This window comes from Salvia hispanica, chromosome 1, assembly GCF_029641045.1.
Source record: "Salvia hispanica isolate PSC_SH4W2 chromosome 1, Shi_PSC_v1, whole genome shotgun sequence".
Taxonomy (NCBI): Eukaryota; Viridiplantae; Streptophyta; class Magnoliopsida; order Lamiales; family Lamiaceae; genus Salvia; species Salvia hispanica.
Genome location: NC_142692.1, coordinates 69683794 through 69821269, shown reverse-complemented (window position 1 = coordinate 69821269; position 137476 = coordinate 69683794). Strand labels below are relative to the sequence as shown.

Below are 137476 nucleotides of genomic sequence, written 5' to 3'. Positions count from 1 at the left end.
ATTATCACGAGTAACGAGAAAGTTATGCCCTTTTTAATATCCTAAATAAATCCAAAGGCAGCAGCCTTTGGAAGTTTCTCAGAAAAACGACGGAGAGATAATCCTATTTCGAGAATGCCCACCTGTTACCCATGGAATAAGGTTTCCAAAGCCTCCTGTAGTGGTCAATTATCACGAGTAACGAGAAAGTTATGGCCTTTTAAATATTCTAAATAAATCCAAAGGCAGCTGCCTTTGGCAGTTTCTCGGAAAAACGACGGAAAGATAATCCAATTTCGCGAATGCTCAACTGTTACCCATGGAATAAGGTTTCCAAATCCTCCTGTAGTGGTCAATTATCACGAGTAATGAGAAAATTATGGCCTTTTTAATATTCTAAGTAAATCCAAAGGCAGCTACCTTTTGCAGTTTCTCGGAAAAACAACGGAGAGATAATTCAATTTCGAGAATGTCCAACTGTTACCCATGGAATACGGTTTCCAAAGCCTCCTGTAGTGGTCAATTATCACGAGTAACGAGAAAGTTATGGCCTTTTAAATATTCTAAATAAATCCAAAGGCAGCTGCCTTTGGCAGTTTCTTGGAAAAACGACGGAGAGATAATCTAATTTCGAGAATGCCCAACTGTTATCCATGGAATAAGGTTTCCAAAGCATCCTGTAGTGTTTAATTATCACGAGTAACGAGAAAGTTATGGCCGTTTTAATATTTTAAATAAATCCAAAGGCAGCTGCCTTTAGCAGTTTCTCGGAAAAACGACGGAGAGATAATCCAATTTCGCGAATGCCCAACTGTTACCCATACAATAAGGTTTCCAAAGCCTCCTATAGTGTTCAATTATCACGAGTAACGAGAAAGTTATGGCCTTTTTAATATTCTAAGTAAATCCAAAGGCAGCTGCCTTTGGCAGTTTCTCGGAAAAACGACAGAGATATAATCCAATTTCGAGAATGCCCAACTGTTACCCATGGAATAAGGTTTCCAAAGCCTCCTGTAGAGGTCATTTATCATGAGTAACGATAAAGGTATGGAATTTTGAATATTCTAAATAAATCCAAAGGCAGCTTCCTTTGGCAGTTTCTCGGAAAAACGACGGAGAGATAATCCAATTTCACAAATGCCCAACTGTTACCCATGGAATAAGGTATCCAAACCCTCGTGTAGTGTTCAATTATCACGAGTAACGAGAAAGTTATGGTCATTTTAATATTCTAAGAAAATCCAAAGGCAGCTGCCTTTGGCAGTTTCTCGGAAAAACGATGGAGAGATAATCCAATTTCGAAAATGCCCAACTGTTACCCATGGAATAAGGTTTCCAAAGCCTCCTGTAGTGGTCAATTATCACGAGTAACGAGAAAGTTATGGCCTTTTTAATATTCTAAATAAATCCAAAGGCAGCTGCCTTTGGCGGTTTCTATGAAAAACGACGGATAGATAATCTAATTTCGAGAATGCCCAACTGTTACCCATGGAATAAGGTTTCCAAAGCCTCCTGTAGAGGTCAATTATCACGAGTAACGAGAAAGTTATGGCCTTTTTAATATTCTAAATAAATCCAAAGGCAGCTGCCTTTGGCAGTTTCTCGGAAAAACGACGAAGAGATAATCCTATTTCGAGAATGCCCACCTGTTACCCATGGAATAAGGTTTCCAAAGCATCCTGTAGTGGTCAATTATCACGAGTAACGAGAAAGTTATGGCCTTTTTAATATTCTAAATAAATCCAAAGGCAGCTGCCTTTGGCGGTTTCTATGAAAAACGACGGATAGATAATCTAATTTCAAGAATGCCCAACTGTTACCCATGGAATAAGGTTTCCAAAGCCTCCTGTAGTGGTCAATTATCACGAGTAACGAGAAAGTTATGGCCTTTTTAATATTCTAAATAAATCCAAAGGCAGCTGCCTTTGGCAGTTTCTCGGAAAAACGACGAAGAGATAATCCAATTTCGAGAATGCCCAACTGTTACCCATGGAATAAGGTATCCAAACCCTCTTGTAGTAGTCAATTATCACGAGTAACGAGAAAGTTATGGAATTTTTAATATTCTAAATAAATCCAAAGGCAGCTACCTTTGGCAGTTTTGTCGAAAAAACAACGGAGAGATAATCCAATTTCGAGAATGCCCAACTGTTACACATGGAATAAGGTTTCCAAAGCCTCCTGTAGTGGTCAATTATCACGAGTAACGAGAAAGTTATGCCCTTTTTAATATCCTAAATAAATCCAAAGGCAGCAGCCTTTGGAAGTTTCTCAGAAAAACGACGGAGAGATAATCCTATTTCGAGAATGCCCACCTGTTACCCATGGAATAAGGTTTCCAAAGCCTCCTGTAGTGGTCAATTATCACGAGTAACGAGAAAGTTATGGCCTTTTAAATATTCTAAATAAATCCAAAGGCAGCTGCCTTTGGCAGTTTCTCGGAAAAACGACGGAAAGATAATCCAATTTCGCGAATGCTCAACTGTTACCCATGGAATAAGGTTTCCAAATCCTCCTGTAGTGGTCAATTATCACGAGTAATGAGAAAATTATGGCCTTTTTAATATTCTAAGTAAATCCAAAGGCAGCTACCTTTTGCAGTTTCTCGGAAAAACAACGGAGAGATAATTCAATTTCGAGAATGTCCAACTGTTACCCATGGAATACGGTTTCCAAAGCCTCCTGTAGTGGTCAATTATCACGAGTAACGAGAAAGTTATGGCCTTTTAAATATTCTAAATAAATCCAAAGGCAGCTGCCTTTGGCAGTTTCTTGGAAAAACGACGGAGAGATAATCTAATTTCGAGAATGCCCAACTGTTATCCATGGAATAAGGTTTCCAAAGCATCCTGTAGTGTTTAATTATCACGAGTAACGAGAAAGTTATGGCCGTTTTAATATTTTAAATAAATCCAAAGGCAGCTGCCTTTAGCAGTTTCTCGGAAAAACGACGGAGAGATAATCCAATTTCGCGAATGCCCAACTGTTACCCATACAATAAGGTTTCCAAAGCCTCCTATAGTGTTCAATTATCACGAGTAACGAGAAAGTTATGGCCTTTTTAATATTCTAAGTAAATCCAAAGGCAGCTGCCTTTGGCAGTTTCTCGGAAAAACGACAGAGATATAATCCAATTTCGAGAATGCCCAACTGTTACCCATGGAATAAGGTTTCCAAAGCCTCCTGTAGAGGTCATTTATCATGAGTAACGATAAAGGTATGGAATTTTGAATATTCTAAATAAATCCAAAGGCAGCTTCCTTTGGCAGTTTCTCGGAAAAACGACGGAGAGATAATCCAATTTCACAAATGCCCAACTGTTACCCATGGAATAAGGTATCCAAACCCTCGTGTAGTGTTCAATTATCACGAGTAACGAGAAAGTTATGGTCATTTTAATATTCTAAGAAAATCCAAAGGCAGCTGCCTTTGGCAGTTTCTCGGAAAAACGATGGAGAGATAATCCAATTTCGAAAATGCCCAACTGTTACCCATGGAATAAGGTATCCAAACCCTCCTGTAGTGTTCAATTATCACGAGTAACGAGAAAGTTATGGTCTTTTTAATATTCTAAGTAAATCCAAAGCCAGCTACCTCTGGCAGTTTCTCGAAAAAACAACGGATAGATAATCCAATTTCGAGAATGCCCAACTGTTACCCATGGAATAAGGTATCCAAACCCTCCTGTAGTGTTCAATTATCACGAGTAACGAGAAAGTTATGGTCTTTTTAATATTCTAAGTATATCCAAAGGCAGCTGCCTTTGGCAGTTTCTCGGAAAAACGATGGAGAGATAATCCAATTTCGAGAATGCCCAACTGTTACCCATGGAATAAGGTTTCCAAAGCCTCCTGTAGTGTTCAATTATCATGAGTAACGAGAAAGTTATGGTCTTTTTAATATTCTAAGTAAATCCAAAGGCAGCTACCTTTGGCAGTTTCTCAAAAAAACAACGGATAGATAATCCAATTTCGAGAATGCCCAACTGTTACCCATGGAATAAGGTATCCAAACCCTCCTATAGTAGTCAATTATCACGAGTAACGAGAAAGTTATGGAATTTTTAATATTCTAAATAAATCCAAAGGCAGCTACCTTTGGCAGTTTCTCGAAAAAACGACGGAGAGATAATCCAATTTCGCGAATGCCCAACTGTTACCCATGGAATAAGGTTTCCAAAGCCTCCTATAGTGGTAAATTATCACGAGTAACGAGAAAGTTATGCTATTTTTAATATTCTAAATAAATCCAAAGGCAGCTGCCTTTGGAAGTTTCTCGGAAAAACGACGGAGAGATAATCCTATTTCGAGAATGCCCACCTGTTACCCAATAAGGTTTGCAAAGCCTCCTGTAGTGGTCAATTATCACGAGTAACGAGAAAGTTATGGCCTTTTTAATATTCTAAATAAATCCAAAGGCAGCTGCCTTTGGCAGTTTCTCGGAAAAACAACGGAGAGATAATCTAATTTCGAGAATGCCCAACTGTTACCCATGGAATAAGGTATCTATACCCTCCTGTAGTAGTCAATTATCACGAGTAACGAGAAAGTTATGGCCTTTTTAATATTCTAAACAAATCCTAAGGCAGCTGCCTTGGGCAGTTTTCTCGGAAAAACGACGGAAAGATAATCCAATTTCGCGAATGCTCAACTGTTACCCATGGAATAAGGTTTCCAAATCCTCCTGTAGTGGTAAATTATCACGAGTAACGAGAAAGTTATGGCCTTTTTAATATTCTAAGTAAATCCAAAGGCAGCTGCCTTTGGCAGTTTCTCGGAAAAACAACGGAGAGATAATTCAATTTCGAGAATGTCCAACTGTTACCCATAGAATACGGATTGCAAAGCCTCCTGTACTGGTCAATTATCACGAGTAACGAGAAAGTTATGGCCTTTTAAATATTCTAAATAAATCCAAAGGCAGCTGCCTTTGGCAGTTTCTTGGAAAAACGGCGGAGAGATAATCTAATTTCGAGAATGCCCAACTGTTACCCATGGAATAAGGTTTCCAAAGCATCCTGTAGTGTTTAATTAACACGAGTAACGAGAAAGTTATGGCCGTTTTAATATTTTAAATAAATCCAAAGGCAGCTGCCTTTGGCAGTTTCTCGGAAAAACGACGGAGAGATAATCCAATTTTGCGAATGCCCAACTGTTACCCATACAATAAGGTTTCCAAAGCCTCCTGTAGTGTTCAATTATCACGAGTAACGAGAAAGTTATGGCCTTTTTAATATTCTAAGTAAATCCAAAGGCTGCCTTTGGCAGTTTCTCGGAAAAACGACGGAGAGATAATCCAATTTCAAGAATGCCCAACTGTTACCCATGGAATAAGGTTTCGAAAGCCTCCTGTAGTGGTCAATTATCAAGAGTAACGAGAAAGTTATGTCCTTTTTAATATTCTAAGTAAATCCAAAGGCAGCTGCCTTTGGCAGTTTCTCGGAAAAACGACAGAGATATAATCCAATTTCGAGAATGCCCAACTGTTACCCATGGAATAAGGTTTCCAAAGCCTCCTGTAGAGGTCATTTATCACGAGTAACGATAAAGGTATGGAATTTTGAATATTCTAAATAAATCCAAAGGCAGCTACCTTTGGCAGTTTCTCGGAAAAACGACGGAGAGATAATCCAATTTCACAAATGCCCAACTGTTACCCATGGAATAAGGTATCCAAACCCTCGTGTAGTGTTCAATTATCACGAGTAACGAGAAAGTTATGGTCATTTTAATATTCTAAGAAAATCCAAAGGCAGTTGCCTTTGGCAGTTTCTCGGAAAAACGATGGAGAGATAATCCAATTTCGAAAATGCCCAACTGTTACCCATGGAATAAGGTTTCCAAAGCCTCCTGTAGTGGTCAATTATCACGAGTAACGAGAAAGTTATGGCCTTTTTAATATTCTAAATAAATCCAAAGGCAGCTGCCTTTGGCGGTTTCTATGAAAAACGACGGATAGATAATCTAATTTCGAGAATGCCCAACTGTTACCCATGGAATAAGGTTTCCAAAGCCTCCTGTAGTGGTCAATTATCACGAGTAACGAGAAAGTTATGGCCTTTTTCATATTCTAAATAAATCCAAAGGCAGCTGCCTTTGGCAGTTTCTCGGAAAAACGACGAAGAGATAATCCAATTTCGAGAATGCCCAACTGTTACCCATGGAAAAAGGTATCCAAACCCTCTTGTAGTAGTCAATTATCACGAGTAACGAGAAAGTTATGGAATTTTTAATATTCTAAATAAATCCAAAGGCAGCTACCTTTGGCAGTTTTGTCGAAAAAACAACGGAGAGATAATCCAATTTCGAGAATGCCCAACTGTTACACATGGAATAAGGTTTCCAAAGCCTCCTGTAGTGGTCAATTATCACGAGTAACGAGAAAGTTATGCCCTTTTTAATATCCTAAATAAATCCAAAGGCAGCAGCCTTTGGAAGTTTCTCAGAAAAACGACGGAGAGATAATCCTATTTCGAGAATGCCCACCTGTTACCCATGGAATAAGGTTTCCAAAGCCTCCTGTAGTGGTCAATTATCACGAGTAACGAGAAAGTTATGGCCTTTTAAATATTCTAAATAAATCCAAAGGCAGCTGCCTTTGGCAGTTTCTCGGAAAAACGACGGAAAGATAATCCAATTTCGCGAATGCTCAACTGTTACCCATGGAATAAGGTTTCCAAATCCTCCTGTAGTGGTCAATTATCACGAGTAATGAGAAAATTATGGCCTTTTTAATATTCTAAGTAAATCCAAAGGCAGCTACCTTTTGCAGTTTCTCGGAAAAACAACGGAGAGATAATTCAATTTCGAGAATGTCCAACTGTTACCCATGGAATACGGTTTCCAAAGCCTCCTGTAGTGGTCAATTATCACGAGTAACGAGAAAGTTATGGCCTTTTAAATATTCTAAATAAATCCAAAGGCAGCTGCCTTTGGCAGTTTCTTGGAAAAACGACGGAGAGATAATCTAATTTCGAGAATGCCCAACTGTTATCCATGGAATAAGGTTTCCAAAGCATCCTGTAGTGTTTAATTATCACGAGTAACGAGAAAGTTATGGCCGTTTTAATATTTTAAATAAATCCAAAGGCAGCTGCCTTTAGCAGTTTCTCGGAAAAACGACGGAGAGATAATCCAATTTCGCGAATGCCCAACTGTTACCCATACAATAAGGTTTCCAAAGCCTCCTATAGTGTTCAATTATCACGAGTAACGAGAAAGTTATGGCCTTTTTAATATTCTAAGTAAATCCAAAGGCAGCTGCCTTTGGCAGTTTCTCGGAAAAACGACAGAGATATAATCCAATTTCGAGAATGCCCAACTGTTACCCATGGAATAAGGTTTCCAAAGCCTCCTGTAGAGGTCATTTATCATGAGTAACGATAAAGGTATGGAATTTTGAATATTCTAAATAAATCCAAAGGCAGCTTCCTTTGGCAGTTTCTCGGAAAAACGACGGAGAGATAATCCAATTTCACAAATGCCCAACTGTTACCCATGGAATAAGGTATCCAAACCCTCGTGTAGTGTTCAATTATCACGAGTAACGAGAATGTTATGGTCATTTTAATATTCTAAGAAAATCCAAAGGCAGCTGCCTTTGGCAGTTTCTCGGAAAAACGATGGAGAGATAATCCAATTTCGAAAATGCCCAACTGTTACCCATGGAATAAGGTTTCCAAAGCCTCCTGTAGTGGTCAATTATCACGAGTAACGAGAAAGTTATGGCCTTTTTAATATTCTAAATAAATCCAAAGGCAGCTGCCTTTGGCGGTTTCTATGAAAAACGACGGAGAGATAATCTAATTTCGAGAATGCCCAACTGTTACCCATGGAATAAGGTTTCCAAAGCCTCCTGTAGTGGTCAATTATCACAAGTAACGAGAAAGTTATGGCCTTTTTAATATTCTAAATAAATCCAAAGGCAGCTGCCTTTGGAAGTTTCTCAGAAAAACGACGGAGAGATAATCCTATTTCGAGAATGCCCACCTGTTACCCATGGAATAAGGTTTCCAAAGCCTCCTGTAGTGGTCAATTATCACGAGTAACGAGAAAGTTATGGCCTTTAAAATATTCTAAATAAATCCAAAGGCAGCTGCCTTTGGCAGTTTCTCGGAAAAACGACGGAAAGATAATCCAATTTCGCGAATTCTCAACTGTTACCCATGGAATAAGGTTTCCAAATCCTCCTGTAGTGGTCAATTATCACGAGTAACGAGAAAATTACGGCCTTTTTAATATTCTAAGTAAATCCAAAGGCAGCTGCCTTTGGCAGTTTCTCGGAAAAACAACGGAGAGATAATTCAATTTCGAGAATGTCCAACTGTTACCCATGGAATACGGTTTCCAAAGCCTGCTGTAGTGGTCAATTATCACGAGTAACGAGAAAGTTATGGCCTTTTAAATATTCTAAATAAATCCAAAGGCAGCTGCCTTTGGCAGTTTCTTGGAAAAACGGCGGAGAGATAATCTAATTTCGAGAATGCCCAACTGTTACCCATGGAATAAGGTTTCCAAAGCCTCCTGTAGAGGTCATTTATCACGAGTAACGATAAAGTTATGGAATTTTGAATATTCTAAATAAATCCAAAGGCAGCTACCTTTGGCAGTTTCTCGGAAAAACGACGGAGAGATAATCCAATTTCGCAAATGCCCAACTGTTACCCATGGAATAAGGTATCCAAACCCTCGTGTAGTGTTCAATTATCACGAGTAACGAGAAAGTTATGGTCTTTTTAATATTCTAAGTAAATCCAAAGGCAGCTGCCTTTGGCAGTTTCTCGGAAAAACGATGGAGAGATAATCCAATTTCGAAAATGCCCAACTGTTACCCATGGAATAAGGTTTCCAAAGCCTCCTGTAGTGGTCAATTATCACGAGTAACGAGAAAGTTATGGCCTTTTTAATATTCTAAATAAATCCAAAGGCAGCTGCCTTTGGCGGTTTCTCCGAAAAACGACGGAGAGATAATCTAATTTCGAGAATGCCCAACTGTTACCCGTGGAATAAGGTTTCCGAAGCCTCCTGTAGTGGTCAATTGTCACGAGTAACGAGAAAGTTATGGCCTTTTTAATATTCTAAATAAATCCAAAGGCAGCTGCCTTTGGCAGTTTCTCGGAAAAACGACGGAGAGATAATCCAATTTCGAGAATGCCCAACTGTTACCCATGGAAAAAGGTATCCAAACCCTCTTGTAGTAGTCAATTATCACGAGTAACGAGAAAGTTATGGAATTTTTAATATTCTAAATAAATCCAAAGGCAGCTACCTTTGGCAGTTTCTCGAAAAAACAACGGAGAGATAATCCAATTTCGAGAATGCCCAACTGTTACACATGGAATAAGGTTTCCAAAGCCTCCTGTAGTGGTCAATTATCACAAGTAACGAGAAAGTTATGCCCTTTTTAATATTCTAAATAAATCCAAAGGCAGCTGCCTTTGGAAGTTTCTCGGAAAAACGACGGAGAGATAATCCTATTTCGAGAATGCCCACCTGTTACCCAATAAGGTTTCCAAAGCCTCCTGTAGTGGTCAATTATCACGAGTAACGAGAAAGTTATGGCCTTTTTAATATTCTAAATAAATCCAAAGGCAGCTGCCTTTGGCAGTTTCTCGGAAAAACAACGGAGAGATAATCTAATTTCGAGAATGCCCAACTGTTACCCATGGAATAAGGTATCTATACCCTCCTGTAGTAGTCAATTATCACGAGTAACGAGAAAGTTATGGCCTTTTTAATATTCTAAACAAATCCTAAGGCAGCTGCCTTGGGCAGTTTTCTCGGAAAAACGATGGAAAGATAATCCAATTTCGCGAATGCTCAACTGTTACCCATGGAATAAGGTTTCCAAATCCTCCTGTAGTGGTCAATTATCACAAGTAACGAGAAAGTTATGGCCTTTTTAATATTCTAAGTAAATCCAAAGGCAGCTGCCTTTGGCAGTTTCTCGGAAAAACAACGGAGAGATAATTCAATTTCGAGAATGTCCAACTGTTACCCATAGAATACGGTTTGCAAAGCCTCCTGTACTGGTCAATTATCACGAGTAACGAGAAAGTTATGGCCTTTTAAATATTCTAAATAAATCCAAAGGCAGCTGCCTTTGGCAGTTTCTTGGAAAAACGGCGGAGAGATAATCTAATTTCGAGAATGCTCAACTGTTACCCATGGAATAAGGTTTCCAAAGCATCCTGTAGTGTTTAATTAACACGAGTAACGAGAAAGTTATGGCCGTTTTAATATTTTAAATAAATCCAAAGGCAGCTGCCTTTGGCAGTTTCTCGGAAAAACGACGGAGAGATAATCCAATTTTGCGAATGCCCAACTGTTACCCATACAATAAGGTTTCCAAAGCCTCCTGTAGTGTTCAATTATCACGAGTAACGAGAAAGTTATGGCCTTTTTAATATTCTTAGTAAATCCAAAGGCTGCCTTTGGCAGTTTCTCGGAAAAACGACGGAGAGATAATCCAATTTCAAGAATGCCCAACTGTTACCCATGGAATAAGGTTTCGAAAGCCTCCTGTAGTGGTCAATTATCAAGAGTAACGAGAAAGTTATGTCCTTTTTAATATTCTAAGTAAATCCAAAGGCAGCTGCCTTTGGCAGTTTCTCGGAAAAACGACAGAGATATAATCCAATTTCGAGAATACCCAACTGTTACCCATGGAATAAGGTTTCCAAAGCCTCCTGTAGAGGTCATTTATCACGAGTAACGATAAAGGTATGGAATTTTGAATATTCTAAATAAATCCAAAGGCAGCTACCTTTGGCAGTTTCTCGGAAAAACGACGGAGAGATAATCCAATTTCACAAATGCCCAACTGTTACCCATGGAATAAGGTATCCAAACCCTCGTGTAGTGTTCAATTATCACGAGTAACGAGAAAGTTATGGTCATTTTAATATTCTAAGAAAATCCAAAGGCAGCTGCCTTTGGCAGTTTCTCGGAAAAACGATGGAGAGATAATCCAATTTCGAAAATGCCCAACTGTTACCCATGGAATAAGGTTCCCAAAGCCTCCTGTAGTGGTCAATTATCACGAGTAACGAGAAAGTTATGGCCTTTTTAATATTCTAAATAAATCCAAAGGCAGCTGCCTTTGGCGGTTTCTATGAAAAACGACGGAGAGATAATCTAATTTCGAGAATGCCCAACTGTTACCCATGGAATAAGGTTTCCAAAGCCTCCTGTAGTGGTCAATTATCACGAGTAACGAGAAAGTTATGGCCTTTTTAATATTCTAAATAAATCCAAAGGCAGCTGCCTTTGGCAGTTTCTCGGAAAAACGACGAAGAGATAATCCAATTTCGAGAATGCCCAACTGTTACCCATGGAAAAAGGTATCCAAACCCTCTTGTAGTAGTCAATTATCACGAGTAACGAGAAAGTTATGGAATTTTTAATATTCTAAATAAATCCAAAGGCAGCTACCTTTGGCAGTTTTGTCGAAAAAACAACGGAGAGATAATCCAATTTCGAGAATGCCCAACTGTTACACATGGAATAAGGTTTCCAAAGCCTCCTGTAGTGGTCAATTATCACGAATAACGAGAAAGTTATGCCCTTTTTAATATCCTAAATAAATCCAAAGGCAGCTGCTGCCTTTGGAAGTTTCTCAGAAAAACGACGGAGAGATAATCCTATTTCGAGAATGCCCACCTGTTACCCATGGAATAAGGTTTCCAAAGCCTCCTGTAGTGGTCAATTATCACGAGTAACGAGAAAGTTATGGCCTTTTAAATATTCTAAATAAATCCAAAGGCAGCTGCCTTTGGCAGTTTCTCGGAAAAACGACGGAAAGATAATCCAATTTCGCGAATGCTCAACTGTTACCCATGGAATAAGGTTTCCAAATCCTCCTGTAGTGGTCAATTATCACGAGTAATGAGAAAATTATGGCCTTTTTAATATTCTAAGTAAATCCAAAGGCAGCTACCTTTGGCAGTTTCTCGGAAAAACAACGGAGAGATAATTCAATTTCGAGAATGTCCAACTGTTACCCATGGAATACGGTTTCCAAAGCCTCCTGTAGTGGTCAATTATCACGAGTAACGAGAAAGTTATGGCCTTTTAAATATTCTAAATAAATCCAAAGGCAGCTGCCTTTGGCAGTTTCTTGGAAAAACGGCGGAGAGATAATCTAATTTCGAGAATGCCCAACTGTTACCCATGGAATAAGGTTTCCAAAGCATCCTGTAGTGTTTAATTATCACGAGTAACGAGAAAGTTATGGCCGTTTTAATATTTTAAATAAATCCAAAGGCAGCTGCCTTTAGCAGTTTCTCGGAAAAACGACGGAGAGATAATCCAATTTCGCGAATGCCCAACTGTTACCCATACAATAAGGTTTCCAAAGCCTCCTATAGTGTTCAATTATCACGAGTAACGAGAAAGTTATGGCCTTTTTAATATTCTAAGTAAATCCAAAGGCAGCTGCCTTTGGCAGTTTCTCGGAAAAACGACAGAGATATAATCCAATTTCGAGAATGCCCAACTGTTACCCATGGAATAAGGTTTCCAAAGCCTCCTGTAGAGGTCATTTATCATGAGTAACGATAAAGGTATGGAATTTTGAATATTCTAAATAAATCCAAAGGCAGCTTCCTTTGGCAGTTTCTCGGAAAAACGACGGAGAGATAATCCAATTTCACAAATGCCCAACTGTTACCCATGGAATAAGGTATCCAAACCCTCGTGTAGTGTTCAATTATCACGAGTAACGAGAAAGTTATGGTCATTTTAATATTCTAAGAAAATCCAAAGGCAGCTGCCTTTGGCAGTTTCTCGGAAAAACGATGGAGAGATAATCCAATTTCGAAAATGCCCAACTGTTACCCATGGAATAAGGTTTCCAAAGCCTCCTGTAGTGGTCAATTATCACGAGTAACGAGAAAGTTATGACCTTTTTAATATTTTAAATAAATCCAAAGGCAGCTGCCTTTGGCGGTTTCTATGAAAAACGACGGAGAGATAATCTAATTTCGAGAATGCCCAACTGTTACCCATGGAATAAGGTTTCCAAAGCCTCCTGTAGTGGTCAATTATCACGAGTAACGAGAAAGTTATGGCCTTTTTAATATTCTAAATAAATCCAAAGGCAGCTGCCTTTGGCAGTTTCTCAGAAAAACGACGGAGAGATAATCCAATTTCGAGAATGCCCTACTGTTACACATGGAATAAGGTTTCCAAAGCCTCCTGTAGTGGTCAATTATCACGAGTAACGAGAAAGTTATGCCCTTTTTAATATTCTAAATAAATCCAAAGGCAGCAGCCTTTGGAAGTTTCTCAGAAAAACGACGGAGAGATAATCCTATTTCGAGAATGCCCAACTGTTACCCATGGAATAAGGTATCCAAAGCCTCCTGTAGTGGTTAATTATCACGAGTAACGAGAAAGTTATGGCCTTTTAAATATTCTAAATAAATCCAAAGGCAGCTGCCTTTGGCAGTTTCTCGGAAAAACGACGGAAAGATAATCCAATTTCGCGAATGCTCAACTGTTACCCATGGAATAAGGTTTCCAAATCCTCCTGTAGTGGTCAATTATCACGAGTAACGAGAAAATTATGGCCTTTTTAATATTCTAAGTAAATCCAAAGGCAGCTGCCTTTGGCAGTTTCTCGGAAAAACAACGGAGAGATAATTCAATTTCGAGAATGTCCAACTGTTACCCATGGAATACGGTTTCCAAAGCCTCCTGTAGTGGTCAATTATCACGAGTAACGAGAAAGTTATGGCCTTTTAAATATTCTAAATAAATCCAAAGGCAGCTGCCTTTGGCAGTTTCTTGGAAAAACGGCGGAGAGATAATCTAATTTCGAGAATGCCCAACTGTTACCCATGGAATATGGTTTCCTAAGCATCCTGTAGTGTTTAATTATCACGAGTAACGAGAAAGTTATGGCCGTTTTAATATTTTAAATAAATCCAAAGGCAGCTGCATTTAGCAGTTTCTCGGAAAAACGACGGAGAGATAATCCAATTTCGCGAATGCCCAACTGTTACCCATACAATAAGGTTTCCAAAGCCTCCTGTAGTGTTCAATTATCACGAGTAACGAGAAAGTTATGGCCTTTTTAATATTCTAAGTAAATCCAAAGGCTGCCTTTGGCAGTTTCTCGGAAAAACGACGGAGAGATAATCCAATTTCAAGAATGCCCAACTGTTACCCATGGAATAAGGTTTCGAAAGCCTCCTGTAGTGGTCAATTATCAAGAGTAACGAGAAAGTTATGGCCTTTTTAATATTCTAAGTAAATCCAAAGGCAGCTGCCTTTGGCAGTTTCTCGGAAAAACGACAGAGATATAATCCAATTTCGAGAATGCCCAACTGTTACCCATGGAATAAGGTTTCCAAAGCCTCCTGTAGAGGTCATTTATCACGAGTAACGATAAAGTTATGGAATTTTGAATATTCTAAATAAATCCAAAGGCAGCTACCTTTGGCAGTTTCTCGGAAAAACGACGGAGAGATAATCCAATTTCGCAAATGCCCAACTGTTACCCATGGAATAAGGTATCCAAACCCTCGTGTAGTGTTCAATTATCACGAGTAACGAGAAAGTTATGGTCTTTTTAATATTCTAAGTAAATCCAAAGGCAGCTGCCTTTGGCAGTTTCTCGGAAAAACGATGGAGAGATAATCCAATTTCGAAAATGCCCAACTGTTACCCATGGAATAAGGTTTCCGAAGCCTCCTGTAGTGGTGAATTATCACGAGTAACGAGAAAGTTATGGCCTTTTTAATATTCTAAATAAATCCAAAGGCAGCCTTTGGCGGTTTCTCCTAAAAACGACGGAGAGATAATCTAATTTCGAGAATGCCCAACTGTTACCCGTGGAATAAGGTTTTCGAAGCCTCCTGTAGTGGTCAATTATCACGAGTAACGAGAAAGTTATGGCCTTTTTAATATTCTAAATAAATCCAAAGGCAGCTGCCTTTGGCAGTTTCTCGGAAAAACGACGGAGAGATAATCCAATTTCGAGAATGCCCAACTGTTACCCATGGAAAAAGGTATCCAAACCCTCTTGTAGTAGTCAATTATCACGAGTAACGAGAAAGTTATGGATTTTTTAATATTCTAAATAAATCCAAAGGCAGCTACCTTTGGCAGTTTCTCGAAAAAACAACGGAGAGATAATCCAATTTCGAGAATGCCCAACTGTTACACATGGAATAAGGTTTCCAAAGCCTCCTGTAGTGGTCAATTATCACGAGTAACGAGAAAGTTATGCCCTTTTTAATATTCTAAATAAATCCAAAGGCAGCTGCCTTTGGAAGTTTCTCGGAAAAACGACGGAGAGATAATCCTATTTCGAGAATGCCCACTTGTTACCCATGGAATAAGGTTTCCAAAGCCTCCTGTAGTGGTCAATTATCACGAGTAACGAGAAAGTTATGGCCTTTTAAATATTCTAAATAAATCCAAAGGCAGCTGCCTTGGGCAGTTTCTCGGAAAAACGACGGAAAGATAATCCAATTTCGCGAATGCTCAACTGTTACCCATGGAATAAGGTTTCCAAATCCTCCTGTAGTGGTCAATTATCACGAGTAACGAGAAAATTATGGCCTTTTTAATATTCTAAGTAAATCCAAAGGCAGCTGCCTTTGGCAGTTTCTCGGAAAAACAACGGAGAGATAATTCAATTTCGAGAATGTCCAACTGTTACCCATGGAATACGGTTTCCAAAGCCTCCTGTAGTGGTCAATTATCACGAGTAACGAGAAAGTTATGGCCTTTTTAATATTCTAAATAAATCCAAAGGCAGCTGCCTTTGGCAGTTTCTCGGAAAAACGACGGAGAGATAATCCAATTTCGAGAATGCCCAACTGTTACCCATGGAAAAAGGTATCCAAACCCTCTTGTAGTAGTCAATTATCACGAGTAACGAGAAAGTTATGGAATATTTAATATTCTAAATAAATCCAAAGGCAGCTACCTTTGGCAGTTTCTCGAAAAAACAACGGAGAGATAATCCAATTTCGAGAATGCCCAACTGTTACACATGGAATAAGGTTTCCAAAGCCTCCTGTAGTGGTCAATTATCACGAGTAACGAGAAAGTTATGCCCTTTTTAATATTCTAAATAAATCCAAAGGCAGCTGCCTTTGGAAGTTTCTCGGAAAAACGACGGAGAGATAATCCTATTTCGAGAATGCCCACTTGTTACCCATGGAATAAGGTTTCCAAAGCCTCCTGTAGTGGTCAATTATCACGAGTAACGAGAAAGTTATGGCCTTTTAAATATTCTAAATAAATCCAAAGGCAGCTGCCTTGGGCAGTTTCTCGGAAAAACGACGGAAAGATAATCCAATTTCGCGAATGCTCAACTGTTACCCATGGAATAAGGTTTCCAAATCCTCCTGTAGTGGTCAATTATCACGAGTAACGAGAAAATTATGGCCTTTTTAATATTCTAAGTAAATCCAAAGGCAGCTGCCTTTGGCAGTTTCTCGGAAAAACAACGGAGAGATAATTCAATTTCGAGAATGTCCAACTGTTACCCATGGAATACGGTTTCCAAAGCCTCCTGTAGTGGTCAATTATCACGAGTAACGAGAAAGTTATGGCCTTTTTAATATTCTAAATAAATCCAAAGGCAGCTGCCTTTGGCAGTTTCTTGGAAAAACGACGGAGAGATAATCCAATTTCGAGAATGCCCAACTGTTACCCATGGAAAAAGGTATCCAAACCCTCTTGTAGTAGTCAATTATCACGAGTAACGAGAAAGTTATGGAATTTTTAATATTCTAAATAAATCCAAAGGCAGCTACCTTTGGCAGTTTCTCGAAAAAACAACGGAGAGATAATCCAATTTCGAGAATGCCCAACTGTTACACATGGAATAAGGTTTCCAAAGCCTCCTGTAGTGGTCAATTATCACGAGTAACGAGAAAGTTATGGCCTTTCAAATATTCTAAATAAATCCAAAGGCAGCTGCCTTTGGCAGTTTCTCGGAAAAACGACGGAGAGATAATCCAATTTCAAGAATGCCCAACTGTTACCCATGGAATAAGGTTTCGAAAGCCTCCTGTAGTGGTCAATTATCAAGGGTAACGAGAAAGTTATGGCCTTTTTAATATTCTAAGTAAATCCAAAGGCAGCTGCCTTTGGCAGTTTCTCGGAAAAACGACAGAGATATAATCCAATTTCGAGAATGCCCAACTGTTACTCAAGGAATAAGGTATCTAAACCGTCGTGTAGTGTTCAATTATCACGAGTAACGAGAAAGTTATGGTCTTTTTAATATTCTAAGTAAATCCAAAGGCAGCTGCCTTTGGCAGTTTCTCGGAAAAACGATGGAGAGATAATCCAATTTCGAAAATGCCCAACTGTTACCCATGGAATAAGGTTTCCAAAGCCTCCTGTAGTGGTCAATTATCACGAGTAACGAGAAAGTTATGGCCTTTTTAATATTCTAAATAAATCCAAAGGCAGCTGCCTTTGGCGGTTTCTCCGAAAAACGACGGAGAGATAATCTAATTTCGAGAATGCCTAACTGTTACCCATGGAATAAGGTTTCCAAAGCCTCTTGTAGTGGTCAATTATCACGAGTAACGAGAAAGTTATGGCCTTTTTAATATTCTAAATAAATCCAAAGGCAGCTGCCTTTGGCAGTTTCTCGGAAAAACGACGGAGAGATAATCCAATTTCGAGAATGCCCAACTGTTACCCATGGAATAAGGTTTCCAAAGCCTCCTGTAGAGGTCATTTATCACGACTAACGATAAAGTTATGGAATTTTTAATATTCTAAATAAATCCAAAGGCAGCTACCTTCGGCAGTTTCTCGGAAAAACGACGGAGAGATAATCCAATTTCGCAAATGCCCAACTGTTACCCATGGAATAAGGTATCCAAACCCTCCTGTAGTGTTCAATTATCACGAGTAACAAGAAAGTTATGGTCTTTTTAATATTCTAAGTAAATCCAAAGGCAGCTGCCTTTGGCAGTTTCTCGGAAAAACGATGGAGAGATAATCCAATTTCGAAAATGCCCAACTGTTACCCATGGAATAAGGTTTCCAATGCCTCCTGTAGTGGTCAATTATCAACGAGTAACGAGAAAGTTATGGCCTTTTTAATATTCTAAATAAATCCAAAGGCAGCTGCCTTTGGCGGTTTCTCCGAAAAACGACGCAGAGATAATCTAATTTCGAGAATGCCCAACTGTTACCCATGGAATAAGGTTTCCAAAGCCTCCTGTAGTGGTCAATTATCACGAGTAACGAGAAAGTTATGGCCTTTTTAATATTCTAAATAAATCCAAAGGCAGCTGCCTTTGGCAGTTTCTCGGAAAAACGACGGAGAGATAATCCAATTTCGAGAATGCCCAACTGTTACCCATGGAAAAAGGTATCCAAACCCTCTTGTAGTAGTCAATTATCACGAGTAACGAGAAAGTTATGGAATTTTTAATATTCTAAATAAATCCAAAGGCAGCTACCTTTGGCAGTTTCTCGAAAAAACGACGGAGAGATAATCCAATTTCGAGAATGCCCAACTGTTACACATGGAATAAGGTTTCCAAAGCCTCCTGTAGTGGTCAATTATCACGAGTAACGAGAAAGTTATGCTCTTTTTAATATTCTAAATAAATCCAAAGGCAGCTGCCTTTGGAAGTTTCTCGGAAAAACGACGGAGAGATAATCCTATTTCGAGAATGCCCACTTGTTACCCATGGAATAAGGTTTCCAAAGCCTCCTGTAGTGGTCAATTATCACGAGTAACGAGAAAGTTATGGCCTTTTAAATATTCTAAATAAATCCAAAGGCAGCTGCCTTGGGCAGTATCTCGGAAAAACGACGGAAAGATAATCCAATTTCGCGAATGCTCAACTGTTACCCATGGAATAAGGTTTCCAAATCCTCCTGTAGTGGTCAATTATCACGAGTAACGAGAAAATTATGGCCTTTTTAATATTCTAAGTAAATCCAAAGGCAGCTGCCTTTGGCAGTTTCTCGGAAAAACAACGGAGAGATAATTCAATTTCGAGAATGTCCAACTGTTACCCATGGAATACGGTTTCCAAAGCCTCCTGTAGTGGTCAATTATCACGAGTAACGAGAAAGTTATGGCCTTTCAAATATTCTAAATAAATCCAAAGGCAGCTGCCTTTGGCAGTTTCTTGGAAAAACGGCGGAGAGATAATCTAATTTCGAGAATGCCCAACTGTTACCCATGGAATAAGGTTTCCAAAGCATCCTGTAGTGTTTAATTATCACGAGTAACGAGAAAGTTATGGCCGTTTTAATATTTTAAATAAATCCAAAGGCAACTGCCTTTAGCAGTTTCTCGGAAAAACGACGGAGAGATAATCCAATTTCGCGAATGCCCAACTGTTACCCATACAATAAGGTTTCTAAAGCCTCCTGTAGTGTTCAATTATCACGAGTAACGAGAAAGTTATGGCCTTTTTAATATTTTAAGTAAATCCAAAGGCTGCCTTTGGCAGTTTCTCGGAAAAACGACGGAGAGATAATCCAATTTCAAGAATGCCCAACTGTTACCCATGGAATAAGGTTTCGAAAGCCTCCTGTAGTGGTCAATTATCAAGGGTAACGACAAAGTTATGGCCTTTTTAATATTCTAAGTAAATCCAAAGGCAGCTGCCTTTGGCAGTTTCTCGGAAAAACGACAGAGATATAATCCAATTTCGAGAATGCCCAACTGTTACTCAAGGAATAAGGTATCTAAACCGTCGTGTAGTGTTCAATTATCACGAGTAACGAGAAAGTTATGGTCTTTTTAATATTCTAAGTAAATCCAAAGGCAGCTGCCTTTGGCAGTTTCTCGGAAAAACGATGGAGAGATAATCCAATTTCGAAAATGCCCAACTGTTACCCATGGAATAAGGTTTCCAAAGCCTCCTGTAGTGGTCAATTATCACGAGTAACGAGAAAGTTATGGCCTTTTTAATATTCTAAATAAATCCAAAGGCTGCTGCCTTTGGCGGTTTCTCCGAAAAACGACGGAGAGATAATCTAATTTCGAGAATGCCCAACTGTTACCCATGGAATAAGGTTTCCAAAGCCTCCTGTAGTGGTCAATTATCACGAGTAACGAGAAAGTTATGGCCTTTTTAATATTCTAAATAAATCCAAAGGCAGCTGCCTTTGGCAGTTTCTCGGAAAAACGACGGAGAGATAATCCAATTTCGAGAATGCCCAACTGTTACCCATGGAATAAGGTTTCCAAAGCCTCCTGTAGAGGTCATTTATCACGACTAACGATAAAGTTATGGAATTTTTAATATTCTAAATAAATCCAAAGGCAGCTACCTTCGGCAGTTTCTCGGAAAAACGACGGAGAGATAATCCAATTTCGCAAATGCCCAACTGTTACCCATGGAATAAGGTATCCAAACCCTCCTGTAGTGTTCAATTATCACGAGTAACAAGAAAGTTATGGTCTTTTTAATATTCTAAGTAAATCCAAAGGCAGCTGCCTTTGGCAGTTTCTCGGAAAAACGATGGAGAGATAATCCAATTTCGAAAATGCCCAACTGTTACCCATGGAATAAGGTTTCCAAAGCCTCCTGTAGTGGTCAATTATCACGATTAACGAGAAAGTTATGGCCTTTTTAATATTCTAAATAAATCTAAAGGCAGCTGCCTTTGGCGGTTTCTCGGAAAAACGACGGAGAGATAATCCAATTTCGAGAATGCCCAACTGTTACCCATGGAATAAGGTTTCCAAAGCCTCCTGTAGAGGTCATTTATCACGACTAACGATAAAGTTATGGAATTTTTAATATTCTAAATAAATCCAAAGGCAGCTACCTTCGGCAGTTTCTCGGAAAAACGACGGAGAGATAATCCAATTTCGCGAATGCCCAACTGTTACCCATACAATAAGGTTTCTAAAGCCTCCTGTAGTGTTCAATTATCACGAGTAACGAGAAAGTTATGGCCTTTTTAATATTCTAAATAAATCTAAAGGCAGCTGCCTTTGGCAGTTTCTCGAAAAAACGACGGAGAGATAATCCAATTTCGCAAATGCCCAACTGTTACTCAAGGAATAAGGTATCTAAACCGTCGTGTAGTGTTCAATTATCACGAGTAACGAGAAAGTTATGGTCTTTTTAATAATATTCTAAGTAAATCCAAAGGCTGCTGCCTTTGGCGGTTTCTCCGAAAAACGACGGAGAGATAATCTAATTTCGAGAATACCCAACTGTTACCCATGGAATAAGGTTTCCAAAGCCTCCTGTAGTGGTCAATTATCACGAGTAACGAGAAAGTTATGGCCTTTTTAATATTCTAAATAAATCCAAAGGCAGCTGCCTTTGGCAGTTTCTCGGAAAAACGACGGAGAGATAATCCAATTTCGAGAATGCCCAACTGTTACCCATGGAATAAGGTTTCCAAAGCCTCCTGTAGAGGTCATTTATCACGACTAACGATAAAGTTATGGAATTTTTAATATTCTAAATAAATCCAAAGGCAGCTACCTTCGGCAGTTTCTCGGAAAAACGACGGAGAGATAATCCAATTTCGCAAATGCCCAACTGTTACCCATGGAATAAGGTATCCAAACCCTCCTGTAGTGTTCAATTATCACAAGTAACAAGAAAGTTATGGTCTTTTTAATATTCTAAGTAAATCCAAAGGCAGCTGCCTTTGGCAGTTTCTCGGAAAAACGATGGAGAGATAATCCAATTTCGAAAATGCCCAACTGTTACCCATGGAATAAGGTTTCCAAAGCCTCCTGTAGTGGTCAATTATCACGAGTAACGAGAAAGTTATGGCCTTTTTAATATTCTAAATAAATCTAAAGGCAGCTGCCTTTGGCGGTTTCTCCGAAAAACGACGGAGAGATAATCTAATTTCGAGAATGCCCAACTGTTACCCATGGAATAAGGTTTCCAAAGCCTCCTGTAGTGGTCAATTATCACGAGTAACGAGAAAGTTATGGCCTTTTTAATATTCTAAATAAATCCAAAGGCAGCTGCCTTTGGCAGTTTCTCGAAAAAACGACGGAGAGATAATCCAATTTCGCAAATGCCCAACTGTTACTCATGGAATAAGGTATCTAAACCGTCGTGTAGTGTTCAATTATCACGAGTAACGAGAAAGTTATGGTCTTTTTAATAATATTCTAAGTAAATCCAAAGGCTGCTGACTTTGGCGGTTTCTCCGAAAAACGACGAAGAGATAATCTAATTTCGAGAATGCCCAACTGTTACCCATAGAATAAGGTTTCCAAAGCCTCCTGTAGTGGTCAATTATCACGAGTAACGAGAAAGTTATGGCCTTTTTAATATTCTAAATAAATCCAAAGGCAGCTGCCTTTGGCAGTTTCTCGGAAAAACGACGGAGAGATAATCCAATTTCGAGAATGCCCAACTGTTACCCATGGAATAAGGTTTCCAAAGCCTCCTGTAGAGGTCATTTATCACGACTAACGACAAAGTTATGGAATTTTTAATATTCTAAATAAATCCAAAGGCAGCTACCTTCGGCAGTTTCTCGGAAAAACGACGGAGAGATAATCCAATTTCGCAAATGCCCAACTGTTACCCATGGAATAAGGTATCCAAACCCTCCTGTAGTGTTCAATTATCACGAGTAACAAGAAAGTTATGGTCTTTTTAATATTCTAAGTAAATCCAAAGGCAGCTGCCTTTGGCAGTTTCTCGGAAAAACGATGGAGAGATAATCCAATTTCGAAAATGCCCAACTGTTACCCATGGAATAAGGTTTCCAAAGCCTCCTGTAGTGGTCAATTATCACGAGTAACGAGAAAGTTATGGCCTTTTTAATATTCTAAATAAATCTAAAGGCAGCTGCCTTTGGCGGTTTCTCCGAAAAACGACGGAGAGATAATCTAATTTCGAGAATGCCCAACTGTTACTCAAGGAATAAGGTATCTAAACCGTCGTGTAGTGTTCAATTATCACGAGTAACGAGAAAGTTATGGTCTTTTTAATAATATTCTAAGTAAATCCAAAGGCTGCTGCCTTTGGCGGTTTCTCCGAAAAACGACGGAGAGATAATCTAATTTCGAGAATACCCAACTGTTACCCATGGAATAAGGTTTCCAAAGCCTCCTGTAGTGGTCAATTATCACGAGTAACGAGAAAGTTATGGCCTTTTTAATATTCTAAATAAATCCAAAGGCAGCTGCCTTTGGCAGTTTCTCGGAAAAACGACGGAGAGATAATCCAATTTCGAGAATGCCCAACTGTTACCCATGGAATAAGGTTTCCAAAGCCTCCTGTAGAGGTCATTTATCACGACTAACGATAAAGTTATGGAATTTTTAATATTCTAAATAAATCCAAAGGCAGCTACCTTCGGCAGTTTCTCGGAAAAACGACGGAGAGATAATCCAATTTCGCAAATGCCCAACTGTTACCCATGGAATAAGGTATCCAAACCCTCCTGTAGTGTTCAATTATCACGAGTAACAAGAAAGTTATGGTCTTTTTAATATTCTAAGTAAATCCAAAGGCAGCTGCCTTTGGCAGTTTCTCGGAAAAACGATGGAGAGATAATCCAATTTCGAAAATGCCCAACTGTTACCCATGGAATAAGGTTTCCAAAGCCTCCTGTAGTGGTCAATTATCACGAGTAACGAGAAAGTTATGGCCTTTTTAATATTCTAAATAAATCTAAAGGCAGCTGCCTTTGGCGGTTTCTCCGAAAAACGACGGAGAGATAATCTAATTTCGAGAATGCCCAACTGTTACCCATGGAATAAGGTTTCCAAAGCCTCCTGTAGTGGTCAATTATCACGAGTAACGAGAAAGTTATGGCCTTTTTAATATTCTAAATAAATCCAAAGGCAGCTGCCTTTGGCAGTTTCTCGAAAAAACGACGGAGAGATAATCCAATTTCGCAAATGCCCAACTGTTACTCATGGAATAAGGTATCTAAACCGTCGTGTAGTGTTCAATTATCACGAGTAACGAGAAAGTTATGGTCTTTTTAATAATATTCTAAGTAAATCCAAAGGCTGCTGACTTTGGCGGTTTCTCCGAAAAACGACGAAGAGATAATCTAATTTCGAGAATGCCCAACTGTTACCCATAGAATAAGGTTTCCAAAGCCTCCTGTAGTGGTCAATTATCACGAGTAACGAGAAAGTTATGGCCTTTTTAATATTCTAAATAAATCCAAAGGCAGCTGCCTTTGGCAGTTTCTCGGAAAAACGACGGAGAGATAATCCAATTTCGAGAATGCCCAACTGTTACCCATGGAATAAGGTTTCCAAAGCCTCCTGTAGAGGTCATTTATCACGACTAACGACAAAGTTATGGAATTTTTAATATTCTAAATAAATCCAAAGGCAGCTACCTTCGGCAGTTTCTCGGAAAAACGACGGAGAGATAATCCAATTTCGCAAATGCCCAACTGTTACCCATGGAATAAGGTATCCAAACCCTCCTGTAGTGTTCAATTATCACGAGTAACAAGAAAGTTATGGTCTTTTTAATATTCTAAGTAAATCCAAAGGCAGCTGCCTTTGGCAGTTTCTCGGAAAAACGATGGAGAGATAATCCAATTTCGAAAATGCCCAACTGTTACCCATGGAATAAGGTTTCCAAAGCCTCCTGTAGTGGTCAATTATCACGAGTAACGAGAAAGTTATGGCCTTTTTAATATTCTAAATAAATCTAAAGGCAGCTGCCTTTGGCGGTTTCTCCGAAAAACGACGGAGAGATAATCTAATTTCGAGAATGCCCAACTGTTACCCATGGAATAAGGTTTCCAAAGCCTCCTGTAGTGGTCAATTATCACGAGTAACGAGAAAGTTATGGCCTTTTTAATATTCTAAATAAATCCAAAGGCAGCTGCCTTTGGCAGTTTCTCGGAAAAACGACGGAGAGATAATCCAATTTCGAGAATGCCCAACTGTTACCCATGGAAAAAGGTATCCAAACCCTCTTGTAGTAGTCAATTATCACGAGTAACGAGAAAGTTATGGAATTTTTAATATTCTAAATAAATCCAAAGGCAGCTACCTTTGGCAGTTTCTCGAAAAAACGACGGAGAGATAATCCAATTTCGCAAATGCCCAACTGTTACTCAAGGAATAAGGTATCTAAACCGTCGTGTAGTGTTCAATTATCACGAGTAACGAGAAAGTTATGGTCTTTTTAATAATATTCTAAGTAAATCCAAAGGCAGCTGCCTTTGGCAGTTTCTCGGAAAAACGACGGAGAGATAATCCAATTTCAAGAATGCCCAACTGTTACCCATGGAATAAGGTTTCGAAAGCCTCCTGTAGTGGTCAATTATCAAGGGTAACGAGAAAGTTATGGCCTTTTTAATATTCTAAGTAAATCCAAAGGCAGCTGCCTTTGGCAGTTTCTCGGAAAAACGACAGAGATATAATCCAATTTCGAGAATGCCCAACTGTTACTCAAGGAATAAGGTATCTAAACCGTCGTGTAGTGTTCAATTATCACGAGTAACGAGAAAGTTATGGTCTTTTTAATAATATTCTAAGTAAATCCAAAGGCAGCTGCCTTTGGCAGTTTCTCGGAAAAACGATGGAGAGATAATCCAATTTCGAAAATGCCCAACTGTTACCCATGGAATAAGGTTTCCAAAGCCTCCTGTAGTGGTCAATTATCACGAGTAACGAGAAAGTTATGGCCTTTTTAATATTCTAAATAAATCCAAAGGCAGCTGCCTTTGGCGGTTTCTCCGAAAAACGACGGAGAGATAATCTAATTTCGAGAATGCCCAACTGTTACCCATGGAATAAGGTTTCCAAAGCCTCCTGTAGTGGTCAATTATCACGAGTAACGAGAAAGTTATGGCCTTTTTAATATTCTAAATAAATCCAAAGGCAGCTGCCTTTGGCAGTTTCTCGGAAAAACGACGGAGAGATAATCCAATTTCGAGAATGCCCAACTGTTACCCATGGAATAAGGTTTCCAAAGCCTCCTGTAGAGGTCATTTATCACGACTAACGATAAAGTTATGGAATTTTTAATATTCTAAATAAATCCAAAGGCAGCTACCTTCGGCAGTTTCTCGGAAAAACGACGGAGAGATAATCCAATTTCGCAAATGCCCAACTGTTACCCATGGAATAAGGTATCCAAACCCTCCTGTAGTGTTCAATTATCACGAGTAACGAGAAAGTTATGGTCTTTTTAATATTCTAAGTAAATCCAAAGGCAGCTGCCTTTGGCAGTTTCTCGGAATAACGATGGAGAGATAATCCAATTTCGAAAATGCCCAACTGTTACCCATGGAATAAGGTTTCCAAAGCCTCCTGTAGTGGTCAATTATCACGAGTAACGAGAAAGTTATGGCCTTTTTAATATTCTAAATAAATCCAAATGCAGCTGCCTTTGGCGGTTTCTCCGAAAAACGACGGAGAGATAATCTAATTTCGAGAATGCCCAACTGTTACCCATGGAATAAGGTTTCCAAAGCCTCCTGTAGTGGTCAATTATCACGAGTAACGAGAAAGTTATGGCCTTTTTAATATTCTAAATAAATCCAAAGGCAGCTGCCTTTGGCAGTTTCTCGGAAAAACGACGGAGAGATAATCCAATTTCGAGAATGCCCAACTGTTACCCATGGAAAAAGGTATCCAAACCCTCTTGTAGTAGTCAATTATCACGAGTAACGAGAAAGTTATGGAATTTTTAATATTCTAAATAAATCCAAAGGCAGCTACCTTTGGCAGTTTCTCGAAAAAACAACGGAGAGATAATTCAATTTCTAGAATGCCCAACTGTTACACATGGAATAAGGTTTCCAAAGCCTCCTGTAGTGGTCAATTATCACGAGTAACGAGAAAGTTATGGCCTTTTTAATAATCTAAATAAATCCAAAGGCAGCCTTTGGCAGTTTCTCGGAAAAACGACAGAGATATAATCCAATTTCGAGAATGCCCAACTGTTACCCATGGAATAAGGTTTCCAAAGCCTCCAGTAGAGTTCATTTATCACGAGTAACGATAAAGTTATGGCCATTTTAATATTCTAAATAAATCCATAGGCAGCTGCCTTTAGCAGTTTATCGGAAAAACGACGGAGAGATAATCCAATTTCGAGAATGCCCAACTGTTACCCATGGAATAAGGTATCCAAACCCTCCTGTAGTGTTCAATTATCACGAGTAACAAGAAAGTTATGGCCTTTTTAATATTCTAAATAAATCCATAGGCAGCTGCCTTTAGCAGTTTCTCGGAAGAACGACGGAGAGATAATCCAATTTCGAGAATACCCAACTGTTACCCATGGAATAAGGTATCCAAACCCTCCTATAGTAGTCAATTATCACGAGTAACGAGAAAGTTATGGAATTTTGAATATTCTAAATAATTCCAAAGGCAGCTACCTTTGGCAGTTTCTCGAAAAAACGACGGAGAGATAATCCAATTTCGCGAATGCCCAACTGTTACCCATGGAATAAGGTTTCCAAAGCCTACTGTAGTGGTCAATTATCACGAGTAACGAGAAAGTTATTGCCTTTTTAATATTCTTAGTAAATCCAAAGGCAAGTGCCTTTGGCAGTTTTTCGGAAAAACGAAGGAGAGATAATCCAATTTCGAGAATGGCCAACTGTTACCCATGGAATAAGGTTTCGAAAGCCTCCTGTAGTGGTCAATTATCACGAGTAACGAGAAAGTTATAGCATTTTTAATATTCTAAGTAAATCCAAAGGCAGCTGTCTTTGGCAGTTTCTTGGAAAAACGACAGAGAGATAATCCAATTTCGAGAATGCCCACCTGTTACCCATGGAATAAGGTTTCCAAAGTCTCCTGTAGAGGTCATTTATCACGAGTAACGATAAAGTTATGGCCATTTTAATATTCTAAATAAATCCAAAGGCAGATGCCTTTGGCTCAGAAAAACGACAGAGAGATAATCCAATTTCGAGAATGCCCAACTGTTACCCATGGAATAAGGTTTCCAAAGCCTCCTGTAGTGGTCAATTATCACGAGTAACGAGAAAGTTATGGTATTTTTAATATTCTAAATAAATCCAAAGGCAGCTGCATTTAGCAGTTTCTCGGAAAAACGACGGAGAGATAATCTAATTTCGAGAACCCCTTTTTGTCCCTCAGCTTGAATGTGGAAAATCATTATATAGTTACTTCCGGTTCATGAATGAATGGCTTCTTCTTCTTGTTGTTTTTTTGTTTACCTTATCTAATTCGTGAGAAAACATACTGCTCTGAATATCTATCTTGATTGTTAACATTTGATTTAACCGACGTAGATTCTTGATTCATTTAACAATATGCCTGCTCTTACAAACTTGATTTCATACAGCTAAACCAAACAACAATAGCTAATATAGAGGAGAAAGTACATTAGAAGACTAGAGCAAGATCAGAAGTTGGCAAGTTGCTGTATGCTGAAGGGATAGGCAAAGTTACTGCTCCCATTGAAAGCCTTATGTCCAAACAAGACGTTAACGGATTCTGTCGGGTGGAATGCATCCCAGAATATGTACTTGCTCCTATCCGGGCATGGTGTCTGGAAAGGAAGACAGGTGATCTGCCCACTGTTCTTCCCAATCCCACAGCAACCTTCGTTTAGAACACTAAATCCTGCAATATTAGAATGTATGAAAATGACTTAAACCCCTTTGACTAAATGATGAGAAGTCAGACAAGATGAGATGAGACAGATTTAGAGACCATATGATCCTGCATTGGAGATGAGATCTTGAAACATATTCCCAATGTCGATGTAAGTAAAAACAGATCCTGGTTTTGTAGTAATAAGATTGTTGACCATGGTCTTTGTGTTCAAGTTGAAGGGCTGAACAAGCTGGTTTACTTCATCTGAGCAGACTCCATTACTGCTCTGTGCCAAAATGCTTGGAATGCATCCCATTAGCCCAATCCCTCCTATCACAAATTTCCTAGCTCCAAGATTGTACAGATTCTGCATTCAGCATCACCATCATTAGAAGAAGAATACCATAATATTATTGATTGAATGTGTTTAAATGGTCCCTTTCTTACAGTGAGCTGCTGAGAGTATTGCTGCACCAAGAGATCTGCAAACTGCTGAGGATTGTAGTGATCCTTGGTATCGTAATTAGGCATGAGGTAGTTGTTGAGGTAGTCATTACTACCCATTCCAACAAAGAAGATGGACTTAGCCAGATCCTTGCTCACATCTTGTGCACCACTACTGCTTTTAATCTGTTCAAGACTGCTCTCAAAGTTCTTGATTTGCTGGTTGAATGGAATACGGCTCACCTGTTAAACGAAACAAACAGAGAAACTGACAATAAAGCCACTTTGTAGACACCAAAATAATATTGGAAACCATCAGCCAAATTTTAGGCCTCTTTTTTTGAACCATTAGTCAAACATGTGACAGAGAGAGATTTGCATAAATATATCGACTTACAAAATTCCTGCCTGTATCATCAAGAATGCCAGCAGCAGCAGATGCATAATTGACTCCATATCTAATTTGATCACCAGAAGCTTGAGAGTAAGGAGGGATCAAGGGCAATCCCAGCAACTCAGCTGCATGCATATGAATTATGATATGCCCATATCAGAAATATAAGTATCACCATTTTCCTCATAAAAAAAAAAAAGAAAAGAAAAGAAGCAGTACATACCTATTGTATCAACCATGGTATAGCCATTGGAGAATCTTCCAGTGGGGCCGCCATTGAAATCAATGCCATAAGGAAAATAGTTAGCTTTTGCAAAAGATGGCAAATCATTGTTGTTGCCATTGTCAATCAAGGAGTCACCAAAGATGAACAAGGCTGGAACCATTGCTCTACTAGTTTCACCATCTTGACCCATTGCAATGTTTGCACCAAACACCAAGAAAAACAGACAAACCTCACAAAACCTTGAAGCCTTGCAAGCCATGGTGATGTCTTTCTGCTGCATGATGTGTGTGTGTATGTGTGTGGTGGGGGGGGGGGTTAAAGAAGGTGGCGGTGGTTAGGGAGGAGTAAATGAGTTCACCTGTATGGTGTCTCAGTGGAGTAATTAGATTCAATAATATCAGATGCATGCTTAGTTTTTTTCACCACTTGTTTTGGTTTTTACCTCTTTAATGGATTCACTCGGTTTATTCGTAATTTTTGCTTTCGTTTTCATTGATTCTACAATGTAAATATCTATTTTATTTTACAACCGTGTAAGTTTTTGCTTGAAAAGGTTAGCACATATTAGATTTAAATAAACTACATGTCTGATAATTGATGCCCTGGAAAGCAAAGACTTCACAAACTAGATTTCATTAATTTGAAATATCTATCAAAAGATTACGATTCAAATGAGTATAATGACATATGCATGCAGAAACGCAAGTGTTAATTACTAGTTGGGAGGTGCAGGCAAGAAAGGAAAGATAGAGAGAGTGATAGGGTGGCTATGGCGGCATCATTTATTCAAGCATTGTCTGGGACAGTTGAGAAGATGGTTACAAAGCATTTATAACACTATAACATTAACATGGCAGGGAGTTTGACTTCGGTATAAGAATAATATAACATTGATAAACCTAATAGTGGAATGAGATTCTAATTTTATAGGGAGTACTAATTAACTGGAAGTAGAAGATGAAGATCATGCCATTTTGACAAAACATAATTGTGTAGAATCAAGGGTATGTTTGATAGAAATCTATTGATCAACAAGATTTAGCAAGGCTACGTAGATAGCTAACAAAAAATCATGTCTCATTTACATATTTTTGCAGAATCAAAGTCAAGAATAATCTAGAATTTAGATAGACAAAATTTTGGGAAACATAGGTGTCCAAACAGTATCTTCACTTGAAGCACTTGGCATCCAAGAGTGCTTCGCCTTGAAAAGGCTCAGCATCTTCAATTTTCTGATTGACAAGTTCCTTCTGAGCTGCATCGGTGATAACTTTTGTCTCTACATAAAAGAGAGTTTTAATCAATCATTATTGCAAGTATCATTCATACGAGTTGAAAGCCGGCTCAATAGGTTGTCTTCATATAATAACTTCAAGATAAAAACTATTTGTATTTGTTTTTGTATGAAATACGTATATCTACGGACTACAAAAGCATTTTATATTATCAGCATTTTTACAGGAAAAAAAAAACAAATTAAAGAAATTGTAGACGCTTTGTACTTTTTGTACAAGTGTGATTTGTGAAGATGGAATTTTTAGAGTTTTCAAGACCAATACTACAAAATAAAAACGACAAATGAAATGGACAAGAAATAAAATAGAGACAAAAAATCTGATATTCGTCGAGGCTGGTTTTAAATTTTAGGCATTTTCATAATCTAAGCCAAATCCTTAAATTTGAATGGAATCAATCTCAACGTGAATTAATTATCACAATCGTATAATATTTATTCAATCTTATAAATCTTGTCCATAAATCGAATAGGATCGTTAAAATTATTTTGGTAAAGAAACGTATGTTTCGAGAATTAATTGGTCAAATGTATTTATTTATGCATTCTGACTACTTTAAAATGCTTCCCTTTTCTGTATAAGATTACATGTTTAAAATGTAGAAAATAATTTAAAACATTCTTCAATATTCTTTTAAATTGCAGGCGATAGTGAACTGCTTTAAAATCTAAATAATAGCACAAGAAAAACTAAGGCAAAGTAGTTAAGAAAAAAACAAAAACTGATGAGTAGAATCAAAAGCTTCAACTTCTTCATCATTTTCTTCGTTTCACTAGCTCGACTGGATTCAGGTATGTCTCTCTCTCATTTTTGGTATATAGAAATTATTTTATTACTATTTTGTTTATGAAATTGTCTAAGTAATTTCTGTACATTTCGTTCGCCTTAATTATTCATGTATTGAAATAGAATATTTTGATACAAATTAAGAGATATTAGTACAATGTTTGTATTCATAGGTATGGCAAACAGTTTTTCATCTGATGATACGAGTGATGAAGTGGATGTTGCGGCTAGAAAGTCGAAGATAAGCTCGATCATTGTTGTGAGCCTCATACTGTTTCTTGTCCTCTTAGTTATTCTTTTAAGTGTTTTCCTATACAAGAGGTGGCAGCAAAAGAAAAAAGAGAATCATCATGCTCGTTTAATGAAGTTGTTTGGACCAGACGAAGAACTTGATGAGGAGCTGTCTGGGAATAATATTGTCTAGCTCGATTGAATTTTAGTTTAGTTTTGTTGAGTTTAAATGCATGTATTCATTTACGTCGTACAATATGTATTTTTCCGAACATATACATGGTGTAGTTTTGTCAAGGTGGAAATCTATTAGGACCATATTAATTTGTTCATGTACTCATTTGATATAGGTACATAGCAAAATACAATTTGTGCCATATGATTGATTTTCTGAATACATTTTCGAGATATTTATAGTATTATTATAAAATAGACTTGTTCAGATTGTATTCACATATTATTATAAGGTCATGTTAGATCGCTAACTATCTTAAATACTCCTTCTGTCCCACAATAAAAGTCACATTTTGTCATTTTTGTCCGTCCCACAATAAGAGTCACATTTCACTTTTATTAAAAATAGATACACATCCCACTAATTCACTTCACTCGCATTCCTTTCAATTTTTTTCAACTTTAAAGTATAAATATCAACTATCCTTCTTGATTAGATAACCCTGTAACGGATTTGTTGATAGACAAACTATCATTCAGTTCTAATTTGCACATAAATTAAAAAATTGTTTTGAAATGGTTTTTTTTTAATTGGGAGAATTTAGAAAAGGGAAAAGAGAAAGCGAAGTAGATTAGATATTAAGGTACATATATACTCTCCTCTAACTAAATTGTACTAGTATTTTGCTACGGAATTTGGGCGATCTCAATCAAAATTGTATGCAAAGATTGAGGCTTTGAGAAGAAAGGGCAATGGTCACTGCCTTTAATCTTGAAGACTCCTTGAGGTGGATTTTCTCTTACCAGCTTTTCTTGAATGTCGGCCGAGAGTGCGTGATCGTCCAATGTTTGGATATAGAAACGACGGCCGGTTTCGTATTTGTAAGATAATGATAATGCCTCCATCATTGGACCAAGAGGGACCAGTCTCATGGAAACCATAGCTAGCGCTACATCCTACATTGCATTGCATCACACGTCTTAGCTTACCAAGATTCTAACTTTTTTTTATGGGTAAATGAACATAAATTTAAAGGTCACGTCATAGAGGACTCGAACCCAAGACCTTTGGCCTCATGCATTAACCTCAGTACCGCTTGGTCAACTCACACACACTTCCAAGATTCTAAGTTAATACTACTTACATCTTATATCAACATATGAGAGTGAGAGAGAGAGATAGAGAGAGAGAAAGACGTGGATCAAAGCAAAGAGAAGAAATAGAGTAATATGCAGTGTCTCAAGTCTTAACTCAACAAGATTCTCTATCTTTATGCAACTTATATGAAAATGTGTGTGACTGTGTGTGAGGGAGAGAGAGAAAATGGATAGGTAGAGCAATATATGAAGACAATAATGATTCTTGGTTATCAAACAAATGTGAAGAGGCTCTCTATATTTCAAACAAAGGTTAAATTGAGTAGCTAATCCGGCATAAATTACATAGTACCTTGGGAGGAGATTGGTTGAAATATAGTCCACGCAGATGCTGCTTATCGAACATGAATGCCGTTGGGGGCTTGTCTGTACCGTTTCCATAAACAAGAGACTTTGAGTCAGGTGAAAACAATTCTCCTGAACCAAGCTGCAAGAAAACCGTTTATTTAGAGCCATCAACAAATCAGAGAATTCTGCATAGCATTCTTGAACTGTAGTTAGTGCAAGAACTCACCTCTTCAGCAAAAGGATCGAAGGGTTTCTGCCCATTAGACACCATTGTAGCACACACATACACGGCCTTGGAGATTTTCTCGGGGAGAATCTCTAATGCATACGAAATGCAAGCACCTCCACTACTATGACCAATCAGTATCACCTGCGTACAGATGCGCCTGTCAAATGCACAAATGGCATATATTTCTTTAGCTCAGGTGTTTCTTTACCTTTTCACCATCAGGTAACTTCTGCAGGTAATCAATCAAAGGTTTTGAGTAGTCTGCCAGAGTGGTGACCGTGTTTGTGTCCGTTTGATCAATGCCAGACCCCATCAGATCCAAGGAAACTGGAAGCAATCCAGATTCCTCTAGTAGAGAAATGCTTTTGTACCAACACCAAGCTCCAAATCCTTCTCCGTGTACTAGAACAAATTTCTTTGTCTTCATGTTATCCAAAGATTCGGGGGATAACTGTACAATGAGTGAAATTGATCTAACATCAAGCAATTCGGCAAGTAATTGAAACGACTGAACATCAATTCTCCCTAGCTCGTAAGATATGATCCTTTGTGGATGGAAGGCATTGCTCTTGGCTTATTGAATGAAACAGTTTGGAGGTTACAACAATATCAATTATGTGCCAATATATTACTAGAGAATTTCCAATTCCAAAATCAATATCTTTTCAAAGAAAGTTTCATCGCTATATCTCTTGCAAGAAATATGCATATCAAGCACCATTAGAATACTTCAAACTCAATGACCTCATAATTCATTACAAAATAGAGCCACCTTTTCATAGTTCCTTGAGGCTAAACTTTCGCAATCCAAATTAAGATTTTTCATAACAGCAAGTGAGCAAACAGATTAAGCGAAACAACCAATATATGTGTGACTACTCATTGCTACATCTTCTCTCCCAACAAACATACATGTATAAGTTACAATTAGAATAATTCGAAGCATGCTAAAAGATTTTAAAACTCCTTAGTAAGAAGAGCCACCTTTTCACTTTCTTGAAAAAGCTCCTTTGTTTCTCCCTTTTTCCACCTCTATAATCACCATAACTAATGAAATGATGATAATGCTCAAACTTTCCTGCCCTTCAAGATCTCAACACAGAGCAGAAAAGGGATTCCCAACCCATCACCCCCAGTCCCCCAACCCGCCAAGATCCTAGTAATTTCTTCTCAATCTCTAAAAAAGGCTAACAGATAGTATAACTAAAGCTACAGAAATTAAACAAAAGAATTAAAAAGGGCATAAAGCAAAAACCAAAAATTTCACCTCTTTGTTGTTGGAGCTAATAGTATTAGAAAGAGGGTCTGATAAATTTGCGGTGGCGCGGCGGCGAGAGCTAGTGGATCCGATGCGGCGGGACAAGGAGCCATTGTCAAATCTCTGAGAGAGCTGATGCTGCTGTATCGCCATAGCTAGAGCTTGTCTATGCAGCATTTCTTCCTCTATTGCACTCTTTCTCTTCGACATCGACCCCCTTTTGCTCCTTGATCCAATCCTCGGGTTCCCATCTTTCTTGGTCATACAGATTAACTTATTCCCCATTCTTGCTCCGAAAAGTTTAATAAAGACGCGATTTTTATCGAAGCCCAGATGCCTTAAAGAGAGAAAGGGGTGGCATTTGAAGCAAAAAACCAAGATGAATGCAGATCAACTGCAAGTGTAAGCAAGCTTTTGATGTCACTCTTTTCCAACCTTTCTTGTTTTCACACCAGTCTCTCTCTTTCCCTGTGAGTTTGGGATTTTGCAGCATCTTTTTTCAGCAGATTAGGTAACTAATTCACTCCACCGCATAAATTGGGAAATTGGTGGTTGGATCCAGAATGAATATTTGATGAAATGAGCATTTAGTCAAAAGAGTTACTATCTTGTTATTGTTTTGTCAGCCTGAATATGATCTACTAGCTAAAAGGAGTAAACTTTGATAATAATTTGACAAAAAATCAAAACAAACATAAAACAAAGTAAACTGCAAGTTCAAGAGTTAAGGTTATAATTGCAAATTCAACTCCGTCTTCATTCTCCTGAAGATTTTTATTTACAGCTTCCGATGTGGAGTATGACTTTGGGGGAAGGAGGTGGTATTTTTTTTTATTATATTTTTTGTTTTTTCACATATAACACCCGAAATATCTTACGAATATAAGAAATGTCTAATCTATCATTAAAAAGCAAACAATAAATGCCTTGTGGTGTCATTTCTAGAGCGTGGAGTCTTCTACCAAACCATAAGCAAAACTAGTATATCACCCGTGCTATGCACGGGATATAACATTTTCAAATAATAGAGATAAATGTTAAGGTAAGTAGATTAAAATATAAAATCAAGAGAAATGTACTTCTATCAACTTGTATACGGTTTTAATTTTTTATATAAGTGGAATAAAATCAAATAAACAAATGACAAAGTGGAGATGTGCGACTAAGAATTAAAGAGCATATGTTAATCATAATAAGTTATACACATAAAAGATGCAACTAAGGATCAAAGAGGAAAACTTCATATAGTTTGAATAAACAAATTGTTCATACAATTTGAATAAGATATACACATAAAGAGGAAAACATCATATAATTTAAATAAATAAATAGTTCAACAATTTTATGTGTCACATGTGAATATCAAAATTTTGTCATCAAAATAAACAATTTTAAAAAATGCATTTCATTGAATCATAACATACTTAGTAAAATATTTTTAACGCAATTAAATAATATGACATTTCATCTAAAGTATTTCTTCTGTATATATGATATTCATTTTTAATTATTATCCACACGGCACAATATCTTATGCCTCGATGCGTATATATATATAACAGTATTATGATTATAAAGATTGAGTGTTATTGAATTAAACAAAAAAAATGGTTTAAGAATACTCCCTCTGTGCGAGCCAAGATGACACATTTCTATTTTTGGTAATTTTTTCTCTCCAGTTAATATACTCTACCACTTTTTCTATCTCTATCCCTTCATACACCCACTCTTTCTTTCTTCATTTATACATACACCCACTCTTTCCAAAAATATTCTCCTTCCGTCCCAGATGGATTACGTAAAATTTTCCATAAACTATAAAATTGATAATAGAAATCACAAATTTAGGCGTTATTTTTTTTTCTCATGACGGGCCAGAAGGTGGATCCAGATGGATTATGTTACATTTTTAATTGTAGTTGTTGTTACTTCTCTTCACGTGGCATATGATGTGTAAAATCACATGGTTAAAATTAAAACATTTAAGAAACAAAATCATATATTAGTCGATTTAAAGTGCGATTTGTTAGTCAAATTCTTAAATTTATCGAAAAATCTAGGAAGGAAATAACATTGTAAGATGTTAAATTTTTGGTGTGCAGAAGACGCAAACTGTTCACGTAGATCGTATTTTGCCGGAATATTTTAAAAGTGGATCGGGGTGGAAAAAAATAATCTCCGCCAAAGTTTATGCTTTTCACACCACTTTTATAGTTTATAAGAAATGGAGTAGCCGATTTTTGAAAAAATTAATAATTTTAAGGACCAAAATCATCTTAAATATATGAATGCAAATAATTAAGGCTAAACGTGATAATTTATACATTAAATAAACAGAAAATTATATACTATCAAACCTTAATGCATCTCTTTCCTTCAGACTAAAAGTGATAAAATTTTTTTCCATATATTCATTATTCTAAAGATATGAAAAGGCTAAAATAACCAGGCAGTACTTATTCCGTTAAATAAAATAAAATTTAATAAAATGTCAACTAATTTATCTTTATTTCAAAATATTTACTTTTAAAATGTTTTTAGTAATAACTAAAACTTGCCGTATTTCAATTATATTTTTCATAGGTCCAATTAGTATTAAATGATTATATATGTCAGATTAGTATTCATAATGACTAGTGAGTAGTATTAAATTAAATTTACATTTTATAATTAATGTAATTATGTTACTCCAATTATTGAAATGTAATCTAAATAAGAACTATCTTCACTTTTTATTATATCAAACCCATAAGAAAACATTAGTCCAAATATATATGTACAAGTCATTTTTATATTTATTTTAACCTAGCCTTAAATAAGGAGAGAGAGGCTCTCCCTTTTCTCCTGCACCGCCAATTGTCGGCATGCAACTCCGGCGCCTCCTTCTTATCTCCAGCGTCTGTCTCCCTCTCTCATTCGATCCGGATCTCTCTCCTTCTCCTTGGTTCAGCCGCCGTCGTAGTTTTCCCTTTTCATCAACTCTGTCCGTATCTACCGACGCCACCACTGCCATCCGCTGAACCCACATGGCGCCATTGCCGTCCATGCCTACTTGTTGATGGTAAGATCCTTTCTATTTTATATGAGCTTAAATTTCGTCAAAACTTACAATTTTTTAAACAAACAAAATTCAGTTTTTCATCATGTATGCGCAATCAAAATTTTAATTAGCTGTAATGATCGCTAGTAATAAAAATTAGTAGTAGCAATAATATAATTAGCTGTAACGACAACTATTTTAATCAAATGAAATCAATAATAGAGCCCTCAAAGTGTTTTCTTAAAATTAAAAAGAAATTATTAAGCCAAAATAAATGTTGTTAAATTATTGCAAATCTTGACTTTGACTCTATCAATGCCTCTACTTTCGCCCCACACCAGAAATTCCGCCTACATGCGATACTAAATGCTGCATCATTCAGATAAATCTTTTAAATAAGAATAACATATCTCTATCTTCACTTCAAATGAGTCTCAAATGCTCAATATGTGACCCTGCGAAATATGGAATTAAGTAAGTAAATCTGACAAAATAAATCTTAATTTCAAAATTAAATACAAAAAACATTATACTGTAGAACATTAAACATAGTACATCCAACTTCTTATTATTTATTGATTGGCGGAATAGGAAGTTAAGAAATTTTCTCTCCCATCGACAAAGATGTGAGAATTGGTATTTATAGAGGATTGCAGAGTGATTTTGACTCCATTTCTCATATTTGAGTTCAAATCTCATCACTATTTCAAATTTATCCGACTTTCAAAATGACAAAATTTGCATAATTTGATTGCAACACGTATTTTAACATGTATTAACTCATTAACTACTGGTTTATTTCCATTTCCTAATATTTTAAAATTCTGCATTGATTTACTCAATGTTCTATATACTAACTCACGTGGTATTATCCAAGTTTCACCATAAATCATTGGTACATAGTATATAACCATGTATTTATAAGTATGTACAGTACAAATTTCAGAAGCATAGGGCCTTTTCAAAAGCTGACCTGCATTTGCGCACCTTTTTGGAGTATATCATTCACTTAAGTCACTCAACCTCCAATCTATGGACTACTTTGTTTCAAGTTTTAGAGTAGTAATATACCCTCAAAACAATGACTAAAAAAATTTCATCAATCTTTGTGCCGAAAATACCCAGCTTAAAAATTGTTGATTAATACCCCATATAAAAAGATTTTCTACAATAGCCAACTTAAAAATTGTTGATTAACAGTATATAATTTTTTTAACAATGTTTCCTTCGTATTTTAAACAAATACAATATCCTAAACTATGCAATGGTATTCAAAGATAAAATATTGTAAATAGTAAATGTTGTCTGTAAACTGAAAATAAACTCAATTTTTTTTAGCAAATTGATTAATTTATTTGCATCGTCAAAAAGCATTTTTTACACCAGTAACACTTTCACGTTGTTTATGCTTATTATTTAATCGACAATGTTATTTTATTTAATGGAGTAATTTATAGTTTATCTCGTCTCATAACATTCTCAAATGTTAAAGTAATCTAAATTAGAATTTTTGGATTACTTTATTACACAAATGTTTATTTATTACTCCATGGAATAAATATGTTTACCGTAATACCGTTTGATTAATAGTTGAAGCAATAAATTCAGCGTTTTAACTACTGGGCCAATATAATTTGTAGCAGCTTGTGTCAGAAAGTTTTTTTAGTGGCTATATTTAGTGGGAGAAAGCTAGCTTTTGAGCCTAGAACACATTTTTTATGCAGAATGGCGGTGGAGAATCCTCTACATGCACAATGAATGCTACATATATGTTCCATAGTGTATACAATATGGTCTACTTACATTTTATGAAGTTTGGCGGTAAAAATGGGCCCACAAAAACTGTGGCTTTATATATGTATAGATATGACAAATAATCAGCAGTAATCTCTGTGCACATGATGGATGACCACTGAATTAAAAGAACGTACATTTTGCACAATGACTCGACAACTAATAGAGACATCATAACATCCCAACATCATTGATACTCTCCACCTCTAACTTTCTAAAACTCAAATCCTTTGCCAGCTGTAGACCATATAAGATGCACCAAAGTGTTGCATTTAGAAGTGGAATACTTCCCAACATTAACAACAAATTCATATCTCCAAACACCTATAACATCACGAAATAATGCTCCACCAAAAGTCCGTCCTGAACCTCCTTCTTGAGAAGCATCCGTGTTGAGATTTAAAGTATCTCTCGACGGTGGCCGCCAACTAACTAAGATAGGCGATCGAGAAATACGTAGAGCTCTATCGTCGACTATCCGAGCCTCCACCACCCATTTGGCAATATTATTAATAGAATACAATATACCAAAATCTGTAAATGACATGATGATTTGGATTTTCTAAACAGAAGTCAAAATTGACATATGCATGGAAATCTTAATAGTGCTTCACAACAATTTCTTCCTCATAAAACTAAGAAACAAAAGGACATATCTTTTTCTTTTGCTCACTCGTAATATTTTTACTAGGGAAGTATGTATTTAAGTGGAGTTGGGTACTAGTTTATGAGTAAAGCAAACTTCTTCAAATTTATATATTCTTATCCTTGAAGAGTAGGCATATAGCATATAAAGAAAAATGCAACACATTCATGCCCTTTTAAGTCAAGACATATCCTTCCCTCCACAAACCATTGCACTTTACAAACTCAATCCGTACTTATATATTAATCCCACAATCTCTTATACAAATCAAGTCATTTTATCCACCAAAAAAACAAACAAAAACATCCTTAAAAAGCCATGACCAAGTTACTGACGTTCCTTTCCTTTCTTGTTTTGCTTCTTGTTCCCCTTTCAATTGTTGGCCAAGATATTTCCGATACACTTGAGATTTTCGCCAAGCTCCATGACATGGACATGGGAGATGAAGAAGGACAAGACGACTCGTTGGAGGTCATAGATCTCCCATCTTGGCATAGTCACCATAGCAACAAAAATCTTATAAATGTGGAGGGATTTGGTGCTGTTGGAGATGGTGCAGCTGACAATACTCAGGTCTTATATATATACAATCAAGTTTTAAGACAAAATATGGCTTCAAGTTCTTGATCGGTCTCATGTTGTTTCTTTCCATATTAGGCCTTCACTGATGCATGGAAACAAGCTTGTTCCACTCCAAAATCAGTTTTCTTGGTCCCTGAAGGGCGTCGCTACTTGGTGAATGCAACAAGATTCAGAGGGCCTTGTGTAGACAAGATTGTGATCCAGGTATAGTCTTTGTCTTGGATCAAAACCTGGTATTGGGAAGGTTCTTCTTTCAATGACTCGTGATTGCAGATCGATGGGACCATCGTTGCACCAGATGATCCAAATAGCTGGGATCCCAATAATCCAAGAACTTGGCTGGTTTTCAACAATCTAACCAAGGTTTATTTCCAAGGGAAAGGTGTCATAGATGGCTCAGGCACTAAATGGTGGGCAGCTTCTTGCAAGAAGAACAAGTCCAATGTAAAAAAAATTCCATCTTGATTCAAACAATCATGTCCTAATCCCAACCAACTTAATCACTTTGATCTGCTAACCAACATTGATTTCTTGTTCTTATTTTTTCTGACTCTATTATCTGTCCTCAGCCTTGCAAGAGTGCACCAACGGTGAGGCTAACTCGCCCACTAAGCTCGCCTACTATGTATGATCATAGAATCGAATAATGACGTGGAATGTCTCAATTTTCAGGCCCTCACAATAGACTCAAGCTCAGCTGTGAGAGTGAAGGGAATCACAGTTCAGAATGGGCAGCAGATGAATTTTGTCATCGGGCGTTCGGACTCTGTTCGTATCATAGATGTCAAAGTATCTGCCCCAGAGGACAGCCCCAATACAGATGGGATACATATCACTGAATCAACAAATGTAGTTCTTCAAAACTGCAAAATTGGGACAGGTTCTTGGATTTCCTCACTTTTTCAACAAATTTACTTCTCCCATGAATCTTGAATTGTGTGTTTACTTCAAACATGTGTGGATTATAGGAGATGATTGCATATCAATTGTCAATGCTAGCTCCAACATCAAGATGAAGAACATCTTTTGTGGACCTGGCCATGGAATTAGGTAATATACTCTCCAAAATAGTTTAAACCCATTTTTCAATGGACTAGCTTACTAGAAACTGCACTTCACCAGCATTGGAAGCCTTGGCAAGGACAACACCACCGGTATTGTTGAGAGCGTTGTCGTGGACAAGGCCTTCCTCCGAGGCACGACCAATGGCCTCAGAATCAAGACTTGGCAGGTAACTTATAATACTTCCTTTGACAATTGCAGATCAGTTTAGTAAGAGAGTAAGACACTTTTCCCTTGAGCATCAAGTTGGGGAGAAATGGAGAACCATTATCAATCCTTCCTTACTGAAAAGACCTTATAATAATACTTTTTGCTATCCAAAGTGGCTATATATGCACTATTGCTGTTGCAGGGAGGCTCCGGCTATGTGCGTGCAGTGCGCTACCAAGACGTCAGAATGGAAGACGTTACCAACCCGATCATCATAGACCAATTCTACTGTGACTCGCCAAAGAGTTGCCAAAACCAGGTACACTTTCACCACTAGAACTGTCAATCCATCGGGCTTTTAAGTAACAATGTATTGCCCCGATCTTTTGATACCTCTAACCAACACGTGCACACACACTATACGACCTAACAACCTCATTTCTTGTGTCATCAGACGTCAGCAGTCAACATAACCCAAATAATATATCGAAATATAACCGGGACATCAAGAAGCCAAAAGGCCATGAAGTTTGCTTGCAGTGACACAATCCCTTGCACTCACATCATCCTCAACAACATCAACTTGCAGAGAAGCGACGGCACTGTCGAGACCTACTGCAATTCCGCAGCCGGAATTGGGTATGGCTACATAAATCCCTCAGCAGAATGCCTCTCCTCTTCAGATAAGGATGCTAATATAGTTCAGCCTAATACACAACACACAGTTCATACAGAGCTTTGAATCAAATCAAATACATCTTAATTATTTTTTATACTATGTAGAACAATATAGTATGAGCAAAGGTTTGGAATGTGCCATGATTCTTGGATTGTATAATGAAAATATAGTGTGATACATCTTAGAATAGATAGTATGAAGCATATTTTGTAAGATCATCAAAGATTGTATACATGTAATGTTACAATGCATTACATTGTACTCCATTTTCATGACTCTACATTCTGCAATACAAGTGCAAATTCCTCAATTTTTCTACTTAAGAAAAAATCAGTAGGATTTAGAACAATCCACTTGAACCAATTAAAATTTCAAGTCGGACAAAATGGAAATAGCCAACTTGAGTCTTGACCACAAAATCTTGGACAAAAAGATATTACGAGTTGGATATTTCTTGATGCACTATTGTTTGTTACTCCCTCCGTTCCAAGGAAGATGACCTTTTCTTGATTGCACGGGATTTTGTGCAACTTTATTTTGTGTGCTAAGTGGAGAGAATAATGTAAGAGAGAGCGATAAAGTAGCGATTAAAAGTGTTTCAATTTTTAATAATGGATTGGTATGCCATGACCATTGAATATTTTCTCATTGATTGGGACAAACCAAAAAGAAAAGTGGATCATTTCGGTGGGACAGAGGACTTATTAGTGGGAGTTAGATACAAATGGGTTTGTAGGTTTTTGAGTAGATGATGTGCGTTGTTAGTGAGGAATATATTGTAAAGGAAATTATCCTTATGAGACAGATTGTATTTTCACTCGTGGAGATTCTTCTAGAGATAATTAAGACAAAATATGACTAGAGATAATTAAGACAAAATAAGGATCACTATTAAACAGCCAACTAAACATCAGCAAACTAACAACTCCACTAGCATTGTTCAGGAAATTCCCTCAAAATGTCAATTCAACACGAAACTCTATCACAATCGAAAATATAACAAAACGACTGAAAATGAGCTGCCTCAGAAATATACAGAAACCCTCAAATTAGATAGAGGGAAAATATCGTTAACATTCACGGAAAATAAGGAGGCCGGAGACGGCGCCGGCGAGCGAGGAGTAAACGAAAGGACGGAAGCCTAAATCGAGGAAGGCATCCCATTTCGCAGGTGTCTCCGCTTTCCTTTCGTCCGCCATTTCATATTATCGATCAGAAAATTCCCCGTAAGTAATTCTCAACGTCTAATCTATATTATGGTTCGGCCCAGTGTCAGCCCATAATAATGGTCTAACTATATCTTTAAAATAAAGCCCAATAAGTTTTACTATATTAATTTCCCTTTTTACTGCAAAATTAATAATTTAAATAGATAAATAGATGCTACAGTGGTCCAATTCCATTAACATATCATTATTATACTACCATCATTAGGCCACCATTTTTCTACACCAAACTGACATTTGACCAAACGCTATGACCTTACTTTAACCTTTTGTTTTCAAAATAATTATTTCATCTATATAATCATGATTATTGCTTAAATAAATGAATAAAGATAGCTATAATGGCATTGTGAAATATTGAAGTCTAATGATTATCTTTAACTAAGTGAGTTGTCCTATCTTTTACTTAGTGTAAGTCTATGACATGTATATATTTTTCAGTTGCAATATTAATCTGCAAATTTAATGAATACCATATAAAAATGGTGTAAAATGCAAAAATGTCAGTTCATTTTATTGTCTTATTCCAAACAAGATCACATGTATTTTTCCCGCACCTATTTTTTTAGTTCTTGTTCTTTAAATTTAATGTTTATATTTATTGTACCTAATTTATGTACTCCCTCTGTCTCACTCAAAGATGGTCATATTCTTGAATGACACATGATTTTAGAATAAAGTAGAAAGGAAGAAGATAGTTGAATATTTTAATGAGAAGAGATAATGTTATTTTCTAAAATTGGAAAATGGTCATTTTGATTGGGACAAACAATAAAGGAAAAGTTGCTACAGAAGGAGTAATTATTTTTAAAAATTTAATGTTACATTTATGAGATCAACTGGTTTTTAAAATACTCTTTGTCTAAACCCTAGTACATTTTTTAATATTGTGATAAATATTACTTCATATGTTCCCGAAAAGTATGAACTATTTTCTTATTAGTCCGTCTCTAAATAGTATAGACTTTCTAATTTTGAAATAGTAGTTAAATTACACATTACCCATACAGATCATTTTATTTACAACTTATATCACTACACTACACTACACTACTAATGATGTGTAGCCCATTCTCCACTAACACTATTCACACTATCATTTATCTCCCTCTTACTTTACCAATTATACATTAAAACTCGAGATGAATCAAATATCTCTTTTCTTTTTCATTTTTCGTCTGCTTGCCATTAAATATTTCATTTCACTTTCATTTTTACTGTATTCAGTACGTGGTTCCACTAACTCATTTTACTCATATATTAGTATAAAATCAATATATAAAAATAGACTATCAATTCCACTAACTTTATCTACCTTTATTTGCATATTTTATTTTATAAAATTAAATAATTTCTTAAAGTTGTAAAATATGAGATATTTGTTGTTTTAAATAATGTAATGATTGTTAAACGTCTCATCTCCTTCTCTTGCCGGCTTCTGTCAGTATATTCAAACAAGAGTGATGATAGTGCGCTACTTTTGGCTTAGTCCCATCAATTCCAATCCACTACAAAAAAAAAAGTGCATAAATCCACGGCTTAATCACCTCAGGTCAAAAAGTGCAAATCGCAGAGAGCCACTCTTTCACCTCACATATCGCCATGGCAGAAAGCGAACCTCCACCGCCTCCCGCCGCCCACTACCCGCCGGAGCACTCAGAAAAGCCACCACCATTGGAAGACCCATCAGCTTCGTCGGCGGCGGAAGACAATAAAGGAGAAATCTTGAAAGAAACGGTTACTATAATTCAAAAAGAATCCCCTTCTACTCTGTCTCAACCGCTGTCAGCTGCTTTAGCATTGCCCCAAGACTCCTACTCAACGGAAAAGGGGAAAGTCCCAGAATCTCTCGTTTCTTTCAAGGAAGAAAGCAACAAAATTTCGGATCTTTCTCACGATGAGCGGAGAGCCCTCGACGAGTTCAAGCTTCTAGTTCAAGAATCTCTTAAAAGTCGAGTCTTTTTGGAGGGTTTGGTTTCAGACAGCGAGAAATCAAGTGAGGAGGTATCAATATGGGGTGTGCCGTTGCTGAAAGATGAGAGGAGTGATGTTGTTCTGCTTAAATTTCTGCGAGCTCGTGATTTTGATGTGAGGGATGCTTATGTTATGTTGAGCAACACAATCAAATGGAGAAGGGACTTTAGAGTTGATCAGCTCTTGAAGGAGGATTTGGGGGATGATCTTGAGAAAGTTGTTTATATGCACGGCCATGATAAGGAGGGGCACCCGGTTTGTTACAATGTTTATGGTGAGTTTCAGAATGAAGAACTTTACATGAAGATTTTTGCAGATGAGGAGAAGAGGTGGAGGTTTTTGAGATGGAGGATTCAGTTTCTTGAAGCAAGTATTAGGAAGCTGGATTTTAGTCCTGGTGGGATCAACACTATCTTTCAAGTTAGTGATCTCAAGAACTCGCCTGGCCTCGGGAAGAATGAGCTTCGGATTGCTACTAAACAGGCCTTGCAGATTCTTCAAGATAACTATCCCGAGTTTGTAGCAAAGCAGGTAGATTTTGGTTGTTGATTTATAGGTTATTGATGCATCTTTTTGGATAATTTGAGATATTGTGTGATATGCATGATTTGTGTAAACTAGTGCTGAAATGTCATTGCTTGAACAAGGATAAATCTTATGGTTATCTCCTTTAAGAAATCTTAGATCATTATGTAAATAGATATAGTGTTGGAGGAGATGTATCGATATCTATGTTTTTTTTATCATTGTATAGATACTTAGAAAAGTGACTAATTGTGATGGTAGTTTTTCCATGGTTGTAGGTTTTCATCAATGTTCCTTGGTGGTATCTTGCTTTCTACAGAATGATCAGTCCCTTCTTGACTCAGAGGACTAAGAGCAAATTCATATTTGCTGGCCCGACGAGGACTGCTCCTACTCTTTTCAAGTTTGTAAAAAGATTATTCACTATTGAGATAAAACGGTTGTGTTTGATAATGTTTTAATGATGAGGTTCTGCTGAAACAGGTACATTTTACCAGAGCAAGTGCCAACTCAATACGGTGGGCTTAGCGTGGATCTCTGTGAATGCAACCCGGAATTCTCCATGGACGATCCAGTCACTGAGATCACTGTGAAACCGGCAACCAAGCAAATCGTGGAGATTATTGTGCATGAGGTCTGCTTGCTGTTGTGTTCATCATATCAGAGATAACCTGGCATTGTTGAGTTTATGACACAAAGATAATCATATATTGGGATTTATTTGATTTTGCAGAAATGCAGCCTTGTGTGGGAGATTCGTGTGGTGGGATGGGAAGTGAGTTACAGTGCTGAATTTGTACCACAGCGTGGCTACACGGTGCTGATACAGAAGAGCACGAAGATGGCTGCAAACGATGTGCCAGTTGTGCACGACAGTTTCAGTGTTTCTGAGCTTGGCAAGATATTGCTTACCATTGACAACCCAACTTCCAAGAAGAAGCTGCTGCTGTATCGATTCAAAGTTGCTCCCTACGCCCACCAATCTTGAAGAAAGGAGCAAATTCATGCTTGGATTCACTCTTTCTTGATGCATTTTTATCATATTCAAATTGCTTCCCCGTTTTGTTCTTTGATACAATGCTGGAAATTTGGTTTTCATTTTGGCGATTGCGTGCGCGGTTGAGGAGGAGGAGACATAGATTTCATATCACTCCTATAAAAAGGTAAAAAATTCAAATATGGAATGTTTTTTATTTGTTTCATGTTATATGTGAAACATGTATTCTTGACGCTGTTATACATAGATTTGTGCGTCTTTTTTATTGCTGGTTAGGTAGTCATGTCTCTTTATCACCATTTTATGAATTGCAAATTGCAATCAATAAAATTATTGTAATACTACGTAAAATAGACAACTAATCTCAGAGTTTTAATTTGTGCAAATACTGTTTATATGAGTAAATTTATAGATATAGAATTTCGCTAAATAAATTAATGGCCTACATTGTACTTAAAGGAAACAAGTTGTGGACGTCTTGGGCTTTTTGGGCCACTCACACATCCAAGCCCACTGGGTTGTCGACTGATAGCCGACGGAGGCGGTGGGCCGGTGGCACCATAAGAAATGTGTTTGTTCAGTTAACCGGTTTTGATCATTAGAGCATCCGCAATGGCAAATAGGCCAGCCATAGGCCAGCCATTCTCTCCCCTGCCACGTCAGCAACACCAAAAAAACCACCTGCCACGTCAGATTTAGGCCAGCCAAAGGCCAGCCGCAATAAAAATAATTCAAAATATACTACATTTGCGGAATTAAAATTACGATTAAAATACGGAATTAAATTTACGACACATATACGGGAAAATTCATTAATTGCATTTAAAAAAGTTACATAGATAAAAAAAAAATTACATGCATAATAAAGAAAAAAAACTATCGCCGTGCAATCCTCCGTGCCCACAACTCTTCAATTATATCCTTTTGGAGTTAAATATGAGCTTCCACTTGGCGCATGTTGGCAAATTCCTTGAGTCGGCCGGCTTCATCGAGAGGTACCCCCTGTCGTACACTAGGGGTGGCCGTTCCGTGGCTTGGACCGGCTTCATCGTCACTGACCCAACTAGTCAGTTGTACGCCTTCGTCTTCGACGATCATGTTGTGAAGGATAATGCAGGCGTACATTATCTGGGAAACGCATCCGACATCCCACAAACGCGTTGGACCCTTAATTGCCGCCCATCGAGACTGGAGCACAGCAAATGCGCGCTCCACGTATTTGCGCGCCGACTCCTGTCGTTGCGCAAAGTATGCCTTCTTTTCATCACTTGTTTGTCTGATCGTCTTCACAAAGACCGGCCACCGAGGGTATATACCATCCGCCAAGTAGTAGCCCATATCATGCCGGTTGCCGTTGGCCACAAATGAGACGGCTGGACCGACGCCCTGACACTTCTCGTTGAAGAGGGGAGACGAGTTCAGGACGTTGAGGTCGTTGTTCGACCCGGCTACCCCAAAATACGCATGCCAGATCCACAACCGGTAATCAGCTACGGCCTCGAGGATTAACGTGGGGTTCTTTGACTTGTAGCCGGTCGTGTAGGCCCCCTTCCAGGCAGTCGGACAGTTCTTCCACTCCCAGTGCATACAATCTATGCTGCCTAACATCCCGGGGAACCCATGCTTCTCCCCGTGCATCTGCATCAGATTCTGACAATCTTCGGGAGTAGGGCTTCGAAGGTACTGCCCACCGAAAATGTCTATCACGCCGTCACAGAACTCCTTCAGACATTTCAGGGCTGACGACTCACCGATGTGGAGGTACTCATCCCACATGTCTGCCGCGCCTCCGTAGGCCAACTGCCTGATTGCCGCCATGCACTTTTGGATAGGGGTGTGGCCGGGTCTGCCAGCCGCATCGTGCCGGAAGCGGAAACACAGATAGTGACGCTCCAATGCCCCAACGATGCGCATAAACAACTCCCTGCGCATTCTAAAACGCCGCCGGAACATGTTGGCGGGAAACCGCGGGTACTCTGCAAAGTAGTCCTCGTACAGCCGCTGATGTGCAGCTACGTGATCCCGCGGAATCACTGCTCGGTGGTGGACAACTCGTGGAGGGCGAGGTATCGCCTGCTGGTGGACCTGCTGTTCCACCATACGCATGTACCGCTCCATCCCGCGGTTCATGTAGGCCTCCATAGCCTCGTTCATCCTCCGTTCGTACTCCTCAGGATCCCCACCACTACCACTACCGCTACCACCAGCGTCACTCATCGCTCAATGATGCTCTTGAACAGAAAGTTAGACAGAGAGAAAACTCGTTAAAACAAGTGGTGCAAATGAAAATGGAATGAAAATCGCGTTTATATATGATTTAAAAAAAAAAAAAAAACGAAAAATCGGCGCTCGTCGGTCGCTGGCCGATCGGGCCTCCACAATGGCGGCTAGCCGATCGGCCAGCGCTTCAGCCAGCGACGAGCGATCGGCCAGCCCACGCCGATCCTCTGTGGTAAGTTTACCCGTCTTTAGACTCAGCATAAATGAGAAAATGGACAAAAATAACACGATTTACTCGAATTTCAGGTGCCGTTGGATACCTGGGCTCCAACTTGTTTGTGAGGAGAATTTACAGGAATATCAAATGTGACTAATTCTAGATTATACAGAATTTGTTATTGATAAGTTAAAAGGCGAATGGGGAGAGATAATGGAATGGACAAGCTCTGCAGCATCCTTTTTGTAGTGATGAAATGAATTGATTTGGGATTTTGGACTGTTGATTACTAAACTCCATTTTGGTTTCTCCCATTACATCAAAATCTTTGTAGCTTGTAAAAATCTTGCCTCTAGGCATTTGTAACGTCTCTCTATTTTCATGCTATGTAGACATTTCACTCTGTCAAAATTAGTTATTTAGTGTTTGTAGGGATTTGGATACAAGAATCATTCACCATTATATAATCAAGAAGTTGCAAACTTGACAATTCCCCTCTTTCTTCATTTATTACAAGAACTGTGCAGCAGATTTGGATATAAAACGATTGAACTGCAACAAACTGTACGAAATCAAACTTGAGGCAATGCCCTAAACTCGGCAACATAAATCACCTGATATCTTGCTACGGTTCAAGCTCAATTCAGCTAAGATCGTAACTCGCACAATCACTACACCACCAGCACCACAACCAACACAATTCACAGTAAAACACAGTAATGCAACGTGATAAACACCGAGAGTAAATTAATAATCAGATCTCAAGAACAATGCGAAGAATTGAAATAACAAGGAATGAAAATGATCACGAGAAAGATAAATGCTATAGATCTCGGATCCTTAGCCCAATGCTCAATCACACAACTAACATGTTGAAGGAGAGAGTGGTCCCCCTTTAAATACTTCCCACACCTGTTGCTCTCACTCCAATTCCCTCCTCCTCCCTTCACATAACTTTTGTACTCCCTCTTCATGCATCGGTCCAGACGATACACATGGCTTCTTATTTCCATCTGCCATGATCCTTATTATTCTAAATACTCTACGCCACGTTGCATGAGTCATGTATGGTTGTGTGCATGAAAAATACTCCCCTCTTAAAGTTTCTTGTCCTCAAGGAACCAAGGAAACCTTGCTTTATTTTCATCGGAATTCTCCCAAGAAGCTTCCTCCAGTGACCAACCTTCCTATTGATTCAGCCATTGTGTGATCGCTTGATTGTGTCTTTTCACCATCTTACGCTCAAGTATGGCGGCACGTCATCACTGATGTGGGAGACCGAAGGTATATCAGATATCGGCCTTGTAGGAAGAGCATAAGGCCGTAGTAACGAAACATGGAACACATTATGGATGGTGGCCGACGCAGGGAGATTCCACCTATAAGCCACTTTCCCAATCTTATCTAGAATCTGATATGGCCCATAGAATTTTGGTTCGATCTTGTGGTGAGTTCCTCTGTTTGATTTTGTTAGTAGAACCACACCTAATCCCCAATTTCATAGTTCATGTCCACTCGATGTTTATTGGCTTGCTTCTGCATCCTATCAGCAGCCTTTTGTAGGTTCTTTTTTAGCAAAAGAATCATATCTTCTTTGTTCCTCAAGGTAATATCGACAGCCTCTACACTTGAATCTCTGGGTAAATAGGGCATGTTAATAGGTAGAGCATACCCATATAAAGCTTCGAACGATGTCATTTTAATACTCGAGTGATAGGTCGTATTGTACCAATATTCAACAAGTCTCAACCATTGATGCCATGAATGGGGTTTCTCTCTAACCGTACATCTCATGTTAATAGGTAGAGCATACCCAACCTCTGTAAGTCATGAATGCTCGTTCTCCTTCTTCGCTAAGAGCATGGCCATAAAGCCAAGGGCATAATGCAAGGTAAAGCAAGTAGCCTATCATGCAGAACGAGACTGCGGGAATGCTATGTAGTTCGGTAGATATCCAGAGAAGGCCGTTTAAGAAGCTTTTGTTGGTTCTGAAATTTATGTATGTATAGTGCCTTCTCGAAAAGAAAAGGAGCGCTCTTGGAATTAGAAGAACTGAAAGGGCAAAAGAGTAAATAGCCCAGAGTATCGGATGGTATAACGAGTCCCATTGACAACCCAACACAAAGAACTATGCCCAGCCCCATTTGAACTGAGAAGGGACACCAGTTACTGAGAAAGGCCTAAGTTCAGTGGTTGTCGTCCTACCCTTGAAATCAGTTACCTCTATTTGAAGCACGTATCTGTCGGGAGAAGGGTCCTCGAATGCTTGAACATGCCATGGGGCAAGATAAAGGTCACCACGGGATCCAGCAAGTGGTTTCATTGGCGTATCCAATACCACAATAAGACTTCCGGAGCTAGTGTCGTATACCTTAGCTTCAACTGATATAATTGGAGAAGAAGAAAACACCAGAGCTCTGATGTGTCCATAGGCAGATGGGTCACATTTATAGTTTGACGATGAAGAGAAACGTGAGTCCAGAGGATACGTTGGCAATATGATAGTTTTCTTGACTCCTGATGTGAAGTTGACATCAACAAATGAGATATGACCTCTATCAATAGCTAAAACTCGCATGGCTCGACTCCTCCTCCAGTCACCCATTTCCCATTCCCAGAATCCATCACTTCTTGCATCTGTATCGCGACAACTAGAGGCATTCTCTGAATCTAATCGATGGCCATTTAACTGGAGTAACTGTTTGGAATGTTGACCACGGCCACTTGAGTGATGATGCCGCTTTAGATTCTTTCCAAATTTTATGTGCAAATGCCCACATATGTAGGCAGCTAAAGAGCGATCTATGAATACATCCTTCAAGGTCTTTCCAGTCTTCGAGGCAGCGGAAAATGAAAGGGTGAAATGACCAAATGATACCTTGGTGACCGATTGAGCAGAACGAGAATCCCATTGTAAGAGTTCAGAATTTATTTCTGCCAACAGCTCATCTGTAGGGTGACCAAACAGGTTGGTGGGGCCTCTTAATCCAGAATCCATCGTGCTGTCAAACCCAACGAAGAGAACTTTCCTTTTGCTGGTCTGCACAGAGGCATCAATTACACTCAAGGATGATAACATTTTGAAAGAAATTATGCAATTTGCTTTAACACTCATCCAAAAGAGAATAATCTACATTTTGATCACATTTCCTACACAAAATAAATAAAAACCAACCAACCTGAATGGTGACGCTGTGGACCTTCCCGCTTCTTCGTTGCTGCGAATTGATGCTGTATCTCGAGAAAAAATCAAGGGATCCGCCAGTGGCAGGAACACCGAAGTTATCATGGTTCCCTCGAATATCATAAAAGGCTTTATGGTCAAGTCCACTTCTGTCGATAACATCCTGCATCACTTTATGGTACTCAATCCATTCCTCTTCATCTTGTTTCATTGTCAACAAATCCTTGCTTTTACCATCTGTTGAAGGCAAAAAAGTAAAACTATCCATTCAAACTGAACCATCAGCTATCAAAGGTATACAGCTTGGAATGAACATGTTTAGACACCAACAAGTTCCTTTAATCATACAAGTCCAAAATGTACGTGCATTTCATGGTTTCCTACACGCACATCTTATAACTATCAATGCGTTCATATACATAAAATCACCCTCTTATATTCCCCTAAGGGAAGGGCGCGGCGCATAGATATATTTTCCCAAAGGTGCTACTTTGAGTAATATGATAGATTGATAAAACAAATGATGAGTATTTGAAGGATAATTAGATGTCCACACAAGTTCAAAATTAATCAACCTATCAAAGTTAATGGTAGATATTCCATCCATACTATCACTCAAAATAACGCTCTCAAAGGGTTGGTTGATCATATGGACCGATTTAGCATAGTTCATTAAACCAAACTGCACATGAAACCCTTAAACAATCACACCTCCAAAAGCCCACCCATCCAAATAAAACAAGAAACCAAATCCAGAAACCATCACAACAACAAGTTAACAACATGAGAAAATTGTAAGATCTTTATCACGTAACAACTTCCCAAAATTGCACATTTCGAGAATCATCAATTCCAAAACCGCAATAAACAATCCCAAAAAGGTTACTAATGGCGATGACCCTTTCAAATCACCCAGAGACAGCTCTATCTACATCAAATGATTCACTCAACTCATCTCACCCAAACTCATTCCAAAACATCTTCTTCTCAAAACATAAAATCCTCAAACATCCACACCTCCAAAAATCCACCCATAAAAACAAACTGAGCTAAAATAAAAGCAAGAAACCGAATCACAATAACAACATGGGGAAAAGGTAAGATCTTTATCACATAACAACATCCCATAATTGCACATTTTAAGACCCATTAATTCAAAACCACAATAAACAATCCCAAAAAGGTTACTAATGGTGATAGTCATTTCAAATCCCCAAACACAGCTCTATCTACAATAAATGATGCTCTCTCAGGCATATTCCAAAATATCTACAATAAATAAAGCTCAACACATGAAATCCTCAAACCGACTGAGCTGAAACAAAACAAGAAACCAAATCCCAAAAACCATCACAATAACAACCACATGACAACCACATGAGTAAAAAGGTAAGATCTTTATCACATAACAACATCTCATAATTGCACATTTTGAGACCCATTAATTCAAAACCACAGTAAACAATCCCAAAAAGGTTACTAATGGTGATTGCCGTTCCAAATCACCCAAAGTCAGCTCTATCTACAATAAATGATGCTCTCTCAAACATATTCCAAAACATCTACAATAAATGAAGCTCAACACATGAAATCCTCAAACCGACTGAGCTGAAACAAAACAAGAAACCAAATCCCAAAACAAGTAAAAAGGTAAGATCTTTATCACATAACAACATCCCATAATTGCACATTTTGAGACCCATTAATTCAAAACCACAATAAACGATCCCAAAAAGGTTACTAATGGTGATTGTCATTTCAAATCCCCAAACACAATAAATGATGCTCTCTCAAACATATTCCAAAACATCTACAATAAATGAAGTTCAACACATGAAATCCTCAAACCGACTGAGCTGAAACAAAACAAGAAACCAAATCCCAAAAACCATCACAATAACAACCACATGAGAAAAAATGTGAGATCTTTATCACGTAACAACATCTCAAAATTGCACATTACGAGACCCATCAATTCAAACAGCCCCAAAACGAAAAAAAAGGACAAAAATTGAGGAAAAATCAAAGAGTGGAGAAGGTACCAGTGAGATCCCCAGTGAGGAGGACGAGAGAAGGCTTGATGAAGGAGAGGGCGGGCCCCACGAAATCGATGAAATCCTGGGCCCGGTGGGGGTGGTGCACGCTGAAGTGGAGATCCGACAACTGCACCACCCACACCAGATCATCCGGAGACCCCTCCGCGTCTATCACTCGCCGCTTGGCTCCGTCCCCTGAGGCGATCGCCGATGGAATTGCGAAGAAGAGAAGCAGCAATACGGCGATGATCACAGTCGCATTGGCCATTTCTTTTCCTTCCTTCTCCCTCTTGCTCTTCTTGCAAATTTTGGGAAATTTTTGGGTTAATTAACTAATTGGTTTCATGATCATTCTTCTCTCTAAAAATTAGAGTAAGAGTAACTACTAATATGAGAATTTGTAATGTTATCTATTGTTATTATATTTTTTGAGTCATATTTTCACCAGCCCGGATCACCTAATGCTTTTCCTACACCATCTCCTAATCTACACCTCACAAACATAAAACTAATACTCCCTCCGTTCCAAGATAAGTGGCCACAAACTTTTTGGCACGAGATTTAAAGAAATGAGATTTGGTTAGTAAGTTGGAAAGTGAATAAAGTAAGAGAGTTAATAAAGTAGAGAAAAAAAGTAAGAGAAAGAGTACCAAAAAAGGAAATGAATCACTTATCTTGGGACATCCCAAAAAAGAATATGAGTCTCTTATCTTGGGACGGAGGGAGTACTTTAAAAGTAGGACCCACATCCCACCAACTTTTTCATGCGCCATTCATGTTAAGAACTTGAGACTTCGTAAACAACTATGCTTCTTTTGAAAGGAGATCATCTTATAAATGTTCCTATGCTCCTGTACCTTTCTATTATCTTCAATAAATGATCTCAAAAAGAAGCAAATTCAAACATCCAGGTCCGTCATTAATTGATGTTCTGATATACCCTGTGCCACAAAGTAAAGTATAATTTAGATATCCAGAATCATATATCTTTAAGGTATAGGAGGGGACTCTTTCAACATATGGTTCCATTAATGGCCCTTAGAATCCACCAGCCCCTCACCCAGTGCCCAATTGCCGCAAACAAAATACATAGAAACTTTTAGGAAGTGAGTGGATAAAACCTTGCCAGCACAAAACACAAAAGGGATGGCCACAGGCGACAGCTCTCATTCTATCTCGTGGATAATTTTCAAAGCAGATCCCACAAGTTAGCTGCAGAAAGACAGAAATCAATTGGAGACGTATGCTCATAAGAAGAAACTCAAATGATACTTAGTACCGTAGTTTTTTCACTATTTTTGCATTTCAAATAAGCATTTCAAATCAATTAGAATCCAGCCCCTCACCCAGTGCCCAATTGCAGCAAACAAAATAGCATAGAAACTTAAAATTGTCGGGGCGGAAGCATTTTGACTTCAATATATGACTTCTCAAAAATAGAACTGCCTTGTCCACCTGATTTCTACTGATTAATGAGCTCAAAAATTTGTTATACACAAAGGGACTAACTGTTTCATCTTTCTGCTTACACAGCTCACCTCTCGTCATCCTCTGTAATTTATATTTATGTAATTGCAGTTGCAAAAGTGTCCACTTTTAATAATTTTCGTATTGATAAAAAAAATGACGACCAAGTGACAAGTGTAGTTTAATAAGTAGAGTTAACCATATAAATGGTAATAGCATCAAATATGTGATTATTTTTTCCTTCTTTTTATTTCTCTTTTTCTTCTTTAGTTTCTTCTTCTTTCTTTTTTCTTCTTTCTTTATAGTATTTATCATTCTTTCTTTTTTCTTTCTTCTCCTTAGTCTATGTTTCTTCTTCCTTCTTTTTTATTTTCTCTTCTTTTTCTTCTTTCTTTTTAGTGTTTTATACATACATCTAATTGCATTCATAATATAAATAAAAAATAAAATACCTAATTAAATTAATTATTTAAAGTAAATTGCATATTTTTTTAAAAATTATTTTATACTCATTTTAAGGTTGAAACACCTAACTAAAAATATTCAACTTTTTATATCATTATGAATACAATTCACTATTAAATTTTTATTAAGACTATATTGATTAGTTACTAATTTAATGTAAAAATAATAATAATAATAATAATAATAATAATAATAATAATTATTATTATTATTATAATTATAATAATAATTATTATTATTACTACATAATATTATGTGATTCATAATTTATATAATTATACTGCAATTATTATTAATTACTATCAATTTTTAGTATTATAATAATAATATAATAATTAAATATAATAATATTAATATTAATTAATAATAATAGTACAAGGAGTAAGGAGAATGAGAGAAGATATTATAATATCACTTTTGGTACTAATTTTATGTATGCCCAAAATACCCTCGATGACATAAATGAGAAAATATATTTGTTTAAAGGGCATTTTGGGAAGAAAAATGTATCAAGTACAAAAAATGTGATTTATAGGTAAAAAAACGATATAAAATAAACACCAGATATCATTTACGTGTGAAAGTGAAAGATCAGATATCATTTATGTAATTCACTCTAATAAGTAAAACAATTTCCTTTTAATGCATGGAGAATTCGAATCATCTCATATATGTATTTGCTAATATGTGAGTTGTAAAATTTACAATAAAAGAAAATCTCAAGTGGATGCATAGGGTGTGTGGGGAATGTGATCAAATGAAAACTCTAAATATTGTATAAACTTAAAACTATGATCTGGATCATTGAAAAATATTAACAGATCACAAAAAAACATCAACAGGAAAATGTCAATAGAATTTCAACGGTAGTCAATGATTGGTGTTGTGTTGATATTGTGTTGAAATTAAAATCTTGAAATTTTACACTGTATTAATATTGTATTGAAACTGTATTGAGGAGTTTAGAGGCTGTATAATATATAAATTTGCATTTTATGGAACCATGAACATTGCTTGTGAATAATGATTTTTCAATACTACTAAGCAATGTAGACTTTGGTTTACACTTAGTTTCTGGGCTATTTAATTTATTAATTGTGGGCCTTTACATATCGGCCCATAAGATCTTCTCTATCGCCTACACTATTGTAGCCTCATCATGAAAACGACATAAATATGTTTTACTAGTAAATTTAAATACATTAGTTCCATAAAGAAAGTAATTCAGATAATTCTAGATTTTGTGAAGGGAATACTACTCTGACATATAGTATTACGCATTATAATTGAGTTCTTTTTTTTTTTTTAACCAAACAGTGTAATTTCACCTAATGTATGGACAAATAGAGTGACAAATAAAGAAACAAATTTAATTGAATGCAGTAGTTGTGGGTTGACTATGTAAAAATAAAACTTTGAAATACGAAACTCTGGATTTGTTTTATATGGAAAGGTACATTGGATATTATATTACTCCCTGATTTCGTTCAAAATATATTACGTCGAATAATTACAAAACATCAACAAATAAAATTAACTACACACCTAATTTTACACGAATATTATTTATCATCAAAGGTTCTAATGTCTAGTTATTATATCCAAAAGCTTCAAACCTTAAATCTCCATGCCAATTAATTCGTGTGCTACTCATACTTATTTTTTCAAAATTTAAATCTTTTTAGTAAAGAAGTTAGGTCAACATCAAATTTAAATAGTGACAGACCTACTTTTTTATATAGTATAAATATAATTCAGAAACATAGTACTACTCCTGTGTTTAAATTTAATGTCTGATCCTGTAGAAAATAAAATGAATGCAATATTTGTTTTAAAAATAAATAAAATTACTACTCATAATAATAGCGAGTACGACAAATTTGCTTACTGTCGTCGCCCATTTCTTCCATCTTCATCTCTCTCTCTACGCTTCGGTCATCTGTATTCTACGAAGGCGCAATTTGAAATATACTGTAGGATTAGGAGTTTGAGTTTTCAATCGGGGACAAAATTGATTCAATTGCGTGAAAAGCGGCGGGCGGTTTGAATTTCATGTTGATGGCGTCGTCGAAGGTGATCGCGTCCAGGTCACCGCCCAATTCGGATCTTCCGCGTGACTCCCCAACCTCCTCCATAAATATCCACTCCGATCAACCACCTAGGGGTTTCGCCTCCATGAATATCGACGAAATCTTCCGCAACATCTACCCCGATTCCGCCTCCTTCGACAGCGCCGGCGACGGAGGAGCGATGAATGGCAAGACGGTGGAGGAGGTGTGGAGGGACATGGTCACCGGCGGAGGCGACGCTCCGATGACGCTGGAGGCTTTCCTGACCAAGGCGGGGGCCGTGAACGAGGAGGACGTTGGGGTTCCGGCGCCGGGGTGCGTGCAGAGTGTGATCGGTGTGGAGTTTGGGAGCGGGAGGGGGAAGAGGAGGGCGGCGGCGGAGGAAGTGCCGCTGGATAAGGCGACGCAGCAAAAACAGAGACGGATGATTAAAAATAGGGAGTCTGCTGCTAGGTCCAGAGAGCGGAAGCAGGTTTAGCTCTCTCTTTCTCTGTCTCATCATTTTTTTATTGTTTTTTGCTTTTCCCCAATTTTTAACCTACGTAATTCTATCACTGCTTTTCATTTTTTTAATGCATAAAGCTTCGTTGTTGCTTGATTCAAGGCTTATACCGTGGAGATGGAAGCTCAGGTGACAAGCCTAGAGGAGGAACATGAAATGCTCTTGAGACAAGAGGTGCCTCTTTCTCATCGCATATTCTGAACCTTTTTTTCCTTTTCTAATTGATTTTCTGATGTGGAGGAAGGCTCTCATAAAACTCTAATTTGCAGGCTGAAATGAACAGGAAGAGATACAAGCAGGTATGTATTTGAGAATTTGTTGACATTTAAGCTCATTTTACACAATTTTGACATGAAAAGTGCTTGTATGCACCTTTTATAGTACTTTTTTAACTTTGTTTAAGCAATTGGTTCTTTTGCCATGTGCATATGAAGTAACACATGTATTTTGAGTGTCTTTAGTTTCTAAGGTAGTCAAGGTAAATCTAAATCAAAAGTAACACTAGCTTGGCAAGGTAAACCATGTGCATATGTTGTGAATGTTTTGGTTGTTGCTGTTGATGATGGGAAATTTGGGTTGAACCTGGTAACAGGGAATGTAATCAGCTGCCATTGACTATAACTTGCTCATACTTTATCTGGAAAGACATTTGCTTGTGTTTGATGAAATCAACTTCGAATGGTCTGGGTCTCTGAGAAGAGTGGGAGAACTGACATTCGTGAATCTATTTGTTCTAACAGACTCTGTTGATCATCTGATGTAGTTAGTTAATTGATCTAATACAAATGTGATCTCAAGATGTATACATGTTATGTGATCAAAATTAAATTTTCAAGGGTATCAAACTGTATTGGAAACTTGTAAGTAAGGTTGGTTGATATGAAACAGAGAGGTGAGCTGTGTAAGCAGAAAGATGAAACAGTTAGTCCCTTTGTGTATAACAAATTTTTGAGCTCATTAATCAGTAGAAATCAGGTGGACAAGGCAGTTCTATTTTTGAGAAGTCATATATTGAAGTCAAAATGCTTCCGCCCCGACAATTTTAAGTTTCTATGCTATTTTGTTTGCTGCAATTGGGCACTGGGTGAGGGGCTGGATTCTAATTGATTTGAAATGCTTATTTGAAATGCAAAAATAGTGAAAAAACTACGGTACTAAGTATCATTTGAGTTTCTTCTTATGAGCATACGTCTCCAATTGATTTCTGTCTTTCTGCAGCTAACTTGTGGGATCTGCTTTGAAAATTATCCACGAGATAGAATGAGAGCTGTCGCCTGTGGCCATCCCTTTTGTGTTTTGTGCTGGCAAGGTTTTATCCACTCACTTCCTAAAAGTTTCTATGTATTTTGTTTGCTGCAATTGGGCACTGGGTGAGGGGCTGGTGGATTCTAAGGGCCATTAATGGACCCATATGTTGAAAGAGTCCCCTCCTATACCTTAAAGATATATGATTCTGGATATCCAAATTATACTTTACTTTGTGGCACAGGGTATATCAGAACATCAATTAATGACGGACCTGGATGTTTGAATTTGCGGTGTCCTGATCCATCTTGTGGTGCAGCTGTTAGCCATGATATGGTGAATGAGTTGGCTTCTAAAGATGATGAAAAGAAATATATTCGCTTCTTTTTGAGATCATTTATTGAAGATAATAGAAAGGTACAGGAGCATAGGAACATTTATAAGATGATCTCCTTTCAAAAGAAGCATAGTTGTTTACGAAGTCTCAAGTTCTTAACATGAATGGCACATGAAAAAGTTGGTGGGATGTGGGTCCTACTTTTAAAGTACTCCCTCCGTCCCAAGATAAGAGACTCATATTCTTTTTTGGGATGTCCCAAGATAAGTGATTCATTTCCTTTTTTGGTACTCTTTCTCTTACTTTTTTTCTCTACTTTATTAACTCTCTTACTTTATTCACTTTCCAACTTACTAACCAAATCTCATTTCTTTAAATCTCGTGCCAAAAAGTTTGTGGCCACTTATCTTGGAACGGAGGGAGTATTAGTTTTATGTTTGTGAGGTGTAGATTAGGAGATGGTGTAGGAAAAGCATTAGGTGATCCGGGCTGGTGAAAATATGACTCAAAAAATATAATAACAATAGATAACATTACAAATTCTCATATTAGTAGTTACTCTTACTCTAATTTTTAGAGAGAAGAATGATCATGAAACCAATTAGTTAATTAACCCAAAAATTTCCCAAAATTTGCAAGAAGAGCAAGAGGGAGAAGGAAGGAAAAGAAATGGCCAATGCGACTGTGATCATCGCCGTATTGCTGCTTCTCTTCTTCGCAATTCCATCGGCGATCGCCTCAGGGGACGGAGCCAAGCGGCGACTGATAGACGCGGAGGGGTCTCCGGATGATCTGGTGTGGGTGGTGCAGCTGTCGGATCTCCACTTCAGCGTGCACCACCCCCACCGGGCCCAGGATTTCATCGATTTCGTGGGGCCCGCCCTCTCCTTCATCAAGCCTTCTCTCGTCCTCCTCACTGGGGATCTCACTGGTACCTTCTCCACTCTTTGATTTTTCCTCAATTTTTGTCCTTTTTTTTCGTTTTGGGGCTGTTTGAATTGATGGGTCTCGTAATGTGCAATTTTGAGATGTTGTTACGTGATAAAGATCTCACATTTTTTCTCATGTGGTTGTTATTGTGATGGTTTTTGGGATTTGGTTTCTTGTTTTGTTTCAGCTCAGTCGGTTTGAGGATTTCATGTGTTGAACTTCATTTATTGTAGATGTTTTGGAATATGTTTGAGAGAGCATCATTTATTGTGTTTGGGGATTTGAAATGACAATCACCATTAGTAACCTTTTTGGGATCGTTTATTGTGGTTTTGAATTAATGGGTCTCAAAATGTGCAATTATGGGATGTTGTTATGTGATAAAGATCTTACCTTTTTACTTGTTTTGGGATTTGGTTTCTTGTTTTGTTTCAGCTCAGTCGGTTTGAGGATTTCATGTGTTGAGCTTCATTTATTGTAGATGTTTTGGAATATGTTTGAGAGAGCATCATTTATTGTAGATAGAGCTGACTTTGGGTGATTTGGAACGGCAATCACCATTAGTAACCTTTTTGGGATTGTTTACTGTGGTTTTGAATTAATGGGTCTCAAAATGTGCAATTATGAGATGTTGTTATGTGATAAAGATCTTACCTTTTTACTCATGTGGTTGTCATGTGGTTGTTATTGTGATGGTTTTTGGGATTTGGTTTCTTGTTTTGTTTCAGCTCAGTCGGTTTGAGGATTTCATGTGTTGAGCTTTATTTATTGTAGATGTTTTGGAATATGCCTGAGAGAGCATCATTTATTGTAGATAGAGCTGTGTTTGGGGATTTGAAATGACTATCACCATTAGTAACCTTTTTGGGATTGTTTATTGTGGTTTTGAATTAATGGGTCTTAAAATGTGCAATTATGGGATGTTGTTATGTGATAAAGATCTTACCTTTTCCCCATGTTGTTATTGTGATTCGGTTTCTTGCTTTTATTTTAGCTCAGTTTGTTTTTATGGGTGGATTTTTGGAGGTGTGGATGTTTGAGGATTTTATGTTTTGAGAAGAAGATGTTTTGGAATGAGTTTGGGTGAGATGAGTTGAGTGAATCATTTGATGTAGATAGAGCTGTCTCTGGGTGATTTGAAAGGGTCATCGCCATTAGTAACCTTTTTGGGATTGTTTATTGCGGTTTTGGAATTGATGATTCTCGAAATGTGCAATTTTGGGAAGTTGTTACGTGATAAAGATCTTACAATTTTCTCATGTTGTTAACTTGTTGTTGTGATGGTTTCTGGATTTGGTTTCTTGTTTTATTTGGATGGGTGGGCTTTTGGAGGTGTGATTGTTTAAGGGTTTCATGTGCAGTTTGGTTTAATGAACTATGCTAAATCGGTCCATATGATCAACCAACCCTTTGAGAGCGTTATTTTGAGTGATAGTATGGATGGAATATCTACCATTAACTTTGATAGGTTGATTAATTTTGAACTTGTGTGGACATCTAATTATCCTTCAAATACTCATCATTTGTTTTATCAATCTATCATATTACTCAAAGTAGCACCTTTGGGAAAATATATCTATGCGCCGCGCCCTTCCCTTAGGGGAATATAAGAGGGTGATTTTATGTATATGAACGCATTGATAGTTATAAGATGTGCGTGTAGGAAACCATGAAATGCACGTACATTTTGGACTTGTATGATTAAAGGAACTTGTTGGTGTCTAAACATGTTCATTCCAAGCTGTATACCTTTGATAGCTGATGGTTTAGTTTGAATGGATAGTTTTACTTTTTTGCCTTCAACAGATGGTAAAAGCAAGGATTTGTTGACAATGAAACAAGATGAAGAGGAATGGATTGAGTACCATAAAGTGATGCAGGATGTTATCGACAGAAGTGGACTTGACCATAAAGCCTTTTATGATATTCGAGGGAACCATGATAACTTCGGTGTTCCTGCCACTGGCGGATCCCTTGATTTTTTCTCGAGATACAGCATCAATTCGCAGCAACGAAGAAGCGGGAAGGTCCACAGCGTCACCATTCAGGTTGGTTGGTTTTTATTTATTTTGTGTAGGAAATGTGATCAAAATGTAGATTATTCTCTTTTGGATGAGTGTTAAAGCAAATTGCATAATTTCTTTCAAAATGTTATCATCCTTGAGTGTAATTGATGCCTCTGTGCAGACCAGCAAAAGGAAAGTTCTCTTCGTTGGGTTTGACAGCACGATGGATTCTGGATTAAGAGGCCCCACCAACCTGTTTGGTCACCCTACAGATGAGCTGTTGGCAGAAATAAATTCTGAACTCTTACAATGGGATTCTCGTTCTGCTCAATCGGTCACCAAGGTATCATTTGGTCATTTCACCCTTTCATTTTCCGCTGCCTCGAAGACTGGAAAGACCTTGAAGGATGTATTCATAGATCGCTCTTTAGCTGTCTACATATGTGGGCATTTGCACATAAAATTTGGAAAGAATCTAAAGCGGCATCATCACTCAAGTGGCCGTGGTCAACATTCCAAACAGTTACTCCAGTTAAATGGCCATCGATTAGATTCAGAGAATGCCTCTAGTTGTCGCGATACAGATGCAAGAAGTGATGGATTCTGGGAATGGGAAATGGGTGACTGGAGGAGGAGTCGAGCCATGCGAGTTTTAGCTATTGATAGAGGTCATATCTCATTTGTTGATGTCAACTTCACATCAGGAGTCAAGAAAACTATCATATTGCCAACGTATCCTCTGGACTCACGTTTCTCTTCATCGTCAAACTATAAATGTGACCCATCTGCCTATGGACACATCAGAGCTCTGGTGTTTTCTTCTTCTCCAATTATATCAGTTGAAGCTAAGGTATACGACACTAGCTCCGGAAGTCTTATTGTGGTATTGGATACGCCAATGAAACCACTTGCTGGATCCCGTGGTGACCTTTATCTTGCCCCATGGCATGTTCAAGCATTCGAGGACCCTTCTCCCGACAGATACGTGCTTCAAATAGAGGTAACTGATTTCAAGGGTAGGACGACAACCACTGAACTTAGGCCTTTCTCAGTAACTGGTGTCCCTTCCCAGTTCAAATGGGGCTGGGCAGAGTTCTTTGTGTTGGGTTGTCAATGGGACTCGTTATACCATCCGATACTCTGGGCTATTTACTCTTTTGCCCTTTCAGTTCTTCTAATTCCAAGAGCGCTCCTTTTCTTTTCGAGAAGGCACTATACATACATAAATTTCAGAACCAACAAAAGCTTCTTAAACGGCATTCTCTGGATATCTACCGAACTATATAGCATTCCCGCAGTCTCGTTCTGCATGATAGGCTACTTGCTTTACCTTGCATTATGCCCTTGGCTTTATGGCCATGCTCTTAGCGAAGAAGGAGAACGAGCATTCATGACTTACAGAGGTTGGGTTGTGTCAAGATTCAGTTTTCTAGAAAAGATGGATTTTCTTGGATCTCCCGATGTGATGGTGGTGGTTCTTCCACATCTCGTTTTTGTAGTTTTGCCAGCATTAGTGACGATCACGGTGTTGGCTGCTGAAAGTAGTGTACATCGCGATTATCTTCTCTCTCTTTCGAGTAAAAAGAAGGATGGCTCAGACAGTCGAAACAAAAAATATGCACCACAAAATAATAGTGGCAAGAAGTCATCAGAACCCAAGAGGAGTTGGATTAGGCGACTATTCCTTGTGATCTGTTTGGTTATATTTTGGAAGCATTTCAAGGTACGCTATGTTTGTTAGCATATGCTCCGATCTTTCCTTTACATGCTCAATCTTTTATCGAGATAGCTAAATTGCTCGTTTCCTGTTTCATGATACTTGCATTATCGAGCTTTTTCCTAAAAAATTGCGTTGCTGATTTGTGATGTACTTTATCACCATTCCTGTTTGATTGAACCTTATGTTCTACTACTTGCTAGCATATGCTCCGTTCTTGTCACTTTTCGAGATAGCTATAGTGCTCGTTTCCTGTTTTGTGATAACTGCATTAATTGAACTTTTTCCTGCAAAATTGCCCTTGCTGATTTGTGATTAACCTTATCGAGTTACGTTGTTTTGATATCTGTATGTTTTTTTTTTGTATGGCGAATTATGTTACTTATACAACGTTGCAGAACTGCGAAGCTCTGGTGAAAGCATACGAGATGAACCCGGTCATCCATTTCCCACTCTACAGCTTTACAGTTCCTCTGCTGCTCGTGTATAGCATCTGGAGAACCGGGAGAAACATGAACACGACGTCCACATAGTCGCCCTTCGTCGTCCCTCAGAGTTGCAGTGCAATTGCTCTTGTGGATAGAATGCAGCTGTTCAAGGAAGGAGATGGCATTTTAGAGTTACTTAGTTATTATAAGAGGAATTTTTACAGTGGTTGTTTCCCTTTTGGAAAATGGTAAATTTAGTGATTCTTCACCATAATGCAATCAATTTTTGATTTAGTTGGACTATAAATTTTTGATCAGTTAGAAGATGTTTGTGTTAATTATAACTATTTATAATGATATTTAGTTAAAATTCATTTATCATGACAGGATGGTAAATGAATCAATCTAATTCATTTAGTTAAAATGTCTACGTGGACAATTTTATTTAATATACATAGGTTAGCTTTTTATTAGTTTAATAGTAATAAATAAATAAATTGAAAATATCCTAGTTTTTTAAATAAGCTTTAAAATTTTCAAAATATGTTTAATTTTTATTTTAATTATATAAATTTTAAATTAGTCTTCAATTATGACTTTAAACATGGATAGTATCTCAAGATTATGATAATTTACATGTTTTACATTCGACTAATTTTTTCATTATGCATTGGATTAACTCTATGTTAATTTTATTGTCAATAGTCCGATTAACATGATGGACTAGATCAAAATCTGAACGTTTAGGGTTAAAATTAAATTGAATATGTATAATGCAATAAAATCACAACTCAATCAGCTCACTCGAATACGATTTGGCCGAAGTCCACTAAGGCGACCTGATTGACATCCCTACCGACGATTAGGGATGTCAATCGGGCCAGCCCACCGGGTTTCGGGCTGGCCCTACTCGCGTTATGGGTCAATCGGGGGCGGACTAATCGGGTTGTGAATTCTTTCGAGTTATAAAAGTTCAACCCTAAACCTAAAGCTCGGGTTTCGGGCTAGCCCAGCGGGCTAATCGTGTTGCTACCGATAATATTAACAAGCGATCAATCCAACAAATGATGATGAAAATTAGTTATATTCATAAAATGTAAAATATTTAATTATGATAAATTTGAGATACATACTCAAACTCAATCATAAACATGATCAAATACAAATATTTGAGATATATCGTGAAATTTTAATGCATATTTTAGAAATTTAAATAATTTTTTTAAGTGAAATTGAAGTTTTTTATTTACTTATCAATTATTATATTAATAAATATATTCAATATATAATTGTATATTTAATATAATATTAAAAGTTATTTTTTTAGTTATCTATATTATAAAATTAATCAACGAAGTGTCGAAAAAAAATAGAATAATAAAATTTTATCGGGTTTTCGGGTCTGATCCTAACGGGCCGCGGGTTAATCGGGTGCGGGCTAATCGAGTTTTAATTTTATTGGGCTAGAAATTTCAAGCCCTAACCCTATAAATTTGGCGGGTTATTCGTGTCAACTCACGGATTGCGCCGTTGCGGGCTACATTGACATCCCTACGACGATCACTTAACATGCCCCGGCCCCCACCAACTTCCACTTTCCCTTTTTTAGAAAACCAAATTCTAAATTGGAAACAATCCCAAATCGAGTAAATACATAATATTAGTCGCCAAACAGGACTTTGGGGCATAGAAGGATGTCCGTCAGCGTTAGATTGTACCTCACGCACACATGATCGTACCATCCCCTTTCCTCTTCAATTGCACAAAAAAGCAAGGAATCTCCACCACCATTCACCATCCAATTTCCATCTCCATCTCCATCTCCATCTCCATCTCCATCTCCATCTCTCTCTCACAGACACAGACAAAACACCCCTTCTCTACAAATAAATACAGACAAATTGAGCTAATTTTGGCCGATTGTCATTGTAAATTTGCGCGTATTGATACAATTTATAAGGGGGAAACCACAATATAGGAATGAATTCTGATGACGAGATGGCAGCGGCGATGATGGAAGATTCCTGCGACGACGAGGACTTCTACAACGGCGACGGAGATGGAGACGAAGATTCCGACCCGGACAGCGCCGTCGTTAGCTACGACGGCTTGATGGACCACGACTCGGACGATTTCGATGATCTATCCTCCTCTCAACCGATATACTATCATAGGTCACAGGTTATTTTCAACTTTTCCCTTAATTAGCTCAATTTTATTCTAAATCGGATAGTTGTTTCCCGAAAAAATTTCATGATTGAGGTAGGTCGTTATGCAATTGAATCTGCTGCTAGGCTGGGTTTAGGCAAAAATTCTATTTTTTTCCAGTTCGATTTGGGAATGGTGGGTTTTAGGGGTATATATTTTCTCCCAATTTCTGTTCTTTTTAACATTTGAATGATATTAGTAATGCGCAGCAGGGTTGTTGATTTCAGTAATTGGAGAGAATCTTCCTTTGTGGATTTGTGGTTGATGTTTAGGGTTAAGCTAATGGAATGTTCGATTTGTCTGGTGACTATTAGGGGCGTTGCAAGTTTGCTTTGTTGTTGTTTTGTCTTATGTTCTTGTTCTTATGGATCAAATTCGAGCTGCTAGTTTTGCTATTGTTTTGGTCAAAGTCGTTCGTTTGCAGTCCCAATGATGTGCCCCTATAGAATTGTAGTAACTCACAAAGCTTGTTAGTGTTTTGTATATGTTCTGCATTCGAATTTGTGCTATTCAAGTTAATACTAATGGATTTAAATGGTTTTCACTCTTTTTTTTTCCTGAATTTCATCATTTTAAATGAAGATGATATACGGCAACGCCAAGAAGAAAGTATCACCCTGATTTCCACCGTCCTCTTGATATCAAGGGTTGGTGCTAGCATTTTGCTCCGCCATTATAACTGGTAATTTGTTTCTGAATAGCTGTTTTTCCTGGCTATATATACCATCTTCAGTGTGTCATTTCAAAGGCTAATAATGCACAAATCAACATGGCTCAATGGTTCATGGCCTTTTACTTTAAGTTGCTCCTTTTATGCTTAGAAATATTGGCTGTTTCGTGGAAGCTTTCTATGTTGTTTACTCTTGCTGAACTAATGGATGAGCTTAAAGATTATTTATGAAGATTGCTTTTTTACCATCTGAGAGATTTCTTTATACTTCTTGACTCACAGGAGTGTTAGTAAAGTGAATGATGAATGGTTTGCAGATGAAGAAAAGGTCCGCAAAACTGTTGGTTTGTTGGAGAGTGGCACTCCCTTTCCTGATGATCAAGAGGTGACCATAGATATGAAAGTCTATTAAATTTTCTTTGAAATGCAAAAATAGTGAAAAAACTACGGTACTAAGTATCATTTGAGTTTCTTCTTATGAGCATACGTCTCCAATTGATTTCTGTCTTTCTGCAGCTAACTTGTGGGATCTGCTTTGAAAATTATCCACGAGATAGAATGAGAGCTGTCGCCTGTGGCCATCCCTTTTGTGTTTTGTGCTGGCAAGGTTTTATCCACTCACTTCCTAAAAGTTTCTATGCTATTTTGTTTGCTGCAATTGGGCACTGGGTGAGGGGCTGGTGGATTCTAAGGGCCATTAATGGGACCCATATGTTGAAAGAGTCCCCTCCTATACCTTAAAGATATATGATTCTGGATATCTAAATTATACTTTACTTTGTGGCACAGGGTATATCAGAACATCAATTAATGACGGACCTGGATGTTTGAATTTGCGGTGTCCTGATCCATCTTGTGGTGCAGCTGTTGGCCATGATATGGTGAATGAGTTGGCTTCTAAAGATGATGAAAAGAAATATATTCGCTACTTTTTGAGATCATTTATTGAAGATAATAGAAAGGTACAGGAGCATAGGAACATTTATAAGATGATCTCCTTTCAAAAGAAGCATAGTTGTTTACGAAGTCTCAAGTTCTTAACATGAATGGCACATGAAAAAGTTGGTGGGATGTGGGTCCTACTTTTAAAGTATTCCCTCCGTCCCAAGATAAGAAACTCATATTCCTTTTTGGATGTCCCAAGATAAGTGATTCATTTCCTTTTTTGGTACTCCTTCTCTTACTTTTTTTCTCTACTTTATTAACTCTCTTACTTTATTCACTTTCCACTTCACTAACAAAATCTCATTTCCTTAAATCTCGTGCTGAAAAGTCTGTGGCCACTTATCTTGGAACGGAGGGAGTATTAGTTTTATTTTATAATAAAATGTGAGTAGGAATGAGTTAGTGGAATATGAAGTCCACTATCAAAAATGGTAAATGTGAAGTGTGTCAAATTTTGAGGGACGGACCGAAATAGTAAACTGGATCAAAATTTGGGAGACAAGGGTGTAATATACTACTCCCTCCGTCTCACATTTGGAGTGACAATTAGTTATGGCACGGGTTTTAAGGAATTGGTGGAGTGTGTAATTAATGAAATGAGAGGTGGAGTGCGTAATAAATGAAGTTAGATAATGGAGTGAGATGATGGAGTGTGTGATAAATGAAATGAGTTTGTTACAGATGGGTCCCTCTTTGACTTTTTGGTTTTTTATTTTTGTTTTGATTTATTTTAGTATAGATAATGGCATTTTGGTGTAATTTGAGTGAATAATGGGGTAAAATGTTATGTGCAAATATGGTAAATTCTAAATGTTACTCCAAATGTAGGACGAACTTTTATGGCAAAATGTCACTCCAAATCTGGGACGGAGGGAGTATAAAAGTAGGACCCACGTGCCACTAAAAGTAGGACCCACCTAACAGTTTTGTGAGTTAAAGAAGACAGAGTAAAGTAAGAGAGAGGAAAAAGTAGAGATAAAGTTATTTCTATTTTAAGAAACGTTTCATTTTTAATAGTACAACCCAAAAAGGAAAACGTTTCATTTCTAATGGGACAGGGGAAGTATATTTTCTCATTTATGTCATCGAGGATATTTTAGCATACATAAAATTAGTACCAAAAGTTATATTATAATATCTTCTCTCATTCTCCTCACTCTTTATACTATTATTATTAATCAATATTAATATTATTATTTTAATGTTATAAATTAATAATTAATTTATTTTTAATATCATTAATATACTTAAATATAATTAAAGTTATAATTATATTTAATTATATTATTATTATAATACTAAAAACTGGTAGTAGTTAATAATAATTGTAGTATAATTATATAAATTATGAATCACATAATATTACGTAGTAGTAATAATAATAATAATAATAATAATAATAATAATAATAAATTAGTAACTAATCAATATAGCATTAATAAAAATTTAACATTGTGAATTGTATTTATAATGATATAAAAAGTTGAATATTTTTAGTTAGGTGTTTCAACCTTAAAATGAGTATAAAATAACTTTAAAAAAATATGCAATTGATTTAATTACTTTAAATAATTGATTTAATTAGGTATTTTGTTTATTTTGAATGCAATTAGATGTATGTATAAAATATTAAAAAGAAAGAAGAAAAAGAAGAGAAAATAAAAAAGAAGGAAGAAGAAACATAAACTAAGGAGAAAAAAGAAAAAAGAAAGAAAGATAAATACTACTATAAAGAAAGAAGAAAATGAATAAAAAAGAAGAAACTAAAGAAGAAAAAGAGAAATAAAAAATGATGAAAAAATAATCACATATTTGGTACTATTTAATTGAAATTTCCAAGAATGTCCTCCATGGAAAAAAATCACATGCTTGGTATCAAGGGTTATTTTTGTCACAGGGTACAAAAACAATATAAAATAAAAATCAGGTATAATTTATGCAGAGACGAAGCTGGAAATTTTATACTGGGGGGCCTGAGTTTTTGGTTTCCTGCAGCATGGGCAATGGAGAGTTGCAAGATATATAAATGAATAATGAGAGAAAATATATTAATGAATGCGTACTAGAAACTATATATAGATATGTTAGTCATGCTTAGAAAATAAGGTGCAAGTAAATAAGAAAATAAGACTAAAAATCAGATATTACGTAAATAAGTAGAAGTCCAAGTAAACCTCTTAAACATAAGAGTGTAACAATTTAAACAAAGACTCAAATTTAATTTCATATAGAAATCAAAATTGGAAGAATCTAATTAATTGCAAAGATTGCTAACGTTGTAATGATCCTAAAAATTATGTATTCAATTGCAAAGGACCCAAAAGACACAATGGAGTTACAATTATAAAATAAATCATTTTTTTTGCAATGTTTTGTGAAAGAAGAAAGTTGCATTACAGTACATGTTTTATTAAGTTCCTTTAATAAATACTTATTTCACAATACATTCATCTTACTTAATATATTCTTTTATTAAATTATAAAACTATTGGACATAAAACAAGGAATAGAAAAAATCAAAGAAGTGGCAGACAATAGAAGATAATCAAATAAATGGTGGACACATAACAATTGTACATAAAAACAATGAATACAAATGGCTTGCTGGCAGCAGGAATAGAACTTGAGTCAATATGACTAATGCCTTGGGGCCAAGCCATATGCACTACTCGAATACATCATAAATAAGTAGGATATAAATGGTAATAACTACATATGTTGGGGGGCCCAGTGGCCCCCCAAGCCCCATAGTGGCTTCGTCCCTGTATTTATGTTCGAAAGTGAAAGATCAGATATTATCTATGTAGTTCACTCTACTTATTAAACTACACTTGGACGTCATTTTTTTTATCAATACGAAAATTATTAAAAGTGAACACTTTTGCAACTGCAATTACATAAATATGAATTAGAGAGGATTGATGATAGATACAGGGAAATGATAATTATGAATATGAAAGCATGCCATTGCCAATTACTACTATAAAAGATAAAACTAACTTAGTAATAAAAATAGCAAAAAAATAACTAACTTAGTAAAAAATAGCGATTTCATAAATTTTCAGATCAATAATAATTTTAAGAGTAAATACCAAAATTGGTCCTGAACATTTGACCATTTTACGATTTTGGTCTTAAACTTTATCTTTTAGATTTTTCGGTCTTGTACATTTCAAATCGGATCACAATTGATCCTAAACTAATCTTACCCAAATTATGAAAGAGGAGAAAATTACTCACATAATAGAACGTCTATCTCTATTATTTTATCCAAATTTTCTCCTCTTTCATAATTTACCTACTCTTTCTTCATATCTCTCTGATTTTATCTATTTTTTCTCCTTTATCTTTTACTTTACCAATTTGTCATTAAAATTTGGGTAAGATTATTTTTTATGGACGGAGGAAGTATATGTCTACATGTTTAGTCATTGAGGATTCTATTTGAAAGATATGGATTTATTTATTGAAGAATAAATACGATGCAAAGCCTCGTAGAAATTGAAAGAGCAGCTATAAGTCGAAGTGTTCATAATCCAATAATGAAAGAAAGTGTGAACTCTGAGTTCAAAGAGTTGTATGATAGGAATGAGATTCACTAGAGAAAATCATGAGAGGAACTCATTGACAAAAATGGAGTTGCATAACAAATGAACAAACGTTGAAATAACGAGTGAGATGCATGATCCTGAACTAGTTTCATGTTGGTTCAACCTTGCGTAAATCATACAAATTATTTCATTAGCATTTCATTTTTATACATTCCATCTCCAATTTTTTGATGCCATCAACCTTTTTTATTTTTATCTATGTGGCATCTAACTCATCAGCTGAATGACAAAAGAATTAGGGATTTACTACAGTTGATCAATGAACTGTGGGTGAGAAATATTAGTGATTTTTCCTTGGCACGTTGAAGATGGCATGTCAAAAATGATCATGTGAAAAATGGCATGTCAAAAATGATCTCAAAAAATACACATTTACACAGCCTTAGAATTTCCAAAAGCCTCAATATTTCTACGCAGGAGATGGTCGGTGAGGGTCGTAGGCTCGTGGCCTTGTTGTAGTAATTGAGAGATGATCTTAACTGCTGCTCTTGGTACGGCCCTATGGCATTATTTGCTTCGAATTCTCCACAATTCACCTGGAGCAATTTCTCCGGGATCTAGTACACCAAACCTAGCCAGTCTGATATATGGGACTCTTTCTTCATTGCACCTCAACAAACTTCTGGCAACAATTGCAAGAAAAATCAGTATTTGGTCGCGTTAGTAGGAAATAAGAATATGGTACATGATTGTGCAGTCCGTCTGAGGTATAGCATGATCCCTGTGGTATAACCCTTTTATTTGTTTGAGAATGTGACAACGTTTATGAATCGATAACACAACACTAAGCAAATATAGTGAATTCACCATATAAGCTTGGTGCAAATGACCTACAGTTATAGACACAGTGCAAGTGACTTATACGTGCAGTGCAAACATTCTCACCATCACTTATAGGTGCAGGGCAAGCATCTCAAGTTCTAACAAATAAGAGATTATTTTTAATCCATCCCTACACACACATACATGTATATTCAAGCCCAGGTCAAAATCATCTCCATAACTACAGATTCACCAATTCTCCGCAGATCAACAACAACAACCACAGATCAACTCATATTCCCCAGATCAAGTACACAAAGCATTAGTTTTTTGTTTTAGAGTTTTCATATGTTTTAAGTTTTTGCTTTTGTTTTTCAAAACCCCGTAGGAGAATTTTGTGTTCTAAAAATATTTTCTTGAATCCATGTCATGAGCTTAACATGAAGAACTTAGAAACACGCATGCTTAGGGACATACTTTAGACCGAGTTGTCAATGATATTACATTCCATCTATGTTTAAGTATGGCTTGAAGTTTTGATTTGATGGTTTGATGAAAAGGTGTAACTGACTTTTTCTGCATGCACAATATGGAATATCAAGCTTCCTGGGTCCAGAGAATCCACTAGATCACAAGGTCTAGGAACTCGCGGAACGCTGAAAGATCTCGGTCGTTGGACACACAGTTTATCACTTCAAAACCCTCAATCCGCGTATACTATGAATTAGTATAGGGAAGCAGGGATCGATCCCACGAGGACAGATGTGAAATCATGCATTTAAAGAGGCTTTTGGGTGGTTTGGCTGCTGCCACGCAAATTTGGGTTGAGGAATTTATACTAGACAGGGGAAAAGAAATTTAACTATCTCTAGATCTAGGAACAGGAAAACATCCACGTAACATAGATTGACATTATATCATCACTATCTTCAAACCAACTTCTTAGATCTAGTAATATCACTACCTAATCTAGCTAGGCAGACTCGATGCATGCAGTGGGGACCATTTTTCCAAAATAGAAGTGTACGACCAAAAAGCTGCAAAATAACCAATTCTAAGCCTAACCACCTACAAAACGCAGAGCATCATCGGAATTTAACTGAAACATGATGAAAACAGAAAAATGTTTTGTAACTCAACAACGACCAACAGATCGGACGTCAGAAAACACCGATAAACCAAAGAAAACTCAGATCTCTATCTCCTAGATGATGTAAAACAAAAATGAAAGTAGAAGCTCAAAATCCATGCATAATTCAATTCCCCTGTTCAGATCCACACTTCGGATGTTAAATCCACTCCGGATCCAAGCATCCGAGACAAACTCCGGTCAAAATCATCTCCATAACTACAGATTCACCAATTCTCCGCAGATCAACAACAACAACCACAGATCAACTCATATTCCCCAAATCAAGTACACAAAGCATTCAACAAAATGAATAACAATCAAACCTCCGGAACAAACTCCTCAAAACACCGAATCAACATAAATCAACACATAATCAACATCATCATAACATGAAATAAAATTCATAGATAAACAGCAAGTAGCAAAACGAACAAATCGACTTCGAACGGCGAAGTTCGACAGAATCCAAAAACATAAACGCTGAAAAAGTAAATGATTGTATCTTCGTCCTCCTTGAGGACGGTGTTGCACAGATTTTCCTGAATATGAGACCCCTATTCTACCCAGAAATCCCATTTCCCAAGTGTGTGTGTGTGAGTTGAGAGCTATCGTCTATCTCCTCGTGTGTGTTACATGCTCCTTCTTATATAGGCGTGAAAGTGGGTCCAGCAGAGGCTTTTTGTGTTGAATTGTCTTCTTTGCCCTCAGCTTCAGACTCCCTTCGTCTAGCCATTTTCTTTCTCGATTCTGCTCACTTTTCGCCTTTTTCCTTCGCTAGTCCACTTCCTTCAATTTTTCCTGGACCTGGCAAATATTCTTCACACACCTGGCTTAAACAATGTGTTAGACCCAGTAAATAGTGAATTTTCATCTTATAACCGGTGCATGAAATTAGCCTTATCAAGGTGCATAATTAGTGAATTACTTATTCGCCTTGAATCATGCTTTATACCTTGTAAGGATTTGAGCTTTAAATTCTTTCTTGTGTGATTTATCTGTATTCATGTATATGTTTCTAGAACTTGCTCCTAGTCTTGCCTAAGTTTACATAGTGTTTAAGTTGATAAGGGAAGATGTTAGGCCATTTTTTCTAGCCTACTTTTATACCCAAATTTTCGACCCTCTCAAAATTTTTAAATTTTTTCATTTGGAGCCAATTTTGAGCCTTTAAGCCTATTCTTTGGAAGCCAAATAAATGGGGACAATTCCTTGGGTTAGTATAATTTTTATTATCTTTTGTAAAGGAATTGGAGAGATAAGGAGGAAAGTATGAAAAGTAGTATGTTTAATGTAAAGAAAGTGCAAGTTGTGAAATTGAGAAAAATTCCAAATATGTGTTTAATCTTAGAAAGGATGCATAAGAAAAAGAAAGAAAGGTTGAATAAAAAAAGAAAAAAAAAGTGTGAAAGGTTGTGAAAAGAAAAGAAAATAAATGGACTGGAAAGTGAGTTGAAGGAGAAAATTAAAGTGTTAAAATTGTCTTGGGGTTTAGAAAAGTGGAGTCAATTTTACTCTACTTGGGATATTTTATTTTGAGTCACTTTTTAGTCAAATAGTCTTCACCTACAAAAGAGCCTACATTACAACAAAAAATAAAGACCTTTCGGACTTTTGATGGTTAATCACATTTAGTAGAGGAGGGATTAGATTTTGAGCAAGCCTGTGGTAAACTTTGCATGATGCATGATTTGAGTGCTTATATACACAATATCCTTATACACTTTGAGAGTGAGAGAACACTTCCCATCTTTGGAAGTTTGCCACATGTGAGTGCTTGGTTTCAAGGTGTTCCACGAGTTAGTAATGAAAGTGCACTAATAAGCCTTGCTTGATTTGATTACGTTAATACATGTTTAATCTGTTCTTTCATCTTTTGAGGCAATTATGACATCTGGTTCTTGTGCATTCCGTACGTCTACTTTTGTGTCTTTATTGTTTTCTTCGAGGACAAACAAAAATGTAAGTTTGGGAGAGTTGATACACTCAGATTTTGCAGTGTTTTAAGGCCATTATTTGGTCCGTTTTCGATGTTAAAGTCACTCTACACGTCTATTATTAGTATATTTCATCTATTTTGGTATTTTGACTTGTTTTGTGAAAAATGTGCATAATTGAGCCGAAAAAGGGAGTCAAAACGCAAAGTCTGGAATTTTGGAGTTCAGACAGCGACCGGCGACCGCCGCGAAGTTGTACGGGGACTGTCGGCGCCTGGCGGCCAAAGATATGCAGCGGCCCGCCTCAGAAATTACACTTGGAAGAGAGTCTCGCCCGGCGACCGTCGGAAGACATGCGGCGGACCGCCGCCGAAGGTACAGAGACTCTGGACTCCAGCGTGGCGACTGCCGGCCAAGGTGCAGCGGCCCGCCGGAGAAAGGCGGCGAATCCGATTAGCCCTAGATCTGCTCCAAGATTTACCATATTTTGAAGATCTTCTCCTTCTACAATGAGGATTGGTTTTCCCCTATAAATAGGACCTCAAGCTTCATCAAACATAGAGCTTCTTTTTGCAACATAAATTCTGTAAGATAAAAAACTAGAGTACTTCAATTGCACAAGGAGTTGAAGAAGGGTTTCAAGAACATCAAGAACGACAAGGATTCAATCTATGTGTTTAGCTTATTTCACTATGTGTAACTAAACTCATAGGATTCTAGGGATGTGTTAGTAATGACTTTGGTTATACAATTCCAGTTTTCTATTTAATATCCGTTTTGTTTTTACTTTGTTTCTTCCCTAAGTAATCTTGATGCTGCATGATTGAGTGACACAATATTGTATGATTTAATATAACTTGCTTCATAACTGTGAGAGAGTTCTAGCGAGTTAGATCCACTTAGTAGACGCTACAGTTAGCTTCATTAAAACGACACTGTTAATTGAGAGTGAGGACTTTTCAAGGGTCTTAGAAGCTTTTTGTAGTTACGTGTTAGGATTTACAACCCTAATCTTGTAATCAACGTTTGCATCGCATGAGCATAAGCTAGGCGACTCATCCTATCAAAATAATAACTGTGTTAGGGTATTGTAGTTTGGAATTTGTATAACCATAACTGTGAACACACATCCCTGAAATTCCCTTATCTCTATCGTTTATCTCCGTGTTTTAATTGCAATCAGTTGTTATTTGCTTTCTATTTGTTTTCTGTTTTCAAAAGTTTTCAAATTCTCTTGTTTCTCCAAGTAGTAATTGACTCTTAGTAGAAGATAGACAGTCTGTGTTTGCCTTCCCCGTGTTCGATATCCAGTACTGTCCTTTAGCTATACTATATATACTCTGTATACTTGCAGGTTTATTTAGTGCTAAAAAATAGTGCATCAGTAATCTCTCTCCAGTGTGTATCAATTTTGAAAATGTTACTAGTGTACCACCATTATCCTCTTTTAACCCCCTTCTAGAATCTACATCAACCCAATCACCTCGAAAAAGAACAGCCTTATACTTTCCATCGAAATCTAGCTCCAAAATTTCAGTAAGTGCACCATAATACTTTTTTCCTAAGGCGTCAACAACAACAAAAAAATTTCAGCAAGTGTCCTTAGCAATTCCACTTATTAATTCAAAAATAACATCTGCATCTAGTATATGAAGTTTGAACCACCTTGTCAGTGCAACTTGGATAGGGAAACTCAACTCAGGTGTCATACTAGACCATCCAAGACTACTCTTAATCCGCTACTCAACTCAGGTCATTTCAGCAGACAGTGAGGAACGAGGGGAGAAATAAATCAGAATTTGAGTGTATTGAGTCCAAAATGAAACCTGACAAATAGAGAGAAAACTATAATAAAAAAAAATACTCAAATTCTGGATAACTTAGGAGCCAATCTTAAACATTGATCAAACCAAGCATAAGCGGCAGTCGAATAGATTACAGATCGAGCTTGAATTCCAAATAAAATTCTTAATGTATGTTTATCAATCCAGGAGAAGACAATTCAAGTATTTCTGTTTGGTTTTGCAGTCATGATTATAGATGTAAAATTGAGAATTACATGATTTTAAAATGCACAGCTCTTCAACTAAACATGCACTTGATTGAAAATAAAAGGAAGAAAACCAAATAGCAAACAAGCAATGCACAATTCATACGGTTTGCAATTTCTAGCTCCGACTGTAATATAAATATCCTAAATTGTGAATCCCTAGACCTCTAAACTCAATCAACATGGAGAAACAATGAGTGAAGAAATCAAACCTCAGTGAATTGAGATTCTCCGATGAGACCGGTGAAACAATGATGAAGAAATTGAACCGCAGTGAGTCGATTGGATTTCTTCGAATGGAGATATTCCGATGAGACCGGCGACAAGGGAAAGACGATCTCCGCGGCAGGGAATCGGAGCGGCGAGCTGTAGAAGAGAGAGAGGCGGAGATTTTAATTGTACTTTTTTTTTTCAATAAAGATATAGTTAAAAATGTTTCAATTAAGATACGTACTCCAATGTATCTACTTAATTACTTGGAGACATATTTACTAATGCGTCCCTAACTTAGAGCTCAATTTAAGTACGCTTATTTAGCTCTTTAATCTTGGCTATTTAAAATAAATCCCAACGCAATTAAATGTATCCTTAATTTTATGTCCTTATATAATACATTTGTTGTAGTAACTGGTTCCCCTTCTAACTTTATAATCAGGAGTGACAGGATAAGTAAGCTGCAAGAACTTGTCCCTAATATGGATAAGCCTTTAACTTCATATACCCTTCTATTCTGATTGGTCATAACGTAAAAAGGGAAACATACGATATGCTGCAGAAATGAGTCATGACTTTCCATCAGTTCCTGCCCAGATATTTCCTCCCTTTTGTATGTACTCAGCTAGTTAATAACAACAAATATTTATTTGACATCAGGTTTGAAATAAGCAAAACTAATTGTGGCATGGATAGGACTTTGATGCTATGCTAGTAGCCATACATATTTTGATGCGGGGACTTATGAACTTAATTGATGCAGTCTTTTGATTTTCCTAACGAACACTGCAGACATGTTAGAAGCCAGGTTGTTTATTTTCCCATTCTACTACCTTGGTTTTGTGTTTTTTGTTTGGAGATTATCTGGAAAATTTTCCCTAGGCCACATTCTTTGTCCGTTGTCCCTCTAGCTAGTGGATATCAGCATGGAGAAGATCTGTATGGTTGAAAACTTCTCCATGTGTATATTTCCTAAGCACGCTTGCTGTTTAGAAATTGATTTCTTCTTCAGCTATTTTCGTCTTCCTTGGTGTCAATTCATCCATTTCAGAATACTATTATTCTGTCTGTGGCAGGATCTAATGGAGCATCAAAAGAAATGCAGACGCTCAACAAATGATTGGACATTGTAGAGTAAAAATACAATGTTATGGTATGAGTTCCAAAAACTCCACCTTGTGTAACTGTTGCTTTATCTAGTTTAATTAATGGCAAGGATTACAGTTATTATTATTAATATTTATTAAACTATGGCCGATTACGTTTTCTATAAACTGTGGCCTAAATAATAAAGTTGATAGCAATGGACAGAAAGTATCAAAATACTTAATAAAGTTGAGTGATATAGAATTATCTTTTTGATTATACAAAAATAATAATTTAACTGAACAATTATAAACCTATGTTTATAACTTAATCAGATAAAAACTTTGAATCATTTGCATATTTAGAAGTCTGTAAATGAATGGGCTTTGGAGCAATTATGAATGGGCTCATTATTTTCTTATTAGAGCCCAACTACAAAATGGTATTAGGCCCAATGATGTCACCTTCTTTAGTTATGTGGCTCTTATCTGAACACCGCGCTTCAATTCATCAATTGCTCTACAAATTGTTGAACAATAAATTTCTGTCCGTTTTCGATCGCATTTGGTTCAGACTATAGGAGTTTCAAGAGCATTTTTCGAGGTAACAAAATGGTACTATTTCCGATTTAGATTTCCCAAGTTTGTATGCAAATTCCCCTTTTTTCTGAATAATTGAGAAAGTGGTTGAGTTTCTCATCATATGATCTCGTCGTTAACTGTATGATTGCGCTGTTGTTTCACTTTGTTTATGATGGAAGCTCGCTTCGAATTTTAAATGGTTGGTTGCTAAGGCTGCATTCAGCTTAAGTCATAGAAAGTCCCCAATCCAGTAACGATTTCACGTGTTTCTGAATTGACTCGTGAGGAATACTCAATATTTACATCTATTTATTGTTCGAATTGTGTGTCTGTGTGTATTTTGTGGTTGTTGCTGATTTAGATTTGGTTAATGGAGCAGATGGGTGCTGTCAATTCGGAATTAGAAGACCTATTTCATGATAAAAAGCGAGTCAGGAATCCCCTTGTACCCATTGGAAAATCTCTAATCTTGTAGAATTCCGGTTTTTTTTTTTTTTTTTCCTTTTTATGGTTGAATTCCCACTGTGTTTTGACCTCTGATATACATTTGTTGGGCTCAGTCCAATGGTTGAATTATTCTTTTTGATGGAATTATGTGATCATTATGTTTCCGTACTAACTAATGTCTGGGGGTAAGTGTTTTGGAATAGTGGTGAGTCGAGCTGTTTCACTAGTTACTTGGAATCAGTTTGTAGCTCGTAGAATAGCTCATGTTGAATTTGAGGTTCATCTCTATCTCTATCACAATCGCCTTGGCTTGTTAGTCTCACTTGTGAACCAGTTGAGCTGTTGTAACTTGATTTGGAATCAATCATAAAATTTACGCATCAAGAATTTGATTGACCTGAATCGACCTCAAACTTAGGATCACCTGTTATGTTATTTTCTAAGATTGGAGGGGGTGGGGACAACATACCAAAACTGACGATTGTGAAATAGGACAAGTTGGGTGTCTGAGAAAAAAACTCAGTTTTGCAGTTCCGTCCTCTTGAAATGGGTTAGTCTTGGGTTGTTTAGACGTGGGGGAGGTCAACTAGCTAGATATATCTGCACAAGGTATGAAACTCAAAAATTTTATCTTGTTGAGCCCATATCCTCTATCTTCAAACAAGTATGGTTTACACTTCACCAACATGCTTATGTGAGATCAATTTCAATGGCTTTCCCAAATTTTATATCGTTTTTCAACATTATGGATTGCTTTTATGTTTCAATGTTCTCACATGTTTGCGCGTCTCAGGTGCTTTCATGACGGCAGGGGTGCTGACGGCCGGTTTGATCAGTTTCAGGCAGGGAAACTCTCGTTTAGGTCAGAAGTTAATGAGGGCTCGCGTAGTTGTACAAGGTGCTACAGTTGCACTCATGGTTGGCACAGCTTATTACTATGGTGAAAATTTTTGAGGATCCTATGCTGGTGCTGCCTCCTCTCGAGCTTCATCTCCATGCCTTTTCTCCATTTCTTCATGAATAACATCTTCTCTTTAGCTTGCTTTCCCAAATTCGATTGATGTTTTTAGAAAAAGAGCGTGATTCATAGCGTCGTTGTGCTTTGTGAAACAAATAGAAACTGTATAAATACTAGTTTAGAATCGGGCTCTAGTTTTATTGTTTCTTGCAAGTGTTGATGGATGAATAGAATATAATTTCTTGAAACTGGTTCTCGGAGTTTTAACCCATCAAAAGCAAAGCAACACAATATTTGACATACATTGTCATTAAAAAGGAAAATAAAAAAGTTACACGCCTACCAAAATTAAAGTTTCAACATAGAGCACAACACAGTTAAGTTCTTGCTCTCATCAATGGCCCCTTCCCCTGCTGCTCCTCCCACGGCCGCCACCACCCCCACCACGAGATCCACGACCTGAGCCATTGGGTAACTTCAATGATTGCACATCCCTCCTCTTTTCAGGACGTGCCTCCTCAATATCGTCATACTCTTTGTAATTCGCTGAGCTTCTGGCCTTGAAAGAGATTTCCCGCGATCCCCCTTGCCCGTATTTGACCACATCCATTTGAACCTCACTGTGGTTTGGTCCGACCTGCCTTTTCACCCATTGGAAGGGATTCCTCATCTGCAAGGGACTCGTGATTCCAGAATGCTTGTGCATGCCGGTTGTCCTTCACTTCATAAAATCTGCACAGCAAGAAATGAAATTGAAACAAAAAATGGGGGATAAAACCATTTGTCCACTTATACATGCAAAGTGGAACATTCTAATATACTTCTCATTAGTCATTGATTGATATGTAAGTCTACACAGTATTATTTGGATAACATGGATCGATGTATACCCAAATATAACCAAATTATTGAACACGACTTTGATGATAGTAGTACATAAACTTTCATCTTTGATTCTTTATGATAGTAGTTTAATTTCACGCGATGAGACTTAAATTTTTCGTAGTGGAAAATATAGATATGGGCTGCAGCTGTTATGAGGCGCCAAGCCACTATATATATCGAATTAATACAAAGAAATCAGAGTTGTTTTTAATGAAATGCAATTTCAGGTGTTAATTATGGTATTTCTTTGTCATGATTTACGATCATTAATTTGTTGATATTTAGCTTATCTAATAATGTTTCACTTATATAGTTTTAACTATGTCTATAACTTCCAGTAGTCCTATTTAACAGTTTGTATAAATTTCAGCATCCATTATTTATTTAATATTTTTAAATGTAAGTTTTAATACAGAATAAACCCAATTGAATAAAATTTGAAACATTATGCAGATTATATTTCACAGCATATAAAATTTACTGAGGCAGACAAGCAAATTTTCAATTATTTATAATAAGGATGCCACAACAACCCCTATAGTCCAAACTCCAAACAAATGAAACAACAGACACCACCATTTTTGAAATGAAATCCCATTAAACTAATTAAATAGGGAGAAAAATGGTTTTTTGGAAAGTAGTTTTTATTATATTTTCCTTGAAACAATCCATTGAAAAATTCTTATTTTCGACTAATTCCACTAAATTCGACAACCCCACAGGCCACATACACTCATATAAAGAGATTATTATGTATTTATTGCACTAGGAAAGTCCAAATGGTATTGAGAGTTGACATTGCTATAATTACCCATGAAGTACAATAAAATAGGAAAGACACGACATATATTCACTCACACAGAATAGAATAGGAAAGGACAAAAAAGAAGCATAAGAGATAAAACAGAAACAAATATTAATTTCCTCTTTTACCAGAACTATTATCTAGTACTACTACTATACCTCTTTCATCCCGCATGTTCATGTCTTCTTGCTCATAACCAACCATTTTCTTCCTCCATTCCTCTTGTCTTTTTTCTCTACCTGATTTTCAAAATGGCGAAGCTGGTGGTGGAGGTTCTCGACGCCAGCAACCTCATGGCCAAAGACGGCCACGGCAGCGCCTCCCCCTTTGTGGAAGTGGAATTCGAGGGGCAGCGCCAAAGAACTTCAACTAAGCACAAAGATCTCAACCCTTACTGGGATGAGAAGCTCGTTTTCAACATCAAGAATCCCGGAGATCTCGACAACAAGGCCATAGACGTCCTTGTCTACAATGATAACAATAGTTTTCTTGGAAAAGTCAGAATCTCCGGCAGGTTTGTGGCTCAATCTGAGCAGGAATCCATGGGGCAGAGGTACCCTCTTGATAAAAGAGGCCCCTTTTCCCACGTCAAGGGCGATATCGCCTTGAAGATATACGCCGGTGATGGGTTTGAGGAGAGTGCTCCGCCCCCGTTGAAGGAGATCAAAACTGATGGTGAGTTATTCTACAAGGAGAGCCATGACAAGATCAAGAAGAAGAAAAGCAAGGAAAAGGAGGTGCGAACCTTCCACTCCATTGGCACCGTGATGCAAATGCAGTTCCCGGGGCAGAAACCAGAATACGGCGTGGTGGAGACTACAAGAATGGGGTATTGGGCCAAAGAAAAAACCGCCAGTACCTATGATTTGGTGGAGCAGATGAATTTCCTATACATCAGTGTAGCGAAGGCAAAGGATCTACCTGTCATGGACATCTCCGGCAGTCTTGATCCATATGTACAAGTGAAGGTAGGTAACTATAAAGGTGTCACGAAGCATCTAGACAAGAATCAAAATCCGGTTTGGAATGCAGTCTTCGCATTCTCAAAGGAGAGACTGCAGAGCAATCTCATTGAAGTTACCGTCAAAGATAAGGACACTGGCAAGGATGATTTCGCGGGGAAGGTTGCATTTGATGTTGCGGAAGTGCCTCAACGCGTGCCACCGGATAGCCCTTTGGCTCCGCAGTGGTACAAATTGGCAAACAAGAATGGCGAGAAGCGCCCTGATCATGGAGAGATCATGCTTGCAGTGTGGATGGGGACACAGGCTGATGAAGCCTTCCCGGAGGCGTGGCACTCTGATGCTCATAGCTTGAGCCAGCAGAGTCTAGCTAGCACAAGATCCAAGGTGTATTTCTCACCGAGGCTGTACTACCTCAGAGTGCACGTCATTGCAGCTCAAGATCTCGTTCCATCGGATAGAGGGCGAATACCTGACCCGTATGTCAAGGTGCAGCACGGCCATCAAATCCGTGCCTCTAGGCCTTCACCGATGAAGCATATCAACCCGGAGTGGAATGAGGAGCTTTTGTTTGTTACATCTGAGCCGTTTGATGAGTATATTTTCATTAGTGTGGAGGATAAGGTTGGGCCGGGGAAGGATGAGAATATTGGGATGGTCCTGATACCAGTTAGGGAAGTTCCACACAGAATCGAGACTTCCAAGCTGCCTGAGCCACGCTGGTTAGCTCTGCAGAAGCCATCTAAGGCAGAGGAGGGCGGGGAGAAGAAGAAGGAGGTGAAGTTCGCCAGCAGAATCCTTGTTCGGATCTGCATTGATGCAGCATACCATGTTCTTGATGAGTCCACGCATTTCAGCAGTGATCTTCAGCCATCATCTAAGCATCTGAGGAAACCTAGTATTGGGATTCTTGAAGTTGGAATCTTGAGTGCTCGCAACCTGCTGCCGATGAAGGGGAAAGATAATAGACTGACAGATCCCTACTGTGTAGCCAAGTATGGGAACAAATGGGTTCGTACCAGAACACTTGTTGACACGCTTCATCCTCGTTGGAACGAGCAGTACACATGGGAAGTTCATGATCCTTGCAGTGTAATAACCATTGGTGTCTTTGACAATTGCCACATCAATGGGAAGGATGATGCAAGGGATCAGAGGATCGGGAAGGTGAGGATCAGGCTCTCAACGTTAGAGACAGACAAAATTTACACGCTTTCTTACCCGTTGCTCGTGCTAGCTCCCTCAGGATTGAGGAAGCACGGGGAGCTCCACTTAGCACTGCGATTCACCTGCACAGCTTGGATGAACATGATTACTCAATACGGCAGACCATTGCTGCCAAAGATGCACTATGTTCAACCAATCTCCGTGAGACACTTAGATTGGCTGCGCCACCAGGCTATGCAGATAGTGGCTGCACGACTGATCCGGGCCGAACCACCTCTTAGGAGGGAGGTGGTCGAGTATATGCTGGATGTGGATTATCACATGTTCAGTTTGAGGAGGAGCAAGGCCAACTTCTTCCGCATAATGTCACTCCTTTCTGGGATTTCACATGCCTGCAGGTGGTTTAATGGCATCTGTTATTGGAAGAATCCATTGACAACCATCCTCGTGCATGTGTTGATTCTGATACTAATCTGCTACCCGGAGCTTATCCTCCCAACGATCTTCCTCTACCTGTTTGTCATCGGGTTGTTGAACTACAGGCTGAGGTCAAGGATTCCGCCACACATGGATGCTCGTCTCTCTCAGGCCGAGAACACCCATCCAGATGAGCTGGATGAGGAGTTCGACACATTCCCAACATCCCGGCCATCTGACCTAGTGAGGATGAGATATGACAGGTTAAGAAGCATAGCAGGCAGAGTGCAGTCCGTGATTGGAGACCTGGCCACACAAGGGGAGAGGGCACTGTCGATACTGGGGTGGAGAGATCCAAGGGCAACAGCCATCGTCATCATCTTCTCTTTAATCTGGGCTGTGTTTCTGTATGTCACTCCATTTCAAGTTGTAGCAGTGCTCGTTGGCCTTTACATTCTTCGACACCCGCGGTTTCGGAGCAAGCTGCCATCGGTTCCTGTCAATTTCTTCAAAAGACTAACAGCAAGGTCAGACTCTCTAATATGAGATAAAGCTCAAGATCAGGATCAAGCATTCAAATTAAAGCAGAGAATTTATTGAGTGAATAAGTTCCAATAAAGCCTTCTACATCAGCTGCGGCAAAAGCCAAGTTTAGTAACTCACCTTACTAGAGCAGTATTTGTTCAATTATCTCCAATTTGTGTATTCTGTAACAATTTTCCCATATATTGTTATTCAACATATTATATAAGGAAATTGAGAAAGGTGCAAGCATCAAGACTGGCTCCATTTACTCAAATCAGCACATCATTAACAAAATTTGCAATTCAAATCTGCCAAATCTCCCAATCAGAAAATAGTTACAACCACTGAGTTTCTAGAACCAGTATCTCATATCTCTATACCCTAGATACAACATTACAAAAACTATAGAATATAATCCCAAATGGACCATCTCGCATTCTTGGCTTTTCATCTGATTACAATGCCTCATTCTCACTATTTCGTGGAGAAATATTCTTTCGCTTTCTCAGTGACCATTCATCTGATTACAATGCCTCATTCTCACTATTTCGTGGAGAAATATTCTTTCGCTTTCTCAGTGACCATCCGATGAGGTCTTGGCTTCTTGCCTCGCCTAGCTCTTTCTCATCTGGTGTGAATGGAACGGTTTTGACATCATCGGTATGTCCACAATCCGATAGATTAATGGCATGTCTTACTAACAAACTGCAATAATCTATAATTCTCCATCATCTTGCATAGATATTAGAAATGAGCCACTCACCCCTTAAAAGGGCTCATAAGGGGGAGGGTTATCCACACTTATATAGAGAAGGTAGGATCATCACCAAGCCGATGTGGGACAAGATATTAGAATTTTAACACGCCCTCTCACGTGTGGGCCGGAATGACACATCGGACTTGCCGATGTGGGACAAGATATTAGAATTTTAACACGCCCTCTCACGTGTGGGCCGGAATGACACATCGGACTTCCATCACGTGGGTAGGCAAGAGAAGAGATAAAGAGATTAGAATTTTAACACGCCCTCTCACGTGTGGGCCGGAATGACACATCGGACTTCCATCACGTGGATAGGCAAGAGAAGAGATAAAGAGATAAACCATCATCGACTTGGGCCCTGCTCTGATACCATATTAGAAATGAACCACTCACCCCTTAAAAGGCCTCATAAGGGAGAGGGTTACCACACTTATATAGAGAAGCTAGGATCATCACCAAGCCGATGTGGGACAAGATATTAGAATTTTAACGCATAGAGTTGAATTTAAAGTCATGGTGAGTAAAGCCTCTATTTTCTAAGCATTTCACCAAACTGAAAATCCCATCCTTATTTGTTCATTTCTTTTACCTCAAATTTGTTGATTATTTGATTTTAGGTGCGCTATTATCACATTTTATTTGTCTTCACTACTGTGAGTTGGCGTCGGAAGAAATGCGGTACAAGTTTTAGCTGGATTTATGTAGTTGGGTTTGGAAGTTGGAACCAAATATTATTTGGTCATATCACAAGTTGGGCCTCAGTACAATTATTATTGGGCTAGACCTTTATAAGCTGGGCTTTGACACATTTGTTATGTAAAAACAATCGTACAGTACTTGTACATATTTTAATACTCCCTCCGTCGACCAATAACAAACCAAATTTGACCGGACATGAATTTTACTCCCTCCATCCCAGATAATTTGGGACACTTTGACCCGGCACGGGTTTTAAGAAATCTAATAGAAAATGAGTTGAAAAAGTTGATGGGATATGGGTCCTACTTTTAAAGTATTAGTTTTATAATAAAATGTGAGTAGGAATGAGTTAGTGGAATATAAGGGTCAACTACCAAAAGTGGTAAAAGTGAAATGGGACAAATTATGTGGGACGGCCCGAAATGGAATACTGGGTCAAATTATCTGGGACGGAGGGAGTAAAAGATATAGTAAAAAGTGAATGAAATAAAATTAGTGTAATATGTGATCCATTACCAAATGTAGTAAAAAAAAAACAAATGAAATATTTATTGGGACAGAGGGAGTAGTAATTTGTAATGAAGTCGTTTTCCTGTGTGTACGGGTACAAGTAAAAGGTAGGATATGAGGCACCAACGATGGTGGAGCAATGGAGACAAGGCAAGCATAGAGCTGGCAAATGGTGCTAGTTGGGTTGTTGTCGAGTCAATACAATATCAACCCAACTTAATAAGGTCAAACTCTGACCCAACTTGGAATCATCGGGTTCTTCTTGGGTCCCAACCTATTAACTTAGTGCATGTTCTTATCGGATTTTCGTGTCAAGTTGAAAGTTGTTTGTCCTACTGTTAACTTTAGTACATTGTGATACAATTTAGTTTGACACGATACGATAATGACCTAAACATAATATTACATGATAAAATTACACTAAATCTAATATTACACAATTAAAATATGTTATAACATGATTAAAACTTTACCACGATTTTCATCTAAATAATAAAATTAAACTATAATATTTTTTATATAATAAAAGGAATAATTTTATTTCTTAACTGGTAGCTCAAATCTAACATAAATCCAGTCCAAAAGCATCAAATTGTCAAGCTTAACTCAAATCTATTAACTTCATGCGTATTTGTGTCCAGATTTTATGATGTGTCAAAAATATTAGCCCTAAGCGATGGTACTCCGAACATGAGTATTTGACTATTTGTCTATAATTATATTGTTTCAATTTCTACTATCAAATATTGATTGCACTGGATAATAATCTCCGTCCCATAAAAATAGGGCTTTGAAAATATCTCGAATTTTAATACGAAATTAATAAAGTAAAAGAGATGAAAAAATATAAAGTTATTGAGTGTAGAGAACGAGACTCATCTTATAAGAGAAAAAAGATTTGCCAAAAATAAAAATGAACTATTTTTATGGGATGAACCAAAAAAAAAGAGAATACTACAATTTTTGCAGGCGGAGAGAGTATTTATTTTGGACCATATTATAAGCACAAGAGTATACACTCTTTCAAATTTTGGAAACTCTTTTATTTCTAATTAGGTGATACTCATTTTTCACTAACAATATTTTTAATTATTTTTTCTTTTTACCACTCTCTTACTTTACTAATTATACATTAAAACTCGTGTTCAATCAAGACTGCATTAGGGGTGGCGAAACGGGTTACCCGCGGGTACCCGCACTCGACAAGTCGGGTACATGTACCCAATTTTAACCAAATTTGTTGTCCCAATACCCGCCCCGCGACATAACGGGATTACCCGATACCCGTCGGGTATCGGGTATCTCGTACCCAATCCAAAATCCTAATAAAAAATTTGAAAACCATAATAACCGTCAATGTTCTCTAATATACTTTATTATTATAGATGGTAAACGTTGAATAGATTGAGAATAAAAGTGAGGGGACACTCTATAGCTAGTTCAGGTGAGTTTTCCATTGTATTTTCGTTGGAATATAAAAATGTTCTAAAAGAGTACTCCCGATGTTCCGCCTTAATTGAGGCATTTCATTCTCTTCACTCATTTTGGAAATATAATAATACAAATACTCTTCTATACATTATTATCTCTCTTACTTTATTTTTTCTCCATTCAAATTTATTTTTAATTTTTCAAAATGAGTGCGTATATGGCTATTATTATTTAACTATTTACTTTTTTTTCTTCATTTTAACTACTTGGAACACCTCTATTAATATGGAACAGAGGGAGCATTAAAAGATGGAATATGGCTAATACTAATAATAACAGGTATTATCGGAACTAACAGGTACACCCGCGCGGGTGGTGGGTATATCTGCTACCCGCAAAACTCTAAAACACACTACTCGATCCCGGCTCGTTTTTCGTTATTGTCGGGTAGCAGGTCGAGATGAAAATTACCCATTATCCTCTTCCCATTTTGCCACCCCTAGAACTATTATAGGACGGGGGAAGTACAAATTTATTCAAACTTTACATAACTAGTTGACCCTAGCAATTTATTGATTCTACTTTAATTTTCGTGCAATTGTATTACATTCATATGATTTCACTTTAGTTTCGTGCAATTCTATTATATTCATATGATTTCACTTTAATTTTAATGCAATTGTATTATATTCATATAATTCATATATATATGAATTTCCCTACTACCGTCTATACACCTACAAATAAATACAGAATTAAACGAAAAAGTAACTTGGGTATCGAAATTAAGCAAGTTGATTCACAAATAAATCTTCATTGGTCCACAATATTTATTAAGGCAGAGGAAAAAGTCAATGTGACGAATTCCATATTTAAATAGTACCCATATATAACTCATAAGTCATATTAGTAGTAATTTTGATAGTAAAAGGAAAAAGGTCAAGAACACCCCAAACACACACACAAAAACACAGACACATGTATGTATACGTAGACACATGTATGTATACGTGGCAAATAATATTGATTTTTTATTAACAATTTTTAAATATAGAAAAAGAGGTTAGGCTTAAAAAAAAAAAAAAAAAAAAGCAATACATCGTTAAAGCGTACCTACTTTTCTTTTTCACCAACTTGGTTGAGTTGAATTGAAATGCATCCATCTGTTTGTTAAAATGGCTTCATACTAATGGTAATCTCATATCTTTAAATATCCCCATCCTCTCTTCTTCATCTTCAAGTCTCATCATCACCCCACACCCCACACCCTACTCCCAATATATATACATCAAGAATCCATCAAGAACCTATAATTTTTTCCTTTGTTGAGTTCAATCATGGGGCGGTCGCCTTGCTGTGAGAAAGCTCACACCAACAAAGGTGCTTGGACTAAGGATGAAGATCAACGCCTCATCAATTACATACGAGCTCACGGCGAGGGGAATTGGCGCTCTCTCCCTAAATCTGCAGGTATGTTAAGTTTTATTAGTACCAGTATGAGAAAAAATAGGAGATTGAATTTGTTAATTTTGTAGGATTGCTGAGGTGCGGAAAGAGCTGCAGGTTGAGATGGATTAATTACCTGAGGCCTGATTTGAAAAGGGGGAATTTCAGTGAAGAAGAAGATGAGATCATTATCAAACTCCATAGTTTGTTGGGAAATAGGTGGGCTGTTTTTGGATTTTTTTTTAATCATCGATTTTTGTAGGTTAAAAAAAATGAATTGTTGAATTTGTGGTGCAGATGGTCTCTTATAGCAGGGAGATTGCCGGGAAGAACAGATAACGAGATCAAAAATTATTGGAACACGCACATCAAACGCAAGCTTATTAGCAGCGGCGTGGATCCGCAAACGCACCGCCCTAGAAGTTCAGGTCCTCCGTCCAAGGACAACTCGTCGTCGGCGCACGACAGTACCACGACGGAGGAGGAGAGCTGTGTGGATTTGGAGCTGTCGATTGGGCTGCCTTCGCACTCGCACTCGTCTAAGTATATGAAGAGTGCTTCTTCCTCCTCAGCTGAGTCTAAGTCGATCCACGACTTCTTGTGGCCTTTGGGTTTTTAGAAGGGTATTGGATTATATTTAATGATTGTTTATTGTAGAGTTTTTTTTTTAATGTAATTTAGATATTAATTAAGGTTTTATTACACAATTCAAGTTAAGCATTATTCTAGCCCTGAATTATGTTCAGGTTAATAGTATTTAATTAAATAAACAAGTAATCAATTCATTTTGTTTTCTACCTATATCATTTGACATTTATTTATTGAATAAAAGGCACATGGGAAGATGTGGGACATCATATTTAAGGCCATAATAAAAGTGCAACTTTATTATCCATTTCATATTCTATGTAGGGCACATTAAATTATTATTTTGAGATGTATAAATTGTCAAAAAACTAAATTTTCATATCATCGATATGATGTGGGCACTACTCCGAGTGTGACACACAGCACATTATAGGATAATGAAATTAGTTCAATCCATATTATGATTATTTTGAAGAAAGTTAAATTTCAATCCAGCCTAACACTTATTTTCCATAAGACCAATTAAAGGTTTACAATATCATATGCGTATTTATTCGCATTTTTCATTTTGATGATTATTGGTATACTATAATTTATAGCTATCATTTTCTCATGAATTCTTATCCTTAAAAGGAATATCTCACCCCATAACTTTTACTATTCCCTTAACCGAAACGTCGAAATTAAAATTTTGACGAATATCCGTAAAATAAAACAATAATTTTTAACTTTTACTATTTTAACGAACAGATAATTTAAATATTTTTATATTAAGAACTTAAAATGAGATTAATCTGAAATAAAATAGACCAATAATTAATCTCAATACACGTGAGTTTGAAAATTTTAATCTATAACCATGCATTTGTAATATAATGAATAATATTACTAATATTATCATTGGGTTAATTGGCATTCATTTATTGCTAGCAAATAAAAAAGACATGCGGGCTGACGTCTCTTTTGAAATGGCAATTAGTCAAAATAATGTTAATACCAAATTAAGTACAGTAGCTAAGTAACTAATTATTCCAAGTAAAAAATAGTAAGATTAATCAAAGGGATATGCTATTTTTTCTGTTTAAGTACAGGTGTACGAATGATAATAATTTATCTACCTAAACCATATGATTTGGTTAATCACATGGCTTATGTTTGTAATTATTGCATAGTCGGTTGTACTACTACATAAAAATATAGTACTAACTATAGTATATATTTGATACAAATGTTGTTGTCATGTGAGGCGAATAATTGAAACGAAACGAATCAATACTCTACAAAATAAAATTCTAATACTAAATTATTAACGTTTACTTCTTGTTGATAAATTTATTAATAGTTACCCATTTGAATAAGAAAGACTAATCAGTGAAAGAAGAACTAGCGGAGAGAACACAAACCCAAAAGCCACCAAAAAAGATTTCTCAAGAGCGAGGCATGAATCAAAAAGCAAGGTCAAGCACAAGTTCGTCTATGCTTATCTTTCGGTCGCTTTCTTAAACTCTTCATTGGCTTCCCAGCACACGTTAGAGGCTCTTGTTCTTTTGTTGATTCTTGGGTTCTATCCAAGCACTAACTTCATTCCACTCATCATTCATTCGTTTGATGAGAAGGGGAATTCGGGGCACCAACCTCGAGTCCAAGTGCTAAGTCTCCAGAGTCCAGAATAAGCGTTTCTTCTCACGCTCCCAGTTGGGGTTGAAACTCTTGAAAAGTGATTTTATTTCTTATGTCCCAAACGATCCACGTAATCACGCAATCACATAGAACACCGTTGTCCAAAACTTCTTATCTAATTTCTAGAATGGTGACCCTTTCCATGCTTCGAAGCATACAACTGGTTCTCTGTGGAGATCAATATCCCATCGCTTGCAACAGTGATACTACAAGCTACTCGACACCTTGCAACTAAACATAACATGCTCCATTGTTTTTGTCTCCATCTTGCAATGAACACACCGATCATCACCAATTCCACTCACACCAATTCTTGAAAGTCTATCGTCCTTGGTATCGATCATGAGTGGTACGGAAATAAATTGAGTAATATGTTCCTTCTCCAAGAAAAAAGTATTTCTAGTATTAAGTCTACCCTGTAGAATAACCCACAAAACAAGTTGTGCTCGGGATGAGGCAAGATTTCTCCAGGCAAGAAGTCCTTGATTGTGTTGAGAGCTCTCACTACAAAGTCGATGGTTTACCTACAAAATAAAATTAGAGACAGAAAAATATGAAGATTTGTCAAGTGACCAGATCCTCACATCCCTCATGTTTTTTCTCAGAACAGTGTGATTCGCGGCTAGTAGCATATCCTCAAGTACATCATCTTCCCATGCAAAGAGTTTCATTCTCCTAGACAATCTCTAATTCCACTCCCCATTGATCCGGGTCCCATTTCTTGGATGTAGTGTCCTTTTTGGGAGGACAAGGTAAAGACTCTAAAGAGTCTTGGAAGACACTCATCCCCAACCCAACACTCCATCCAGAATCTCGTTTGGGCTCGATTTCCCACTCTGTGGATCCCTTTCCTCATCATCTCTTGAGTTTCATTGTTAAGCCCTTTGGTACTTGTGATTTGTCCTAAAATGCTTCCTTGGATGTTTTCCTTCATTTTCAAAACTTATGTCTTATTATGATTAGATTTAACTATCTTCTTCCATAGTGGTTTCTGTTCATCGGCAAATCTCCATCACCATTTGAATAACAAAGCAACATTTCTAATTGATAAATCTCCGACCCCCAAGCCTCTATGCTCAACTGGTTATTGAATGACATCCCACGCAAAGATGTTTCCCCCCTTCTTTCCCTCCTTCTTGCCCCAAAAGAATCGTCTCTGCATTTGTATGATGTGTCCTGCTACTTTCATAAGCATCTGATAGAGGCTCAGGTAGTACATAGGAAGATTGATTAGAACCGATTTAATCAAGACCAATCAACCTACCTTCGATAGACACCTTGCTTTCCACAATGGTATTTTGGATGCAGTTGCTGAAATCTCACCTTTTGCATACCCAAGGATCCAATATCTTGTTTTATTAAAGGATGAAAAGATGAAACAAAATTGGGATGTAGAGAAAAAACTACTTATATGGAGGCTTGGTTGAATTATGGATTAAAGGATGGTATCCAAATTTTCCTTACTCGTCCGAGTAAATATGCAAAGACTTACCTAAAGCTAAAAGATGGTTGGGACACAAATGAAGTATACCTCATGAGTGTGGCTATACAACTTTGTCGAGGATGGTTGGTCCTTTGTTAGTGGTCTTATGGTTGTCGAGTGGTCTTCTTGGGCTTGCTTTTATGAGGTGGTGGTAGGTTGTGCATGGTTTGTCGATTTTGTAGTGTTTCTTTGTTTTTGGGGAGGCTTTGTTATTGTTCAAGCTTTTATATTCTTTTGCACACCATTTTTGAATGTTTGAGCCTTTCTTTTTATCAAAAAAAAAAAAAACATTTTGCTACAAAATGTTACACCAATTACTATTTTGTACTCCTCATTTTAGGTAAAAGCTAACGGCGTTTAAATATACATCACAAAATGTATTATGCATAGTGAAATTTTTTATAGAGTAAAGGCCAAATTTGGTCCTGGTCATTTTACGTTTTTTGTCCTAAACATTATCTTTTGGATTTTCTGGTCCTAAACATATGAAATTTGATCATTTTGGTCCTCCGTCAACATTTCCGTTAAAAACTAACGGTCAACGGGTTTAATCCCAATTTTGACCAAATTAAACTTTTAATTTTGATTTTTTACTCCCTAATTAGTTCCCTAATTATTTTTATCTCACACACGCAGTGAGAGCTTCAACGGCAGCTATGCGATTCTCCAAAGACGAAAAAAAGCTCAGCATGGCAGCGGCGGCGCTCGCGATTCTGAGATGGATCAGGACACTTTTTTCCCTCATCACGATGCTGCTCTCTCTTCTAATCTTCTCCGCTCCGATCCTCCTAATCGTCGCCGACGCGCTCCTCCCCTCCGCCTTCCTCTCCGCCGCCATCCCAATTACGACTTCCGCGACTCTCTAATTGACACCCCCCTCGTCTCAATCGTGCGCTCCGCCATCATCCTATGTAAGATTTCTCCGAAATTAGAGCTCCGATTATCCGATCTAGTTTTTAATTCGTCGAATTGCGAGGTGATGTGACGAAATTGGGGGAAATTTCAGGTGTTTACAGCTTCTGCGACGGGCCGGGGCTCCCATTTTTATTGGGTTTTTCAATTTTGGGATTCTTTCGATTTTAGAATTTGTGAATGGATGGAGAATTTGAAGTGATAAACATACCATCATACAAATCTGAAAGCATAAAATATATACTAAAAAATCATTACATAAATATATAAAATCAAATTTTGAAATCAACAAATTTCTAAAAATATATTGCTTAGTAAATTTGGCAAAAATTTCTCAATAAAATAAAATTACCAACTGATTGGAATCAATAAAATAGTTTATACTACTAATTAAGAATTAATCTGCATCGATCTTCTCTTCTATTCCAATATGCATTCATCTTACTTATAATCTCTCCCAACCTTTTTTATCTGCTTGCCTCCTTTTCCGTTCATCATCTCCAGCACTTTCATCACCCTATGCCGATGTCATCTTCTCCATCATGTCGGATTGCCTCCAGCTATATTAGAACTTCAAACAGAAAATAACAAAACTCGCCTTTTATAACTCTACCATTTTGTCATGGAACACACACCAATGACAATTAATTTGTCATCGGGCTTGGCCATCTCATAAACGCGTACATATCTCACTTTGATGACCGATGGAGTATTGTTAGGCTATAAAATTCAATAAGGAAAGTGATATTCATACGGAAAACAATGTTTTGTTGGAGAAAATCCAACAATGGAAAGGGAAAAGCCAATGAAAAAGTGAGTAAGAAGGTAGCAAATTAGACATATTTATAGAGGGTTTAGGCTAATGAACTTATTTGGATTCACTAATAATTAGTTACGTTACAAAGTCTTGATAAGAATTAAGTTAGATTAAATAAATTTTCATGAATGGAATTATTGTGTAACACTTTATACATTGATACATACTATAATTTATACAATAATTATAATAAATTCACTTAATTTAAATTAGTGCCTAAAATCATACAACCTTCCATTACTACGGCAAAGTTAGTCAAACTATGACTCTAAGTTCATAACTTTGCATTTAATTGATAAGAAATTAATTATAAAACTATACAAATTCAAATTATTTCATATATATTTAAATTGGTCCATAATTTATAAATATTTTAAAGTAAAGATAAAACTTATAAATATTTTAAAAGGCGCCCTGTATGCATGTATAGATATATAGATATAGATTGCATGTGACAAAATGGAGTACTATTTGAGATGTAGTATAACAAATAGAATAATCCTAACATTTAAATGATTTAACAAAAAAACGACTGTACCCAACCCTAAACCCTCAACCTCAATTTCTCTTCTCCGCCAAAACCATTTCAACAGCCAAACCCAAAGCACTCTCACAACACTCATAACACAACACCTTCAACATTCAATAAGAGATATACATACATAGCTCGTCGTATCCACAATTTGGATTCAGTTTGAGATGCACCAGAGTGATGCAGAAGCTTTTACGCAGAACGCCCGCTGCTGCCCCAATTTCATTCGGCAATAACAACACTCCTCTCTCTCTACCCGTCTCCGCCTCCAGCTTTATCTCTCTACGGTTCACCGGCGCCTCCAGGAAAATGTCGTGTCTCGGCCAGCCGACAAATCCGTTTTCGTCCGCAGCGGTGCGTGGCCTCAAATTGACGAAATTGCGCCCCTGCAGCTGCGCCATCGACAACAGCAGCGCCAATGCGGCGCCGCTGAGGGCGTGGGTGGTATTGAAGGAGAGCACTAGGCATGGTGGATTGGGAGGCGGGTCCCACAGGGCGGCGTGGTTCGCAACCCTAGCCGGGAATCCGAGTACGGGCGGCGAATTCGCGGTTTCAGAGGAGAAGCGCTTGCAAAGGAGGAAGAATGGGGGCAGCGGCGCGGTGGTTCCGGGGAGCCCGGATTTGCTCACTATTCCCGGAGTCGGTCCAAGGAATTCGAGGAAGCTCGTGGAAAAAGGGTTTGAGGGTGTAGCTCAGCTCAAACAGCTATATAAAGATAAGGTATATTTCTGTTTTTGGCTTAAATTCAGGTCACTATTCAATTCAAGTTTTATTTTGGTTGGTTCACTCCATTATAGCAAAATGTGTTTTGAAGCCATTAAAGCTGTGTCACTTTGTTGTTTTCATTGTGCGTTTTGAGTATGGCAAAATATTTGAATAGCTGAATTATAAGTTGAGCTTTTGTAACATGCTCTTGTTATGGTGCAGTTTTTCGGTAAATCTAGTGAGAAGATGGTGGAGTTCTTACAGAGTTCGGTTGGGATCATACACAAGAACCATGCTGAGAGCATAACTATATTTATCAAGGAGAGTGTGGATGAAGAGCTCAAGGAAAGTATTAAGCCTAGTCAAAAGAATCGGATCACTTTATGTGTTGAAGGAAATATCAGTGTGGGAAAGACTACATTCTTGCAGAGAATAGCTAATGAAACCCTTGAGCTTAGAGATCTTGTGGAGATTGTTCCTGAACCAGTTGACAAGTGGCAGAATGTTGGTCCGGACCACTTCAACATATTAGATGCCTTTTATGCTGAACCAGAGAGATATGCGTATACATTCCAGAACTACGTGTTTGTTACAAGAGTTATGCAAGAGAGAGAATCATGTGGCGGTATGAAGCCCCTGAGGCTTATGGAACGGAGCGTCTTCAGTGACAGAATGGTAAACGACTAAGTTCCTCTCTTTTTGAGCATGATGACAATATGTGATCTCTATCTCCTGAGCTTTTTCAGAAATGTTGTGTTTGATCAAGCTTTTATTACAACAGAATGACGAAGAAGAAGACTGGCAACCTATTAAACAATCCATATTCTTATGCGAAAACCAAGATATTTGTCTAATGTGTGAACTTAATATTGAGAAACCTTTTTGGTTGTTCACTAATATTGAATCAGCTTTGCTTATCTTCTTGATCGATTTTCTTAATTTAGGTCTTTGTGAGAGCTGTTCATGAGGCAAAGTGGATGAATGAGATGGAAATTAGCATTTACGATTCATGGTTTGATCCTGTCGTTTCAAGTTTGCCCGGACTCATACCTGATGGATTCATCTACCTAAGAGCAAGTCCTGATACTTGCCACAAGCGCATGATGCTGCGTAAGAGAGCAGAGGAAGGCGGAGTCTCTCTGGACTACCTGAGGGATTTGCATGAGAAGCATGAAAGCTGGCTTTTCCCCTTTGAGAGTGGCAACCACGGAGTTCTATCAGTCAGTCAACTTCCCAAGGACGATGATTGGTCTTTACATCCCCACATCAAAGACCGCGTCTTTTATTTGCACGGTGATCATATGCATTCGAGCATCCAAAAGGTACCACCCATCATTGCACTTGCAAAATTATTCCAGGCTATTCTTTTCGTCATTTTTTCCCATCTCTGTGTTTTGCCTTTTGTTATGGAGCAGGTTCCTGCCTTGGTTCTCGACTGTGAACCAGACATCGATTTCAGCAGAGATGTAGAAGCTAAGCAAGAGTATGTTAAGTTTGGACTTCTCCCATTTCTAGACAGTTTTTATTGCTGATCTCATTTAAACACTACATGGTTTTTATCTATCTCAATAAGATTCTAGTATAATAGATTAATCTAATCTAAAGCAAGCTCTGATGCATTTCTTTATCTGATCACGTTTGAGTTATACCTCAAAATTTATTTACATTATTTTTCATCTGAAAGATATGCTCGCCAAGTTGCTGAGTTCTTCGAGTTTGTCAAGAAAAAGAAAGAAGTTTCCGATTCAGTCATAGGACAAGACACACGAACGAGCAACCAACCTTCGGTGCTGTTGCCCCACAATGGAAATCTCTGGATGCCGGGACAGCAGCCTTTCCCAGGCTCAGCTGTTGATTTTAGGAAAGCTATGTCGTTCATGCCTAAGTAGAAAGTGACTGTTTTAGTTTTATCCTCATGTAAAAAGAATAGATGTCTAGTAAATCTTTTAGCTAACAGCTCTCTAGAGATTGTTGAGAGTTGTGATTTTGTGGATTGTAGGTTGCTTTCTTTTTAGGAAGCTGACTTTTGGAATTTGAGAAGAATGTTATCTCTCAAACCTTTGTTCCCACTTCCCTTTTTTGGGATGAAGTTTGATGCTCTCTCCGTTAGTTAAGTGGTACGTACCCGTGGTTATATAAGCTGTATTTCGAATTTTGAAACTATTAGTACTAATTCTTAAAATGTGTTATCTTTTCTCACCTCATGTTTTCTTAATACTTCATTGTTTGGTTCAATGTTATGGTACTATTATTATATGTAGTGATACATAGTAGTTTTATAAAGTTTGTTTGTTGACAGATTAACATTGTAAAACTGCCAAAGGAGCCAAATTAAAGAAGTGAACTTTATTAATTAGTGAAAATGAGTGAAATCATATTTAATTTTCATTGTGATTTATTTCTCCAAAACTATTGGTTCAGCTTCAGCCACAATAATATTTAAAAGCCCAGGAAATGAAGCTCTCGACAATTTCCACAAGTGCAATTCAAACTCCTAAAATCACAAATCAGTCTCCTAAAATCACAAACCCTTGTTCCAGATTCATCGTTTTGCTACAATCCTGTATAGGAATTGAGCTCAACGAAATCGGAATTGCTCGATGTGGGATTATGCCCTTTGCAAATATGAAGTAGAAATCAAGCTGAAGCTGTTGTCAAAAGTCGTTGAAGGCTCGGGGAAGGAACAAGTGTTGAGACTCATTCATCAGCCAAAAACTAGCCGTTGGTGAAGTGGTAGTTATAACTGATTTTCTGTTTTGAAATTAGTTGGTTATCTCAAGTTGTTGTAGTCTTCTATATTTAGCTCGGTTTTCTCAGTTTGTATAGCAGAGAGAAAATCACACACACACAGCAGATTGGGGGTTTATGAGCTCTAGCTTGTGATTAGCTTAGGGCATTCAATTTGTAAGTGTGAGCCATCTTCTTGAGAGTGTTGATTCAATAAACTTCGAGTGACTTCTCCGTGGATGTAGGCAATCTTTGCCGAACCACGTAATCGCTTAAGAGTGCTTTACTTTTCTTGTTTGAGAGCTTTCAATCGGTAGTTTAATCCTAACACTCAATAATGGCGATGAACGGCGGATTGAGATCTTGTGCTTCCAAGCTTATGAATTCGGCAATTATGCCCAAATCAGGTATACCATTTCTTTCTATCATTCTCTTTTTCGTAGATCTTTTTCTTTGTTTCTGGTACAATTTGTGTAGTTTTGGTGATTATGCGAATCCGGTTTACGTTTTTTTTTTCGTATCTTTAACTAGTTGTATTATTTATTTTAATTTTTCTGGATTCTTCCGTAGCTATGAAAAATGAAAAAAAACTGTGCTGATTCAGCTGCACATACATACTTCTTTCTGTGATAGTAATGGTAACTATTTATGTGCTCTTTCAGTTGCTTATGTTGATAATGCTAATAATGTATGCTGATTTACTTCACTTTTAATAAACTTTGTATGGTCTGTTCAATGTTTTTTACTGTTATCCTGGATAATCTAAAGAATGTGGGTCTTTTTCCTTTGAACTGGTCCTAAAAATTGGCTATACAACTTACAAAATGCATGTGTCTTAAAAATATTTTACTTTTAGTGAATGTATGAATGAATAGAAATTTGGAACATAGTTATTGGAGTTTGGGAGTCTTTTGTATCATGTATGTCTTCTGGTTTCTCTTGTCTTATCAGATCTTTTTCTCATTATGTTAATGTTTTGTATCTAAAAAAGAGCTTAAATAATAGATTTAATTATTGAAATGATCATTAAAGTTTTTATATCATTTCTCTAATGTCATAAAGCTGTATTTTGCACTGAGAAAATAGTAGGTAATTAGTCTCCATTTTGTGGTAATCTTTTCTTAGTTAATAGTATATTGTAAATTTAGTTAAGTATAATTATTTCAGTATTGGATATTGTAGATTTTTTCTGTGGGATATTGTAAAAAAGTAAAATTCGTTGCTTATTCACAGGGAACAGGGGCATTCACTCAACTAGTGTAAAGAAGATGGGAGGAGGCCATGGCCATGATGAGCCTTTCTATCTACATGCAAAGCACATGTACAACTTGGACAGGATGAATAATCAGGCACTGAAAATGAGCATTGCTGTCTTCACTGCATTTAGCATTGGTGTTGTAGTCCCAGTTTATGCAGTAGTCTATCAGCAAAAGAAGACTTCCTCAGCGTAATTTTTCTTGTTGATATCTGCATTTGTGGCAATAATTGACATTTGAGCCTTGTGTAGGAAAGAAGCACTGACTGAAAAGAATTTAACAGTCGTTTGCATTCACTGTCTTTATGTCGTCTACCTGCTTTGATTTGTTCCAACTACAATGCTGCAATGCAGATTTCCCTTCTATCAGCATTTCACTTTCACACTTTCTGGGATTCACTTCTTTGTGGCAATAATATTTCTTGGATCTGTCCCAAATACAATGCCATTTATTCTTCTATCCTCATACATGATGTTTGCATCTGGATATACATACCAATCTTCTTGCTAAAGTCTATATTTCTTGTGCTGGTCAGCACTTTATTTTTTGACAGTTGAATCTGAAAATGAGTAGCTCCATCTAGTATCCTCAAGGGCCTTGAGGTTGCTGATTTGCATTATTGAGAACTTAGAAACTGCTGTAATTTATGTACTAGACTGATCTAATTAAGAACTAATGCTAGTGCCTTCATTGCTGCTGGTGTTTAGTCATTGTTGTCTTCCTGAACATAGATTTGTATAATGAGTAATTGACACATTCAATGACTAGAAACCATAGGGAAGTTAGTGACCTGACCAGACATCTCATTATGGCAAATGGACTTTATTAGTAGATGAACATACACATGTGAGATTTTTATTAAAAAAATCCCATCGGCGCGAGTCAATAATTATAAACTAGATAAAGATGTTACTCTCTTGTTCGAGTGTTGTATTCAAATGATCATGAGACGCTCCATATACGTCTAGACGGACAAATCCCAGACTAGAGATCGGACAAATCCATATTCCTCGGCGGCCTCGTCTAGAATATCTTTAACCAATGGTTTTTCAAGAAAGAGATGGGAAGAACAAATCTTGAGATTTCCATGCCCACATACACCACAAAATGCCCTTTTGGTGCAATTTTCTTACCATCAACTTCTACTCCTGTCTCCATTTTTATGAAACTATTGATTGGATATAGGAATATATTGGTGAAAGGGTGAGAGTGTTTTGGAGGGTCTTTGTTCAAACTGTATAGAAAGGGATAGAGATCTTGCTGTTTATATAGGGCTTGAACAAATGTGCCTTTTAAGATTAAATATAGTTTATGCTCAATGTGATTATATATACTTGTCAGGAATGTTAGTAATATAATAATGAGCTTCTAATTAGAACTATAAACCACTCTGGTCCGTATTTACATATTGATTAAAATAAATGGATAGTTGTATTTTAAATCATAAAATTTCTTTGACTTTTGTTCACTCATATAATTTTTAAATTATAATAAAAAAATCATAGCTTTTCAATTTTTGTAATTGTCTCTTTTATGAAAACCGAAACTAATATGAAAAATTAAAATATTATTTGGCAATATTAGTACTACTAGTAAATTGGTAGGGAAGAATGTGACATTTGACCTGATTTAGGACTAAAGTCACCTGAAACTAATCCCCAAATCTCAGAATTTCAACCGCCTAAACCCAGAATTGAACAATATTCTCCTCTCTCTTAACTAATCTGCATCAGGAGAGACTAGAGAGATATAGATATAGGAGAAATTTATTGCATTTCTTGAAAATCTCCTCACATTCATTATGCAATTGAAGGCCATAAACACCTTCGCTGTGACAATGATGTTAACCGCTGCGATGATCATCCTCTTCTCCACCGGATTTCTCGAATTCCCAGCTGCCGATTCCGCAGTCCCATCACCTAAAGATTCGATCTTCTACTCTCTTTCGAAATCCGATTCGCCGGAGCCCTTCAGAGATTTGTTCGGAGCGTTCAAGAAATGGGATTCCGAGGTGGGTTGCGCCCAATTTAGGGAAACACACCGAGATTTACTGGTGAATGGGTCGAAGATGTCGTCTTTGCAGAATGCGGAGGGGGGAATTGAGTGTGGTGAGCTGCAGATGAAGCATGTCAGCGTTCTGGTCAAAGGGTGGACTTGGGTTCCTGACAATATGGATAATTTGTATAGCTGTAGATGCGGGTTGAGCTGTTTATGGACCAAATCTTCTCTTCTTGCTGATAAGCCTGATGCCCTTTTGTTTGAAACAACCACTCCCCCAATTCTGGTAAAATCCCCCTATTATTTGGTTATTTTGAGGATGATATGTGAATATCAGTGATTTGGGTTAAAGTTTTTTGTGATGTTTGTTGTGTCGTCTGCTTTTGTATTTTCTGATTCTGTGAAAGCAATCTGCAACTCTAGTATTAGCAATACTTGCATTTTTTTGGTATCCTGGTTTGGGATTGTAGTCTCTGGTAGTTGGCTAGGGAGGATACACAAAAATAATTCTAGTTAATCCACCATTTACTTTGATGGTTTGGTTAATTTTGGACTAGTTTGGCCATCTTATCCTCCAAGTATTTAATTCATCATATCACTCAAAGTAAACACCCCCGTAGTGTGTGGTTCTTGATCCTAACAATTAGTGAAATACTGAAATATGATTGCCTAAATTGAAGATTGAATCCATTTAGAATCACTCTAAGCTACTTGATCCTAAATCAGATTGACTACGACATTTGTAAGCATTAAGTTAGTGAAATTTGATGGCCTACATCGAAGATACTAATTTGTGTAGGATTACTCTTGCGTGTGATGGAGTTCTGAACCGCGGAGGTGTATTGCGATTATATCAAAGTAGTGTGAGGGCCGAGAAACAAGGGCTAGAATGTAGGTGTATTGCGTTTGATGTCTGCTGTTGATCTTACCACTGGTGCTATTGGTTTTGTCTAATCAGTTAGTGAACAAGGGCATATGTTGAGGATAGTACTTTAAGGATGATCTGAATCATTCTATAGAAAACCTGGATTAGAGATGATTGAGGTGCTTCCCTACAGCACTGTCGATATTAGGATTAGAATTTAGGCTTGTGTGGGCAAAAGGATAAGAAACTTGGCAAGACATTAGCATATTGGGCTGACAAATTGTAAAGTTCAATATTCTTGTACTGGAAACCAGCAGGTTCCCATTTAACTCCATCGTATTTAGTATTTTCATTACATTTGACAGAGACGGGATGGTGATCCACTTCGGGTGTATATGGATCTTGAAGCCGGTAGGAAGAGGTCGGGCAATGAGGATATCTTTATTAGTTATCATGCTAGAGATAACGTCCAGTCAACTTATGCTGGGGCAGTTTTTCATAACAATCGAAATTATCAATTATCTTCTGATAAGAACAATGTAAGTGTTTCACACATTTCATTCCATTTTATTCACATGTCGCTTGTACCTTTCGCACTTTTGCTTAATCTTGAGTTTGCCTTATCTCAATCTAATTGGGATTCTTGATTCTCAAGGACACACTTGTTTATTGGTCGTCGTCTCGCTGCTTACCTCAAAGGAATCAGCTTGCCAAAAAGATACTCAGCCTGTTACCCACCCACTCTTTTGGGAAGTGCCTGAACAACGTTGGAGGCCTCGACCAGGCACTCTCCTTCTACCCGGAGTGTGTGAAAGATCCCAACGAGAAACCCAAATGGTGGGATCATCTGCATTGTGCCATGTCCCACTACAAGTTTGTCCTTGCAATCGAGAACACCGTGACAGAGAGCTATGTGACGGAAAAACTCTTCTATGCTCTCGATTCTGGGGCTGTTCCCATATACTTTGGTGCCCCAAACGTCTGGGACTTCATACCTCCTCATTCCATAATAGACGGGACACAGTTCAGTTCCATCGAGCAGCTGGCTTCCTACGTAAAGTCCTTAGCTAATGATCCTGTTGCGTATGCTGAGTATCACGCGTGGAGGAGATGTGGCATTGTAGGTAACTACGGAAAGACTCGTGCAGCTAGCCTCGACACGTTGCCGTGCAGACTGTGTGAACAAGTGAGCAAGATGAATGGGAGAGATGCAAAAGCTTTGTAGCAGCAGTTGTTCTAGTTGGAATATGTTGATTTTTGTTGTGATTTTGATCTGCTAGAATTTTTAGAGTATATATATAACCATTGGAAATGAGATGTAGAAAGCATGAAGATTGACAAATCAATTTATACAGAAATCTTGCTTAGATTTTGAACTCTATAATAAAAAAAGACCAAATCCGGACTGTTTTCATTTATTCAGGATTAAAGATTCAAAATGTAATGTTTTGAACCAAAATCATCCCATCGCACTATGTTAAGAGCATCCGCAGCGGCGGGCGTCCCAGCGGACGTCTGACCGGTGTGCCGGACGTCCGCATTAGACGTGTGACTAGCGGACACGGACATCGCTTGCGGACACCGGAGTTCCGCGGCTTTCTGACGACGTCCGTCGGGACGTCCGCAATTGCGGTGCCATGACGGACGTCCTGATTTTTGATTTTTTTAAAACTCTATATATACCCGTTCGGCTAGCGGCAAACTATAGAGATTCAAAGCATAACATGTTCTTTGTTTGAATTGCTTTTTGGTTTGGGATGGTTTTTTTTAAAATTTAAATATGTATGTTTTTTAAAATAAAATCGTTGCATTTTTTCCGTAATTGTGTCGAAATTTTAATTCTGTAAATTGCATATTTGTGAATTTGTGATTTTTTATTATTGTGGATGTCGGCCGGGATGTCCGCCGTTATGCAGTGGGATATCCTCGGGACATCCTTGGGGATGTCCGCCATTATGCAGTGAGATATCCTTATGACGTGGCAGTGCAGTGAGAGATACTTATGACATGACAGAAGGTATTTTTTGAGAAGTACGTCGGGATGTCCCGGCTGAAATCCGCACCCCTGTGGATGCCCTAAGGACTACAAAATGAACTAAAATGAGCTTTAAGACTCACTGTCTTATAAATCGGGTCGGGTGCCGTCGGCCCGCTTGAAAGATCCGAATCAATTACGCATATCGTTAACACTTTCCCTGAGTTGCGTTCACGCGTAAAGCCTTTGCTCTCTCTCTCTCAACTACTATTTCGATAAACTGAGCTGCTAGTAGCTAGATTTTACTGGTAAAAATGGAGAATTTGGGAATGGTTTCGTCACCCAAAATAGTGTTAGGAGTCTCCCCCAATCCGAGGAACTCATTAATTCCACTTTCCAGCAAACAATTTGTAGGTCTTCCAAATTTACTCAGAAAAACGGGGACAAGTTGCAGGAAGAGCAATCCTGCTCATTCCGTCTCGGTTGTTTCTCTGCTCGAGGCGAGGAAAGCCACCAGAACTATAGGTAAATGAATACAATTTTGTTTAGTTTATATGTTTCTCGGATTAATATGTAATTTCTTTATCGGAAAGCATGATGTTCGTGTTATATCTGTATCCAATCCCTAATTTGAGAGGAGTTGATGATTGGCTAAAGAAAATAAAATGTTATTTTGTGCTGTAGGCAGTTATGGGAAGCTAGAAATTAATTGCAAATATATCGCTGTGAATTCATGAGTTTGTTTCTAAACTCACTTTTAAATCAATGAACTGTATAACAATGTAATGTATAGTATCTTCTCTTCCTTAGCGAGTTAGTTTGCATCCATCAGTGCTTGTTTTGTTATTGGCCTCTGTAACAAGCTTTGTGTGTTGCTTCCTGTGTTTGTTACTGCATTCAATAATTTAAATCTGATGTAGTTTTCTTTTTACTGTTAATTCGATCATTTCAGTGGCGGAGAAAGTTGCAAGGGATTGTTTTGCTAGCATTGCTTCTAGTGGCCAACAAACATCGTCTGTTGGTACAAATCCACAGATTTCAGTTCCACCTAGTTCTTCTCAAGTGTAATAATCCATCGATGTTATTCTTACCACTTTCTTCACAGCTATGATCTTATAATTTTATATATTCCACATAGATAGTAGTATGATTTTGTTAGCATGCACTCTCTCATCCTTGGCGTAATCATTGCCCAACTTCTTGATCTCTCAAAATAGGGGCTCGCCTCTCTTCTGGATTGGTGTTGGTGTTGGCCTCTCAGCACTTTTTACATGGGTAAGCCGTGCTTTGTCACAGAAGTTTCATTACTCTTCTTCCAACTTAATTATGCTCTTTAACATTTTATTGACCTACATTCATTACATTACAGGTGGCTGGAAGAGTAAAGGTGAGTCACGCCTTTACTGCCCTATTGTTCTCGTTCATTTTGTTAGTTATAGTCCGTTATTGTGATCTCTCTCTGATTTTTGTAGCATCAGCTGAAATAACAGTGCTACTATTAGAAAATACATCTATATTCATGCTTCTTTTACTTGTCATCTTCCCTTTTTATTTGTTCCTCTTTTTTCCTGATCTACATGCAATGGATCAAGTGATTGAGGTCCATTAGTTCACTTTTTATTTTATCCACGAATCTTACATTGGAACATGTGTATTAGTATAGTGTCATTAGTGTGGAAAAATGGTCAATCATAAATCGCCACTCCCATTCCTTTCCTAGTCTGACTTTTTTTGAAAAATCACATTGCTGCAGAAATATGCAATGGAACAAGCTTTTAAGACCTTCACACAACAGATGAATACTCAAAATCAAAATAACCCATTTGGAAACACTGCCTTTGCACCTGGCTCACCCTTCCCGTTTCCACCACCACAACCACAATCAAAGAGCTCGGCATCAGATTCCTTCAAAAGTGGAGCTCCTTCCTTCAAGAGTGGAGCTCCTGCAGCTTCTCAATCTATAACTGATATACCTGCAACAAAAGTGGAGGATCCTCTGCCAACATCTGTTAACAATAAAGTAGAAGTGCAGGATGCACCAAAGAAATACGGTATATATAATCCTTTATAAATATGTCACATCTTTTATTTCCGTTTCCACATATCCTCCGTCCTTATGTTCTTCCGCCAATATTCATCGGATCTGAGTATACATGCTCCATTTTCAGCATTTGTAGATGTCTCCCCAGAGGAGACGGTGCAGAAAAGTTCTTTTGAAGACTACAAGGAATCGGTGCCTACAGATCCACCCAATAATTACTCACAGTCATCCGAGCAAGTAAGTTGGACCCTCACAGTCACATTGTCTGGACTTGTAATTTGTTATGATGTTATCACATTTTGGTCAATTGAATCATTTGAGCATCTTCCAACAGGTTTCTCAAAATGGCACGGCTTCAAACCAAGGAACAGGGGCATCAGAGGGTCCCTCTACTAGTAAGTTCGGACTGCATTCCTGTGTAGTTTAGTGTTTGTAACTACTTTCTGAACTATCTAAACCTACTTGGAGTTGTTAAACTTAAAAATATTTATAAGATTTTACATGTAACATATTATAATAAAAATTTATTTGTTCTTATCCATAAAAGATGAAGCTTGAGAAGAGACCATGTTTACAGTTTTTAGATTGTTTCTTGCTTCATTTAAACTTCTTTCACAAATTAGAAATCAATTAAATTTTCATCCATAAATAAACAGGTAACCCCCTCTTGTCAGTGGATGCATTGGAGAAAATGATGGAAGATCCAACCGTTCAGAAAATGGTTTTCCCGTGAGATATCCTATACCTTTACTTTGAATGGTTTTACATTGTTATTAATTTCACATGCATATTGGATGAGAGCTGAGACCTGTTAGAGGTAAAAGAAATGTTGTCCCATATAGAAGGTCAAACTATTTTTATCGTGTGCCTACTACTGGGAGTTCTTATTGGTTTGTTATTATTTGCAGTTACTTGCCAGAGGAGATGAGGAATCCTACCACCTTTAAATGTAAATTTGACTCTCCACACACTTCAAATTTTATGGGAGCTTTGATTTTTGTTGTCTAGTTTTTAATTTGTGGTGAACATATACTGTTTCATATCCATTACGTTTGAAGGTTTTGCAAAGCATGTTTTTTTTCTCATTTGCTATTCCAGTGGCTTAATTGAAATATATTAACAATAGAAGGAAAGAAAAGGGAATTGGGAACCTCAGAAACTTTATTGATTTATTCTTGACTAGTTCAATGCAAAGCTGAAAACTTTCAGAAAGATTTTGTTTGTAATACAGCAGTGGCATTTTCTCACTCTGCTGTGGACTAAATTATGAGAATTCTAGATTTTTTCATTTCAAAACTTTCTTTCTGAAGCAGAATCTTAATTAAGAAAAGGAGGGTAAAAGGGGTGAGATCCTTAAGTTTTACTAATGAATATAATTATGAATTATATCCTAAACTCTTCAATGAAAATTTCTAATTACCTTATCCATGTAATGCTACAGGGATGCTACAAAATCCAGTGTACCGTCAGCAACTTCAAGATATGTTGTAAGTACATCTTTATGTCCATTGGTTTACAATTTTGGAAGATAGTAGATGCTTCTTCCATGGACTCAAAACATTAAAATATGTTAGTTTCGCTCCATTCTGCTAAGTAAGTTTGTGTATGTATTGCGTCAACTTCAGAGCATTTAGAATATGAATTAGTTGCTGGTTTGTTTGGTTGGTTGGTTGAACTGTTGATGTGGTTGCCTATACTGGATCATGCAGGATCTTATATAACAGTAATGTTTTATTCTACTTTATGTTTTCAGAAATAATATGGGGGGAAATCCTGAATGGGACAGTCGCATGATGGATACGTTGAAGAACTTTGATCTCAGCAGCCCTGAGATCAAACAACAGTTTGGTGCGTATTGCCCATTTTACTTTGTTGATATCTAATGTCGATAAGGAGATATGTTGCAAATATTTACACCTTCTGTTTACTTAATGCAGATCAAATAGGCCTCACTCCTGATGAAGTAATATCCAAAATTATGGCTAATCCCGATGTTGCTATGGCATTTCAAAATCCAAGAGTCCAAGCAGCCATCTTAGATGTAAGCAATTTCTTCAATTCTCATCCAATCTACTTAAACGCTCCCCCCTCTCATCGTACTCTCTTGTGTTATGTTGCACTGCTATGTGTGTCAGCTTCTATTTTTGATTTTCCTCATTCTTGCAGTGCTCTCAGAACCCTCTAAGTATCGCCAAGTACCAAAATGACAAAGAGGTAAAAGCTAAAGGCCTAACATAATCAGTTCAATCAAACTATTATTCCATGTTCAGTTTTTGCTAATGCTTGAATCTTCATATTCTCTCTTAGGTTATGGACGTGTTCAATAAAATATCCGAGCTCTTCCCGGGAACTTCACCTTAAACTCTTGATTCTGTCCATCTCCTACCAAAGCAGCAAGGCTATGAACGTGCTTTAATTTCCCCGGATAAATTTCGTATGGAACGAGCTTCATAATCTTCGATGCATCAGCAAGCCCCGTGCTACAAGTACGATTGCCAACATTTTTGCGTTTCCTCCACCTGCGAATACATTGTTTTACTTTGGGATGGTGCTTCTTCAAGTGTTGGTTTGGTTTTTGTTAGTTGTTAAACCAAAACCCCCTCACTAGTTTCAGATACGATTTTCAGCTGTTCTAGTTTTTTTGGTGAATGATGTTTGAGATTTTCTGAGATGTTGCATATTCTCATGAGTTATCATATCTGGTTGGTTGTGAATTTAATGCAACTGAGGAATAAAACGTGGACAAACTATTCAATCTGTCTGCATGTGAAATTGTTACAGAAATTGCATAATTCAATTTAAATTAGAAAAAAATATGTTAAGATGGGTTCGAAGTTGGGGCCTGGGGGTATATAATTGAATTATTTTTATTTTCCTTGTTGTCACAAATTACTTTTTGAAAAATTTATCAATTTATTTATTAATAAAATTATAAAAAATATACTTAAGAGGTAGACGTATTTGGTATTTGAAATTGGAATTAAATATAGAAACTTTCTATTTTAAAATATTTTTTTATTTTACTAATTTTTAATTAAACTTGGTACTATTTTAAAAATATATTTTTAGGGTAGGGAAGGAGTAGTAGTTTGAAGAAAAATGTTTTAATGCTCTTGTTTTCGAAAGGCTAAATTCTAACTAAACCAACTACAGTAATTCTCAAATTCTCCATTCTCCCATTCTCAAATTCCTCGAGAATTCACGGCTCTGTCGGTTCAATTATTAGCGATCAATTGCTCCAAATCCAACAGTGGAGCTGAGATTGAAAGAGTTTGCTGACGAATAAAGGAGTATATTTGTAGTGATAGAGGAGTTACACCGAGTTGAGTTGAGTTTCGTTGAAGTGAGCCTCTTCCTGTTCTCAATTGCAGGTTCCGTTAGCTCCAATGCACTAATAGTCTGTTGATTTTTCAATTATGATGCGTTGATGTTGGGTGATTTGGGCCTTTTTATTGTGTTTTGCCTGTTCGAAGATTACGTTTTCGGAATTTCTTTGTTTTGTTCTCGATGATCACTCACAAGTTAAGGTGTTTGTGTTTTTGCCGAGAAAGTTATTTGAGCTTATCAACTGTGTCGAAGTTCAAAGTGATATTTTGAATGCCTCCCTTCATATGATTATAAGATTTGATTTTATCTCGATCTTCATAGATTTGGAAGCTTCACTAAAATATCTACATCAGATGAAGATCTGGAGTATACTAGTATATCTAGAAGAAGGGAAGTTATAATAAATGATGCTTTTGATGATAACAAGCTCATTACATCATCTTCACGTTGCTGTTTTGCTTTGATCAACTCAAATCCATGGTTGTCGCATAAAAAGGCAATACTAGCGCTACAGTTTTCCATGTAAGATGATTTCACTCACAATCAATTTTGTTAGATTGTAAATTACCACTTTTGGCTCAATCATGTATCAGATAAGCTTTGGGATTATTCCTTGTGATCCTGGCTTTGCATAATTCTTAGCTTTTTTGTTCATTGCAAAGCACCGGTCCTACTTATTTCATACCTTGTGATCTAACATGTCTACAGATTGGAGGAGCTGTAATGGAAGTCATGAGCAAGTTCTTAATTGCATCGGCACTTATGTGGACCGTGCCTATTGCAGTTTTATATGGGTTCAACCATAATTTCTTCCCTGGTAATCTTGCCCTCACAACTTTATCTCATCCATTTTCTCACTTTGTTGATTTGTAGCTTCTTTTTAGTTTCAAGCTTCTTTAAATATGCCTTCTATTTGACATACCTGATTGCTGGTGGTGATTAGTAGTAGATGCATCTCCTTGATTACTCTTTGAGGCGTTCACTTTGAGTGACATGATGGATAGATAAAAATATTCCAAGCTGATCTACCTTTTAAAGGATTGATTAATTTTGAGCTTGTTTGGTTGTCTTATCCTCACGTATTCAGTTAAAAGTAATACTAGTGTATTATCAATCTATCCTATCGCTCAAACTGAATGACCCCTTGTCAGAAGAGTGAAGGCTATCTCCTTAGAGTGACTCACACACTTCAAATTGCAACCATTTCTTTGGTTTCACTCAAGATTATATGGCTGAAAACCACATTTATCAAACTCCACTACCACAAACATAGTTTATATGAATTGTTCAAAATTTTACCAAATTTTATTAAATGCCAAAAAGGTGATTTGCAATTATATGTTTGTGAAAGACAAAGTTGCTGCCACTCTTATCTCATGTATTTGGAACAGGTTCAGCTAGTTTGTCCCATGAAGCCCTGACATTGTGGAGTGGAATCCTTGCAGTGATCTCCGTAAATGTGGTTATCGTACTCTATATCATCTCGGCCATGAAAGAGCCCCCATTGGACAAACACGAGCCAGATCCTAGATTCCTAGCAGATGCAAAGGCTAGCATAAAGCAGCAGCTGGGACCAACTGAAGTCGACCCATCATCAGACCGTGCAAAACAAGAATAGCTGATGTTATCTTAGTACAAGGTAGTTTCAGCTCTGATTTCCTCAGAGGAGCCGGACGCATATGAGCAGGAGAGCCCTTGACAAATGAGCACCGAGATTATCGATAGGTTTGACCTGCTTCACTTCCATGATCAGAGTTTGTGTATTGAGGCAAGAAGTCTAGTGTTTGGTCTTATTTTTATTTATTTTCATGATTTTTCTTCATTTTTGTTTGGATATGGAATTCAGTTACCACTCAGCATTTTTGTAGTTGACATTTATAAAAGTGATGAGCATATTGGACTTCCATTCCTTTACATGAATCATAACATACCTATTTTAAATTCTTCTTCTATACGGCATCTCTCTCTCTCTCTCTCTCTATCCAAGTTAGAAAAAAATAAATTAATTGGTATAATTCTGAATATCATCCTCATTTACTATGTAATGTAGGGGTGAGCATTCGGGATTCGGTTCGGTTTTTTCCTAAACCGAAAGACTGAATTTAGTTCAAAACTCAAACCGAAACTATAGTAATTAAAAGCCATATGTTTAAAGAAGCCCGGAACTACAACCTGTTTTAGTAAAAAGCCCAATAAATTAGAAAAGTTTAACAGCCCAAAATTCATCAAAGCGATGAAATAACGAAAAAAAAAGAGTTGAGCAGATTGAATCGGCGCGCCGCAAACCACCATGCCCACCGTTAGGGTAGGCCGAGATCGTCTGTTCGCAGCTCTAGGGCGCACCTACAGTATGCATTTTACTTTCCCTATCTATTTACGTCTATATTCGTACTTGTATAAGCTCGTTGAAGCTAGTGGAATCTGATTCATTTCCCATTTCTAAAGCTCAAGAAGAGTTTGAAGACTTGTGCTTCAAGTTTGGAATCGAGCTCGACGATGTGGTGTGTATAAATTTTTATTACTACCAGTCAAATTTGAGAAAAGCTGGATTTTTTAAGTTGTAATTGATGAATTTTTGGATTAATGTGGAACCAGACGACGGAGAAGGCAATTATACGAAAAGAGAAGCATTTGGAAGAAGAGGAACCGTCTGAAGACGAGGAAGTGATTTATAAAATTGAAGTTCCAGCTAATAGGTAGTAGTATACTAGTAATTTTTTAATTATTGCCAATCTTGTTATGTAGATGCTGCTGCAATGTAGGTCCAATAAGATGATTAAAACGAGTTAATTCCCAGTTATTGTAAAAAAATATCATAGTACTATGTGCTAGTGAAGTGTGATCAATTTCAATTGGTTCGGATTAGCAAAATTTGCTATCCATTTCCTGATTTGATTTATACGGACAGATATGATTTACTTTGCCTCGAGGGTTTGTCACAAGCTCTGCGAATATTTGCTGGGCTTGACCCAATACCTACTTATACTGTTGCGAACATCAGCAAGGAATCTATGCTCAAAATGCATGTCAAACCAGAGGTTCGAACAGAATAAAGCTAGCTCATTTGATAAATTATTTATTTATCATTTTCTTAGTTGGGTTGCTGCTTGATTAGTCATTTTTCTTTTAATACAGACATCTCAGATCCGCCCATATGTTGTGTGTGCTGTTTTAAGAGGTGTTACATTTGATGAAGCTCGATATAATAGCTTCATTGATCTTCAAGACCGCCTTCACCAGAATATTTGCCGGTAAAGCTATTTAATCTGAGACTCAACTGACTACTTATCCTTCTTTCATAAAAGAAACTCCATGAATTATATATTAGGATTGTATAAGGTGATTTAACTGTATCAAGGTGGCGTTTGGATGCCTTCAGCAACCTTTTCTGGAATCTGGATAGAATTACCATTTCTCGTAATTTCCTTTTGATTTTGAACTTCACTTATTTGGCCTCTTATTTCTATCTCTTTCCTTGCATGTATATAGGCGAAGAACTTTGGTTGCAATCGGTACACATGATTTGGATACAATAGAAGGCCCTTTTACATATGAGGTATAAGTATATTCTTCTACTATTTTGTAATACCCATGGGAGTTACTGCTTTTATAGTTATGATCTTTCTTTACTCATTCTAGATTTTACTGTGCTACTTTGACTGGTTAACTATCCTTTTTGGTTTGTTTCCAATTTGAAACATAAGAGCTAGGTAAAGCTTGCCCTCCAACTTTTAAATCTCAAAAGATGGCCTCATCCCGTTTGCAGTTTGCACCATTCTCTTCGATGGACACGAAATTAGCATTTAACCAATTATTTCTGTGTGATTTTTCAGGCTTTATCACCAAAAGACATAAAGTTCACCCCACTAAAACAGGTATTTTTATTTATGTTTGAAGTTTTTGTGAATCTAATAATTATTTTCAGGAATGATGTGATAGCAGTGAAGGACTCAAACTTCACAAATTCTTTTCAGTTAAAATGGTGATATTCAATTTGTCATCTCTTTCAATAAAACTATTAGCAATAGAAGGTAACCCTTACATAGTGACATGTGGTGCAAAGTTAATATATATATTCATACTGTGTTACTGGAATAGTACTTGATATATAAAGAAACCTGCCAGTTTCCCGTTCTTCACATATTCAAATATTGGTATACTCAAAACCACTTATAGAGCCATTCCGTTTTGATAATTAGATTAGAGCCATTCCATTTTGATAATTATTAATAGCTGCATGCTTATTGCTTAATATTATAAACATTCTTTTCATTTATTAAGCTGAATCTGTTGAATCTCCAATTTCTCAGACAAGGAACTTCTCAGCTGACGAGCTAATGGAATTTTATAAGGTGAGCCATACACTTCATTACTTACATGTTGTATTTTGTACCAGTAGACATCAAGTTCTTGTTGCGAGTTGTTCCTCGGCAGCCAATTCTATTTCAATGGATTCACTGGTTAATGATTATGGTTTTGTGATTTGTGATCATACATTCCCTTAATTTGTTTGGCAGAAAGATTTGAAATTGAAGAAGTTCTTACATATAATTGAGGGATCACCAGTTTACCCTGTCATATATGACCAGAGAAGGTAGTCTACTTTCCCTCAATCATAGGGTATTGTGCTATTAGTCATGTACTCTTCTTTTGCACTAGTTGTGTCCTAGACATAGTAGTTTTGTTTATCTTCATATGTGTGCCTAATAATCTTTATTCCTTGAAATTTCATGTCTAATAGTGACAACTTAGCTTTTTAGTGCTTCTGGCTGCTGTTCTGCTTGCTTAACATTTGATCTGATAAATGCCACGACACTTTCTGCAGAACTGTTTTGTCCTTGCCTCCAATTATTAATGGTGCACATTCTGCCATTACCTTGAAGACAAAGAATGTATTTATTGAGTGCACTGCCACAGACTTGACAAAGGCCAATATTGTTTTGAACACAATGGTATATATAGAATAGATCTGCTTCTCTAATTTCTGAACTGTGACGTCTCTCGTTTTTCTTAGTACTTGTGTTGCCTTTTATGCAGGTTACCATGTTCTCAATGTATTGTGAAAGGAAGTTTGAGGTTGAGCCCGTCGAAGTGACTTACACCGATGGAAGATCATATGTTTCGCCAGATCTGTCTCTTTACCAAATGGAGGTTCCTTTGTCATACATCACCAAGCTTATTGGGGTATCCCTGCCAGCCCATGAGGTATCATATTCTTTCGATGATCAATTTCCTCCTTGATTGTTGTCATTTATGCCTCATGGGGATACTAGTTACTACTAAGAGATCAAAAAGCTGACAATCATAATAGATATATACATCTTGATGAGATGTATCATTATTAGCTCGAGCCTATGTAGGATGACTAGGGACAGAAAAGCTGCGAAGATGGTTTAACTTAAGACTAACATCTATATATATTTCAGTCTGCTTGTCTGTTGAATAAAATGCAATTGCATGCCAAGCACTTGATATCAGAGAAGAATGAAGCCAGCTTCACAATATCAGTTCCTCCCACTAGAAGTGACATTCTTCATCTTTGTGATGTGGCCGAGGTATCTAGTTTCATCTTCATCTTATGCTTGATTTATATCTGCTCATTGCCTTTGTAGACCTGACAATTGTTCCTCTTTTCCTTCTTTTTTAGGATGTGGCTATTGCTTATGGCTACAATGAAATTCCAAAGATAACATTTCCATCTGTGAAGCCACAATTATTGAATAAGTTCAGTGATCTTATTCGAGAAGAGGTAGGATGATACAGATTTAATATTCTATGTTTTTGCTTATAATTAATCATTTCAATGTTTAATATTCAATGTTAATTCATTCTGCCAAATATCTTTTCTGCTTGTAACTTTGAGCACTTTTTCTATTCAGCTGGAGTTTCTTGCTTTTGACCTGGTTTAGTGTTACTCCTCTTAGATTGCAACAGTTGGTTACACCGAGGTTTTGACTTGGATATTATGCTCAAGCAAAGAAATTTCCACCATGCTTAACCGTGAGGAAGACAAAACTGCAGCGATTAATGGAAATCCTCGCTCAGCGGATTTTGAGGTTCAGTTAATTTTCAATGCTACTTTCCCAGTTTTATATATTTTTGGCTTGTTAATTTTGTTGATCTACTCGTTTCAGGTTGTCCGCACCACTCTTATGCCCGGCATATTGAAAACAGTTGGGCACAATAAAGATCATCCAAAACCAATCAAAGTAATTATAACTTCCTTACATTCTTGCTGCTTCTGCATATATTAGCAGGAATAGTTTCATCGTAATGACAGACACAACTTGTACAGTAGGAAACGAAGGAGAAACAAATGCATACAGCAGTTGACTTTACATTAAATTACTTTTTCCCTTCTATTTTTATGCATGTATGAATTGCAACTCTTTGTGATCATGTGGCTTAGACACGATCCATATGCTTTCATGTAATGCCATTTTATGAAATTCCCACATTGTACATTACTAAAGAGCATGAATATTTTGTTTCTTAGATATTTGAAGTGGGTGATGTGGTGCAATTGGATAAGGAAAAAGATGTTGGTGCATCCAATCATCGAAAGCTTGCAGCTTTACATTGTGGATCTACCTCTGGATTTGAGGTACCCATTTCTAACCTTTTAATTTACTTGTAAGTTGTAACTTGTAGTCGGCTTTGTCACTTTGTTCGTGCCACATTATAAGTAAACGAGATTCCTTTTCTTTCAGCTTATACATGGCCTTGTAGATAGAATCATGGAAGTAATGGGAACTCCATTTGTATCACCTGGTGACAAGACAGGCTACTACATAGAAAGTTCAAATGTACGTCCTGTTTTAGCTCTTCAGTGTCATATAGATCTAGTCTCGAATGATATGCTCACTACAATGTCCTGGCTGCAGGAGCCGGAGTATCTTAAAGGTAGACAAGCACACATCATATTCAAAGGAGAGAAAATTGGCAATTTTGGAATCGTGCATCCACAGGTACACTGATCATTCGACCCATTTACTCAGTTATTTTTGCCTTTTTACAAGTTTTCAGGATTTAGATTCTTGTAGCTCGTTACCACGTTTTGCTATCCATGAGAACACTTCATGTTTGATTGCAGGTTTTGCATAACTTTGACATTCCAGACCCGTGCTCATTTGTGGAAATCGACATTGAGAAATTACTCTAAAGCCTAACAAAACCATATACTGAAGTTTGAATCGTCGATGGAGGAGATAGATAGGAAAGGCTATGGTTTTCATTCTGTTACATTTTAATGTAAATTTTGACACATGGTTTCTCAGCTTCTCTAATACTTGAGATCAAGTCATATTTTGTTGGAATTAATTGTATGTTTTTTACATGAAAACCAAAACTTTTATGTTTGATCCAACTATACAAATTATATATGGTTATAATTTGTTTCCACACTTGGTCATGCATTTTGTACTCAGATTGTAGGCTAAAGTAATATTCTACCTCAGGTAGTCATTATTTCACACAAAAATATAAGTAGATTAGTCTCCAAAAGAAAATAAACAAAGAAGCCATTATCAATAATTCCCTCCGAAGAAAAATCATGAAGTACAAGAATGTGTTGCAAGTTGTTACTATAAACAAGTTTAGAATATTCTCAACATAGTTACAAAAACAAAGAATAATGAAAAGGACGAACTTAATAAAATGAACTAAATTGACATAAAGAGCTATTACAGCATGAACAACCAATATATACTATATAGTCACACTGTTACGACCTCCCTTCTACATCTAGATTCTAAGACTTTGCCCTATAATACCATGTACAATTAGGTAGCTTCACAGCACCCAAGGAGTCGAACCAAACGACAAAAAACCCGCAGACAACTCCCTACGTCTCGTGACTTGAAGAGCCTAAACACCCCGACGAAACATTACTGGCACCTGGAATATATGGGAGCATGTAGATGGAGTTAAGAGTCGACAACGAAGTGTAGTTGGTCGTGCTAGACGACACTGCACAAGCACCCTCGGGTTGGAGGCGAGGCGCATCACTCAGGTTGTAGACGAGTGGAACTGAAGGCCCTATTCGCATGGGTGACGATGACTCCAGGGAAGATGGCGAAGAAGTCGAAGGTGGGGGAACGGAAGCTGACAGCAACGATGTGGACTCTGACGCGGTAGGCCTCGTGGTTTTGGTTTTTGCATCACGCTTGCAGACAGGGCAGAATGTTCTCCACGATGTTAGCCACGTGTCGACACAAACAGCGTGGAATTCTGTCAAAACGCAACGTAAAAAATCAGTTTCAAGATAGCCCCCTCCGTCCCATTAGCTAGCCTGTTTCCTTTACCGAAAAAGGAAACATGGCAAGATTATTTCAGTCGAAGACTTACTGTGTCGACAAGGAAGGACCCTGAGCTTTTCTCCGACACTGTAGTCTTCAAGACATATAGCGCATGTCTGAGAGGTGCAGTTGTCTTCAAGAACAGCTGTAAAGATCAAGCTGGGCATTGCCTTCACCAGACGACTGCTTATCCCGTGGAACTCTCTCACACGGGGCGCTAGAGGCCTTTCACCTCTGAACCGGTGCCTTCTCACGAAGAAACAAGTGGCCAACACAGCTGAAACACCAGATAAAGAAGAGAACGACAGCGCTATTATAGACCACGCTGGGTTCTCATAGCTCGGGACTATCCACAGCTGCAAATCAGCTGCACCAGCAGCATAGCTAGCAAGTGTTTCCCCACAAACTTTCGACACAAACACTGCATTTATGTTTATACCAACAGGATTTCCAGCCACTGCAAGTTCAGATCGTATGAAAATAGCATCAAATCTGAGTTTCTCAAGAAAAAAAGGAGATTACTTGGTAGTAAATCGGTGGTGTCGTTGTCATAGACAATGGCTGCTTCAAATCCAGCAGCTTGTGCTCGTCTAACCTTGTCCTCGAAGCTACATCCTCCTCTGATAATCAAGACGAATGGATACCTGGTGCCGTTCATACTTGCAACTATCTCGTTGGTCAGTAACGAGCAAGCATCCAAAGGCTCTGCAATGCTCACAGTCCCACCTATTCCAGACTCTTTCACTGTGGGTGCTACAACAACACAAATCTATCTTCAATAGCTATGTGTATATACACACAAAAACGACGTTCTTGATCTTTTTGTATACTACAGAGCCATCATAAGCTATAGATATATGCACACACGAAAATGACTTTCTTGATCGTTTTGTTTACTAGAGAACCATCCATCCGCATATACATCGACACAAAAAAAATACTTTCTTGATCACTTTGTTTACTAAATGCCAACCATCAGAAGCTATGGATATGCAGAGACACAACAGTAACTTTGTTTATCATATTATTTACTAAAGAGAAACCATCAGTCATCAGAAGCTATGGATTTACAGACACGAAAAACGACATTCTTGATCATTCACTCAGCATGACTGATAGATTATAATGAACCGATTTGTGGACAATAGGCTGGTATTATTTCCCATACAGATTAGATGTTGCTATCATGTTACATTTTTCAACCACAAACAAAGAAATATAACAAGAAACATAGATTGAACAAGAATCACTCGAGCATTTCATCAGACACAAAACAGAAAACTCATATATAAAAACAAATGCATAAACATATGACATAAGAATTCCAAATTCCATGAAATGAATGATATAATATAATTACAAAAAATGAAAAGAAAAAAGGGGGAAAAAATATAAAAATAAAATAAATAACTCACCAAAGAGAGCTTCAACGTCGTCGAAAGACAAAGTTACATTCTTTGTAATCATCACCACATTTCCAGAAGCTGCGAAAAAACCCATGAAATAGAAAATGCAGCACAAAAATACCCACAAATACAACATCTCTTTTTAACCTTTACAAATTTCCAATCTTTCTCCCTTGAAAAAAAAATTGATTCTTTCTTGCTATTTTCCCAAAATTCATGCAAAATTAGAAAATTAAAACATCAACTTCCATAGTGCAGCAATACTTTTTAGGGCTTTTGCAAAAGAATTTCGCTAATGTTTGATTAACGAGATCATCTAGATTACGATTCCTATTTAAACAAATGATTATCCATTTAGGGGTACATGCATGCATGAATATCTTTGTTTGGAAAAGTATAATATTAGCAACTAATATTGGGATATTTTGTAGTAATAAAATGACCGTCTTATTATGGTTAGTAACATGATCTGCAAAAGTGCCTTCGAATATTTTTAACAAAACACCAATTTCCATGTCCATTCCTTATTTATTTTGATTCTAATACTATTGTTTACGTCAGTATTTGTACAACTTAATTAAAAATAAAATTTCAATTTATTCATCTAGACTATGATTTCAAATAATAATTCAAGTTTTGTTTTTTATATTACCTCCGCCCACGAAAAATAATCTTATTTTGCCATTTTAGGATGTCCACAAAAAATAGTTCCACTTCAAAAATGGAAATTTTCTTTCACACTAAACTCACTTTTTTTCATTCGCTTTCTTACTAATAATTTCGCATTAAAACTCTGTTGTCCACATATGAGACTATTTTTTGTGGACAATGGGAGTATCAATACTAGTAAATTAATAAGGAGAATAACAAATTAAAGTACAAAAATATAATTAAATGTGTATAAAGCAAAACAAATAATGCTAAACGGGAATTAAACAAGAGTGATGCTCACAAATGGTATCAATTTCTATTATCAGAGTACCATTTCCACGACTGAATTGTGACATCACATGTTACTATTTGAATATATTTTTTTAATTGATACAAATTGAAAAGATTGAGATTGAATTGTTGATTTGACTTTACTTGCACTAAAGACTTCAAGGGATATTCATATCAAGGTAGTAATATGGCATGGTGATGAAAGGCTAGAACCAAGTCTATAGAGATTAAGACAAAGTCAGCATTAGATTCATATAATTTCATTACATATAAACCTCCATGCCTATGTACTTGGAGGACTGACACAATGGACACACACTCAACTTGCTTTCACATTCTTTACACAAACATACATGTTTACAAGGTAACAAAAGCATGCACACTTCCTTCAATCTACACACCTTACACCTCATCAACTCCTTCCTGTCCTTGGGGAGGAGGAAGTCGACCGGGCCGCCATTGCAGCACGATGCCGTGTCGTCAACCTCGCTATCCCCACACCCTTCTTTACTGTCCCTGCTTTGCGCATAAGCCTGCTCTAGGTTGTGCTTGAGGGCGTTGATCATGTTCTCGCTGTAATTTGCCTGTTGCTGCCAAGCGTTTGCCTCCAGAACGAGTTGTTCCATCCGCAGTTCAAGCTCCACGTTCTTTTTGTTGATATCTTCCACCTCGGCCTCTTTCTCCCGGAACTTTTGCAGAACCTTCTCTTCAACGTATGACAAGGTCTGGAGTTGGGTTGCTTGGAATTTTTCTAGAATAGCTTGTCGCAGACGTTCACCCTGTCCAAAGATAATCAAACCATTTCCAAATGAGACGGAATTCATTGTAATCACAATAGAAGTAAAAGAGAGTTAGGAAAACTACACATTTCTCTGGCACAAAATTAGATCCAAGTTGCTTAATTGTATTTAATTTTAAAGTTCAACAAACAATTAGTGTTGAGTAAATCAGTAGCAAAAGAGCTGCACTTTTGCCTCAAATTTGGGTCGTAATGCAAACAATTAGGTGTTAAAAAAACTAGTACTAGCAAGGATGGGAAAATCCTAAACCTAGAAAGTGAATTTTCTTCTAAAATGCTACCTACACATGAATTTATCTATTGTAATCTATGATGCTACACAATTCGTCTTGTCAGGCTTGGAGATGAAGTTTGTAACTTTCAAGTCTGATATTCCTAGGATTTGCAGAAAATGAACTTTGCAGATTAAGAGAGATGGATAAAAAGGGCAACGAGATGTTTGCTCCATCAAGAAGATTATAATCAAACAGCCATGTCCATTTTCAAAGTTTTGAATATGTTCATGACATTCACTAGTATCAAGCATGTGTTTTTCGTTGTTGTACGAACTTGAGAAAGAACTTACCAAGCAACATAACAAAATAATAGCAATACACAGCCAAGAGCAATGCAGAAAAATACAATGGACCAGGCATTATGTTTAAACAATGATTTTGCATAATTACATGTTCATACACCAAAAGTGTAAACACATAGTATATCACTTTGAAAGGATCCGCAAGTACTAGATAGCCTTCAAAGTTGAAACATAAACAAAAAAAAGTCCAAACAGCTGTGATTATTCAAAAGATTCAAGTTTTCATTAAAACCAGAAAAAAGAATGCTTTTGAGAACATGTTTATTCCACAACACAAGACTTAAACGTAACTCCATTGATACAAAACCAGTATATGACCTCTCCATATCAACTAAAAAGACTAGCAATTTACAAAATTGAAGCATAAATCATCCACACCAGCAATATATACTATTTATCATAGACAAGCAGAGATATCGATCCAACACAATACACAGTCAAATCAACCAAACATTGAACACTTAAAAGAGGGGGAAATTATTCAAGAAAATCACAATTCGCACCTGAACTTTAATGTATCTATCAATCTCAGCATCCTGACTCTGCAGCTCGCGATCAAGAGCATCTCCGACCAGCCCGAGCAAGGGCGAGTCACCTGAAGATGCCAATCGTGGATTGTCCAGCGAGAGGCCCAGCCCGGTTGACACTGAGCGGGGCTGCAGCAAATCCACGGATGATATCTGAGAATTGTTGCTGCTGTTGCTTTTATTCAGATTATTCTCCAGAAAAACTTGTTCAATCGGCCGCTTTTTCTTCGCCTCGAGCCCTAAATTCCACTGAGAATCCAGCTCGTTCTCCTCGTGAGGCAGGCCTGGAGCCAAGCCCGCAACTTGAACTGAAAAATTAAAGAAGAAATTAGGAAAATTGAGGTGAAATCGCATCGAAAGAGAAGTAATCGGAGGGAGATTAGGGCAAATACAAGGAGGAATGTAAGGGGGGTGATGATCAAGAAGATTGGGGGTGTTGAAGTAGGGCACTTGCTGCGAAATCCGGCCGTCGACGTTGCTGTTATACATATCCATTGATGGATGAAATTGATTCAAGTGTGGAGCTTTGAATTTGAAAGACGAATCATGTGTTGATTTTGAATAAATTGCTTATAGTGCTTTTGGTTTTGAATTGTTATCTTTTGACAGTCGAATTATAAAGAAAAGTTTATTTAGGCTGGCTACCTAGATAAGATATTGTTGGCAAAATTTATTCTATGCGAGTTAGCAATGTTAAGTAAGAAAAAAAAAATGCATTTAAGTTAGTCGAATATGATGATTAATATGTTGTGAAAAATAATAAATAAAATGTTATATTTATAATATTTTAGATTAATTTTGAAGTTTGGGTGAAATGCTACCAAAATTTGGTAAAATTTATAATTTTAGGGACTAATATTCATTTTTCCTTTGAATATTTTTATGAATTGGACATCGTACGAATCCATCAAATGGAATTTATGAAATTTGTTGGAGGAAGATGGTTCAAGTCGATTTGCTGATGTTGCCTGCCATCGTATGGGTTTGAGTTTTTGACAAAAATTGTACATTACAACGAGATCTGAAAATTGCACAATTGAGAGAGGGTATCATGAGAAGTTGATTTATGGAGTTGTCCAATGTTACACATGGACGGATGATAGAGTCGATCAATCCCACCTAGGATCATTCCTAATCGCAAGATGCATCACTATATCAAGCAAAATTTGGAGAACGTTTTGCTTTATGCTTGCTGAAGAATATCATGGCCTAGTTAATTCGAATTTACTATTTACCAAATTCTAGTAATCATTATTGGCAAATTAGTGGATGTGATAGCAATAGATTAATGCGCTTCTGGTGCCTTGTACAAATGCAAAATCTAGTGTCTCAAAATATTTTATATTAATCATACTTATTTTTTTTACAAATACTAGTTTATAATATAGTTATGGATGATGATTAACAATTAATTAAAAACTGTAATTTAAAAAATTAATACACCCTACTTGCAAACTTAATTGCTGAAATGATTATAAGCATTTCTTATTTGGATATAATCATATAATAGATGTGGAGTACTTCAACTAAAGCATAAAAATTGAAATTAAGAATAAATAAAAACAAATATTCAAAATGGAAACTAGTGGGTAAAGTAAGACATATAAGTATATATACTACTACTACAGTACTACTACTAAAGAGTTCATACACTTCCTTAACCCCAACTGAAGAATACATCCAAACTCAATATATACCAAAAATAAATTAAATTAATAAGTCACACAAAGCCTAGATAAAATATAAACAGACACATGAAGAACTTCAAGAGTTCTTATTCAACTTAGCCTCATGTATTCATAAATACTAGCTGCTAAGCTCACACAAATTGTGCTATGAAATTACCTCAATCAATCCTCAGCAGATATGAACAATGCAACCATCTCATCTCCCATTAATTGTAAGTGCAGTTCTTGAGGGAGATGGGCACGTTGAGCTTCTTGGTGTCATAAACGATAGAGCATTCGATCTTCTTGTAGAACTTCGGCTTCACCAGTTTGCCAAGAACATAAGCCCTCGACCGGACTGTGAACTCCAGTTTCAGCGGCACAGGGAGCGTGGTGATCCCCGTGGGGGTGCTCAAGCTCGCACCACTTCCATACAACGGGATCTTGTCGCCTATTACAGTCACAGCCATGTTCCTCTGGCTGGTACGCGATTGATAGAACTTCTTCACCTGCAACGCAATGCCACAAACCAAAATCATTCGATGACACTCGGCGTTTGTCAGATGGGTTTGACAGAGTGGAGACTTACGGTGCCCGAGCCAATGGTGAGCTGCGAGTAGGTGAGAGCGACCGGAGTTGAGGTGACGTGAACTCCGAAAAATGTAGCTGTGTTGCGGTAGGTTAGTTTCACGGTCGAGTTCATGGAGATCATGTCGGTCGATACCCCCGTGGAATCGGAACCAGCTTGAACCATGAATCTCTCAAATGTAATGCTCTGTTTAATTTCAGTAAAATACTAAAATGTCACAATCTCAATTCAACAACATCAAAATTGCGCATCATCATCAAAAAACAATTCAAATTCTACCAAATCAACTCCAAAATCACAAACCCTTCGCCAATTGATTCATACAATTCACAATTCATCACAATTTCATCAAAATAAGTAACCAAACTCGCCTTGTTTTTGATCTCCACAACATCATCACCATATTCAACGCAATTCAAATTTTCAATGAAATCACAATGCCACATAAATTGATTCATATGAATCACAATCCAACATAAATAAGTTGAGCAAATCCTAATCACAGAGCTAACAAGCCTTGACTCTCGATTCAACACAATTCTGAGCTCAACAAACTACAAAATATCGAAATCAACCAAAAAAAGCGTGGTCAAAGGAGAAACTCACCTTCATCGTGATCTTAGGCTTCTGCGGCTTGCTAGCTCCCCACAAAATCAAGGCGAAAAACGAAAACAACACAATAAATCCTACAACAAAAGCAAGGAAATAGCATCTACGAGGCAGGCCTTTCCGCGACTCCTCATCTTCCAGCAATCCTTCCTCTTCAATCACATCGCAGTCCTTCCAATTCTTCGGTCCCCTGCCCCCAGATCCGACGTCGTTCGGCAATACCTTCCTCGATCCCGGCTTCAGCGAGCCGGAGAAGCGGCTGGTTGACGACTCCCTGGAGTGGTGGCCGACGGAGGAGTGCGATCGCGGTGGCGACCCCATGGGGCTCCCCAGCACCGGAGTCGAGTGAAACGACGTCGTCGTCTTCTCCCCGTCGTGCGAATCGCGCGACGGACTCTGCACGTAGTACATCGCCCGCCGGTTGTGGTCCGGCGACGATGGGGCAAGGCTCGTCACCTCCGAATCCGTCTTCGCGTGCATTGTGTGTTTGTTTCTCTTCTCAGTGCGTGAAGAGTGTGAAAAGTTTGCTTTGCAGAATTTGGAATTTTAGAGACTTCTAATACTGAAAGAAAATGACTCTGGGCTGATTCTATTCTACTTATCCAATTTTCAGAGGATTATTTTAAATTGGCTGACATATTTATTATTACTAGTCCTTATTATAGGTATTTTAATACGATTATCTATGAATTTCTGTGGATATTATTGGTGTGACAACTTGTGTAATTACATACATCTATAACTTTGATCAAATTTGTACTAATATAGTGTAGAATTTGTTTTGATTAATTAGTTCCGTATATCACCATTCACCGACACGAAAAATGAAAATAAGTGAGAATCAATGTTGGGTAGAAAAAAGTCTGCGACAGCTGCGTTAGGGCTGGCAATTACCTTTCTTTAAAGAGTTGGTATGATTTTTTTATTTTTCTTTCCATATTATGTTTTCATTCTTGAGTTTGATCTCCTTTCATAATTATTTCGATTCTATGTATTAAAGCGTCGACCATTTTGCTATTGTAATGTCAATGAATGGTTGAGCAATCAACTTCATTGATCGTTTACCTTTTTTATATATATTAGAGTACAATTATTATAATATGGAAAGTTGTTACACTAATTTGTAGTGAGAAGAAAAAATTGCAACACATGGAGACACGTGAATCCCAAATTAATGTGTTTTTCATAAAGGTGGAAAGAGATAAAGAAAAAAAAGCTTTTATTTTCCTTGGGTCCAAAGGCATTAGTATTAATATATTATGCTTTGGACAGCAATAAATGTAATAGGAGATTCATGGGCTTTGCCCATTTATTTTTGGACTCATAATTATGGAAGTACCATCCTACATTCTTGATGTGAATTGCGCCCTAGTGACAGTACTGCTTAATTATTTGGTTAATTTGCAAATTCTTGCTTGTCATTGTTATAAAATAAAATGCATCCTTGTCTACATTATAAATATTTAGTGTATGGTAGTTCCGTTTTTGAATCTAGCTAGGAAGAGAGAAAATAGTTATGTAATAGACTTTATAGTAGTCTGTATTTTGATTCATTCTAATATTTATCACCACAATTTATATTAGAACGTGTGGTTTCATGACGTTAAATTCTTAATTACCAATAGAGAAACTAACACATAATTAGAAGTTTAGAACAGCAGACAATGAAAACATTATGTGTAATAAACAATCTTGGGTATGAAAGAGATGGAGTAATTCTTTATTAGAAACAATGAATATATTCTCATTATGTATTCTCACTAACTCATCATTGCCTTCATTTCTTCTCCTCGATCCATCCCAACAACACAACTACTAGTACTACTACTATATATACTTGCCTCCAAATATTGGTATATACTTACCCTTCTTAAATCTAGTATTCCAATACTACACAAGCTATTAATATTTTAAAATCCAATGGAAAGACTTAATATTTTTCTAAATTACATAGAAGAGTAAATATATATTAAATCACTTATTCATTTTTTAAATGCGAAATACCTAAGACAGTATAGTATATATCACCGATTAAAATATTTTCAAATTATATTCCACCCACCACCCTCCCCATAAAAAACTATACAAAATCAAGATTTTGATGCATCGATTATGGGCCATCATTGGAAATTCTGTCCATCGAGTTATATGGGTCGAATTAGGAACTGGTCCACTTAATCCTTGGCCCATATTATTAAAACTTATGCCGAATCATATGTTCATATTCTTGGAAGACGAAGGTAGTTGCATTTTTTTTTATTTTGGAAACTCTTTATTTCTAATAAAGTGAATTTTATTCTCCTCTACCAACATTTTAATTATTTTATTTTATTTTTTTCTCTTTCTTAGTTTCATTAATTATGTATTTAAATAAATGGCGAATCAAATGTTCATACTTTTTATGAATGGAAGGAGTATTTAAGTTGGGACGAAATGACTAACATTTTTTAATTCCCGTAGCGACATCAAACTTTTCCATAACCAAGTAACCAAAAAGCGGGTAGTAAGAAAATGATAAAAGATGTATGAAAATGATATAGGCCATTAAACAAGACACATACAACTAAATAAAAACAAAAGGAGCACATACCATATTGAAAATTATCAAAAGCAATACCATTAAACAGTAATTAAAACTAAGGAGCATTATGGTGATATAACTCTGGAGTCTACTGATCCCAAATCCCAACCTCCATGAAGCCATCCTGATTAGCACACCCCCTAAACATCCCATTGCAGTTGAAGCCACACGCCACCTCCCCTTTGCTCGACACCGCGATGAGCCCGGCCTGGCCGCCTCCGTCGAGCCTCCGCTCGATCACGAAGTCCACCGCCTCCTGCAGCCCCATCCCCTTGTACTCCATCACCGCCGCCACGTCGCGGGCCAGCGTGCCGCGTATGATGGCCTCCCCCTCGCCCGTGCACGACACCGCGCACGCCTCGCACGCGTACGTGCCCGCCCCGATCAGCGGGGAGTCCCCGATCCGACCCGACATCTTGTTCATCAGCCCGCCCGTGGACGTCCCCGCCGCGCACCGGCCCTCCCCGTCCACCACCACGCACCCCACCGTCTCCGGGGCGTACACGCTGATCGGGAGCCCGTTCATCTTCAGCGGCGGACCGTCCGCCTCTGCCCCGCACAGAGGAATCCGATAGTCGAACTGCCAAAATGCAATTAATCACGAATTGTCCAACACTCCAACTAGTAGTAGTATTTTAATTATGGAGTACTCCTACTACTTACTATGATTGAATTGGCTTCTTTGGCCAATTTCAGCATTCCGAGGTTGTCCTCAGTGATGAAGTAATCATTGTCAACCAACTCCACTCCCTAAATTCACCAATTGTTAAACCATTTTATAATTCAAAAACAAAAAAGCTAGGCTAACAATATTAATTAAAGTACTCCTCCGTCCCGGATAATTCAGGTCACTTTGACCAAGCACGGGTTTTAAGAATTATAATGAAAAGTGGATTGAAAAAGTTAGTGGAATGTGGATCCTACCTTTATATATTAGTTTTATAATAAAATGTGAGTAGAAATGAATTAGTAGAATATGAGGTCAACTGCCAAAAATGGTGAAAGTGAAATGGGACACATTATGTGGGACGGACCAAAATAGAAAACTGGGACGAATTATCTGGGACGGAGGGAGTATCTCTTTCACGTGTATACTAGTAACAAACAAACCTGTTGTTTGGCGAAGTCCTCGGCTCCGGAGAAAGCAAGATAGGAATGCGGCGATTTATCCATGACGAGACGGGCGAGCGAGATGGGGTTCTTGACGGTGGTGACGCCCGAGACGGCCCCACATCGCCGCCCGACCCCGTCCATGATGCTCGCCTCCATCTCCGCCGTCCCTTCCGCAGTCAGCGCAGACCCGCGCCCCGAATTGAACAAAGGATCACTCTCCAGCTCTCGTATCTACAAACAAAATTAAAGGATGGATCAAAAACACATGCATGTAGCCATTTATAAATTAAAAAAAAAAGACGTACTACAAGCTCGACGACATCAATGGGAGGGAGAGAGGAGCGGAGGGCGGAGATGCCGATGTCGAGGCAGCGAGTGAGGAGTTTCTTGGCCTGCTCTTGACGCTCCTTAGGGAGGTTTGGATCCACACCAGCGCCGCCGTGCACCGCTATAGCCCAACCGCCCATTTCCCCTCTCTCTCTCTCTCTTGGATGCCGCCCGGCGTTTCTCTCTACTCCACTTATAAACATTCTCTCCGCTTATTTATAGCCTATAGGCGTGACCGATCCATACCTAAATCAAAAATTATATTCATTAATTCCATTTTTTAATTACTACTACTATTTTACAATAATACACCTGTCTCCAACCTTGTAATTGTAATAACACTCAGTATCATGTTGTATGAACCTCCTATAGTAACAAAATTAATTCTTATCAAAATACTATAAATGTGAGGACCAGGGGTGAACACATAAATTTGTTTTGGTACGTACCATATATTCTCAATATTCAATTTGTAATTTCGATAATATTTTTCTAATCACTGCAAAAATTGATGCGCAATTACTAGCGTTTGGAAAATTTTAAATATTCATAATTTATAATGTAAAAGAAAGCGTCCCTAAATTGATGGCAAATTATCTTGATATTTTACTAATAAAGACACTATGTGATATAATTAGACACACAAATTAGCACAATTAATAGCATTAAATAGTGTTGTATATTTCATTGTGATGATAATATTTTAAACGATTTACATAGTAACCATTTGGAAAACAAAATAATTTGGTTACGGTTTTCCTTACTGTGTGCAACAAAGGATCCTATTTTTCTGATTTGGAATTTACTTCATAAGATTTAATTTGTGCATATTTTCAGTTATATCTGGGTAATAATACTATTCATTACGCTCTGAATATTCGGATCGTAACATATGGAGTGTATTTTTTGTGATATAGTAATTCATAAAATTTGCATCAATTCAAACAAATGGATTAATTTATAATTTTTCAAATTGTGGTCGTTTTTAAATACTTATAAAACTTTTGCTTGCTAATTTATAATTTTATTATTTTTATTCGAATATTCATATCGTGGGAGGAACGGTCACTCATTTCGTCAATAAAAATAATAAAATTAATTCCACACCAACATATTGTTAAAATCTAGATATGCAACTTGCAATGGCAAATAGCGTGCTAGTCTATTTTATTATCTCAATACTATTTACTAAAACTAAGATCTTCAATTCCAAGATAGAATTTTTCTAAATAATATTACTTTCTAATTAACATTGATGAATTGCTAGCAACTGTTTGGTTTTTAGGCGTAAAATGGAAAATATCAACTCCATTAGTATTGTTTGTAAGTTTTTACAAAAAAATACTTCTAAAAATAATATATAGTCATATTTAGGTTGGGAGTTGATTTATTACAAAACAGGGATGATTAGGATGTGATAAGGATGCTGATTGGTTTAGAATCGGTGTAAATAATCATAATTAAGGAAAACCAGCTATACTTGCTTATTGTTAAATATAATGGTTTCACATTATTCAACTTGTTGCACGAGTAGGTTTTTATATTTCTATAAATGAAAAATATGATATATAAGTATATAAAAATATTTTGTTGATATATTTTCTTCAAGATTTGTGATATTTGAATTTGATGGAGGTTTAATAAAGATGAGCTATAATAAGCATAAATACATGCATGAAATATTTTAGGCGGATTTCCAAGGCCTATTGGATGTATTTTTGGAAATGAAATTAATTAACAACACAACCAATTAACTAATAAACCGTTAATCAAATGAAAGTGTGACATATTCGTACCATTCAAGGATACATTAAAACTTAAAATGGGATAGGTATTTAGTTTCAATAGTATTCAAAAACCAATTCCATTTTTTGTTTTTGAGAAAAAAATACCTATCTTTATGTTTACACTAAACTCAAACCCAAATATTTTTAAAATTTTGTGAGTAAAAAAAGTATAATAAAGAAAATATTCTTTTAAGTTTGAGTTTAGTATGAATGATTAGAGTAAAATCATATTTAATATGACATTTATATTAAAATGGGTTTGAATTTAGTGTAAATGATCGGAAATGCTCTCATTAACGGATCAAAACGTAATCGTGTATACTGATCTTTGACGTCTATTTTATAATAATTGGAGTATAAATTAACGATCAAAAGTCATAAATAAAACGTACAATGTCACATGACACACATAACATTAGGTGTAAAGTGATGTGAAATTCCTATCCTCTTCTTAGTTAATGACATCTAAATTAATGTGTGATTCGATATTTTTTTTAAATTATTAGTAACACTTTATTATTCTATTAATATTAGAAGCAAATATGATTGATTATGACAAAAAATACGATTATGAGTCGTGTGAATTTAACTTTGTATAAGAAAAAAATGAATGGAATTATAATGAAAATTGTGGACAAACAAAACGAATATCACTTTCAATGGTGGAAATTAGGCCTAACTTTTGGGAAAATGAAATCAACTTTTCCGATTATGGTGGAATCCTGCTAAGATTCTTTGTATCATTTCAAATAAAATGGAATAAATATTAAGATTCCAATGACGTGATTTTGTCTTTGGAAAATGATTTTTGATAGATATTGGATTGTCTAAATAATAAACCATGAAAAAGAAATAGCATCCGAGTACTGTTGATGACATCGTGACACGAATTGGATAGCTGTTTAGTTTATTTACTGACAATAATGGAATCTTTAGACTTAATAATTCAATTAAGACATGATAACCTTTTCAAAAATAAATAAAATAATAAAACAGGATAAGATAGGGACTTCAGTAAAAATATTACTAGCATTTAAATAAGCAAGAATCTATGGTACCCTATTTCCTAGAGTCAAGTTGTCTTTATAAGGCTCAGATTTTGAAGAATGTAAATTTTAAAAAAAATGAAGAAAGTGGACGGTTGTGAGCATATAATGGAAGAGATGTAGACGAGTGTTGAAGATCATATCTTTGGAGATTTTTTTATTTTGTCCAATTGTTGATGCATGTGAGCTTTATTAATGTAAAAGAGAAAGCTCAAGAGTATAACAAAACATCCAATAATTAAAGATATGTTTATATTTTTTAGAGATTCAAAATAGTCCAAGGAAGCAAAATCAAACTTAAAACCATAGACAAACAACAAAATATAACATGACGGTAATCCTAAATTAATAGAAGTGAACCAAGGAATACAACTTTTGTTATGGTCTCGTTTCATTCTTTCCTAATTACTTTTATTTCTGTTTTACGACGTACTCCCTCTGTTTTTTCATAGTTTAGTCATTTTTCTATTTTAGAAAGTTTCTTCATAGTTGAGTCATTTTCATATATGATAATTTTTTTCTCTCTCTTAATTTATTCGCTCTACTTTATTCACTTTATACGTTATTCTCTCTACATTTTTATCTCTCTTACTTTTTTATCTATTTATTTAATACATTCAAAATTCATTTTTAAAACTTCGTGCTAAAAAGTTCCGCCTCAACTATGAAGAAACGGAGGGAGTAATCGTTTCGTTTAGCTTTGCTGCCTTTTCTGTTGGGATGATTTGTTAGGCGCTTGTTGTTTAGTGATGATAGCTTGATTGATAGGTATGGTTTGAGTGTGTTTTGTGATGGAACTTTTTTTTTGTGTGGGACCTATACTTGCCATGATGGGGCTAAGATTCATTTAATTAAACAAATTATTCATCTCTTGAATAACTATATCATTCTTATCTATTTCTCTTATGTGATTTTTACACTAGTGCACAACTTGTACATATCAATTATTCCTATTTTCTATAGATTTTAGATAAACCTCACTAATATAGACGATTTCATATTTTTTAAAATTAAATATGAAATGATTATGTTTTATTTTTATAATTGTCACGCAATAGTGAAAATCAAAACTAATAGCATAACAAAAATCAAATATGACGTGATAACAAAACGATATCATTCATTTTTATTGTTAAACAAAACAAACGCCAATTTATCTGAAACGGTAGGATAATTGGATCTACACCATAGTCAATTTCGGCTAATCCATAGTCTTTGTTCTAGCGGCAAGGAGTTTAGACATCAATGTACGAGGTGCCAAGTTCGAGCCCTCTTGACGTCAATTGTTACTGATGACAATAAATCAACAAAAATACGTAACATAAATATTAGTTATTCCTAAAAAATAATGATTGTGAATTCCCTACAAATGCCGAATATTGGAATTGGCTCTTTAGTCTTTACCAACTACTTCTCCTATCCTATAAAAGATGTCATATTTCTCTTTTGGAAAAAATTCTCTCTCACATGAATATAAAAATTATATTTTCTCCCTCCATTTAACACACAAAACAAAACATCCTAACATTTTGTGCCGTCCCATAAGTGTGATATTTTTTATGGGACGGAGGGAGTACTAAAAGAGAAAGGAATTACTGGATTGCCTCAAGTGTATGGGTTGAAATGTGGGCTTGGG

The 137476-nt window shown here is 37.1% G+C and overlaps 19 protein-coding genes and 2 long non-coding RNA genes across 30 annotated transcripts; 13 read left to right on the top strand and 8 right to left on the bottom strand.

The window, feature by feature from the left end:
* Positions 1-28153: 28153 nt before the first annotated feature.
* Positions 28154-29852, bottom strand: LOC125224532 (GDSL esterase/lipase At1g71691-like). The gene is made up of 5 exons (XM_048127943.2): positions 29541-29852; positions 29321-29442; positions 28927-29166; positions 28597-28846; positions 28154-28506 (listed from the first exon to the last, which is right to left on the bottom strand). The coding sequence occupies exons 1-5, from the start codon at positions 29821-29823 to the stop codon at positions 28286-28288; spliced, it is 1116 nt and encodes a 371-aa protein (XP_047983900.2). The 5' UTR covers positions 29824-29852; the 3' UTR covers positions 28154-28285.
* Positions 29853-32635: 2783 nt separating this feature from the next.
* LOC125219743 (putative methylesterase 12, chloroplastic) lies at positions 32636-35612 on the bottom strand. Its single transcript, XM_048121788.2, has 5 exons — positions 34972-35612; positions 33913-34155; positions 33702-33845; positions 33480-33614; positions 32636-32986 (listed from the first exon to the last, which is right to left on the bottom strand). Exons 1-5 carry the CDS (start codon positions 35245-35247, stop codon positions 32717-32719), a joined length of 1068 nt encoding a protein of 355 aa, XP_047977745.2. The 5' UTR covers positions 35248-35612; the 3' UTR covers positions 32636-32716.
* Positions 35613-40615: 5003 nt separating this feature from the next.
* Positions 40616-43225, top strand: LOC125223723 (putative polygalacturonase At1g80170). 2 transcript variants are annotated; one of them, XM_048126993.2, is made up of 9 exons: positions 40617-41015; positions 41100-41228; positions 41298-41468; positions 41594-41614; positions 41697-41904; positions 41993-42074; positions 42147-42255; positions 42439-42555; positions 42691-43225. In XM_048126993.2, exons 1-9 carry the CDS (start codon positions 40761-40763, stop codon positions 42976-42978), a joined length of 1380 nt encoding a protein of 459 aa, XP_047982950.2. In that variant the 5' UTR covers positions 40617-40760; the 3' UTR covers positions 42979-43225. The 2 variants fall into 2 exon arrangements, with proteins under 2 accessions (XP_088914371.1, XP_047982950.2); XM_089058245.1 differs by lacking the exon at positions 41594-41614 and having other exon boundaries at positions 40616-41015.
* Positions 43226-43855: 630 nt separating this feature from the next.
* LOC125185413 (patellin-3-like) lies at positions 43856-47912 on the top strand. 3 transcript variants are annotated; one of them, XM_048081935.2, is made up of 5 exons: positions 43856-44086; positions 45694-46646; positions 46919-47043; positions 47124-47274; positions 47374-47912. In XM_048081935.2, exons 2-5 carry the CDS (start codon positions 45744-45746, stop codon positions 47626-47628), a joined length of 1434 nt encoding a protein of 477 aa, XP_047937892.2. In that variant the 5' UTR covers positions 43856-44086; positions 45694-45743; the 3' UTR covers positions 47629-47912. The 3 variants fall into 3 exon arrangements, with proteins under 3 accessions (XP_047937892.2, XP_088913966.1, XP_047937891.2); XM_089057840.1 differs by having other exon boundaries at positions 43856-44141; XM_048081934.2 differs by having other exon boundaries at positions 43856-44141; positions 45587-46646.
* A 4175-nt stretch (positions 47913-52087) lies between these two features.
* LOC148934498 (putative metallophosphoesterase At3g03305) lies at positions 52088-56179 on the bottom strand. The gene is made up of 3 exons (XM_089057839.1): positions 55301-56179; positions 53254-53495; positions 52088-53114 (listed from the first exon to the last, which is right to left on the bottom strand). The coding sequence occupies exons 1-3, from the start codon at positions 55560-55562 to the stop codon at positions 52203-52205; spliced, it is 1416 nt and encodes a 471-aa protein (XP_088913965.1). The 5' UTR covers positions 55563-56179; the 3' UTR covers positions 52088-52202.
* A 2927-nt stretch (positions 56180-59106) lies between these two features.
* Positions 59107-66754, top strand: LOC148934497 (putative metallophosphoesterase At3g03305). Of its 2 annotated transcripts, none has more exons than XM_089057838.1 (9): positions 59107-59767; positions 59900-59971; positions 60067-60096; positions 61016-61106; positions 61287-61459; positions 62022-62310; positions 64116-64357; positions 64497-66038; positions 66431-66754. In XM_089057838.1, exons 1-9 carry the CDS (start codon positions 59279-59281, stop codon positions 66563-66565), a joined length of 3063 nt encoding a protein of 1020 aa, XP_088913964.1. In that variant the 5' UTR covers positions 59107-59278; the 3' UTR covers positions 66566-66754. The 2 variants fall into 2 exon arrangements, with proteins under 2 accessions (XP_088913964.1, XP_088913963.1); XM_089057837.1 differs by having other exon boundaries at positions 62019-62310.
* Positions 66755-68135: 1381 nt separating this feature from the next.
* LOC148934496 (putative E3 ubiquitin-protein ligase ARI7) lies at positions 68136-70509 on the top strand. Of its 3 annotated transcripts, none has more exons than XR_016130027.1 (5): positions 68136-68641; positions 69251-69350; positions 69656-69723; positions 69855-69945; positions 70128-70509. XR_016130027.1 is itself a non-coding variant. In XM_089057835.1 (4 exons), exons 1-4 carry the CDS (start codon positions 68598-68600, stop codon positions 70382-70384), a joined length of 495 nt encoding a protein of 164 aa, XP_088913961.1. In that variant the 5' UTR covers positions 68139-68597; the 3' UTR covers positions 70385-70509. The 3 variants fall into 3 exon arrangements, 1 of the variants encoding a protein (XP_088913961.1); XR_016130021.1 differs by having other exon boundaries at positions 68144-68641; positions 69621-69723; XM_089057835.1 differs by lacking the exon at positions 69251-69350 and having other exon boundaries at positions 68139-68641; positions 69621-69723.
* Positions 70510-81428: 10919 nt separating this feature from the next.
* LOC125218639 (uncharacterized) lies at positions 81429-83305 on the top strand. The gene is made up of 2 exons (XR_016130000.1): positions 81429-81674; positions 82893-83305. It is a non-coding gene; the product is annotated as an uncharacterized LOC125218639 (long non-coding RNA).
* A 1596-nt stretch (positions 83306-84901) lies between these two features.
* On the top strand, positions 84902-88009 carry LOC125218835 (multiple C2 domain and transmembrane region protein 6-like). The gene has a single exon (XM_089057834.1). It carries the CDS (start codon positions 84999-85001, stop codon positions 87837-87839), a length of 2841 nt encoding a protein of 946 aa, XP_088913960.1. The 5' UTR covers positions 84902-84998; the 3' UTR covers positions 87840-88009.
* A 4219-nt stretch (positions 88010-92228) lies between these two features.
* On the bottom strand, positions 92229-92928 carry LOC148934495 (uncharacterized). Its single transcript, XR_016129974.1, has 2 exons — positions 92804-92928; positions 92229-92685 (listed from the first exon to the last, which is right to left on the bottom strand). It is a non-coding gene; the product is annotated as an uncharacterized LOC148934495 (long non-coding RNA).
* Positions 92559-93468, top strand: LOC125218816 (myb-related protein 330-like). The gene is made up of 3 exons (XM_048120590.2): positions 92559-92691; positions 92757-92886; positions 92965-93468. Exons 1-3 carry the CDS (start codon positions 92559-92561, stop codon positions 93284-93286), a joined length of 585 nt encoding a protein of 194 aa, XP_047976547.1. The 3' UTR covers positions 93287-93468.
* Positions 93469-98664: 5196 nt separating this feature from the next.
* On the top strand, positions 98665-101583 carry LOC125192316 (uncharacterized). The gene is made up of 5 exons (XM_048089857.2): positions 98665-99399; positions 99607-100059; positions 100329-100706; positions 100800-100867; positions 101069-101583. Exons 1-5 carry the CDS (start codon positions 98860-98862, stop codon positions 101271-101273), a joined length of 1644 nt encoding a protein of 547 aa, XP_047945814.1. The 5' UTR covers positions 98665-98859; the 3' UTR covers positions 101274-101583.
* A 216-nt stretch (positions 101584-101799) lies between these two features.
* On the top strand, positions 101800-103747 carry LOC125192318 (uncharacterized). The gene is made up of 2 exons (XM_089057833.1): positions 101800-102518; positions 103345-103747. The coding sequence occupies exons 1-2, from the start codon at positions 102449-102451 to the stop codon at positions 103560-103562; spliced, it is 288 nt and encodes a 95-aa protein (XP_088913959.1). The 5' UTR covers positions 101800-102448; the 3' UTR covers positions 103563-103747.
* A 1256-nt stretch (positions 103748-105003) lies between these two features.
* On the top strand, positions 105004-107599 carry LOC125218992 (alpha-(1,4)-fucosyltransferase-like). Its single transcript, XM_048120829.2, has 3 exons — positions 105004-105651; positions 106596-106769; positions 106886-107599. The coding sequence occupies exons 1-3, from the start codon at positions 105169-105171 to the stop codon at positions 107453-107455; spliced, it is 1227 nt and encodes a 408-aa protein (XP_047976786.2). The 5' UTR covers positions 105004-105168; the 3' UTR covers positions 107456-107599.
* A 752-nt stretch (positions 107600-108351) lies between these two features.
* On the top strand, positions 108352-112965 carry LOC125224101 (protein TIC 40, chloroplastic-like). The gene is made up of 14 exons (XM_048127447.2): positions 108352-108730; positions 109158-109269; positions 109423-109480; positions 109575-109592; positions 109959-110256; positions 110374-110483; positions 110581-110641; positions 110903-110975; positions 111155-111195; positions 111688-111733; positions 112000-112094; positions 112184-112287; positions 112413-112460; positions 112554-112965. Exons 1-14 carry the CDS (start codon positions 108520-108522, stop codon positions 112605-112607), a joined length of 1329 nt encoding a protein of 442 aa, XP_047983404.1. The 5' UTR covers positions 108352-108519; the 3' UTR covers positions 112608-112965.
* A 365-nt stretch (positions 112966-113330) lies between these two features.
* LOC148934494 (uncharacterized) lies at positions 113331-115514 on the top strand. Of its 3 annotated transcripts, none has more exons than XM_089057832.1 (3): positions 113331-113589; positions 114282-114390; positions 114965-115514. In XM_089057832.1, the coding sequence occupies exons 2-3, from the start codon at positions 114297-114299 to the stop codon at positions 115189-115191; spliced, it is 321 nt and encodes a 106-aa protein (XP_088913958.1). In that variant the 5' UTR covers positions 113331-113589; positions 114282-114296; the 3' UTR covers positions 115192-115514. The 3 variants fall into 3 exon arrangements, with proteins under 3 accessions (XP_088913958.1, XP_088913957.1, XP_088913956.1); XM_089057831.1 differs by having other exon boundaries at positions 113331-113617; XM_089057830.1 differs by lacking the exon at positions 113331-113589 and adding an exon at positions 113895-114095.
* On the top strand, positions 115170-120939 carry LOC125222954 (phenylalanine--tRNA ligase beta subunit, cytoplasmic-like). Of its 2 annotated transcripts, XM_048125863.2 has the most exons (20): positions 115175-115298; positions 115838-115921; positions 116019-116074; positions 116169-116269; positions 116482-116611; positions 116709-116824; positions 117063-117129; positions 117407-117448; positions 117884-117925; positions 118091-118167; positions 118399-118525; positions 118611-118778; positions 119000-119128; positions 119221-119322; positions 119498-119629; positions 119708-119782; positions 120070-120177; positions 120284-120379; positions 120458-120541; positions 120667-120939. In XM_048125863.2, exons 2-20 carry the CDS (start codon positions 115864-115866, stop codon positions 120733-120735), a joined length of 1779 nt encoding a protein of 592 aa, XP_047981820.2. In that variant the 5' UTR covers positions 115175-115298; positions 115838-115863; the 3' UTR covers positions 120736-120939. The 2 variants fall into 2 exon arrangements, with proteins under 2 accessions (XP_088913954.1, XP_047981820.2); XM_089057828.1 differs by lacking the exon at positions 115838-115921 and having other exon boundaries at positions 115170-115298.
* A 209-nt stretch (positions 120940-121148) lies between these two features.
* On the bottom strand, positions 121149-123412 carry LOC125217660 (receptor homology region, transmembrane domain- and RING domain-containing protein 2-like). Its single transcript, XM_048119177.2, has 4 exons — positions 123286-123412; positions 122393-122623; positions 121920-122327; positions 121149-121802 (listed from the first exon to the last, which is right to left on the bottom strand). The coding sequence occupies exons 1-4, from the start codon at positions 123410-123412 to the stop codon at positions 121417-121419; spliced, it is 1152 nt and encodes a 383-aa protein (XP_047975134.2). The 3' UTR covers positions 121149-121416.
* Positions 123413-124439: 1027 nt separating this feature from the next.
* LOC125218940 (putative BOI-related E3 ubiquitin-protein ligase 3) lies at positions 124440-126722 on the bottom strand. Its single transcript, XM_048120754.2, has 3 exons — positions 126514-126722; positions 126098-126429; positions 124440-124997 (listed from the first exon to the last, which is right to left on the bottom strand). The coding sequence occupies exons 1-3, from the start codon at positions 126614-126616 to the stop codon at positions 124482-124484; spliced, it is 951 nt and encodes a 316-aa protein (XP_047976711.1). The 5' UTR covers positions 126617-126722; the 3' UTR covers positions 124440-124481.
* A 989-nt stretch (positions 126723-127711) lies between these two features.
* LOC125219078 (uncharacterized) lies at positions 127712-129624 on the bottom strand. The gene is made up of 3 exons (XM_048120942.2): positions 128984-129624; positions 128378-128563; positions 127712-128297 (listed from the first exon to the last, which is right to left on the bottom strand). Exons 1-3 carry the CDS (start codon positions 129464-129466, stop codon positions 128016-128018), a joined length of 951 nt encoding a protein of 316 aa, XP_047976899.1. The 5' UTR covers positions 129467-129624; the 3' UTR covers positions 127712-128015.
* A 1886-nt stretch (positions 129625-131510) lies between these two features.
* On the bottom strand, positions 131511-133206 carry LOC125185439 (putative isoaspartyl peptidase/L-asparaginase 2). Its single transcript, XM_048081968.2, has 4 exons — positions 132986-133206; positions 132678-132911; positions 132231-132317; positions 131511-132147 (listed from the first exon to the last, which is right to left on the bottom strand). The coding sequence occupies exons 1-4, from the start codon at positions 133145-133147 to the stop codon at positions 131656-131658; spliced, it is 975 nt and encodes a 324-aa protein (XP_047937925.2). The 5' UTR covers positions 133148-133206; the 3' UTR covers positions 131511-131655.
* Between the last annotated feature and the right edge of the window lie 4270 nt (positions 133207-137476).

Bases quoted from the DNA above. Each gene is read 5' to 3' on its own strand.
- LOC125224532 (XM_048127943.2), bottom strand. From the start codon at position 29,823: ATGCAGCAGAAAGACATCACCATGGCTTGCAAGGCTTCAAGGTTTTGT. The intron at 29,443-29,540 runs GTATGTACTGCT...ATATGCATGCAG, and splicing joins TACCATGGTTGATACAATAG to CTGAGTTGCTGGGATTGCCC. The intron at 28,847-28,926 runs GTAAGAAAGGGA...TGCTGAATGCAG, and splicing joins AATACTCTCAGCAGCTCACT to AATCTGTACAATCTTGGAGC.
- LOC125219743 (XM_048121788.2), bottom strand. From the start codon at position 35,247: ATGGGGAATAAGTTAATCTGTATGACCAAGAAAGATGGGAACCCGAGG. The intron at 34,156-34,971 runs GTGAAATTTTTG...CTCATTGTACAG, and splicing joins TTAGCTCCAACAACAAAGAG to TTATCCCCCGAATCTTTGGA. The intron at 33,846-33,912 runs GTAAAGAAACAC...ATCTGTACGCAG, and splicing joins AGTTACCTGATGGTGAAAAG to GTGATACTGATTGGTCATAG.
- LOC125223723 (XM_048126993.2), top strand. From the start codon at position 40,761: ATGACCAAGTTACTGACGTTCCTTTCCTTTCTTGTTTTGCTTCTTGTT. The intron at 41,469-41,593 runs GTAAAAAAAATT...ATCTGTCCTCAG, and splicing joins GCAAGAAGAACAAGTCCAAT to CCTTGCAAGAGTGCACCAAC. The intron at 41,615-41,696 runs GTGAGGCTAACT...CTCAATTTTCAG, and splicing joins CTTGCAAGAGTGCACCAACG to GCCCTCACAATAGACTCAAG.
- LOC125185413 (XM_048081935.2), top strand. From the start codon at position 45,744: ATGGCAGAAAGCGAACCTCCACCGCCTCCCGCCGCCCACTACCCGCCG. The intron at 46,647-46,918 runs GTAGATTTTGGT...CCATGGTTGTAG, and splicing joins CCGAGTTTGTAGCAAAGCAG to GTTTTCATCAATGTTCCTTG. The intron at 47,044-47,123 runs GTTTGTAAAAAG...CTGCTGAAACAG, and splicing joins ACTGCTCCTACTCTTTTCAA to GTACATTTTACCAGAGCAAG.
- LOC148934498 (XM_089057839.1), bottom strand. From the start codon at position 55,562: ATGGCCAATGCGACTGTGATCATCGCCGTATTGCTGCTTCTCTTCTTC. The intron at 53,496-55,300 runs GTACCTTCTCCA...TGCCTTCAACAG, and splicing joins CCTCACTGGGGATCTCACTG to ATGGTAAAAGCAAGGATTTG. The intron at 53,115-53,253 runs GTTGGTTGGTTT...GCCTCTGTGCAG, and splicing joins TCCACAGCGTCACCATTCAG to ACCAGCAAAAGGAAAGTTCT.
- LOC148934497 (XM_089057837.1), top strand. From the start codon at position 59,279: ATGTTGATGGCGTCGTCGAAGGTGATCGCGTCCAGGTCACCGCCCAAT. The intron at 61,107-61,286 runs GTTTTATCCACT...TTTGTGGCACAG, and splicing joins TTGTGTTTTGTGCTGGCAAG to GGTATATCAGAACATCAATT. The intron at 61,460-62,018 runs GTACAGGAGCAT...AAAATTTGCAAG, and splicing joins TTATTGAAGATAATAGAAAG to AAGAGCAAGAGGGAGAAGGA.
- LOC148934496 (XM_089057835.1), top strand. From the start codon at position 68,598: ATGATCTATCCTCCTCTCAACCGATATACTATCATAGGTCACAG. The intron at 68,642-69,620 runs GTTATTTTCAAC...CTTGACTCACAG, and splicing joins TATACTATCATAGGTCACAG to GAGTGTTAGTAAAGTGAATG. The intron at 69,724-69,854 runs GTGACCATAGAT...GTCTTTCTGCAG, and splicing joins CCTTTCCTGATGATCAAGAG to CTAACTTGTGGGATCTGCTT.
- LOC125218835 (XM_089057834.1), top strand. From the start codon at position 84,999: ATGGCGAAGCTGGTGGTGGAGGTTCTCGACGCCAGCAACCTCATGGCC.
- LOC125218816 (XM_048120590.2), top strand. From the start codon at position 92,559: ATGGGGCGGTCGCCTTGCTGTGAGAAAGCTCACACCAACAAAGGTGCT. The intron at 92,692-92,756 runs GTATGTTAAGTT...TTAATTTTGTAG, and splicing joins CTCTCTCCCTAAATCTGCAG to GATTGCTGAGGTGCGGAAAG. The intron at 92,887-92,964 runs GTGGGCTGTTTT...TTTGTGGTGCAG, and splicing joins CATAGTTTGTTGGGAAATAG to ATGGTCTCTTATAGCAGGGA.
- LOC125192316 (XM_048089857.2), top strand. From the start codon at position 98,860: ATGCAGAAGCTTTTACGCAGAACGCCCGCTGCTGCCCCAATTTCATTC. The intron at 99,400-99,606 runs GTATATTTCTGT...GTTATGGTGCAG, and splicing joins AACAGCTATATAAAGATAAG to TTTTTCGGTAAATCTAGTGA. The intron at 100,060-100,328 runs GTAAACGACTAA...TTCTTAATTTAG, and splicing joins GCGTCTTCAGTGACAGAATG to GTCTTTGTGAGAGCTGTTCA.
- LOC125192318 (XM_089057833.1), top strand. From the start codon at position 102,449: ATGGCGATGAACGGCGGATTGAGATCTTGTGCTTCCAAGCTTATGAAT. The intron at 102,519-103,344 runs GTATACCATTTC...GCTTATTCACAG, and splicing joins GGCAATTATGCCCAAATCAG to GGAACAGGGGCATTCACTCA.
- LOC125218992 (XM_048120829.2), top strand. From the start codon at position 105,169: ATGCAATTGAAGGCCATAAACACCTTCGCTGTGACAATGATGTTAACC. The intron at 105,652-106,595 runs GTAAAATCCCCC...TACATTTGACAG, and splicing joins CAACCACTCCCCCAATTCTG to AGACGGGATGGTGATCCACT. The intron at 106,770-106,885 runs GTAAGTGTTTCA...TTGATTCTCAAG, and splicing joins TATCTTCTGATAAGAACAAT to GACACACTTGTTTATTGGTC.
- LOC125224101 (XM_048127447.2), top strand. From the start codon at position 108,520: ATGGAGAATTTGGGAATGGTTTCGTCACCCAAAATAGTGTTAGGAGTC. The intron at 112,288-112,412 runs GTAAGCAATTTC...TCATTCTTGCAG, and splicing joins TCCAAGCAGCCATCTTAGAT to TGCTCTCAGAACCCTCTAAG. The intron at 112,461-112,553 runs GTAAAAGCTAAA...ATTCTCTCTTAG, and splicing joins AGTACCAAAATGACAAAGAG to GTTATGGACGTGTTCAATAA.
- LOC148934494 (XM_089057832.1), top strand. From the start codon at position 114,297: ATGGAAGTCATGAGCAAGTTCTTAATTGCATCGGCACTTATGTGGACC. The intron at 114,391-114,964 runs GTAATCTTGCCC...TATTTGGAACAG, and splicing joins CAACCATAATTTCTTCCCTG to GTTCAGCTAGTTTGTCCCAT.
- LOC125222954 (XM_048125863.2), top strand. From the start codon at position 115,864: ATGCCCACCGTTAGGGTAGGCCGAGATCGTCTGTTCGCAGCTCTAGGG. The intron at 119,129-119,220 runs GTATCTAGTTTC...CTTCTTTTTTAG, and splicing joins ATCTTTGTGATGTGGCCGAG to GATGTGGCTATTGCTTATGG. The intron at 120,178-120,283 runs GTACCCATTTCT...CTTTTCTTTCAG, and splicing joins GATCTACCTCTGGATTTGAG to CTTATACATGGCCTTGTAGA.
- LOC125217660 (XM_048119177.2), bottom strand. From the start codon at position 123,412: ATGTTGTATTTGTGGGTATTTTTGTGCTGCATTTTCTATTTCATGGGT. The intron at 122,328-122,392 runs GTAATCTCCTTT...CTGAACTTGCAG, and splicing joins CACCACCGATTTACTACCAA to TGGCTGGAAATCCTGTTGGT. The intron at 121,803-121,919 runs GTAAGTCTTCGA...GCGTTTTGACAG, and splicing joins GGTCCTTCCTTGTCGACACA to AATTCCACGCTGTTTGTGTC.
- LOC125218940 (XM_048120754.2), bottom strand. From the start codon at position 126,616: ATGGATATGTATAACAGCAACGTCGACGGCCGGATTTCGCAGCAAGTG. The intron at 126,430-126,513 runs GTATTTGCCCTA...TTAATTTTTCAG, and splicing joins CCCCCCTTACATTCCTCCTT to TTCAAGTTGCGGGCTTGGCT. The intron at 124,998-126,097 runs GTGCGAATTGTG...ATCTTTGGACAG, and splicing joins ATAGATACATTAAAGTTCAG to GGTGAACGTCTGCGACAAGC.
- LOC125219078 (XM_048120942.2), bottom strand. From the start codon at position 129,466: ATGCACGCGAAGACGGATTCGGAGGTGACGAGCCTTGCCCCATCGTCG. The intron at 128,564-128,983 runs GTGAGTTTCTCC...GAAATTAAACAG, and splicing joins AGCCTAAGATCACGATGAAG to AGCATTACATTTGAGAGATT. The intron at 128,298-128,377 runs GTAAGTCTCCAC...ATTGCGTTGCAG, and splicing joins TCACCATTGGCTCGGGCACC to GTGAAGAAGTTCTATCAATC.
- LOC125185439 (XM_048081968.2), bottom strand. From the start codon at position 133,147: ATGGGCGGTTGGGCTATAGCGGTGCACGGCGGCGCTGGTGTGGATCCA. The intron at 132,318-132,677 runs GTTTGTTTGTTA...TGGTGAATTTAG, and splicing joins AGGACTTCGCCAAACAACAG to GGAGTGGAGTTGGTTGACAA. The intron at 132,148-132,230 runs GTAAGTAGTAGG...GCATTTTGGCAG, and splicing joins AAGAAGCCAATTCAATCATA to TTCGACTATCGGATTCCTCT.